Raw genomic sequence first — 116,609 nt, 5'->3', positions numbered from 1 at the left:
TAATGAAATTCCATGGCTATTTCGTTAAAGTAATAGCACATAATTACTATAATTGGGGAAGCTTCAGAGGCTCCTTTCTCCCTCATTTTTACAGTCATGAGGGTGAAACTCACTACAATGGTAGAACACATCTAACACTCTTAGCCCACCAAATTTTAGAGCGTTTCACTCATCCAAGGATTTTTGGAGAATTTTCAAAATTTTTATGAACAACATTTTTTAATAATAAAAAGATATGTTCCTAGTTTGAGAGTGTTATTTCCTGTTTAATTGTGTAGTTCTTACTTTGAAAATAGTGGCTCTCCAGGAACTTTGTTTTTGCACCAAAAACTTTGTTAAATGGGTGGATGACAATATTAAATTGGTGGACTGGATACTATAGCAAAATGAGCTATAACACGATGTTCCTCGTACAAAGACAAAGCATTTTAATAAAATTTTGCCATGTTTTTTTATGACAGAACCAATTAGGAAATGACATTTATAACCCAGGAACAAAGATAATAAAGTAGAATATTACATTTATTGGAACTCTGGTTGGCTACAGAGGGGCAAGTCTCTCTAATACCAATCACTGCATTCTGGGAAATATAGTTTAGGGCAGGGCCTTTTGAATTCTCTAGCATAGGACTCCTCACCTTCCCAAATTACATTTCCCAGAGTTCTGTGTTTTTCCCAGCAAACTCTACTTTCTCTCTCCTTTTCTTGCTTCTTCTAATGGTGAGAGGCCATTAATTCACAGGGGAAAGGCAAGGCACTATGGCAGCCTTTTTGGCTTTGCTTTCAGCATTGCTTCCTTGCACTGACTTTGGGTACCTTCCGAGATTTACAAAAGTAAAATGAAAAAGTATGGGGTAAATTTTGATTCCTAAATTTTTGGTATTGGCCATGCCCACATAGTGGATATCGCCTCGTAAGTAAAAATTTAACAAATTTGATACAGCATACGAGGACAAACGAAAAAATGCACACTTTTACTGACCATTTAATGCAGTTCAAATCTATCTTCAAGCTGCGGCATCACCCCCCCCCCCCCCCACAAAAGTGTGCAAAAGAAAGCTCTTTTGTGGTTTGTGTAATCATCTGAGCCTCAAATTGCTTCCATGATTTCCTATGTAATCTTCTTCACAGGAAAACCACTTTCTTCAGTACCAGTTTGAAACTGATTAGTGTAGATGGGGCCAGGAGCTGGATGTACTTACTTGCTATTCATGAAATTAAAAAATACACAAGGAGAGTTCACTTCATGGATGGTTTAATCTATCAATATAACTAATTTCTCTCATTCCTCCAATTTTTGCCAATCTTAAATTTGGTTCATTCTGAACTTTGATAACATTTTAAACATTTACATGCACATTTTGTGTTTACTGGAAGCATTTGGCATGAACATTTTCCGAACATACTAGAAATTCAGGTAATTCTCAAATAAGTTTCATTGTTCTTGTCTCTTTCCCAAAGTCCTGCCAATTGCAGTCTTGCAAGTGAATTGTAATTGTTCTAGACTCCTTTCTCAGTGATGGCTGCTGATAATGTGAATGAGATAATGTATCCATTCCAAATTCGATCCAAACTTTACAGTACCAGTCAAGGTGCTGAATCTCAGTTCATTTATCATTCACACTAAAACTAGAAGGAATTATCATCCCACTGACATGGCGATTACCCAGTTGTAACTACCTTTATGCTATCCTTAGAACTATCTAATTTTGATAGCCTGGGATTCATTTTAGTTTAACACTTCAAATTGCTTTAAATTTTCAGTGTAGATCCCTTTTGTGAAGGGCTTACTTTACAATTAGCATATGCATCATGAGGTACAGCTGAATCAGAATGAGGTGTTTCTTCACCAGATTTTCACTGTCAATTACTTTGCCATTCTAGTCACACTTACGTGAAAATACACTTTGTTGAACACATGGAGAGTTGCATCAGATGAAATGTACATAGAATGACATTGATATTCATAGAAAGGGAAGCTGACATTATGAGGCATTGATAGTATGCTTTATATAAAGCACTGTTCAGAGTGTGATGATGTTAGTACTTTGGTATGATTTAAAGGGGGGAGTCCATGAAGGTGGATATTTTAGACCAATTGTTTGGAGTGGATACGAGATTCTAATACAGATGGTGAGATCCTGATAACATGTGGAAAAATGCATTTAGTATTCTAAAATGATGGATTATGCATAGGCTTAAAGTTGTGGCAACTCCTAATGTGTCCATTATTCTTTTCCTGTGGGATTCCTATGGGATTGGAAAGTTGGTATAGCTAAGCACTCCTCACAGACATGTAGTATGGAAATACGGGGCAGAACTTTGCACAGGCTACTGTTAAGTATGGCTACAAGGCAATAGGCTACAGACAAGTAGAAACATTGTGGATATCCCTTCTAAACTATGATGACTGCGGGCTGTTTTCAGGCAATGGAAAGCTCCATTATGTACATAGGACATTTTTTTATTTCTGCCCATGAAAAAATGGGGTAATGTATATCATAACTGTTGTGAAACTCATTTATGCCCCAGCACACTCCAACTTACATCATGTTTCCACCTTCAGTGTGACTAATAATTCTGTAAATCATAGAAAATGTTTTTTTTTTTTAATTTGTGAGGGAGTCTGGAAGGGAATCCAGTTGCAGCTCTTACCTTCACTGCCTTACCTCCAAAACCTTTGGACCTTTAGAAACAGGGAACCATACATTACATTTGTTTTTCACTGTAAAATCCACATGTTTGGATTTTATTAGAAAAATCTGCCACATCTCCTGTTAATAGTTGATTAAAGTAGGAACATCATTCAATTGGTGCTCCAATATCAGGAAGGATTTGGGATTTTCTTACAGCTTCTAAACACTGGGAAAGTAGTCTGTTTAACTGAGGCAGTTCATCTGCTTAGGCTGTGACATCTTACGAGGAAAGGAAGAGGTTAGGTACTGTTCAGCTCAACATTGCTTGCTTCATCCATCCCATCACACTGGTGATCCTGGTGTAGACTCCATAGTGGTTGGGACGTCCACATCCAATTCCCCAGCTTACCACACCAGCTAGAAACCACTTGCCACTAACCTCCTGGCAAGCAAGAGGTCCTCCAGAATCACCCTAGTAAAATAAAACAAGAACTATCAGTTCAATATTTTAATGCACCAGGTCCCATCTCATCTTGAAAGATGAGCAAGGTCAGCCATGGTTAGGACTTTGATGGAAGGCCAGTGATGAATGCCATAGGCTATATTTCAGAGGGAGGAAATGGCAAATCACCTCTGAGTATTCCTTGTGTTAAAAACCTTACGAAATCAATGGATTGCCATAAGTCAATGGCAGCTACACACACATGGAAGGGAGAGAACCCTTGTTTTGCTGTACGAGGAGGAGGTAGTAGCAGATGGAAGCAATGTGTTTTGCCATTCACACTCAGCAAGGACTTGCATGTAAATAAGCTTAGAGCTGAGCCAGAATTGTCCAAAAAACATGTTTTTTGAGGAAATGCATGTGAGCTTTCTCTGTCATTCCTGTAGAAAACAAAGCCATTTGGCAGAGTTTCTTCAGATTATTTTCTGCAATAGTTCCTTCCTGTAAGCAAACGCTATTTCCTACTCAGCCCCGCCTCCAAAAGACTTGATTGTGGAAGATGAAAAATTGTGGCCAAACTGAAAACCCTTCCATATAGTTGAAACCAGTGCTCAAATTTACCTGACAAGAGTCCTTATTTCCATCCTGGTAGCCAGCGCAAAGCATTCTTGGTGTGACCTGGTAGTGATAGGCCTCATTGCAGATGTCCTGCTGCACTAGCTGAACATCTGCTTTTTGCAAGATCTTACTAGTGTGACCTGTGCAGGGATGAGTGAACAAGATTACCAAGACAGAGGGGAAAAGAGCACATATTTTTCTATTAATGTCAATGAATTCATGTCAAACTCCTTTTTTTTCTAGAAGCTTGGCTTTTCAGATTCCAGGTCTGGTCAGTGTCCTAGCCAATTGGTATTCAGATCTTTGTTCTGAGTATGTGATAATCTTTTCCTTCCTAAGTCATTTGTGTATTTAGTGAAAATGATCGACAAAGAATATAGATGAGGCATCTACAACTAAACATTTAGGTGAGGTGTAATTAATTGGAAATAATTTCTTACTCCCAACAAAAGAAATAGAAATAAATAAATAAATAAATAAACAAGACCCCAGCATTAAAAAAATACCCTACATGAAGAAAGTGTGGGTAACCAGTCATGGATGTTTGTGTGAAAGGAACCACAAAACCCTAGTTCTATAACTCAAAATAAATTTATTATTTTTCTAATCCTTACATTTCAATGTCCTGTTCAAGTATTAGGGAAAGTCTCTAAAACAATTATAGGGAGAAGGGAAGTTTTTCAGTCCTGCCTTCCTCCAACGTCACTTTCACCCATCCTCACATCTAGAGGAATTTTGTGAAGAGGAGAGAAGAAGTGAAAAAAGAAATAACGATGCAAAGAATGCTCACATTTTTGATTACATGATAAAAAGTAGTCTTGAAATAATGAGACATTCTGTAAAAAAGGCCAGATTCCGAAAGTTGTTCAATTTTTTATCATGTCAGAAGCGAATTGAGGCAAGTCGCTTCTGGTGTGAGAGAATCGGCCATCTTTAAAGACGTTGCCCAGGGGATGCCTGGATGAGTTACCATCCTGCAGGGGGCTTCTCTCATATCCTCGCATGGGAAGCTAGGGCTGACAGATGAGAGCTCACTCTGTCTTGCAGATTTGAACTGCCAACCTTCAAGTCAGCGGTTCAACTGGCACAATGGTTTGACCCATTGTGCCACCCCAGCTCCCAAGTTGTTTAATAATTCAAGATTAATAGTGTGCACAAAAACTTATCTTTTGGGAAAGAATGGTTTTTGCAGGAGGCCATACATTTTGCAAGGAATTTATTGGCTAACATTCTATACTGCAGTTATTGATTCACAGAATTGCAGATCTGCAACTGCTTCATATCCCAGTTATACAATGTACTTAACATCATAGCACTATTGCTACGATAATAAATGCCCTTCTGAATCCTATCTTAAACTCCAGAGAGCTGAACCAAGCAATGTAGGCTTGTTCTCCTGGTGATCAGGACTCAGAGCAGGAAGATGTTTCCAGCCCCTTCCTGCTAGCAAGCGAGTCTGACACAATCAGAAGCAGGAGTGCTTTCACCATTTCTTGTTGCACCAAAGATCACTTGCAGGAAGGGACCGGAAACATCCTCTTCCTTCCACTCTGATTGATAACAAAACAGACTTCTGTTATCCAGTGTGGCTGCTGGGTGTTAAGGTAGGTTTGGGGGACTGAGACAGAAGATGATACTTAGTTATGTGTTTGTAACTAAGTCAACAGCATATGATGTAGACAAGCTTGGGCAAACTTCAGCCCTCCAGGTGTTTTGGACTTCAACTCCAGTAGGCTGTTAGGAATTGTGGGAGCTGAAGTCCAAAACACCTGGAGGGCTGAAGTTTGCCCATGCCTGATTTATATATTATGCTCTGCCAATTTTTTTTCATAAGAAAATCTTCTCTTGGAAGAGAATATTTCATACAATGTATGAAAATCACTCAGAAGTGTACAAAACTCTTGTAATCTTACACACAGATATTTTTCCAGTCTTATATGAGAGAACAAAATAAGCAAAGATGTACATCTCTATACCTCCATCTATGGAGGCTATCACCAGAATCTGGGGCCATAGAAACTTAGATGCTAGATTATGTAAAGAACATCCATGGATCAAAGACACTCTCCTTTCCACAGAATTCAACTTGAGAGAAGAACAGCAATAATAATAATAATAATAATAATAATAATAATAATAATAATAATAATAATAATAATAACAACTTTATTTATACCCTGCCACCATCTCCCCAATGGGGACTCGGGGCGGCTTACATGGGGCCACGCCCAAAACAATACAATATAAACAGCATATAAAAGAACAGCACAACACAATACAATAAACAATACAGTAAATAATATCCATTACAAAATAAAACAAGGAGACAATAAAAACAAGGGCAGACCACATGAACATTAAGTTAAAACTCGGGGTGAGAAAAACATAAAAATAAAAACCACAGCGAACAGGGTCATAAGGGAGTGGGGCAACATCATAGGGTTAACTTTTGATATGAATGGCATTCAGAAAGGATTCTGATCTCATTTCCTCTCCTTCTTCAAACAAAGGGTTTCCCCATGGAAAAGTGAAAACTTCCCCACATTTCTGATGCAAACCTAAAGCAATACCTTCAGGTAGCTGAATTTTTCATTAACTTCATATTTTACAGTAAAAAAGGGAGACTCGAATCTATTTCTAGCTAACATACAATGGATCAAGAAGAGTTTTGGACTCCCCATTGTTTTATACTAAAATTACTTTCTCAATGTACTTTCTTAGTGTAATATTTTTAAATGTTAATATGTATTAATTTTTAAATCAATCTATTTTAAGCTTAATTTTGTATGTATTAAGGCATTGAATAACTGCCACATGTAAGTGGCCTTGAGTCCCCTTCGGGGTGGAGAAAGGTGGGGTATAAACAGGGCAAATAAATAAATAAATAAATAAATAAATAAATAAATAAATTTATCTGGTGCTGAATTGCAGATTTTAGGGTTCTGGTGAAAAACAAGTGGACTAAGCAAGCAGGGGTATAATTATGGGGGAGGGTAAAATAAGGCCTTGCCCCAAACAAGAATTCTTCTCTTCAACAAAATCTTCCTTCAATCCCCAAATTTCTACCATTACGGTAATTTAGAAGCTTCAGTTCATCATTTAGAAATGCACTTTAGGCATCAAAAGAAAAGGTAAAATTATAACAGAATGCATGTACAGTTCTAGATATGAATGATTTTCAAAATCTCACCCTCTCCAATCTAAGAATTTGAGAGGAGAAGGAAGATTTTGGGGCAGGGGGAGGGATGAATTCTTATTTTGGCAGGCATCACCTTAATTTTGTACTCTCATAGCTAAAACCCTGTAAACAAGCCTGTGTCTAACTGTTTTATGATCAATACATGATCCCTTCTGTATGATGTTATGAAAAGGATCCACTAAGGGGCGCTTGAGAGAACCTTGCTGCAAACCATGTTATATGACGACACTCAATTTCAGCTTGTTATACCACACTGACTGTTCTCATTAGATATTGCCTAATAAGAACTGAAAATTTGAATGAGATATCTGGTCAGACTGGCTTTCTTGAATAAGTGAGCATTGTCTGCACTCTTCTCTGCAAAGCTGAGGATGCCTCATGGTTGCAAGATCACCCTCAACCACATAGCAACAGATTCTTCTTAAGTAGTCCTTTAACAAAAAAGAAATGCTCATTGCTGCACATACCTCCTTCCTTGACTGCCCCCCAGCCACTGATCCAGCACAGGAGACCAGGTTCAAACAGATGGGAGCCAGCAGGCAGACAAATGGGTCGGATGAACGCAGAATAGATGACAGGGTGGTCAAGTTGCAACAGTGCCACATCATAGTCATGGCTATCTTCTTCATAGTAGGGGTGCTGCAAAATACGGCTCACTTTGAAGGAGACCTCATTGGGACTGCTGACATTCAGAAATTGCTTGCCAAGGTAGATGGTCCAAACAGTAGGGGAAGCCTGGCTGGAAGACAAAAGAGGGTTGAAAGAGTTTCAGCAAGATTTCATAATGATGTTGTACTCTGCCTCAAGTTGCAAGGAGGGGTGGGTAATAAAATTGTTGTTGTTGTTGACACAATGACATTGTATGACACAGCAAACAAGATAAATATGCTGGATTTCGTATCACAAAATCACAAGTTGAACACTTTCCAAGTGTTTAGGGCTGTGTGATGTATTATTATTATTATTAGTCACATTGATCTAGTCACATTTGCATGTTTTTGAACTGCTAGGTTGGCAGAAGCTGGAGCTAACAGCGGGCGCTCATTCCGCTCCCGGGATTTGAACCTGGGACCTTTCGGTCTGCAAGTTCAGCAGCTCAGTGCTTTAACACACTTCGCCACTGGGGCTCTATTATTATTATTATTATTATTATTATTATTATTATTATTATTATTATTATTATTTATCATTATTAGCTGTTCCCTTTCTCTGACTCTCTTCAGGACGGTTCCTACCATAGTGAGGAGGCCTCCTCAGGTGGCAAATGCTGGAGGAAATATGTTGGAGGAGGTAGCTGTGTGCCAACTGGCCTTGTATCCAAAGCTGGCATATTCCTATAGATGCTAAGAAAGATGACAGCCATTGTCTGTGTCGAACAAATATTAAACTGCCACCTTATTTTCCTTTTGAACATGGAGTGGTTAAGAGTACCATTTTGTTCTTAGCTGTAGAAACCAGTATTTACAGCTTAACCTGGCTCTTGCAATTTAGCGAATACTGGATTCAGGAAACTTCCTTATACTAGTTCAAACTGCTAGTAATTCAGCTCATTTCTATACATTATAACTCAGAGATTGGAAAAAATCCGTTTTTTGACTTGCAATTTCCAAAATAGGATACTAGTCAGATAGGAAGGTGGAATCTGGGAGCTGGTCTGGTAATGGTCCTTCTGGGTTTTATGGAAAGAGATATCATCTGAATCACTTGCCAATTCTGTTAGATTTCTTTGCAAATACCTTTGTCTTCTCCCACTCTAAATAATTCAATGTCATCACCAAAAATGGGCACCTAACTAGTACATAACTCTAATTCCACATTGAAATTAGACTGGACAGAATTGTACCTCCCTAAAATGGAACAAAACTACTCAGTTCAGTTGTAGGACTTAGCCAGATGTAGGGCTTCACTATTTTTTCACTTATAATGTGCTTTCAACTCCACCATCCATTTCTTCAATTTACCTGTCTTCTTGGAAGCAATGAGCGGCAGCAATCACCCAGCGATCTGCAATCAGGGTTCCACCACAAACATGGTGCCCACGAACCTGCAGACTAGCTTGCCATGGCCATTCCCCTTCCGCAGAATGAGTACCACCCAAAATCCGGTTTGTTGGGACCTCCTGTTCTCCACATTCTGAAAGAAAGAAACAGCATGTCCAGAATGCAGAGCAACTGTTCAATGCGTTCTTTCTCAACGTCACATGAGGTTGGACTACAAATCTCATCATCCTCCAGATGCCATGATGTGGCATGTGCCATCTGGACATCTTCAGTTTGAGGAAGGCTGTTATAGCGGGAATTGTTGCTCAATATCTTTCTTGAGACTTTTATGATGAGGTTGTGTCATATTTTTAAAAGATATGGCTAAAGAAAAAATTAGTTCAGGTTTTCCTATATGATTGTATTGGATGCTTTACTAGCTGGAGATGATGGGAATTATAAAAGTATAGATTTAAAATCTAAACCCAAAATCTAAGCCCCAAACTCTTCTACATTAAGATACCCCCTAATTTTTTATCTGCTCTTTTGTCCTGCACAGTTTTCTCTCACAAGACTAAGATAATTTTTTTTTCTTTGGCTATTTGCACCAACAGGATTTTTATATTAGAAAGAAAAGCCGGCTCTTCAGCATAATGCAAAGCAAACATTTTGAATCTTATCCAGGCTGGACATTTAATTACAGTACATCTGCTGCATCCCTTAAGACCTGCTTGACAGCTATCCATCATTACTACCGCCTGAGAATCTAATAGCACATTAATATACTTCTAAATTTAGGAGCAAACACTATTACATTTGGTGAGATGGGACTTAGATCCAGATAAACATGCACAGCAAGAATATTTATTTATTTATTTATTTGCAGTATTTATATTCTGCCCTTCTCACCCCGAAGGGGACTTGGGGCAGATCACAATGTACACATACATGGCAAACATTCAATGCCATATGAACATAGAGACAGAGACACAGAGGCAATTTAACATTCTCCAGCTTCAGCTTACTGAGGGTATGCTCAATTCCGGCCACAGGGGGAGCAGCTGCTTCATCATCCACTGTGACACCGAGTCCTTGATGGATACTTCCTCATTCCAAATGCTGTTGGACGATTTTTATGGTGTTGTAAATTAGTTAAATTAGCCTCCCTGCATAAGCAGTACCTAAATTCCCTACTTGATAGATGCAACTATCTTTCGGGTTGCTTAGGTCAACAATGAGCAGGACTATTTTTTAATGGTCGGGTGCTCACTCTGGCATGGGCTGGCTTTGAACTCATGACCTCTTGGTCATAGTGATTTATTGCAGCTGGCTACTAATAAGCTGCGCCATAGCCCGGCCCTAAGTATCTTATGGCACACTGAAGACTAAAAGTTTGTACCTGACATGAACTTCCATGAACAGTTTACACCAAGTGAAACTTACTTGATTTTATTAAGGTGCAGTAAGAGTTTTTGGACTAAATTGAATTATTAACCTCAGTTACAACAGTCCCATTGAATCAATGGGAATCTGATAAGTCAACTTCCATCAATTCAGTGGAACTACTGTGGATGAGTCTAACAAAGAATTTTAGGCATTTATTTTCCCAGTGACAAAACAAAACAACCATCAGCCTACAATGGTGGGGAGCCTTTGGCCGTCCATATAGCTTGGGCGACAACTCTCTCAATCCTTTTCCATTGATCATACATGCTATGGTATCTGGAAACTGAAGCCCAAAACATCAAGCAGCACAACATTTTCTCATCTCTGGGGTGCCTAAGAATGCACTCTCATAATTACACTGATTCTTCATCTATTTTTTTGAAACCAATAGATGAAAAAAGGGATACCTAATCTATTCTCCCCCTTGTTTTTGATCTACTTTGCATTGGATGGCCCATGTAAACAGGAACCTCTCCTTGATGTATTACTTTTCACATCAAGGAAAATGAAGACAGAAAAGGTGGATCTATGTGCTCCCTTCTTGGCATGTTGATTCAAACCTAACCCCTGAATATGGCTGTTATCAGCCCATGACAGAAATATATAATCTCTACAAATTACTAATTTAAGGTAGGGCTGGTTGTATCAATAAGCAATAAGGCATTGCAGCAGTGGTGGCCTCCTCAACGATCCAGCCCCCCTCCCAACACACACACTCCTTTTTAGAATAATAGATAATTGCCCGCAATTGAAGTAGTGGATCCAAAAATTGAATTTCTCATCTAATTTTTTGTACATAGATTGGAGGGAATGACATCCTGCTGTTTACCTCAAGCAGCAAATTATCCTGAGCTGGTCTTGCTACAAGAAGAATGAGTTTTTCCAGTTCAGCTATTACTAAACTAGAATAGACCTTTCCTCATTAACATCTCACCACAGTGCATTTCATCAGACCGATCCTTGCAGTCAGGAACTGAGTCACACTGAGGATTGGGTTTCTTCACACAGCTCCCATCGGCACACTGGTAAGTGAAGAGTCCGCAGGGAACCCCTGGAATGACATATTGTGAGGGTGGGTGGGAATGAGATGTTCCTTCATCCTGCTGCTGCACAACTACTGTTACTACTACCAGCCATTGTTCAAATGGCCTACTAACATCCACTATGGAGTGATCCATGGTGACAGAAAAACAATGTGGCACAACTCTGTTTGAGCCATACCACTACAGCACGCTGAACAAAAATAATATCCCTGGTTATTACCCTCATCAAAAATTCTCCGATAGTGATGAGTACCTTTGCTAAAACTAAAGTAAAAACAGAAAATGATAATGGCAGAAATATTAGGGTAGATGGAGCAGGAAAGAGATATAACAGACATAGTTCACAATAGGGATGTAAATCTAGACTTATTTCATTTTTGCATGCAAGAACAAAGAGGTTCTGCAGTTTCCTTGCCACTGCATTGAGAGAGTCTATGATGGATGGATGGATGGACAGTCAGATGGATGGATGGACAGAGAGACTGACAGAGCACCTGTGACAAATATACCTTAGTGCTTTTGTTGTGTAACTTTTTCACACAAAAGAATCCTAAATTCAAAAATACCACACAATAGTTTTAAGTTCCACTATGGGGTATCTCATAGGAACCCTGGTGGAGAAGTGTGTTAAAGCACTGAGCTGCTGAACTTGCAGACCGAAAGGTCTCAGGTTCAAATCCCGGGAGCGGAGTGAGTGCCCGCTGTTAGCTCCAGCTTCTGCCAACCTAGCAGTTTGAAAACATGCCAATGTGAGTAGATCAATAAGTACCGCTCCAGCGGGAAGCTAACGGCGCTCCATGCAGTCATGCCGGCCACATGACCTTGGAGGTGTCTACGGACAACGCCGGCTCTTCGGCTTAGAAATGGGGTTGAGCACCAACCCCCAGAGTCAGACATGACTGGACTTAATGTCAGGGGAAACCTTTACCTTTACCTTTTATGGAGTATCTCAGTGTTTTCTCAGTAGTGTAAACAAATTGCAGGTATTCTTTATATTTTTAGTACAAAGATATTATAGTTACTCTAGAACCACATTAAAGTCATTAAAAACAAATAAATAAAACTACACTCTTATAAGTGATCACAACTCTTTAGATGAAGAATTTATATGGGAAGGAAGCAAATACTAATCTAGATTGGAACTGCAGTTTGGGTGGAGAGGTGGCTAACTTTTCCATTATATGCCATTTTGTCACTAAACGTCACTTCTTCAGTTTGCTCACATCCTCCCCGATATTGATATTTGCCACAAAAAGAGCATGTCTGAAGACATGCTAGCTAACTTGAATGTCATTCTTCTTACAGAGGGGGAATAAATATTTAATAAAGAAAACAAATATTTGACACCCTCCCTTGATGCCTCTATGGAAGGTTAAACCCCCCCCCCCCCCCCCCCACCTTAGTCTATACTAAGCATAAGCCAGTATATTCCCAGGAAAAACCATTCCAAGTACATTCCATTTTGGTGTTAATTTTCTGTTCCAATAATCTAACAAGATCTTATGCTTCCATACCTTCATTGCATTGCTCTTCATCACTGCCATTGGCACAGTCTAGATGCTTATCACAGACCTTAGAGAACTCAATGCAGGTGCTGTCTTCCTGGCACTGGAATTTTCCTGGGCAGACTGAAATATTTCAAAGCATAAGAAGAAAAGACTGAGATAACAGAGTTTTCTGAAATAGCATTCTAAGAGGACATGCTTTCTGTAATTAACCATTCTGGAGGCTCATCTGGATAGCTGGCATTGTATGTATGAATTATATTTGCACCATCCACCCAATAACATCTTTTCTCTGGGAACCTTACAAAATGCTTGAAAGACCCATGCATCAATCTAGCAGCACCTATACATATAATAAAGCTTGTATTGGAGGTTTCCAGTATGTAAACTTCTGGGAACAGGCCTTTCTTTCAACCTGCAGATACATTGTTCTCCCAACATCTAGAAGACCTTCAACCAGCATTCCCTAGAATTGCTTCCTAAATATAATATCTGGTTGGTTTTGGAATGAATATGTGTCTGAAGGAAGTTCCTCATATACGGACCAGTGGATAAGAATAGCCTTTCTTGAATGGAATGTATTAACACCTGTGAAGGTTTCTCTCATTCTGATTTCCCTGTTGGTCTTAGCAGACCAATACCTTTGACAAGAAAGGGATGGAAATAAAGAATGACAACTCACCACAATTTCTCTCATCTAGTCCATTGGGGCAGTCTTCAATCCCATCACAAGCTGGCACACATAGTCCATTCACTGAGCAAAGGAATTCTCTTGGGCAGGCTAAAAAAAGAGACAAGAATGCTAGTGGCAAAGATCATGGGTGGATTGTGTATATAACCACTCTGTACACACATCTTTGAGACTTCCTACCAGGAAGCTATCAAACCCCACGGAGACACTATCTTGGCTACTAAAGGATCATTGTAATAGTAGTACTGGGAAGGAGAGGAATGGCCCCGAAACAAAGGTAGGTCTCCCTCTTTGCTGCTGTTTGTTATAGGGAGAAGAAATAGAATTAAAATCGTGTTCCTCTGTCTCTCTCTCTCTGGCCAGATGAGAAGCATTCACCCTTTCTCACTCATCTCTGCCAGTCTCATTTGCATAGTGACAGTGGCCCTACATAATCTGGCAGCTGCCTGGGCTGTGGATTTGAATGAGGTGCAAGAGGAAAAATTGCCTTTAGCATCCCTTCAAAACTGAAAACACATATCTGTAAAGCATGCATGTGACTAAAGAATCCTGCCCAGTAGGTAAAGGTAAAGGTAAAGGTAAAGGTAAAGGAAAGTTTCCCCCTGACATTAAGTCCAGTCATGTCCGACTCTGGGGGTTGATGCTCATCTCCCTTTCTAATCTGAAGAGCCAGCATTGTCCATAGACATCTCCAAGGTCATGTGATCGGCATGACTACATGAAGCACTGTTACCTTCCTGCAGAAGCGGTACCTATTGATCTACTCACTCACATTTACATGTTTTCAAACTGCTAGGTTGGCAGAAGCTGGGGCTAACAGCAGGGGCTCTCCCTGCTCTCTGAATTCAAACCATCAACCTTATGGTCAGCAAGTTCAGCAGCTCAGTGGTTTATCCACTGAACCATCTGGGGCGCCATGTATAAAATTACCTACTGGCTATATGTAGAAGATGTATATGAAACATCAGTTACATGTCATGTTTAGACTTGGGTTTCATCTCAAAGATATCTCATTATGTATGTACAGTATATACAGATACAAAATCTGAAAAAAATCTCAAATTAAGAGCACTTCTGGTCCTGGATAAGTGATATTCAACCTGTATTTCACCTAGCTAGGTGGTTGCCTACTGTTGCTGCTGTTGGTGGAGAATTCAATGTTATACTTACGATTTGATTGATTATATAGGCTGTAGGCAGCCTGCACACCAGGCCCAGTTAGGGTGATCTGGGAAGTGAAATTGATGGTGACACCAGCACTGGACACCACAGGGATCCTTTCAGCATAGGCTTGCAAAGTTCGTAGGCCACACAGCCTGATTGTGAAAAGGAATGAAAGAAAAGAGCAGGCAGAGTACCAAAGGTGACATTGCTTTCATGTAAGATGGGAAAAAGAGGCAATGATGTGCTTTGTAAAACCCAATGCATAAGGAATACAGAAGCAAAAATGAGCTAGCCAGATACAAAGGTGATTCTAGGTTTGAGGAACCACTTTCTAATAAGTATATCTGTTACTGCTGACACCCAGAATTTCCTAGTATAGGAGGAGTGTTCCCTGGCTGCTACCTTTGAAAATATGAACTGCTGCACCATCAGGCTTCCAGGAGGAGCAACTTACTTTTCTTTTCCAGAAAAGAATGCTGTCTTGGAAGAGTCTAGGGCCCCAGACAAAAAATCTTGAGGCTCACGTGGACTTTGCCCACACCTATATAAGTCACTACCCAATATCTGTGGGAGATACATTTTCAGATGAATCACATATCAGCTTGGAATTGGATTAAAACCACATATACAAACACACACCATTGAATTTCGTCACTTCTGGTAGAAGCATACAATAAAATTGTGTTACAAGTACCCATTCTAGCAATTTATTAAGTCCTCCAAGGCAACTCTATGGTATCTTCTGTATGAGGTATACCATAGAATTGCCTGGAGTACCTAGCAAATTTTCCTCCTGGGCATAAGTACCTGAAACCATGGCTATGAGCTCTGCAATTATGTGGATTTTACGGCAAATTAGAAAGACCAACTTTCCTTCTGATACAGACCCAAGTGCTTTCAAAATAGTAATTAATTAAGGACAGAAACCCAACAAGTACAGTTCTCCCTGCCCAGAGATGCAGTGAAAGGAAAGTGCTGCATCTTTTGAATTTCTGCCTGTTACACAGCCATTAAAAGAACAGAGCCAGAAGAACTGAGAGTACAGAGGATGTGAGGCATTGGGAGCAGATGGGGAAAACATGTCCCAGCTGCTGCCTTCTTGGGTGGTGGGAGGTGACTTAAGTGTGTGTGTGGGTGGGGAGGGGGGGGGTGAAAGGAAGGAGGGGAGACAAAATCATTTCAACTTATTGAGAAATAACTAAATCGAAGAAGCAATTGAAAGTCATTTCATTAAAGGCTGCAATTAGAGTTGGTGATAAACAATGAGGTGATTTAAATGTGTGAAACTGACAAAGTAGTTTGCAAAGTAATGGCTGCCCTTACACACTGATTGATATCTCAGCACATTTCAACAAGAGCCAGCCTCATAGAACACAATGACACTTATAGCTGCTTAGACAGGCGTGGAGTGCATCGTCAGTCTCTGAATTTCTTTGTCTCTATTCCAAAATCCTTGTGCAAACAAGGAGTGAGGATAACTCTTCAGTGGAGATACCTTTTCTCTGTGATAACTCTTCCAGATGTGAATTTCCCTTCCTGGGGGTAGATGTCTCTCATTTTCTGTTGTCTGAACCCCATTCTTAACTATGAATCGTTTGTAAGTTGGATGTTTGTAACCAGGGGACTGCCTGCATTAATTCACTTTTATGGTCATTGTACCATTGCAATGACCAATAGTGTCCCCCAAAACCTACCTTTTAAACCATGCACTTCCCTTAATAGAAGAATTTCCAAGGTACTGTAGATTTGGGCAGTACCTTGGAAATTCCTCTATTAGGAAAACTGCATGGCTTAAAAGGTAGGGGTTTTTTTTGGAGGGGAGTTAGCACTGGCAGATATAGCTATGATATAGCTGTGGAACACCCTCCCCAGAGAGATTCGACTAAATTCTGCTGCTTGCATCCTCAACCAGCCGGTCAGCCCTTTCTGCAGCTGTGCAGCGTCACCAAAACACTGCATTGCCAGCCATGCCCCATTGTTGGAAACAAGTGGTTGAGGACACAAGTGGCAGAATTTAGTGGGGAAGGATTTGCAAAGCTCATTCATCACTATGTAAGTGCCTAGATTTGAATGACGACTACGTGAGATGTGGTATTTGGGTGTGGCTTTCAACTGCATATGGTAAATGTTTTCTCCTATACTTTGTTCATTTTTAATTCCAAAACGTAATCTACTTTGTGGATAACCCTCGTATTATCAATTTACAAAACATTTAAACTTTTCTGTAGTTATAATCGCACAAAAAGGAGACAGGCTTACAGCTTGACAGAGACACGGCTAAATTTAAAAAAGGAATTGGAAAGGAAGAGGAAAACCAGCTCCGGAGTAGTTCCTTGCCTGGCCAATGGATGGAGCCAGGGTGGTCCTCCTGTCGCCCAGATGTTCTTCCAGGGAGGCAAAGAGTCCCTTCACTGATAGAAGAAACAAGCATGTGTTGCCCTTCACCTCTGCAGTCCCAGATACTAAATATGAATCAAGGATCTTTCAGGGAGGGTAATTTACAAGGCATTCTTATTTATTTCTTACACATATGTACACAAGACAAATCAGTGTTTGTGAAACAGCTTGGAGATTATCATTGTAATTCCCAGCCAGCCTAGTAAATTGTAAAGTAATTGAATTCCCTCACCTCCTGTTCTGGATGGTCCATTGTCCCTGAGTACATGGGAGGTCGTATTTCTGCCTTCTTAGAGTATAAGCATCAAACCAAAGGACAACTCCATATTCTAGAGAGGGCACCTGTGGAAATGTACATGTTGTTGTTGACAGTCATATGTGAATTATGATTATTAACTGAGCTCTGTCCATGGCTTCAGAAGGGGGAATGAGAGCAACCAAGAACAGGAAGAAGAATAGAGAGGAGAAACTAGAAAAAAAAATTGTCTGGACCACAGCACTTAGAATGTATTGGCCAGCATGATGACAAAGGGCAATGTTTCCAATCTCTGGATTCCAGCTCTGCATTCCAGTCACCATCCATCTGATCACTTTGAGCAGATCACTTTTTGTCAATTTGCCAGAACAAAGCATTCTGAGGAGGGCATTGGATAGAAAAGCCTTACTGTTCAGCACTTTGGTAAAAGGGCAGGATATGAATACCGAAGAAAGGTTAAGTAAACATATTTAAAACAAATGCTTATTATAATTAAATTTAAAAATAAGCACCTAACCTGTACTTCCTTCACAAGATGTGGTTCACCTTGGTATAGATATTTTTCTGATTTCAGGTTTTTTTGGGAGTAGAAAGGCACACAGCTCAGTTTCATCAGTGAAAGGAGTCAACAGGAAGATCTTACCATCATATGCCAAGTGCACTGGGTGTTAGGTGCATAGTAACTAGGGTAGTAAGGAGTCTTGATGTTTCCTTGGAGTTCCCAGGTTTTCCGCAGAGTTAGATTCACCTGGCAGGCTGAAAAGACAGAAGTATTCCTTTAATCCAGCTTTCAATATGATAGTCCTTCGCCATGGTGCGTGGGGAGTCTAGTTGTTGTATTTCTTAAGGCAATGTTGTTTTCTAGCTTGCTTATTCTTACAATTCTAGGGAAGGGGCTTAGTGGCACAGGGTCCCCATGAAAGCGAAAAAACAACAAATAAAGAAGTGCTATTTTTTTTTTTTACATAAAGAATGTTTCTCTGGAGCAGTGGTTCTCAACCTGTGGGTCCCCAGGTGTTTTGGCCTACAACTCCCAGAAATCCCAGCCAGTTTACCAGCTATTAGGGTTTCTGGGAGTTGAAGGCCAAAACATATGTGGACCCACAGGTTGAGAACCACTGCTCTAGGACTTCCCAGATATTCCAGCGTGACTCTATGGTTGACTTCCACTGGAAGCTGACCACTACAACACACACAGATTTGCTAGGTCCTCCAACATGACTGGAAGAAGTTGATCATAGAGTCCCACTAGAGGACCTAGAGATTCTTAGACAAAGCAAATTTGTGAATAATCAAATCTGCAAAAGTCAAAATCACAGAGGCAGAGTGACAACTCCTTGTGTCTGACTGTGATGCAATCTGGCCAAGTCCTAATAAATAGAAATTATGTTACATCTCAACAGAGCTTAGAAAAGATAGTGTTTTGGTGAACTGCTCTCTGAATGCCTAGTTAGTGGGAAATTCTGAGAGTTGCAATTCAAAAAATATTTTTCCAAGTTCTGTATCTCAGATAAGATATTGCTAAAAAATATGCAATGAGACAAATGTTTTGATAAAATCCCCCCTCTTTCTCTCTCTCTTCCTCCCTCATTCCTTCTCTGGACATCCCGTAATCCTTGCTCACCTTCCAAGGGCACAGCCTGGGCAGATAGTATGAAGGGGTCATAGTAGCTGTACATTCCCTTCTTCCACACCACAGACATGACGGGGCCAGAAGACAGGACTTCCACCACTGGCTCCTGGCGGCTGCATCCGTACAGTCTGGGACAAAGAACAAAAATGTGAAGATGTTTTGACAAGGTGGGACAAAGGGAAGAAAAGATGAAAGGGTTGCTTTGAAGTTAACAGATAAGAGAGAGAAGGGCACGAGCTAGTTTGGAATCTTTATTGAGATTTGTGTCTTTGTATATGTGTGTGTCATAGAAATACTCATCCCTTCTGGCACAGTAGAAGAATGTATAGGTAAATAGTGGCTACAGAGAACATATCAAGAGTTTATCAACCTCATGTTCTTAGTATTGAACTTCACGGTGAAGATAACAAGATATAAGTGAAACATTTACATACATACAATTTTTTTTTCGTGTCAGGAGCAACCTGAGTTGCTTCTGGAGTGGGAGAACTGGCCGTCTGCAAGGACGTTGCCCAGGGGACGCCCGGATGTTTTGATGTTTTACCATCCTTGTGGGAGGCTTCTCTCATGTCCCCGCATGGAGCTGGAGCTGATAGAGGGAGCTCATCCGTGCTCTCCCCGGGTGGGATTCGAACCTGGCAGCTTTCAGGTCAGCAACCCAACCTTCAAGTCACAAGGCTTTTATCCCCTAGGCCACCGGAGGCCTAGGGGACAAATAAAAGAAGGTTTTTTTTTTAAATGGTTGGGTGACGTAATGAAGTTTAAGTGGGCTGGCTATGTAGTCATGTAAAATACATAAACCGTCTTTTTCAAGCATATCTCCAATTGCTATGAGAGCTACAAATTTGTTTTTGTTTTTAATGAAACATTTGCTATATTCTGTATTCTTGGCAGTTTTCTTCTACATGCAGGGTTAAGTTCTATATGTGCAAAAAACTGCACATAACACTTAGTTAACTTGCATGGACATAAATAGTGAGTGTGAACTCACAAATGGATTTGTTACAAATAAAAAATGAAATAATAGAAGGCTTCTAAAAATCCTGAAATGAAAATAAAATACTGTATTAAATGGGGGCTGGAATATTTATGTTGTTGTTCTCCACCTTGATCCATGGGGAGACCAGAGTCTGATTCCCCCCCTCCCACCAAAGTTGTGGAACTTCATTGGGTAATCCTGGACAAATAGCATTCTCTCAAGCTTAGAAGGCAAGGACAAACCTATAAAGAAATTTTGCCAAGACAGCCGTAGGATACTCTTGCTGTAAATTAGAGTTGGTCTGAAGGCACATAGCAAACAAACAAAAATCAAGTGTGTTAGACATCCTGAAATAATGTTAAATTCTACTTTCAACTGGGATTAAATGGAAAGAAAGAACTCAGAAGTGAATGCATACCCCCTTGCTGTTTATGCCAGTATGAGATGAAAGCTACCTACGATGTGATGAGCTGTTTCTCCAGAGGTCCAGCTGCATCATACATGGCCAGCCGGTCCCTGCATTCTGGGAGGGTCCATTCCAGGTGTAGCTTGATCATGTGATTTTTGGGGCCATGAAGATGCCAAAGACAGCTGGAGGCAAGAAAGTCTGGGCCCCTCAGCTTTAAGACTGTATCCTCCCTGATGTAGCTGTATCTATAGCAGCCTAAAGAGACAAGATGAAGACATCTATAGACCAAAATTTGGAAAAGTAATATTTTGGGAAAGCAAAATTTCCAGATGTCTCCAGTCACCATGGCCAGTATTTTGGACTAAAACTCCCTACATTTCTAATTATTGCCCACACTGACTGGGACTGATAGAAACTGAAAGTTGAAAAGTTTGGGAAAGTAGTACACCAGGTAAGTTTGGATTACATTGATGCATACTCCTGATACACTGCTAAGAGATGACAAAATACTAGTTGTCTTAAAGTAGCATGGCTTAGCAATGGTAGATTACTGGTAGCCAAGAGCATGTATTTATAAATTCAAGTTAATGCATGGTACAAGTAGCAGCTGCTACCACATCCACCTTAATCATTCACTATCTGCAAGCATAAGATGGCTAGGCATTTTAAAGCATTACAGTTTGAAAAGATGCAAGGACTTTGAATGCATTACATCTCCAAAGCAAATCTGTAGCCTGCAATGAAGTCTAAGGATTTTTGCCTCTCCCACAGATACACTCCTGCCCTCACTTATCATAGCCATTGATTTTGCTAGTTAGAAATTCTGGGAGCTGGATTCAAAAAGTAGCTTTTCCAATGTCTACACTGTTATTAATTTCCATCTTCCCGTAACAAAGATGAATGTCACTACTATTTTTCTTGTATTGTTGTTGTCATCATGATCATAATTGCTAACATTATTCAGTTATTCATCAAAATAGTTCCAAAAAGACTAGTAAGAGTCAGGCAAACCTTCAGTATATCAGCTATCATAGCCTATAAAAGCAGCACAGAACACTATAAATAGCTTCCCCTTCGATATCATATTAATTTATGGGTCTTATATGCCTGCTGTTTTCACCTCTCCCACCTTTCATTGCAACAAACATAAAAATAATGGGGAAATAAACTGCCTACCCAATGTGGATTTCAGCACTATTATGTCTTTCACACTGGAATCTGTTGAGGGGAAAAACATAAAGAGATGAAATGAAATGCAATGAGATGAGATGCTGCATGGGAAAAAAACATAAAAAGGTGAGATGAACTAATGCAAGAGAGGAAAACACCCTGAAAATTGCTAGAAAATATACTCAAGGTTCTTAGTCATTTTATTTTAGGTTGAAATGAAATGCTAAATCAGGGATGAGGGAATGCATGGCCTTTCAGATCTCATAATCCTTTATAATTCCTATGCTATCTTGGTCAGATGGAACTGGAGATCAACGTTCCCTGGAAGACTACCTAATGCTTTGAGGAAAGCATTGACTCAAAGGCTTTCCTTTCCCTTTCACTAGCATTCATAGCCTGATTTGAACTAATTGCAGTGTATTCCTACATCTGAACCAGGAACTATTGTTAATTAGAACTATGGTTTATAGGAATAGCCCAACCACAGTTTGATCTTGGCTAGATTCAATCAGTCATAGTTGAAAAACGCATTACTATTTGTTAGCGTATCTGGCAGTAAATCATCTGTAGTTTAAACATGGGGTGCTTTTAACGTCCTCCTTCTGGCTGGCTATTAGGGAAGCATGATGGTAATAAAGCAAAGCAGGCCCAGGCCCAGGCCCAAATTAACTTGGGTAAGGCTGAACTGTATTAGCAGTATGCCCAGATTTTACATGACAACTCTCACTGATTTTGATAAGCCTGCTGCTCTACCTACCCAGCATTCCTGCACTTAATGAAGAATATGAACAAGTGTAGCTAACCTGAACACAGATCAGATATTTCCCATGCTGTAGGGTCTAGCCACATCATGAGATGAAACCATGTACACAATCCCTTACAACCCACTCCAAAGCAGGTTTAAATAATCCACTTCAGCATGGGTTGTAGTCTCCACCCCCTCGAACCAAACCTCGGCTTTCCTAGGGGGGCACTGACTACATGACACCTCAAAGCCCCCTATTGTGATTTGGAAAGAATCTGATGCTTCAGCGGATAAGGAAGGGGATTTTGAGGGGTCTCAGGAGGGGATTTGGGGGATGGAAATGGCATGGAGATATGTGTTAGTGAGTCTCCTGGTAGTTTTCAGGATGTTAGAGAATGCGAAATCTGTTCCCATGAGAATCTGCCAAAGTTTGCTCCTGAGAGGAATGTGGGGGAATGTGAGCCTTCTCCTAGGTCAGAGTTGCTGTATCTGCGCTGCGAGAATGTGAAAGAGAGCAGACTCGCCTTTCCCAGTGGCTTCGAGATAAGCAGCGTAGAATCAGGTGTATGAGGAGTGATGTCATGGGAGGGAATTTAGGCTTTTAAGTCAGCTCCAAGCTTACAGCTCTTTGTGAGAACAATGTTGCGTATCAAGTGAAAACAACTCTTAAATTCTATGGCCTTGCTTCAAGTGTTCAAGTTTCTGGATTTTTTGTCTTGTGCAGGTTTTTTGGATTAAGTTTCAAGTTTCTGGATTTAAATTGCTGTTCATGTCTTCATGGTTTTTGGTCTGGTTTAATCTCTGTTTCGTTCTCAAGTTCTGAATATAATTTTGATCAAATGTATGGATTTTGCCTTGTTTCACTGTATCGTCATATTGTGTAGTTCCAAGTTTTTGAATTCCTGTGTTTTGATTCATAAAACTGATTGTCACACTAAACAACTTTGGAGTTTCTGGATTTGTCTTTTGGATTTTTGCTTGTTCTATTTTATTGTGCTTCTTCTTATCTTTTATATTTTTCTTAATAAACATTACACAGTGGATTCTCTCATCCCTGCATGGTGTCTGGGTGAAAAGGTGTCCCATGGCTGGGGCACAAGACCTATTTAGGCTACCAAATTTACCTGAGAGGCCTGCCGGTAGCACAGGTCTCTTCCTACAGTCTCCCTGGTGTAAGGAAATGACGCATCGGGAGGTGGAGGAGAAGGGGGAGGAGGGAAAGCCTCCCACCTCCTGATGCATCATTTTCTCATGCCCAAAGGACTGTAGGAAGAGACCTGTGCTACTGGCAGACCTCTCCAGTATGTTTGAGGGCCTAAATGGTGGGCTGGAGAGGAGGGTGTAGGTGTCCTCCTGCACCTTTGGGCTCTAGGAGCCCAAAAAGCATGAGAAGGCTATGAGGACTCACGCCTGGCACTGCAGAAGCAGTCCTGAGAGTCAGCTCCCACAGGCCCAATAACAGATTAGATTGGGCCTTTCAGGAAGGCCTGGATCTAATGAGGTATTTAATCTTGGACATGCTTAAATTTTTATATAATGTGATTTTATTTTGTAATGGTATCTGTTTTACATTAATTGTTGTTTTGTAGATTGATTTATATGAATTGTTGTTTTTACATTGTTTTTAGGCATTGAATTTTTGCCTAAAAACAATGAATTTTTATTGTAAGCCGCTTTGAGTCCCCTTGGGAAGAAAGGCGGGGTAAAAGTGATGTAAATAAATAAATTTGGAACACATCAAATTTGCTTTGTTACGAATTAATTCATTTTACTGAAAGTGACGTTTGGACGCCTTCGGTAAAAACTGAGACAAGTCCCACATTTTGTATGGGCACTCAATGAGCACACTGGTAAGAAATGGCAAACTGCTTGGTTGAAAGATTTTATCACCAACATTTGGTGGAAACTGTGATTTTTGGAGGCTTGGGAAGTGATGGGGAGTGGATTTGATGGGCATAAAACAAGGGACCAGGAGTCATATACAGCTCTTAAACTACAAATTCCACGCCCTAATTTCATAAAAATTGCCCCAATGTAAATTATCGATCAATAAAAACAAGATAGGCCCTGACATCAGGCTCATGTCTTTAATTATATATAACTAAAGGAAAATGCTACCTTGGGAAAAGAAAATATTTAGAACTACACTTCTCATAAGCCTCTATGGTCAATGGTCATGAAGTCTGGAGGGCACCAGATTACCCACCCTAGTATCTGGGCCTGAGTCTCCTGGGATCCACACTGCCTCCCTCTTGCTCCATTTCCACACCCTTTTTGTACTTTCTCATAATCTCTTTCCCTTCTTTGCTCCTCTATAATTGTTTAATCACTCCATCTATTATCTCCATCTCTTGATGCATCTGTCCTAATAAGCTAGCTCTCAACTTTCTACCACATCCGATTATTTTTGAGTTTTTTCTTCCTAATTAAACTAGCAATTAACTGCCAGGGGAAAAATATCTCATTTAGGACATGTCTCATCAGGAGCTTCTAGACCTACTATCTTTTGTACAATAACAATATGTTCAGTGCTCAGGAAAGCAATGCCTATTGAAAACAGAAGTCTTCACAGGATCTGTGCCACATATGCCAGATGTATAGTTTCCTTGGTCTGCAGTGTAGTCTACAGTGTAGACTACAGAAGGTGTAAGAATCAGACAGCTCTTCAGGGGTTGTTGATTGAGATCCTACATGTTCTCCTTCCTCCCCCCCTCCCTCCCTCCCTGACTGCCTTTTCCACAGTAGCTGATAAAAAATTAACTGTAATTAATTACATTTTGCAGTAATGACAGAAAAACAAAGTTTGCAATGTGATGGTAACTTTATAAAGGCTAAATTATTTTTGGTGGCATAGTTTGAGTTAGTTTTTTTATCATTATAGGGATATGGCTATACTAAATAATGGAGGGGAAAGATCACATGCACTCATCAGATGCACTGATTTGCCTGTCATATGCTACTTCACCTCCCTTTATGGCACAGAGCCCTTCACATAATGTAAAACTACGTCTGGCCAAGCTCTGTGCTGAAAAGGAAGGTGAAGCAATGGCCCCGCGGCAACATGGAGCCTTCCCCTCAATGGGTAGAAATGGGGTGGTGACAATTCTCCCTATGAGATGAAGGAGAAGGTAAGGTGTGGGGCGAATCTATGGGCCTTTATGATAAGGTCCTAGTTCAAATGCTGGTTTGTACTGTGCTTGATGCTGCTGCCTTTGGCTCTGTTGTGCTGATACATGCCTTAAGGCTCATCTACACTAGCAAAACCACACCTTGAATAGAAGGTTGGCTATCTTCATAATGCAGAGCTACTTCTGGTGAGTGTCCCTGTTTATTTAAACTAACTGTCCACCCTTGGATAAAGTTTTGGGAAACTCCAGAATTTACTGGAAATTCCAGAGTATCTTAAGGGCGGCATGGGCAGCTAAATTTTTTAAATACGGGTAGCCAGATTTTTTTCATGGTTTCCTCCTTTCTGTTTAAATTGTCCACATGCTTGTGGATTTCAATGGCTTCTCTGTGTAGTGTGACATAGTGGTTGTAAGAGTGGGCCAGCATTTGTGTGTTCTCAAATAATATATTGTGTCCAACATGTTGGTTCATCAAGTGCTCTGCTAAGGTTGACTTCTCTGATTGAATCAGTCTGCAGTGCCTTTCATCTTCCTTGATTTTGTTTGGTGGTCCCTATGTAGATTTGTCCACAGTTGCATGGTATACTGTAGACTCCTGCAGAGATGAGAGGATCCCTCTTATCCTTTGCTGAACATAGCATTTGTTGAATTTTCATAGTGGGTTTGTAGATAGTTTGTAGGTTGTGTCTCTTTTTTTTCATGCAATCTTCCTTCCTTTTTCCTGGTTGTGGGGACACCTTTGCCATTGTTAGAACAGGCTGTCCACATTGCATCTCCCCCTCCTTCATGCTAGTCATGCAGGTGTCCCATTCTGAAGTTAACAGAGGCACCTGTGATGATCAGAAGATCTCCCGGATCTCTGTGGTCCGATAAGAGTGGCAGTAATGACATACTGTAGATGAGACCCAATGTATACCCCCCCGGACATGTGAACAGTGGCCCCATATTTGGCATTAAGGATGAGTCATTAAAAAGACACACTATGAAGTCTCATGCTGTATTCAGAAATGTCTACTGCAGGATTTGAAGCATTCCCCATGCATTTAATGAGTGCAGTGATGCACTGAAGTAAGGGAGTAAGTGGGAAGAAAATAGGCCTATGTGTATGATACACAATAGAAGAGACACTGAGCTGTTCTTTAATGCCAGATGATTTTGACAAGACAAGTGAAAGCAAAAGGCAATTAAGGGGGGAAATGACAGCTTGATATGAATAAAGATGAGTGGAAAAGAAAACTGGGGTAGGGAGATATGCTTAAGGTCTACAGCTATGCACACAAGCAAGCTAAGAGAAAATGTTTGTGAGCTTCAGGGGAATTTCGAGACTTGAGTCCTTTAACCCTGTTGAATCATTGCACGTGAAGTCGGACTATCATTGTCCTCCAATACTGCACAGATCCAACATATCCCTTCATCCTCACCACATCCCAAACGTTCAACAAACCAAGCCCCTTGCCGTTGATCTTGGACAGCAAGAAAGCGCAGGGAGGGAGACTGCCTGACAATAGCCACTTCAGCTTCCAGAAAATCTGGGATGGATTGGAGGGAGAGAAGATTGATTTTTTTTTTTTTAGTTTGAAAAAGCATTCTGATAAAAGTACATCATTTCTATCCAGGAATTCAGTAAAGAGGGTGGAAATAACACATCAAAAGTAACATAGTTACTTGCTGGCAGCAACAAGGTTGGTTATTGTTGTTGTCAAGGTCACAGTAAAGTCATTTCAAAAGCAATGCAGGCATTATGTTATTTTATGTGAAACGAATAACATCTAATTGTGTTTAAAGTTTCATTCAGAGGACATTTCAAAACGTTTTGATAAGTCTTCTTCCAGTTTTTGTCTCATCAATTTTAAGGGTTCCCACCCTCATATAAAAGTGACTATAAATGCAGCTAGCAGTGCAATAAGTAATAAAGTGTGTTAATTTCTCAACATCAGTAACAGTAACCAATTACTCTTGAAACATGATAACTAATAATTTGTTACAGTTATGCATACAAAATAATTTTAATGGTCTAGTGCTGCAGATCTCAATGAAGGACTGATGGGAGGTCTGGCCACATTATTTGCATTTTGTCTCCAATGTTACTCAGTTTGATTTTGCCGCCCTCTCTTTCCATTTCTTCTTATGCAGCGTGGCTTTTTCATAGTCTCTTTCCTCCCTTTCACCAATATGAATCTAAAGTTCTCCTTACTTCTCATCTTTAAACTATATTCCTCCCTAGTCAGCTCCTATTCTTCATTCCAGAAGTTGTCTAGATGAAAATATATGGTCAATATTTTTGTCACAATTCCGCCAAATCCTTTGTCAGAACAAAATTGGATTATCATACAGCATCATACTGGAGGTCTGGATTAAATCAAAAGCCATTAGCAGATGCCTTGTGGTGGTTGTAAATATCTAATGCAAACTGAGAACATTTGCCTGTGGTGATGTCACCAATCTACCCCTAGAACTGAAGGCTGATGTTCTAGAGCGTGAATAGGGGAGTTTACAATGCACAGTGTTCATGCATGCATTTTGTATAATTAGATATTACTAACAGAGAACACAGGAAGCAAGGGCTTGGAGCTTTGGCAGGAGCTATTGATCTGAGATGGCATTTAGCCTCAATCCCAGAATATTTTTTATGCTGCAAAAACTCCCACATGATTTGTAACATGAATCTTGAAAAGACATTCTTCACAAGCAGTCCCAGTCTTTTTCTACCAAACAGGGTTGAAATTTAGTTCAGAAGCTAGACCACCTTTTAAAAAAACATTCAAATACAACATGGGAAAGTAATGCAAGACAAATCCCTCCAGCTAAGAAGTTATTAAGGTATTAAAAGAAATTGCTATGAAATGTCATAATATTAAGGATAATTTTTGTGGAGAGACTTCCAGTTGAGGTACAAAAGGCCATGAAATAATTGAGCAAGTCTCTGTGTCTGCTAAGTGAGGAAAGCATTTCTCTCCTCCACTTCTTCAACTGAAAAGCATTATTACTATTATTACTATTATCATCTTGTCTTCACTGTCATTGTTATAATCTTCTATTGCTGTTACTACTCCTATTCCTATACCTTCTATTTCTACTGCTACTACTACTTACTAATAATAATATAGCATTAGCAGTGTGCAAGATACCAATTAAAGTATTGGTCTTAATATAGCCATTAAGGGAGTGAAGAAATTAAAGCTGAAGCGAAGACCTGTAGTCCAATGAAGAGGATCATGTCAATGGAGAAAGAAGTTTGAAAATAAAAAGCTCAGCCTTGGAACACTAACAGTGTGGTGCTAAGCTATGGGTCAGAGGTGGCTTTGGGTATTATGCAAGGAAGCTCCTTCTGGGTAAAGTTGTTGCAGTCCCTCACAAAACTATACTGTGAAGTCATAGCGGGAAGCAGAGGAGCATCTGGCTATTTTCTTATGTGTAGGTGTGTAGCAATAGAATAATAGAATCATAGAGTTGGAAGAGACCTCGTGGGTGATCCAATCCCTGCCAAGATGCAGGAAAATCATATTCAAAGCACCCCCAATAGATGGCCATCCAGCCTCTGCTTAAAAACCTTCAAAGAAGGAGCATCATTCTTGAGGATGAATGGAGAACCACTGGGAAGTTCCAGAGGATGTTTGTTGCTGCATGTTCATATGGTGGCAAACATCTTCTGAGACTTCGTGGAGGTTTTCTGGATGTCTTGGAGGAAAATGCCCATCTTGACATAGGAACATAGCTGGGTGTTACTTGGCCAGTAAATGGATGTGTGGCAGTTTAAAAGATGAGAGAGGCCAATTTAATCACTTCATGCTCAGTAGAGAATTCTGGCTTCTGCTATGACACCCCAAGTCTGTTATGCATGTGTATGTTGGACTTGTGTGTGTGTGTGTGTATGCCTTGGTGCTGCCTGTTGACATATAGCAACCTCATGAATTTCACAGGGATTTCTTAGGCAAGGAATCCTCTATGGTGTTTTTGACAGTTCCTTCCTCTGAAATCTATATATATAAAAGAGTGATGGAATCCTGGCGACCAACAAAACAACAAAACTAAACACCCCACAACCTCGAAAATTGGCAGCACAACCCCTTACCCACGCCTCTAGGTTGATACAACAAAAAGAAAAGAAAAATAAAGTCCTAATTAGAGGGAGAGGAATAATTGTTTTTATCCAATTGCTGCCAGTTAGAAGGCTAAGCTCTGCCCACTTGGTCTCCTAGCAACCCACTCAGCCCAGGGGACAGGCAAAGTTAGGCCTCACTTAGGCCTCTTCCACACTGCCTATAAAATACAGACACCACCAGACAACGCCACAGCAACGCGTGGCCGGGCACAGCTAGTATAGTCTATATTACTTGACATTGGCAATCTCTTATCCAAGTACTAACAAGGGTTGACCCTACTTAGCTTCCAACATATGGTGCCTTTAGTATATTTACAAGATGTATATTTTAGGATGCAATGTGCGTGCAAATGTTTTTGACTGTTCCTGAAGACATTAAACTCACAAATGTCATGTATCACTACCCATTTTCATTATTTTGTCTAAAGACATTCTGAGACTTAATTTTCATTTTTAGTTTGATTACTACAATAGGCTGTATCTAAGACAGAATTTGAAGATTGATCAGATATATCAGCCAGTACAACCCATTGGAATCACCCTAGGGCTTAAGTAGGTGACCATCCATGTCAGAACATAATTTTTGTCACTTAGATATGTAAATATGCCCTTTCACTCTTGACTGAATTTGACTGGCATCGTTATAATACACAAATTACTGTGGGTTGAATATTGTCATACAGAATGTCTCAGAAATGGAAAAGGTAAAAAAAGAACAGAGATAATGATTAATAGCAGTTTAGTCGGTACAGAGAGACCAGCATATAATTTTGGTCTATTTTAGTACTTCCAGCAATGACCAAACATTGAGTGAGGAGGGAGAAAGGTTTAAAACCAAAATTCATTTACTGACAAAAGGAAGAAATATCTGATACATGAAGAGCTAATGACACCAGTTGTATGGGAAGGCACGTTATGCTGGAATATCGCTTCTGGAAAAACAGGAGACAGTAAGCAAAATATTAGGAGAGGGCAATGAGAAATATTATCATCAGGAATCATCAAAAGTTGGTTTTGTTTACTAGACATCCAAGATTTGTGGCTGCTAAAAATCTCATCCATTCCCTTGGTTCATGTTGAATGCACAGAGGGTTCGGGGAGGCTAGGTCATCTCACATTTGTGCAAGGCTCAAAAATTAGAACTCTCCCTCTTTCTGCTTATGAGGGGCTCCTGACATTCTTAATTTCTTAATTTCTTAATTTCTTAATTGCTTGAAAACTGTAGCAGAAGTGAGCAAGGAAGTTTTGGGTGTCATGCTTGGCTGGAGGTGGAGGCTTCCACTGGTGAGCTGATGAGTGGATCTGTAGTTGACTCCATATCAAGTTTAAATTAGTCTACTTTGGAAATGATGCTTAGAAACTGTATATAGGGTTCTTAGGAAAGGGAATAAATCTATCACCAACTGAGGTTGGGGCAACTCCTAACTTCCATGTTAATACAACAGTGCATGATTTTAGACCAAACTTTAAAGAAAGTATCCAAAATTGCAGAGGAAATCTGATCTTTAAAAACAGATAATGTTGAAAGAGACTTGAGCATTTGAGCATTTTTCCACTTTAATCCACTTTAAATGCTGTGACTGCCTCCTTCAGAATTTTGGGGTTTGTAGTTTAGGGAGGCCCAGTGCTTCCTTGGACCAGCAGTTTAAAGGCTCTTCCCTAATCTATAAATCCCAGAATTCTGCAGCTATTCAGTTTGGAGTTTTGTTCTGTTGTTTTAGTTTCCACCCTGATGCATTAAATATCATCCATCTCATTTTCAAGCAGCCTTTCCAAGTTTTTTGCTCTCTAAGCATACTTTATAGTTCTAACACACTTGTCACCCACAAAGATCCATGCCAGGTCAGAGCATTATTAATGTTTTCTAATAGATGGCTAATCAGATCTGAGAGCAAACTGGTCACAGGACAGTATTAGCACTAGACAATCCTCTTAAGGTACTTTCATACACTTTTACTTTTTCTCCACTCATAGATGCAATACACACACACTACACGACTTAGACGAAGGGTTAGAAGGCACGATCATCAAGTTTGCAGATGACACAAAACTGGGAGGGATAGCTAACACTCCAGAAGACAGGAGCAGAATTCAAAACGATCTTGACAGACTAGAGAGATGGGCCAAAACTAACAAAATGAAGTTCAACAGGGACAAATGCAAGATACTTCACTTCGGCAGAAAAAATGGAAATCAAAGATACAGAATGGGGGACGCCTGGCTTGACAGCAGTGTGTGCGAAAAAGACCTTGGAGTCCTCGTGGACAACAAGTTAAACATGAGCCAACAATGTGATGCGGCTGCTAAAAAAGCCAATGGGATTCTGGCCTGCATCAATAGGGGAATAGCGTCTAGATCCAGGGAAGTTATGCTCCCCCTCTATTCTGCCTTGGTCAGACCACACCTGGAATACTGTGTCCAATTTTGGGCACCACATTTGAAGGGAGATGTTGACAAGCTGGAAAGCGTCCAGAGGAGGGAGACTAAAATGATTAAGGGTCTGGAGAACAAGCCCTATGAGGAGCTGGGCATGTTTAGCCTGCAGAAGAGAAGGCTGAGAGGAGACATGATAGCCATGTACAAATATGTGAAGGGAAGTCATAGGCAGGAGGGAGCAAGATTGTTTTCTGCTGCCCTGCAGACTAGGACACGGAACAATGGCTTCAAACTACAGGAAAGGAGATTCCACCTGAACATCAGGAAGAACTTCCTCACTGTGAGAAGGGCTGTTCGACAGTGGAACTCTCTCCCCGGGGCCGTGGTGGAGGCTCCTTCTTTGGAGGCTTTTAAGCAGAGGCTGGATGGCCATCTGTCGGGGGTGCTTTGAATGCGATTTCCTGCTTCTTAGCAGGGGGTTGGACTGGATGGCCCATGTGGTCTCTTCCAACTCTACTATTCTATGATTCTATGATTCTACCCTATATAACAGCATCTTTTCCATCTCTCTTTCTTCCCTAACTTGAGTTTCCTAATATGAGTTTTTCAGTCACTACCAGTGGAACATAGCAGCATTCTGGACAAAAGTTAGTCAACCTGTACCATTTTGGCAGTTGTTCTGTTGTGTGTTTATGGCGGCTTGGAGTGGAGCCTTTAGTTTGGCCTGTTGTGCTGCAGGCAAATATTTCCATAAAAGAGTCTTCTTATTCAAGTCCATAAGAAGTATAAACAGTATAATATTATAATCAGTACAATATAGTACAATATTGCTATAATGCCTTTACAGAGTTTAAGTCTTCGAATGCCACATAACCCTTCTAGTTTGGAAATACAAAGTGGACATATGTGGTGAGTACTTACCTAGCAAAACCAAGGATTTGGGATCGACCTGGTATTCGGTCTGATAGGACATGTGACCTGTTTTATTGAAGGTGGTGAGAAGTTCTGCATGAAGTGTGGCTTTCACTTTCTCTGCAGTCATCTTATCACACTGGTTTGTTGGGACTTGAAGAGCAAACCAGAAGAAGCAGGCGAGGGATCCCTCCCTAACAGTGAGATAATAAACATATTTACCATTTCGTCTCTCTTTTTCTGTATGTCTTATGTCACTACTAGTTGACCAAACTAAAGTATTTCTAATTAGAGTATAAAGCATAATACACAAAAGTCATGGACATGGCCAAATATGGAAGCTTTATCTAATCTTTTTAGATGAAAACACTGCAGTTTCTAAGCCAAAAAATAAATAAATAGAATATCAAACTCCACAAGACAGGCAGTTGAAAGAAGCAATTGACTGCACCCAAACCTGATGTATCTGATGGCTTTGGGTGCAGTCAATTGCTTTCATTCTATGATTTACACACACTGGGATAGCTTACATTGAAAAAGATGAAAATAATGATTTAATCAGAGTTGAACAGTCATATCTTAAATTACAGTTTGATGTAAAGATTCAAAAACATTTAAACGACTGATGCCTCAATTAATATCATTTTATTGGTATCTCGGCTTATACTGGAGTCAATGTTTTCCCAGTTTTTTGTGGTAAAATTAGGTGCCTCAGCTTATATTCAAGTTGGCTTATACTCAAGTATATATGGTAAGTGATTAGCAAAAGGTCCAGCATTCCAGAGAGACTTTTAAAAAATCAGATTTATTCACAAACCCTTGAAGATCTTTTTCAAATCGAAGAGAGGTCTTCCAGTACATTCTAGCCTGCTTTTTGTCCATCTCTGGTCTAAGGCAGCCTTCCCTAATCTGGTGTCTTCCAGATGTGTTGGGCCAATTCCAATCAGTCGGACCAGCACCCAGCCAGTATGGCCATGATGAAGGAGACTATAACCTAATATATCTAGGAGGGGTACTGTTCTAGGAAGTTGGTCTCCAAAGAGGCTCATAATAATTCACTCACCCAAAGGCATAAACAGCACTAGAATTGTAGTAAGGAGACAGATCTGTGGCATGAATAAGGTCTTTGAGCTGCAAATGAAAGATTTTCAAATAATAACAGGCAATAGTATTATTACAAAGGAAACATTTCTCTAACCATACAAAAACTAGATGCAGACAAGAACTACTTCTACCTTAATCCTTATTACTCCTGCTTCACATTATTATGGTCTGTTATGCAGAAATTTACCACTGAAATTTCTTAACAGTTTTTTGGTGGAAGTTCAGTTATGAGCCAGTTATGTGTATGGCACTGCCTGCTTAATTTTTGCATTTTTGCACATCCAAGGCATCCTGGGTTATGTTAACTATGACTAGTTACTTAAGCCAAAAATTGCATAAAATGCAACTAAGCCAACCATGCTGTTTCTGTTTTTCTTCTTCCTTTTTTCAGTTAGGAAACCATCCAGGGAAAAGCCACTGTTTGAGATTTAAACATCACAAGTATGATTTAAACAAGCTAGAGTATGTAAGGCAACAACTTGAGCATTATTAGAAGCTATGTTACTGTAACTAGTTACTTTTGGGGCAACAAGGATACAGAAATCCACTTTTCAAAAAGCAATATAATAATAAAAGTAATTGTATGAATGCTTCAGAACAGCTACCATACATGGTTTTCTTTTCAAAGCAGAGACTGGAAAACTATCTGATTGGACTACAGTTCCTACATGTCCTTAAAACAGAACTTGGAAAACTTGTAGTTTTCGACCTGCTCAAAACAGAGCTTGTGAAAGATAATTTTCAGCAGGAGAAAGTACTTGCTCTGATCAACTCTGATGGATGCTTAAAGCCCCATGCTTTATGACATCAGCAGAGCCTGCCCCATGTGAGATATAGAAGAGGTATCTCAGATTTTGGCCCTGATATTGTAGGTTATGGGGTACTTCTAGCTCAAACACTAGTGGAGCTTTCAAGCCTACCACCCCTTGCCAACTAAGCTGTCTACTACCCTTTGCTGCTTATAAAGCTGTGTCCCACCATTCTCTGTGTCTTTCTTGTCTCTGCCCAGAAGGTTCTGGATTCCATCCATCCATGATCCAGGGAATATTGTCGATTGAGAATCCTCAGACTGCCAGAGTAGAAATGTAGGGGACTTGACTCAAGAAGATGTCGGGGTCTGTAATCTGTCACAAGAAGGCATCAAGTAATTTTAAGTTTATGGACAAAATGTGCTATTTTTTAATTATTCAGAGAATAATAAATGGTCTGAGGCAGGCCACATATTATCATCCATGACTATGGATATAAAATGTGTATGGGCATTTTCTTGTCCTTCACAAGCAATTGTGTCTCAACAGATTGAGACACTTTCTTGGAAAAAAAGAAAGAAACAACAGCTGTGAGGTTTTTCACATTTGCACATGATGAAAAATGGCAATGTTTTTGCACAAAATAGTGTCTTTAGTTCAGGTGCATGTTCAAAACCTTATTTTAATAATTAAAAGTTTCATTAAAAATCCCACAAAAGTTCCATTAAAAATCCTAAAATTTAAATGAAATATGTTTGAACATACAAAAAAGTAATATAATCTTTTGCAACAGATAGAAAACTTTAAAAATATTTGTTCTGGCATACACAAATGAAATACACAAAAATTAGTATCACCAGCCTTTGGTATATGTGTGCTGAACACATTTATGTTGCATCCTTCAACAACAATGAACACAATTCAAAATAAAATAAAAGAAGGCATGTATTACCTAAGAAGTACCAAGTTATGGCACCTGCTCCACCCAACAGTACAAAGATTATCCAAAGTGGGAGCCAACGCTGGCAGTTTCGAAGGTGGTTCTTTCGATTCTCTTGAGGAAATCCCACTGCATCCTTTTCCTGTTCCTCTCCCTCCATCATGGGTATCTTACCAAATAGCAAAGCAAGATTCAGACTCATTATCAACAACCAAGGGCTTATCTCAGGAGAGAGGGATTTTCAGTATTTGTGCCTACTTCTTAAAAGCTCAATTGAATTTGTGGAGAACTGTAGACAAGTCCCACATGCCTAAAGAAGGCCATCCACCAACCCCTTCCCTAAAGACTAGGCCTAACAGAAATCCTACATACTCCAGGCATCATGTGTCCAAGGAATCAGGTGATTGGAATGCCAGAGATTATGAGCAGTTAATTGAGTCCATATCAGTTGCAGGTTATCCAACAAGCTGAAGTGGAAAATAAGAGGATAGTTGTCAGCCAGTCCAGGAGTTGTTATAACCAAACCAGTAGTCCAGATACATGAAGCAAGCAAGGCATAAATGGACTTGTAAAAAGGTAAAAAAAAAACCCTTGAAACTCGAAGAGTATCACCATATCTATCACCAAGATGACAGTTTTAAGGAGGAAGAGGGATTCTGGGGAGCTCTTGGGAGATGTATGATGAGCTGTCTCCAAAACACCAGGTACCTAGTTAGGTCAACATCTCCTATTTAATCATTGCTGGGATTGATGGACTTTTTCTATCTTTTAATCATTTACAATGGAGTGGTGGGATGTCAATAGAGCCCTTAGCATCTGCAATCTCTTGCTGGGAAAGAGAATCTCGCATTATCTCAGCCTCCAGCTCCCCAGATTTAGAGAGGCCACTATCAACATGAGATGCACATTCCTGAATAATCTGACTCCCAAAAACTATTTCTAATCATTACTTGCTCTTGTTCAAGGAGGAGAAGTGAGATTGGTCAAATTCTGGCTATCTGTAAGCATGAGAAGAAAGTGCTTTGCTCCCAGCATCCCTGAAATGGGAAGAAGGAGAAGTAATGCTGAGTGCATTCATTGCTGCAAATGCCAGATGAGCCTCAGTTGGGAGCAGGCTCAATCGAGGCCTGCAAACCCTCTCTTGCAGCACTTCATGTCTCCTCCTGTTTCTTCATTTCGAAAAAAATTCATCTAGTGTTTTGTCCAAAAACCTGATGACATTAGTGTACCTGGCCACACCCCTGACATAATGTGGTCTGTGGAGGAGATTTGACCTGATTAAAATCTCTTATCACTCTTCTGTGGTGATAACTAGTTATCTTCTGTGGTGATAACTGTGTGGGAAAGCCCTAAGTGGAAAGATGCTCACACTCAGAGGCTAGATGAGTTAATTATGAGGAAACATTTTGTAGCCTCATGTGAAGACAAGATTACAATCCTTTCCACCTCACATACAAAACCAATAACACTGGTGGCTGAATCTGACCAAAACCAGTGATGACTGTCTGTTGCACTTCATCTGAGAGCCAGAGGTTGCCTTGTTGGCTTATAATTCTGTTCTTCAGTATCTCACTGCCCAATATTTATCATCCGAGGCAGCTGTTACAGGCCTGACTGCACCAACGTGCAAGTCTACCAGGCCTATGGGGGGGGGGGGGAGTCCAAGCCCCCATCTAGGAGGCTAGCTTTGGTTGAGGTTGGTGGCTTCACCAGCCCCAATCATATGGCGTGGGGCAGAGCTGAGCCTGTTTAGGGGTGTGAGTTCACCTATCCCATACTGTTTAGGCTGGGTGTGGTAATTGGCTTAAGGTGAATCATTTAAATAGGTGGTCATAGCATGTAAAAAGTTACATAGTCCTGGTAGGCACCATGGCACCTAGCTTTGTGGGTGAGGGGTGGACTTTCATAACAGTAAGTTTTGTGGCTCAGGGGGCTGTAAATGGGGTTCCTCTTGGGGCTGGAATTCGTGCTTCTCACTCTTTAAAAACTTTGAGGTTTGTGAGGGAGCATCCTTAAGATGGCCTTCCACGTAAGATTGGTCAAGGTGCACAGCCAAAGAATTTAGGGTAGCCCTCAGGATTTTAGTGCTAGTTCAAGGACAGTCCTTGGAGGTGGTCAAACCAAGTGACACCTGGTTGAAGGACATTTCCCTCAGATGGCTGAAAACTAATGGTTATCTCTTACAAGTTCTTTTCCCAGACAGGTTTACTCAATTTACAGGTTCTCACAGAAGTTCTAACAAATAAATAAATAGGTCGAGAAATTGCCTTTTAGCTCTATGTTTTGTCTCTGGTTTATTTATTTCATGGTAGGAGTTCAAAAGGATGGATATATCCCTAGGAGCCAAACCAATGCTACAATCCATATTTCTATGGAAGTCTGTGGTACCGACCATAGCCAAATATGCTCCACTACAAACATACACTTACAAAATGTATGTAATTATTGTACCAATTGTATACAACATTTCAACTGAATTTTCCATTAGAATCAAAAATTAACATTTCATGGCTTATGATTAAATGTTGATTTGGAACCGTATTAAAAGAAAAGTGCATGTGAAAAGAATTACAGGAAAATTATTTTATGTTGGAATTTCTTTAACGGAAATGATTATGAAAATTCACTGTAAAGCAAAACACAGACAATATGGTTGATCTAGCAAGGCCTCTGCAGGCTTGGCCTTGAACCAAAAGAATTCAATGATCTGGAGAGACAGGAAGCTAACATAAATCAGCAGTTTTATGTCCTTCCCTCCCCTGTTCTCTTTTATTTTGAATAAACATCCAAGCTAATCAGAAATGTCCCACATCAGACCATTTTGTAGCTTTTTCTAGTGCAGAATTAAGTTACTTATAATGCTTAGAAGGTGAGAATAAGGATCACAAGAGAAATCTATGTCTATATGTAAATACTGAGTCAAGGTGTATGAAATCCAACTATAAACTCACTGCTAAATCGGCAATTTCTCCCTTGCTTTCTATTTTTATAGCTACTTGCAAGCAGAATGTAGGGACATCTATTTTGCTGATCTAGTTAATAACTAGTGCTCTTCACAGAATGAAACATGGCTTATTTATACTGCCACATCCATATGAAAAGATTTGAGGGTGCCAGTAGACAGAATGGGTGAACTGCCTCAGACAGCAGAGGCTGTGGTTCAGTTGTGGCAACCTTTTGCTTTTTCATCTTAAATTCCCACCTCAATTCCCTTCTTTTGAAATACAGATCTCTGTTATGCACACTTGTCCTACAGCCTTAACTATTGTCTGCCTTCATGTGTGGTGGTGGAGGATCCTATTTAAATTTTAGCATCAAAGCATATTTTATGAGCCAGTCCACTTGGCTTCTGTGCTGGGAAAGGAGGGGTTGCTATCTTGTCTTGTATTTCAGTTCAAACAATGTTTTGACTTTGACCTACATTCATCAAAATGCCAGTATCAGAAAAGAGCCCCTAAATGTTCATCTTTGCTAAAAGAGAAATGCCAATACAGTTCCATCTTACAATCACATGCAGACGTACCTTTCGAAGGCTTTTGTTGCCGTGGTGGCCTGGAGTGCTCTCATCCAAAATCTGACACATGCATGTCCATATGTAAATAATGAGCAGAGAGGTAATATTTACTTAAGCCCAAGGTCTTCCCTGCAAACAGTAATCCAATGGTCTGTTCTCTTTCTTTTTTGTCCTTTGCCCTGCATGGAGAACTGTGCATTGGGGGCGGGAGGAATCTTGTCACTTGTTGTCTAGCTAAATGTTCTGTCTCACTTGGCAGCTACATAATGTGGAGGTCTTGTCCAATCCAAAAACCTATTACGTCCCTGTGGAAGTACTGCGGCAATTATCTGAGTCAAATATTGAAGCCACCGTAACCTACAAAATTTAGGAGCACCCACAATAAGAGAAGTAACCATTGAGGCCAATCTAAAAGAGAATAGTGTGCTGGATGGGTGATATATTAGAGACGAGACAGGATGGTACACTGCTTGCCTCCAATCTCCTTCTCCCTCTGGTTTTCCCCTCCAGAGTGATGTTCATGAGTTGCTCAGCAACTTTTCCCCATCTCAGTTACACCTGTTGGTTTCAAGGGGATAATATCAAAATGAGACTGGATGAAGAAAATAAATAAAATATGATCCGGAGCTGATAACACATGTACTGTACTTTCATATTAAGGATACCTTCATCTTTCCTGCCTTTTGATGGCTGTGTGAAAACTGAGTGCCCATCGAAAACAGTTTGGAGCCTTCTTCCCACTTAGGGCAGATTTCTTGACCAAAACACCTTTCTTATTTGGAGTAAGGTATACAAATCCAGAGAAAAAGCATAGGAGCCTACAAGAGTAAGGATGCCAAGAATTTGAACCAGAACAAAATAATGTTGTGTCAATATTCAGAATGTTGGCACTATATTCCAAATTAGCTATATCTGGTAACAGAGAATGGAAAAGTTGGGGTTTTTTTTGGACCATAAGACTCAAAATTCAGCAACTAGGATTGTTGTGCTAGCTGCAAGATTCCGTAAGTTATGTCCTCCCCATGAAAAATGTTCACATGGTCCATGTTAGATTCTGAAAACGTATCATTTTGCTTTGGGGGGGGGGGGGGTGCAGTGAATAAAAAGTGACTCCAGACATTGCCATAACTCATTTTTCATCACCATGGTATCCAAGTGTCTGAATAATACAAGCCACAGCAGGCCAAAATTAGTCCCAGTTGGAGTGGAATGGCAACCAGCTGACAGAGCTGGCTTTGGTTCTTGACAACCATATGTCCATAGTAATACTGGTGAATCACTTCATATACCACAAATGAAGGGCACTAGCTATGATATCAAGGTATTGCTGAATGGCAATGCTGTACTACTCCTACTCATTGTGCTGCATCCTTCCTCCATATGAATAAAATTGGCCCTGCCTGGGACTGTGACTCAAATACAATTCACCAGCATGAGAAGCAAATTGTGGTTGGAAAAGCATTGAACCCTGTACCTCCTCATTCATTGTGCAACACACTCAAGCCCTTGGGAGCTTTATGAATCAAATGACAGTCCTTTGTCCCAGGACTAGGACACATTACTCTTTCCTTTGAATGCAATGTGTATCATTTTAGAGGCCCTGGGGAATGGATGACACCATGGTGCTCCTAAGACTTTGGGGCAGAGGTCCACCCCCATCCCTCCCTCAGTACAAGCAGAGAAGGAGCCAAACATTTTAGAGCTGGCTTTCCCTGAAAATAATTTTGTGAATTTCTAGCAACCACACTAGTGGGGGATTATGAGGATCATAATCCAAGAGGTAATTTTCACAAATCTTGTGTTTGGCAGTAATACATTTTATTTACCACCACTGCCATTATTCTTTTACTTCATTCATATTGGATGAAGACAAACAACCCCACAAATGCCTGATGGGGTAGATGCCTGGTCTATCTGTTGGGGAATTGCCTCCACTCACAGACTGCAAAGTTAAGTGAAGAAAGAAGAAGAAACAGTCTTCTTGACTGCAGGAGGTTTTTCCAGAACTTCTAGCAATGCTTATCTGAGGCTTTTACCACAGATATCACCAAATAGGAAAATGTAGCCGCCTGTGCCAGCATTAGCTGCTCAGTTCTCCTGATGTGAAACTGCTCCATTGAAGCAGTGACATCCAAAGTGGTTCATATTAGAAAAGCAAGAAAGCAGAGAGAGTAGACGGTGATATTTCTACTCAGGTCATTTGTTCATATTCTAGAGAAAATACACTGTGCATAATTTCCATGACCTCAAGCAATGCATCCAATGAATATAAATTTGCTGCAAGCAATTTGGTTGATTGGCACCCTGCCCTTCTTCATGTGATCTCAGGAGGCCAAGAATCTCTGAAGCTATTGCCAAGCAGAAGACAGATTCCTGCAGCTGTTACTCTTTGTCATTGACTATCAAATATAATTGAGTTTCAAACCTATTCATCTTTTGTGGCTCCAAATCAAAGGATTTGGAGAGTTATTGTTTTATGAAGGGGATAAAAAGTCCTGAATTGTTTCTTTTGACCAGATTAAATGTGCAGTACAGACATATAATAAACTTCCAGAAATTGTTGTGTGGGAAAGCTGGGCCTGTTAATATTTGACTATTTCATTTTCACAGGTAAGGCCGAATAATTTCCAGTTGCCTCAAAAAGGAAAAAGTCTCTGCAGTTCTCACTCTGTATTTATACATATCAAACCACAACTTACGTGCCATGGAATACAGTCAATAGGCAAATACACAATTGGAAAAAATGGAACCGGGATGGAACCAAATAGAATCAAGATAGTAAAGATTATGATTTTACCCAAGTTTTTATTCTTCTTCCAAGTTTTACCTTACAGTATCCCAAACAAAATAATAAAGAAATGGGACAACTATATTAACAATTGGGACGAAGTGGCTAATAAAAGTAGAAACACCAATTCAACACTCTACTCTTCAAAAGAAAATGGAAGACAGGGAGCCCCTAGCTTACAGAGTTATTTTGAGGCCTGCCAGTTAATGAATGTACTCCAATTAGATCTCAAGGAGTCTAATAGATGGGTCGGCATTGAGAAACAATAAATGGTTGGGATTGTTTCTTGTGTTTAAAGGACAGGATGGATAATAAACCATTAAAGGAAATTAAAGGGGTTACAATGATCTCATCATTGGAATGTTGGAAAAAAATGGCAAATTAAATTCCCAATAAATAAAATAGACAAGCTTCTAATAGGTATACTAGATAACAAGAATGAACAGATATATGACAAAGTAATCAACAATTGGAAACAAAGCAGAATAAGGATGATTTGAAACAAAACAGAATAAGGAGTGGAATATAATAGTGATGGGCTTCTTTGGTTTGAAGGATAAAAATACCATCTGCTTTTCCTAGTAAGTTTATTATGTAGCAGTACCATGAACCTGGGAAAAATTGTCAAATAGATTAAGTCCACTTTTTCCATTGCTTGCCTAAGGGAAATAGTCAGATAATTAACAGCAAGGATGGATGACCTCAGTTTACAAGAATAGATAAAGATCTGCATCTGAGTCTAAAATCAAAGCCAAATCATTTGTCCTGGAGACATAAATATTCAATCGACATTTTCCATGCTCCCTCCCTCCTTTGATGTAAACATGCCAGTACCATAATAATGCCATAACAATGCCAGGCAGAAGCACCCAGTTACAGCAATGTACAGCAGAAGTATAATCGTTTGGTATAATAATATTTCATGCACCAAATGTAATTGTGAGCATGGTCAAATAACCTTCATTGTGGCATGAAAATATAAATAAATCCACACTAAATATTGTATTTGTAGCATTCTTTCAAACAGTTTCAGATTTATATTTAAGTAGTCTTCATATTTTTCTGTGTTTTTCTTCTTACAATATTTGTATCTATAAAAATGTATGTTTTCTTAGACAATAAAAGGTGTTTTATTTATTTATTTATTTATTTATACTTTATTTATATCCCTCTCTTCTCACTCTTGCAGGGGACTCAGAGTGGCGTACAAATGGCAATAGTCAATGCCGCATATAACAACATAAAATACAATACATCAATATAAAGCAGGAAACAATAAACAATTAAAACATATAAATATCTTAAAACTGTTACAACTGTTGGCCCCTTCAGAGAGTCAGTCCACTTATGCACTCACTCATTGTAAAGCACTATTCACATGAATGAAATCACATGAAGATTGAATAAAAATCATAGTTATGTTTTTAATCTTTTGCATTTATTGTAAAACAAAGGCAAATTGCTTGCCAGTAAGAGACCCCTGCTATGTAAAACATGTTTGATGAAAGAGTATATTGTAGACTGAATTTCACAGTGGAAAATGCTACAACAGAAGAAAGTGGACTTTGTCCTGAATATATAGTAGCACACCATGACATATTTTTTGTGTTTGCACTATCTCTCCAGTGCAGGGTCTCACTTTTGTTTTGTACTTGTTAAGCTAACCACAATTATTTCCGATACTCTTTGTTCTAGCAAAAACAGGAAATGTACGTAAATTGTTAAAATTCTAATTGAATTAAGCAGATAATGAGTAAGTGTTCTATCTACAGGTTTTTGTTTGTTTGCATTGGTTGAACTTCTTTTGAACAGCAGATGGGAAAGATAACAACAAAGGCCCCGCATTTTTGGGTCTGTCTGGAAGGAACCTCAGAGCATATTGAAATGGGAGCCATCAGCTCCATTGTAAAGAATCAGCCAGTCATCAGTGCATCCCAAAGGGGCAGGCCCGTAGCCAGGATTTTGTTTCGGGAGGGTTTGGGATTTTGGTTCGGGGGGGGGGGGGGCTGAGTCTGAGCGGGAGAAGGTCTACCCTAGCAAACCTTTTGTATCATTATCCCAATACCCCCATGCATATGGGACATATTGAACATGGTGAGCAGATCATGATATGAATAAACATAACAGTTTAAATAATAAATGTAAGGCCTTCTCGCGGACCATCCTGAGAATTTCGAGGGGGGGGGCTGAAGCCCCTCAAGCCCCCCCCCCCCCCCAGCTACATGCCTGCAAAGGGGCATATACAAAAGGAAAGAATGGGTACTAATACAGTAAAGATGCAACAGAAGGGGGAATGATGAATACAGGATCAAGAGTTATGACCTCCTTAGTAGCTATTTTCCCATGACTTCATTACAGGAGCAAACTTTGGTCATCTAAGGAAATGCTTAGCAGTACTCTACATGGGCTAATCTTGTGTTTATTTTAAAAATCCATACTTTCATTCCTTAATGAACTAAGTTAAAGTAGCTTACAAAAAGGCAATGATCACTTTTAGCAGCTAAGCTATTATTTTTCTCTTCCAACATATTGTGCTCTGTTTCTGCCTCTTACTTATCTGTACACTTGAAGCTGTGCTTCACATGCATAAAATTCACTGCCCTGGGACCATAATTCTGTTGGTGCATTATGCCAGCATAACAGCAGGGGGAGGAAGATTATGCCTATGGCATTGGGGAACAGGCATTGGGGAACAGATAGGTTGGAGGTGACAGATTTTGTCTGCCTCTTTGAAAAATTCAAACAGAGTGATGGCTATAATGGCTCTGAAGATCCCGTAAGGACAGATAGCCATCGGAGGATGTGGAAAATTGTCTGTGGGATGCTGCTCTGCAGGGAACATTGACTTGGCTTTGATTCTGCATAATGGACTGGAGAAAGGCAGAACTATCATCTTCAATAGAGCTGATGGGAAGGTCCACATTTTGGACTACTTCAGTGCCATTATTACCTGTATCAATTTTTTCTGGGAGACTTGAATAAACCATGGAAAATTGTCCTAGACTCCTGGAGAGCACAATAGCATTTTGGTTACTATCCTCTTCTACACTTGATTTTGTTGAGATGGTCTCCAATGATGAAAAATCTCCTGATCCACCCTCACTTGTCTGGGTTGGGCTCTTTGCTTCTTGTAGGAAAGAACTGTTCTCCTGGGCTGCCATAATATTGTAGGTAGGTGACAGCTGGCTATTGTCAACTGTTTCATGGAGCACTTTATAGGAGCAGGAGTCAGCATCCTCACTGCCACTGCCTTCCTGAGCAAGGGGGTCATAGGTGAAGTACACCTTGCAGGGCTGAATTCCAAAGGAGTTGCCATCATGTTGGAAGAAGAAATAGCCACCATTGGAAAAACAGCTGGATGAGGAATAGCCACTGGTCTCTGGTGTGTTTACATTTGTGCTGTATTCCTTGCGAGTGAGGGGAGAAGACTCTTGGCTTTCCTTTTGCATTATCTCAAGCACAGAGACCTCTGGATGTGCAGTAGCAATGTGGAAAGCATCTATGGATGTTACAGGGGACAACCACTTCTGTTGGTTTGGAGCAGGCAGAAAATAAAGGAAAGAGATATTGATATTCAAAACAATTGTAGTGCAAGCTTCAAAATGACAACAGTAATAACAATAGCAGAGAAACATAGCAACAATTTCCATTTCTAGAGTAAATGGGAACCAAACGTTTTTGTATCTTATTCCAAAACAGAAGTGATTGTGAAGCATTAGGAGCCCAGTGTTAATTTTATAGCCAGCTTCTGTTAAAAAAAATAATCACAAAGTAGCTGAAAGTACACTTCTACTTTTCCAAACCATTGTGGGTGTTCAAGGGCAATATGTATAATGAGACAGCCTTTATTTTGTTTCAGCAGAGAATTGTTGCCACTGGAATTTCCAAGGAGTAACAATTTTCAATCTGTAACCAGAATAAAATCAAATGGAAATGGGATCTGAAAGAACTGGGAAGGCTCAACAGGTCATAATAATGGACCGGAAGGCCTTTTGTGGTCCATTTGCTGATCTCTACCCTGCCATATTGAGAAAAATTTTCCTGAGTTATTTTCCATACGATTCACTCTCCTTTGAGATTCAGTAAAGCCTGGAACCTAAGGATCATTCAGAAATCTAATATTTGTGTATTGTTCGCGGTTAAGACAGAATTGGGGGCAGACATTCTAAAAATGTATCACATAAACTTACGCTATGATTTCCATACAGGCCAAGCTCTTTTGGGCTGCCTGATGTGTACTTCCCAGAAGAGACTAGCTCAGTCAAGAGCCAACTGGTTCTTTAATAGCTGGCTCACGCCAGTCTTTGGAACAAAGGTATTATAGGAGGAGTGGATTTGGAAATGCATTCGTTTTGGACAGCTGATTTCCCAAGCCAGCCTTCCTATAGTATCTTGGAACCAAGGACTGAATAGAACTGGACATTAAAAGCAAAACCAAAAGCAGGTAGCTTTGGACAGATTTACATGCAAAACTAATACAAACCAAACACAATCCATCTCATCTGTAGAACAGGGATGAGCAAAATGTGTCTCTCTAGATTCTGATGAATGGCAACTTCCTCAGTTGGTCTTATAGGAGTTTATTTTATTTATTTATTTATTTATTTATTTATTTACAATATTTATATTCCGCCCTTCTCACCCTGAAAGGGACTTAAGGCGGATCACAATGCACATATACATGGCAAACATTCAATACCATTAGATACACAACACATATAGACAAACACATATAGACAGAAACAGAGGCAATTTAACATTCCAGCTTCTGGCTTCATGAGGGTATGCTTGATTCCGGCCACAAGGGGAGCTACCGCTTCATTGTCCATTTGTGACACAGAGTCCTTAATGGAATACTTCCTCATACTTCCTCACGCTGCTGGAGATTTTTTAATGGCGTCGTAAATTAGTTAAATTAGCCTCCCTGCATAAGCGGTACCTAAATTCCAACTTGACAGATGTAACTGTCTTTTGGCTGCATAAGTCAACAGCAAGATGGACTATTAATGGTCAGGAGCTTATCCTGACCTGAGCTGGCTTTGAACTCATGACCTCTCGGTCAGTAGTGATTTCTTGCAGCTGGCTACTAACCAGCTGTGCCAGAGGCCAGTCCATTTTCAGATGCACTGATAAAGTTGTAGTTTGACAATACCTGAGGGGCCACACATTGCCCATGCCTGCTGTAGAATACTTTAAGGACAGAACACATATGATCTGTGATATTTGTAGGAATTAATATATGCTCAATATACACATTTTTTGAATGCGTCTTTCATGAGTATTTTGGAACATACATTTCCCTAATAAATACATTTTTTACACAGTTCCTAAGAAGAGAACTGTTCCACAGAATCTGGAGAAGAATAGATTCTGAATAAGAACTGTTTGGAAAGTGAATGTTAGAATGGTTTGCTGAAAAATGCAGACCAAGCACATTCTCTATCTCTCATTATACCCAACAGTGCATACCTGGATGTCTCCTCCATGGACAGCATTGAGAGATGGGAAGAATTCATCTGGATTTGGTAACTGGATCTTCACTGTCTTCTTCAAGCTATAGCATATGTAGTGAGATAGAGAACACACAGTGAATACAACTTTTAAGAACATTAAGAGCCAAGCAAAACAACTAAGGGAGGGCAATCAATTAATTTGTTACATGAATGCTGTTTAAGGCTGGGGCATTATTTATACCCAGAACTTTTCCTCACGTTTTCCAATTTTTTTCTTGTTTTATGAAAAAAAAGCTTTATTTTTATTCCCTCATTCTTGGGACACATTACAATTTTTTTAAACTTAGACAAAATATAAATGAAGGTGGGATAGAGGGACCTACTGATGTCTTTAAGACTGACTTATTTTATTGCAAGCTTTCAAATTTTCAGATGCACTGATGGAGCAACCTGAAACCACAGATATTCAAGTTGAGTATCCATTTCTTGAAATGTTTTGGACTAGAAATGTTTTGGTTTGAGGATATGGTTTTTGGAATGCTTGTATTTGCAAATATATACATAATGGAGATGGAATCCAAAGTCTAAACATGGAATTCATTTATGTTTCACCATAGATAGATAGCCTGCATATAGTTTTATAAAAAATGTTTCTGTATGAAACAAAGCTTGTGTACATTGAACCGTCAGAAAGCAAAGGTGTCACTATCGCAGCCACCCATCTAGATGATTTTGAATTTTGGAGTATTTCAGATTTCAGAATTCTGGATAAGAGATGCTCAACCTATATGAGCAGCTATGTAGTTTTAGGGGTAGGTATGTAATAAGTTACAGGAAAATACAATTTATGACACTGGCCACAAATCTTCAAACAGTTGTGTAAGGTGATATTGTTCCGTCATGCTGGTTCTCAGATGTTATAAGGTGAGAGAAGCATTGCAACAGTGCCTGGTGCTTTTGAGTTTATTTTATTACTATGAGGATTTTGAGTGTTTGGTGTGGCTTTTTTTTTGTTTTTTTGCGTATAAGCATATATTGTGATACATTTGGTAACTTATACCAGTGTAGTGCTCTGCTGTGCCAGGATTAAGCACATCTGGGAGAGGTGAGACAAAAAGAATCTTGTTTCTATTACTAGAGAAAAGAGTCAGGCAACTCTCAAGAAAATGCCAGGGCAGCTTTGTATTTTTGACAGATTACTTTCTGTGCTATCATTTCTATGTTGCTTGTGGTCATTTTACCTTTACATCAGTTTATTTATCTTGGCCCACAGGAAGAAGGTCATAATATTCTGCAGTCTTCCTCGTTGTTAACATTGCAAAAATTAGGGGAAAATACTTCAGGACTTTTTTGAGGGATTTTAATTACAATCTGAGGAGCATAGAAAACTTCCTACCAAATATCTGAGTTCTAAGAGAAGCTTTGCCTGTCCTTTGATCTTAAAAAAGTTTTTTTAAAAAAATCTGTTAACAAGAGAGACACTCTAGGTGTTCCTTTATAGAAAAAGTTACAAACGAAAATTCTTTTTGAAATGAAAGGTCATGCAAGGGAGCAGGGAAAGCAGAAGAGAAATGCAGCACAGGACTTGTTCTGTCACAGTCAAAGAAGTCGCATACAGTGAAAGAGCCAGCATTAGTAGGAACAAAATGTAAGGACATACCATTCTCACACCACCACCTGAAAGAGAGTGCAAAAGAAGGACTTGGAAGACCAGACCTCCCCCCCCCCCCCCCCCATGTGATTTCTGTCTTAAACCTCAGAAAGACAAGGGAATAGAGTTGGTAACAAGACTTGTAACTTAGCAGGCTGAATTTGCACATGCAGCAGAATGAAAAAATAAAATAGATGGCACAACTGCAGTTGGTAATTGCCATTTTTGAATGCTCCTGAAACTGATGGCCCAGACAGGAAGAAATCCCTGCAAGTGGAAAGTTACCCTTCAATGATAGCCTGTCAGGACCCTTATGCCTAAGAAACAGCGCATGGTGTAATAATAATTCTCTATAGAAGTGAAGGAGAGTGTGTGGTCCTCTGGACATGTTGAACTTCAGCTTCCAGAATCCCTTACCATTGCCCATGTTGGCCAAGGCTATTGAGAGTCACAGTCCAAAATCTTTGGAGGACCAAAGGCTGAGAACCACTGATCTAAAAGATGCATTCTAAGTGGAGGATAAAAGCATGATTTTAGCTCTCTTTTACCATTTTAACAGTGTAGATTTGCCCAACACGGTAATGCTGATGCAGACAATGACTAGACTTCCAACAAGAAGAACTGGAAGAAGAATGTTTGGAGGTTCTGTTTCAAGAATAACCAGAAAGGGGGGGAAAACAAAACAGAAATTAGCAATGAATAGAAAACGGATATTTCTCCGTCCCTTCTGACGGAGTATTTAAAGATGCCCAACACCATGCAAGTTAATGATAAAGGGGGAAGACATTTTCTATGAAGTGATGAAATACATTTTGTACTCCTACCCTCTTCCTTCTACCTACTACTACTACTACAGCTTTTTCACTCTTCTCTTCTTCTCAGAATGTTGCTCAGGACAGAATATAACATTATCTCCAAGGCTGAGAGCATTTATCCAAAGTAATTTAGGCCCCATCTACACTGCCATGTAAAATCCAGATTATCTTCTTCAGATTACATGGCATTGTAGACTAATATAATCTGGATTTTATATGGCAGTGTAGATGGGGCCCTAGCAAGCTCCATGGCCAAGCAGAAATTTAAACCATGGCTCCTTCTTCATCTGACCCTAGAAAATGTTATTGGCTAAGAAAAAGCAGAATTTCCTTCTGCACCCACAACATTAACAGGTAATGCAAAACTCACATGTGTGTTGAGAACAGAAGAGGTGCTTGCGATAACAGGTATAAAGGCTGGACCTACACTGCCCAGTATCCCAGGATCTGATCCCAGATTTTCAACTTTGAATTGGATTATATGAGTCTATACTGCCAGATAATTTGGGATAAGCAGATAATCTGGGAATAGATCCTGGGATATAGGGCAGTGTAGATCCAGCCAAAGTCAATATAATCCAGTATTCTGTTTTATCGAGTGGCCAGGCTAGCAAAGATAACACATTCCGCTCCGTACCAATTGGAATCCAAAGCAGAACACACTTCTGTCATGACATTAACCCCAGTTAGAGATCACACAAGTTTTCTTCTATGTATCCTACCTGTAGGTTTGGTCTTCCATGTTGTTGATATGCTCCAGTGGCTCCAAGTACTATTGTAATTACGAGATTTTTGAATTTTTGCACGAATAGCTGCCTCGTACAGAGTGTCAGGAGAAAGATTCTCAATTTTTACCCATTTCTGATCTTGAAGGATTGGGAGGATTCTGTCATCCTGCCACATGGAGTCAAAAACAGGGAATTATTCCTGGGTTGTGTGTAGTCACTGTATACAAAATGTTTGTGCAGCTGCTTTCTACTAGGCCTCCTAAACAGACCATACTGAAGGCCTCCTAAACAGACCATACAATCAAGTACCTCCTGGATGAGATAGATTACAATGGAATGGGCTTCTCCAGACTTCAACAGCACCCCAAAGTTTCTCCTGGAGGCTATTTTTTTGTCCCCTAACTAACTTTTCAGCTTTTGGAAGGTTTCAGAAGTAAATGTTCTAAAATGGGTGTATGTCCACCTAAATTATCAACTCTCCCGAGGGTTAAAAAAAGAAAGAAAAGGAGAGAGAGAGAGGAAAGAACTAGAACTGGATCGCTTCTCAGTGGTTTCTATTAATTTGAATTTTTAATGTTTTTGAGGGGGATTATCAGGCTCATGGTGGGTTCCAATTGTAAAAGATTGGACACCAGTCCACTAGAAATTGTACAATCCAATCTGATAATCCTTGGATGAGTTTATTCTCCTATATTCATAGGGTACAGCTACACTGTATCATTAATGATGTTAGACACCACTTTTAACTGCGATAGTTTAAAGCTATGGAATTGTGCAAGTTTTAGTTTAATGAGTTACCAGCACTTATTGGCAGAGAAGGCCAAAGACCCTATAAAACTACAACTCCCATTATTTCATAGCAATGAACCATGGCAGTTAAAGTAGAGTCAAATTGCATTATTCTACAATGTAGGTGCACTCGTAGAGTTGGAATTGATCACTAGAAACATCCAATGCAAAGCCCTGCCATGAAGTAATATACTAAAGAAATGGCCATCCAGCGTCTGAAAAGGAGAGTCCAGCAGCTGAATGCTCTTGCATTTAACAAGTTCTTTCTAACAGTAAAATCTCTTTTCTCCTGCTCAAGAGGCAGTGGGTGACATTTGCTGTGCTTTAGTTTTAATTCTTTTTGAAATCTTGGTGTGCCAAAGACAGCAAAATTATAGAATGATGATGATAGAATAATAGAATCATAGAATTGGAAGAGACCTCATGGCCCATCCAGTCCAACCCCCTGCCAAGAAACAGGAATATCGCATTTAAAGCATGCTAATGCATGATAATGATGATACTTTTATTTCTCACCCACCTTTCCTCGTGGCTCAAGGTGTGTTACAACACCTCTAAAACACATATTCATCTACAAGCATTCTACAAAATACAATAATAAACAATATTGACCAAGCATAAAGATGATTTGCAGCATACCTACCTCACCAGAATTGTAAACTTTGTACTTGACTTCATATTCTAGTTTGTCTGTTAAGTAATGAGAGAGAACATTGAGCTCCCAAGTTAAAATACAAGAATGCTTGCTGATGTTTTCCATTTGGACATTCAAAGGAGGATCAAGTTGAACTAGATATTGGAAGACAACAAGCAAGGAAGAGAACCATTAACAACAAGGGAAAATCCAAGTATAACTGGTTTGATCTCTGAAAACAAAATGCAAACCTACAGCAGGAGGACAGTATAATTGTCAGTACTATTAACAAAGAAAGAATAAAAGAATGTGAATGCGTTTGAGTTCTTCAGTGTTCCTAATAATAACAGAATCATAGAGCTGGAAGAGACCACATGGGCCATCTAGTCCAAACCCCTGCCATGCAGGAAAAGCACAATCAAGGACTGCTGAACTCTGCATTAACAATCAGTCCTGCCTGATGAAAAAAGAAGTCTCTGAAATTTCTAAGTCTTCTTCCAAATGGAATGGGGTTAAATAATTAAGGGCACAAGAAGTAGATGAAATAATTAGGAAAATGAATAAAATAAAAACAGAGAAATATAACAAATTAGAAAAAATGGTATTAAGATAGTGTGGAACTACTAAACAACAGGCTTATATGGTGAAAGGGAAGAATTTGAAGTGTCCACATATGTGGTGGGAGTGTTCTGAATTTAAAAAATTCTGTCAAATGATACAAGGAAAAATTCAGGAGATATTAAAGATCAAAATTTAAATCAATAATGATTTGCTACTGTGTGGAGTGCTGGGACACCCAACTATAAAAATCAACTGCCAGGAGTTATTTAAAGTAACAATAAGAGCAGCACACGCAGTGATTGCTAGAGAATGGAGGGACAAGTCAAAATGGACATTATGTAATTGGAATGATTATATGCACGATCAAGTGTTGTTAGACAATACGGGAATTATGACTTAGCAAATAACAAGAACGAACAAACAAAAGGACATTACAAATACTTGGAAGGTCTACTTCAACTGGGTGAAAAATGGAGGAGCCAACAATCACATCAAAGAAAAAATACAAACACTTTACCAGTGGCTGGACCTGCACGATTAGTAGAAATATACTGTGGTTGAGGAGGGAGGGAGAGGGAGGAAGGGAAAAATATAGGAAGATTTGGAAAGCAAATGTTAAAGAAAGGGAAGTACTATTGTTATGATTATGTTTGTAGAATTCAATAAATAAAAAGAAATAGGAAAAATGTCTTCTTCCAAATTTATTTTAGAGATCCACACAATATTGTCTTCATTTTGAAGTATTTCCTGAAAACTTCCTGCATTAACAAGAATTTTTCATTCTTACTTCCCAGGTCAGGTTAATTAACTTAGTAATTTCTGAATGAAAATTTATCTCTGATCTCTTGTCTGCATTATCCAGAATTAGTAAAGATGACTGTGATCATTAAACACAGTTATTGTTTCCAGGACATAGATTCAATATAGAGGAAATGAGCGAAAGAAGAATGTTTGTCAAGATGGTCCAAACATTTAGTGCATGTAAATTTGCTACAACACTTCAGCACTTTGGTTATCATTCTTGAATAATAATAAAGAAGGTTTGGCAGAAATTTATGAAATTTCACATGAGTCCAGATGTGATATATGATTAGTGGAGTAGGTATAGAAAAAATCAAGAATGTGGGTAGGGAAACCCAGGATATTTCAAGAAAGACTTTGAATGTAAATCTGGGAATATGCAGTTAAAATTAAAAACTTCAGAAACTCTCAATACAGTATATGGGCAGGTACTTTTGGAATCTCCTTCTCACATTTCACAAAATGTGTTCTAGTCCCTCCAGTTCATAGTATGCCTTTACTGGGAATTGCTATAGAGTTGCCCTGGAAGATGTAGGAAACTTCTGGAGGGCATACTTCTCTCAGAATTTTTGGTCCTTCAGGGCAACTCTATGGTAACTTTTCTGGAAGTAGTTGATTTAATTTTGTAGTTTCCTGTTTCCATGGTAAATTAAGGAAAGTATCACCTACAGACATGTCTAGAGACTATGTCTCCTTCTGGTTGAGGCCAACAACAGATGGGGTGCCTTATAGTACATGTGTCAAACGCAAGGCCTGCAGACTGAATTCAGTCTGCCATGTCATTTTATGTGGCCTTCCAGATGGATTACAAGTCCTATATTCCTCACCATCAGGCATAATGACTAGAGCTGAAAGGAGTTGTGATGTGGTAACATCTGGAAGGCTGCAGTTTATTCTGTTAACTCAAAATAGTGGAGTTTAAATTTAGATACAAAGCTCGTGGATGTGATGTCTGATGCTAAAATATCTATTAACCTCTCGCCAACCTCAGGGTTGCAATTCCCATTATCCCCAGACCACATGGTAGATAATCAAAAGTGATGGGCATTGTCATTCAATAACATCTGGAGACCTAAACTGGGTAAAAACTAAAAAGCACTGGCCATCTGTAAAAGACTCTATATCTACGGATTCTCTGTCTATGGATTCAAAGGCAAACATAAGGCTGATGTGACCCTCGATGAAAATTAGTTTCCCACCTGCCTTATAGCAATGAAAAACAAGGCTTCTCAGTGCTTCATCCCTTCTCTGCAGAGCTGGCTCAAGGAAATCAAAAACAGATTATTGAAATATGTAGACCAGGCATGGGCAAGCTTCAGCCCTCCAAGTGTTTTGAACTCCAACTCCCACAGATACTAACAGCGGGTAAACTGGCTGGGATTTCTGGGAGTTGAAGCCCAAATCCAAAACACCTGGAGGATCAAAGTTTGCCCATGCCTGAGGTAGCCTATAAAGACATTTTTCTATAAGTAGTTGCTAGTTACTTTTGTGGATAACTACAATGCCACATTTCAAAAACTAAACAGTGAACCAGAGCAAAACTACTCAAATCAAATAGTTTATTGTACTAGCCCAAGGACATGACAAAAAGATATAGGTGCAGAGTGCAGAGTAGTACCCTCAAAGTAAACAGGAAGCAAAAGATAACAAACACAGGCAAGCTTCATGCTTACAAAAAGAGCAAAAAATAATGTGAATTAATAGGTACTGGGGGAGAGACAAATTAGCCCTTTGAGTCTCCATAGCAGTTGATGGCAATTTTATCTAGCTCTCTCTTTCTGATCTTTTTTGCAGACAAAGCAAAGAAGACCACTTTATGTGTTACATAATCATTTGAGTCGCTTAGCAAAAAATGAACCGTTTCTGCAAGAGAGTCACCATTGTCTTTTATCAGCAGGGTTTCAAATATCTTTCTCTATTTGCACTATTGAGCAAAACTGCTCAGTTGATTTTATGAATAATAGTTTCTAGTCAATTCCAAAAATTACTTGCAAGGCACATTTTTATAGGATTTGTAATAAAAATTTCGCAAACTTTATGCCATCCTATTACCAGTCATAAAAATCTTGCCCCCACCCCCCAGGAGATAATGCAATGAATTTTTTGTTTACATTGTTAAAATGAGTAACAGTAGTTGGCTATTTTAAAGGCACTATGAGGAGGAACAAAATGATTTTTTAAAGTGCCTTTTTAAACCCTGCTAGGAACAGAAATAATGGAATGTTTGTTGCTGCATAATGGTGCAATACTTTGTATGTGCATTTGTATATTGTTTTCCATAACTATCAGTTGGTAGAGATATTAGACTTGTCTACACTATTTTTTTAAAAAACCCATAGTTACCCTGAATTAATTGCTTGCAGTTTTCATGATGCGTGGTGACTTAAAGTAAGTATCAAGAGTTTTTGGCCTTTTTTTTGCACTGCACTAAGCAAAATTGGGGGATACTCCAGATATTGCAGTCATGTGGATAGCTGGATCAGGTCTGCTTTGGTCTGCTCCATTGTCCACATGCACTCTAGCTCCATCAACTTTCCCCTGTCTGATCAACACAGGGAAGGGACAGGTCATCCACATATCTTTGTTGCTGATCCTTGCTAGCCATAGAGCTTCCTGAAAATGCCTGGCCATTGTGGCAATGTTTGTTGAGGTCAAAATGGGGTGCCTGCACAATCAGTTAGGAGACCACTATACTCCTTCCTTGTTGGTCACATACATACCTCGTTACAACTTCAGTAGGTATGACAGGCAATGGCCAGACATGTGCAAGAAGCTTTGTTGCTGATAAGGAGTGGTGGTGGTGACATGCAGGCAAGGGGATGGCCCAGTGAGACTGATGCGATCTCAGCCCCAGTGGACACTGCAGAAGTTTTGGCCTCGTGTGTGTGACCACCATAATTGGTTGATCTGGGATTAACACAGAGCATAGTGCTCCATACTGGCCCAAAATCAAGCAGTTAGTGTAGAAGCCGCCATAGTAACAGTGGTCACAGTGAGCAAGATAAGGAGAGACATTTCCCATTCATATTGCCCTCTAACAGCTATCAAGCTGTTGTGGTTGGTAGGTAACATTTTGAGAGAAAAGCCTTTGTTCTAAGTATGTTCTGAGTAACAGATATGATTTCCTTTGCCAGGAAGGAGGGACCTCCAATGATCTCATTTGCTGTAAGTGTCATGAGTCACCATGGCAAATAGGATGTTCAGACAACATAAGATGACAAGGTGAGCAATGTGACTGTGCTCACTTCTTGTCATGTTCCCTATTTATTTATTGTGTCAGAAGCGAATTGAAGATACAGTTATAACGTATGTAAAAACACAAAGTAAGTTAAAAACTTGGCATTATACTAGATTTCCTTGGACCAGAAGATGGCCATGCAGAGTGCCTCTGGTGTCTCTGTGAGAAGGTCCTCCATTGTACATGTGGCAGGGCTCAGATTGCATTGTAGTAAGTGGTCTGTCAATAAATAAATCTTGTTCCCTGCTTATGGAGAAAAAGATGTTCATTATCCTCAGCTGATTTGGCTGTGGGTTTCTGAGAGATGTAGTTCTTAAATAAATAACTTGCCCTAAGCTCAGAGACAATTGCTTTCTGTTGTTGTTGTTGTTGTTGTTGTTGTTGTTGTTGTTGTTGTTGTTGTTGTTACTCTGAGTACTTTTCTAAGTTGAGTGTGTCTTCATCCTGCTGTTGTCTGTATTACATTATTTGAAGGCCATCCCAGTATATTTTTCTACTTGACCTGAGAATAAGATCTCAAATCTAAGAAGATGATACCAACCTGGCTGAATGTTAAGATCTCTGGGAAGCATATTTGATGAGGAGAACACAGGAGAAAGCTTTTTCCTTGGCCATTCCAAGGTTGTGAAATTCTCTCTCACAAGAGGTGTGTTTGACTCCTCCTTTGCTGTCTTTCTACTTTTATGTGTGTGTGTCAGGAGCAACTTGAGAAACTGCAAGCCACTTTTGGTGTGAGATAATTGGCCATCCGCAAGGAGTTACCCAAGGGAAGCCTGGATGTTTGATGTTTTACCATCCTGTGGGAGGCTTTTCTTATGTCCACGCATGGGAAGCTGGAGCTGACAGAGGGAGTTCATCCCACTTTCACCGAATTTGAACCACTGAACTGTTGATCAGTAGTCCTGCTGGCACAAGGGTTTAAACCATTGCACCACTGGGGGTACAATCTTTCTACTAGTGGGCAAAGACTGTTTTATTAAAACTGGTCCTTGGTTCTTCATCCATGGGAGAGAAGGGTCTTTTTACTGCAGTGTTATTGTGCTCTTATCTTTTAAAAATGTGACACACTGTTGTCTTGTTTAATTGTTTTTTTTTAAACTTTTCTCATAAGAAGATGGGGGGGGGGTTATATGCAATATTTTGTTTTAATGTATTGTGAACAGCTTGCGCTTTGGAAGCAATTTCTGACCCATCACAGGATTTTCTTGGCAAGATTTATTCAGAAGAGGTTTGCCATTGCCTTTCTCTGATGCCGAGAGAGTGTGGCTTGTCAAGGTCACCCAATGGGTTTCATGGTCAAGCAAGAATTTTGAACACTGGACCCCAGCACCATTTCTCAAAACTCAAACCACTACAGCACATTGGCTCTTATATATCTGTCTGACTATTTACCTATCTACCTAACATTCGTCTGTCCATCCTGCCATTCCATGTACTGAAGCCATTTGGATGAGCAGTTGAATCTTTCTTCTACACTGGCAATCACACAGTGCCCTCTACTGCCCTTAAAAGCAACAGGCTGCCTTAAGAGGTTCAAAATGAAAAGTTGCAGTCACCTATCAGCACTTGCCATTGGAGGCAAAGCCTTTATTTTGATTAGTGGTAAAATTAGCTCTGCATACACAGAGCTGCAGGGTGTAGTGAGTGAACTTTGTTGTCTTGTTGGACTAGTGGCTCTGATCACTTCAGCTGCCTACAATCTGATCTGCAATCAGAAAAGGCAAGGACAGCATCTGAAGCTTAAGTCTGGATGTGAAGTAATAAAATGATTCTGAGTGAAAGAAATGAAAAAATAAATAAAACGGAGCAGGAAGCATAATCTATGGCATTCTCAGGCTCATCTTTACACAGTGGACAGAAACTTCCTTGTCTTTAGAGACCATACAACATAGGTTTGTTTATATGTGTGTATCTGCAGCACCAAGTTATTTGATGGCCCCATTGGGTAGATTTCATATTGAAAAAATTCATGGTTCTACTCAAAGATGCAATGATTTAAAAAAAAATAATCATCTGGACATTTTCATTTCTTTATATGGATTTTAGCTGGCTGATGAGTCATTGTTTTCTCCTTGGGCTGACAGATTTATATCTTATTGTGTTTTATTGTACTGGGTAAGTTATTTTAAATTTTGTTTTTCTACTCTATCATGGAATTTTCTTTTGTGTGTGAAGACCAGCTAGTCTAGAAGATTTTAAATAGATATAAAGCCAATAATTCAAACATGAGTTGCTTGACTTGACATTTTAATTTGTTTATAGCTGCTAATTATTTTGTTAGTCTAGGGATCAAGCTAGATAATTTGATTGGCTCCAAATTTAGACAAGCAGCTCCCTAAAATGACAAAATACCTGTAATTATTCAAACACAGTGTGGAGAACATGCAATCTTTGGCTTAAGTGTGGCCATTGAACATGTTTTAGTGAACCTTGGTGCTCCAGTGCACCTGGAAAACCCCCAGTGTCCTCCCCCACCCCCAACATTAGCCCACCCCAAAAAAATCCCTGGATTTTTAAAAATCAGGGTGTTTTTCAGGTCAAACATCACATAAAGGGGTTAAAAATTTTGTGGTCTTTCAAGTTGTGGTGATTTCTTTGCATGAGCTATGAATCATATGAAGCTGGTCCTCCACATTTCTAGGTTTAACTTTTGCAGACGTGATTATTGGCAGATTTGATTAATATGGTTTCTCTGGGAGGCTCTAGATCAGTGGTTCTCAACCTAGGGTCTCCAGATGTTTTTGGCCTTCAACTCCCAGAAATCCTAACAGATGATAAACTGGCTGGGTTTTCTGGGAGTTGTAGGCCAAAAACATTTGGTCAAGAACCACTACTCTAGATCCTCTATTGCAGCGATTCTCAATCTGTGGGTCCCCAGGTGTTTTCTGCTCTATTGTGATTCTATGTCAATGTCTAGTAGAAGTTGACCATGGGAGGACCTGCAAAGGAGGACCTGCACTGGAGGACCTAGAGATTCATATGTGTTTTTCCAGGTTAAAAGGTTTTTTTTTTCAGGATTTATCCACTGGAGCAAGAGGGGTGGGTGGGTGGGTGGATGGTCCTATTAACCCTGGTCAATGTGGATGGCTGACCATAGTTATGAGTGTCAGTCCTAGCAGAAACCAGAGTTTCTACTGCATAATTAAGAACTATTTGGTTGCACAAAAGCCAGCAAATAGATGCTAAATTGACCCACATTATCTGCTTTGAACTGGATTATCTGAGTCTATACCTCCAGATAATCCAGTTCAAAGCAGATGATCTGAATTTTATACAATTGTGTAGAAGGGGCATAGGGGCCCCTTCACACTGTCATATAACCCAGAATATCAAGGCATAAAATCCCACAATATCTACTTTGAACTGGGTTATTTGAGTCCACACTGCCATATATTTCAGTTTGAAGCAGAACATTTGGGATTTTATTCAGCTGTGTGGAAGGGGCCTAGGTTTCAGTAATCTGCTAAATTAGCACAGGGCATGATCAGATCTTGGAAAAGTTACTTTTTTTGACATAGAACCCCCCGCAAATTTTCTATCTAGTATGGCTACTAGAAATGCTGGCAGAAGGATTCTGAGGCCCCTTCTACACTGCCATGTAATCCAGATTATAAAATCAGATAAACCACATTATCTGCTTTGAAGTGGATTATCTGAGTCTACACTGACATATAATCCAGTGCAAAGCAGATAATCTGGATTTCATATGGCAATGTAGACGGGGCCTGAACGTGGTGGTTCAAATAGTAGTATTTTCAGGATCTGATCATGGCCTCAGGAACTGAAATCCAGAAACTTTCTACTCACTGTTCACAAAGGGTTTCATTGTCAGATGATCAACATTTTCCCACTTCTTTCCATTATGGCAGAATACATCCAAGACAATATCATCTCCAGGGATCAAGTTGTAATCCTGAAAAGAAGAATCATATTATTATTATCATCATATTGTGCTTACCTACAAAGCCCTGAACGGTTTGGGACCATCCTACCTCCGTGACTGCATCTCCGTCTACGAACCCACGCGTTCACTTCGGTCATCTGGAGAGGCCCTGCTCGTGATCCCGCCTGCGTTGCAAGCGCGGCTGGTGGGGACACGAGACAGGGCCTTCTCTGTGGTGGCCCCCCGACTCTGGAACACCCTCCCCAAGGATCTCAGACAGGCCCCTACATTGGCAGTCTTCAGAAAGAACTTGAAGACCTGGCTGTTCCAATGTGCCTTCCCAGATTAATAGGAAATCTCCAATACCAAGTCCTATAAGCACTTTATTAGAACTTAGATTGCATATCGCACCCTGCACTTGCCCTATAAGCCTTATATTTCACCTGTCACATCAGCACTTTTAATCTTGTACCCATTACTCTGGCCCGGCCCAGTTTTATTGTGTTTTAGCGTATTGTTTACTGCTTGTTGTTTATACTGTTTTAATTGTTTTAATTTGCCTTTTGTTTTGTATTGTTATATTGTGTGTTGAGGCCTTGGCCTTTGTAAGCCGCATCGAGTCCTTCGGGAGATGCTAGCGGGGTACAAATAAAGTTTAATAATAATAATAATAATAATAATAATAATAATAATAATAATATATTCTCACGAGTGCTCTTGGAAAGAATAATCAGAAAAAATAGCATCCAGGTTAGAACATGGTAGCTGATGTTTCATACACTTCTGATAGTTATAGCACAAATTATTCTCTCCCTGAAATTAAAATCAGTGGCTTACTCTATGTTTTGGACTTTAGCACATGAGACAGGCAAACTGCCATTTCAGCTGGTAATCACTTACTTGGTAAGAAACCAAAGTGAGACATTACCCTAAATATTTCTTTCCACTGCAGGCTAAGAACTTTCTCACACTAACCTGCTATTCTGCAACAGTTAAGTTAGCGTAGATAATGGTACATATCACATGCAAGCACTTGATAACACACCTCTATTCAGAAGAGAAATTGTACTAAGTTACCAATCCATGGTGTTATGATCTTGACACCCTTCTAACCCTGCTTTCCTGCACTACTGCATTTCATTATTTTTTTAAAATACTATTTTTTATATTTAATGTAACTGTGCAATTTTACCATTAACCCCTCTCCACTTGAGCAAAAAGATATATGTAATAAAATAAAATAAAAACCTAGGCATCATAGAATAACAAAGGGAAATGGGAGAGAGGTAAAATTCAGTAAAACAGTATAAGAAAGTAAATGTGGCAGTGGCAAAAGTATCCTTTATTAAGTATAATCACTGGTAAAACTGTGGAATTCCCTTTGACAATGCTTCTGGAGCATCTATATTTATGTTTCAATTTTCCCTGTCCATAATCTTAGATCTCTTTCAGATTTACCAGTTTAATCCTTTTCGGGACAAGAGCAAAACTGAGAACTGTTGCTTCCCTCTCTCCTTTTTCTTGATCTGTTCACCTTGCCTTTGTGGCTTAATTGCTGGGACTTTTCTGCTTCTATCTGAAGCAAGATAACTTTGTTCTTCCTCTTTGGATCAGGCTGCTGATCTGTAAAAGGGTTTATCCCTACCCATTTGCCACTTATTAGTCAGATTACAATCCTGGGATCCTCTTCCAATTTAGAATGGTCCCAGGTGATGCATTGGCTTTTCTGCCTGTCGTCAATCTAACACCTAAATAACAGCTATCATTGCTATGGAAAATTGAGGCAAGTGGTGAGAGAAGAGGTCTCATCACCGAAATCCAAACAAACACTATCAAACACACATTAAATAGATAAATTAACAAAAAATGGGGACCGAAAGGTGAATTGAGGCTATTCAACAAAATAAAAATATATTAAAAGACCCAGCAAGACCAATGAAGATGACAATTAACATTGCATCCCTCTCTGCAGAATTAAGAACTGTCAAGAAGGGAAAAATGATAATCTATTTTGAAATATATTTAGCTCACTTTTGAATCCTTTTCCTAGAATATAGTATGTCTTAAATAAAAATGTGAAACAGTAATTTTACCAGAACAAATACATACAGTATGTTCTGGAATGAACAAGACCATTGTTATCCTGGATCCAGATTTTTAATTAGTTTACTCACTTTGAGGATTAGACGATAGCTCTTTGTTCCTGCACCATGCAGCTGGAATGTTTTACTTTTATTTGAGTCTCTTTAAGAAAGAAAAGAACAGCATATAAATAATAATAATAATTTTAGTAGGTTTCCTGAAAGTCACATTTCTCGTTAGCCATAAAAACTCTTAATTTTTATGCAATAAAAATCTACAGAGCTACGTTTGTTACTGATGAAGAGAAAGCCACAACCAAACTTGGATCCCTAATAGGATAATTGGAATGCTATATGAGTTTGTAAACTTATATTTTATGCATGCTTGCTTTACTTTTTAAGATGAATGTTATGCATAGCAATGCTGTTCTATGAAGGTCTAGCAAAATGCAGTCAAGTTAACCCTGCTGTTTTATATTGGTGTAAACCATTTCTGTTTGGAAGCCTGATTCTAGAGGTGTAATTCTTTACTAATTTTCATCCTGAAGAATGCAATGAATAATTTTGGCTTTTTTTTCTTCCTGTGAGAAAGTATGAGTATTTGAAAGCTGTGCTTTTTTGACAGCTATTCTTAGTTTTAGACTTCTGCACAAAATTTGCGGACTTTTTTTTGCATGGAAAACAGCATTTTCTTCCAGGGAAAAGGGATTTTCTTTACATAAAACAATATTTTCTTACAGAAATGCTGTTTTCTGTGCAAAACAATGATATGTAAATTTTGCACAGAATAAGATTCAAATTACAAAGATTCTTATCAGTCCAGAATTCCTCTCATTAGAATTTCTCAGCAAATAAGAAATATTTTTTCCTTCTTTTCCAATGTTTTAAATAAAATATTTTCCCCATTCCATTCTACACTGATTCCTCCAGGGGCTGTTTTGAAGAGGGAAACTTCATGACAGATGGGGAAATTTACTGGGTCAAATAAGGAACTGGCCCACAATTGCATGCACACCATTTGATTTTCTCAAAATCTATAGATTTTCAAGCTCAGGTAATGCTTGTAATATAAAGAAATAAACAGAGGATGCACATAGATCAATGTTGATGTAACAGCACAGAAATTGTCTTCATTTATCTTTAGACAGTACATTTTAATGGAGTAAGGTCCTGAATTTTACCTGCCAGCAATTCATGCCCTTTTAACACATGCATGCTTAATATCTCTTGTGACTGCATCAGTATTGTCAAATGATAACTTACGTGTACAAAGGGACCAGCCACCTATCATGATAAACAGAAATTTGATATTGCCTGTGATGCTTTCAGCAGAGTTATGTAGAGGTGCATATTATTCTCTGCCGCTGTGCACACCTTCAAAGTTTGGGATATAGCTCTCTCCATCCAATGAACAAAGGGAAAGCAGGATGGGTATTACGATGGATCAACCATATTGAGTATAGAATCATAGAATCATAGAATCATAGAATAGTAGAGTTGGAAGAGACCTCAGGGGCCATCCAGTCCAACCCCCTGCCAAGAAGCAGGAAATCGCATTCAACCGTAGAATCATGTTGGAGGTGATATGAACATCTAATGTGTGATTTTGTAGCCATGATGGCTCATTCATGCCTAGCAAGCCACAGCATGCTACCGTATCATGGGGGAGTATCAACACTACAGAATTAGGGTTGTTGTGTGTTTTCCGGGCTGTATGGCCATGTTCCAGAAGTATTCTCTTCTGATGTTTCACCCACATCTATGGCAGACATCCTCAGAGGTTGTGAGGTTGCCTCTGAGGATGCCTGCCATAGATGTGGGTGAAATGTCAGGAGAGAATACTTCTGGAACATGGCCATACAGCCTGGAAAACACACAACAACCCTATGATCCCGGCCATGAAAGCCTTCAACAACTACAGAATTACAGTGACCAGATAGTACTTTAACTGCCACGCTTCCATGGCAGTTGAAGCATCGTAGAATCCTCCAATGTATCGCTTAAGGAAGTACTTAAAATTACTAACTAGAGAACTCTAGTCCATTCCCCTGAACTATAGTAGGATACCAGCACTCAAATCTAAAGCTGCACCTCAGAAAATACTGACATCCCACTGATATCCAACACTGAGGAATGATTTATTATGCAACTGCCCAAAGGCAGAACTTGGTAAAACTTGTGTTTGGATTATCGTTCCCAGAAAACTGAGTCAATATAACAACTGACCATACCATCCAGAATGATTTTGGAAGTTTAGTTGACAAAAGCAGCCTTCTCAAATCCTGCTCAATGCCAGACAAATTTTTCTTAGGGATGAAAGAACACATACATTCAGGTTCATGATGTCACTAGAGGATGCAACTAAATGTTGACAATGACTGATAACAACATCAGGCACTTTCCTAATCTGCTCTTTCCAGGCTGAAAAGGGTGGAATGACTTGGGATACCACAAACTATCAGAGTCAACCATTCCATAAATCTTCTTGACAATGAAAGTTCTGCTGGAGAAAAGAGCATGCTCTCTGAGTCTTTGATAGATGGTTAATGTAACTTTCAAAGCAAAACAGCCCATCTTCTTTGCCATTCTAAATGCATTTTACAAATTTACTCACCCATAGTCGACAAAAGCAGTGATGTTGCATGGCGCATTTGTTACATTTTTCAGAGGGATCCAATTGCATGTCAGATCCTCTACTGAGTTGAATAAGCAAACCAGACTTGAGGATCCTGTTAAAAGAGAGGCAAAGCAAATCTATCATAGAATGTATTGAGAGCTACATAAAAATACTGGGGCAAGCAGTTATTCCGCAATATAAGGCTGTTATTATACAAGAGGAGCCAAAATTCTCTGTAGTAGATGGGGCTGGTCCACAAATTATATAACAGTCGAAGCTTGGTAAAGTTACTTCTTCATACTTCAAATGTAATAAAAAACTGCACAAATTCAGAGTCCATAATGGGTTTCCAATCTTTTAGAAAAATGATGCACGTGATTTTCCTGTAATCATACAAGATAATTTGTACATTTCTGCTAAATACATTGCCTCCCTGGGAAATATTAAATTTAATCTTTGTGCATACAATAATCTTACTGCCATGATCAAAGTAACTTTTTGGAAAACTAATCCCTGAATTACTTAGAAGCATACACTGACCACACTGGTTGAGGGAATGTGGCAATTGTCATCCAAATTGACTGCATCTGTAAAGAATACACTTGTTTATATAATATATATTTTGGAGGATGATCCAAAATATATCCATATTGTGCAACTGTACCTGCAATTAATACACATGTTTATATAATATATATTTTGGATGTTGATCCAAAATATATTATCCATATTGTGCAACTCAGCTTTGTGATCATTAGAGCTGACAAAAGTAATGTTTTCAGCAGTACAATTCCCAGAACTATCCAGTCAAGATGAGGTCAAGATGGGGTCCTGGTAAGTTAAAGCACTTCAGAATTAAAGTGTGATTTTAATTGCCATGGTTCCCTGTTGTGGTATCCTAGGGTTTGTAGTTTGGTGAGGCACTAATGCACTTTTGCAGAGAATTTTAAATGTCCCTCAGTAAACTACCAATTCTGCGATTCCATAGGATGGAACCCTGGCATGTTAAGAGCATTATCATTTGGAAGAGTGAATGTGGTCAGATGTTGGATGTAACTTATTGACCAATACTGGCATTATATATAACGTGTTACTTAAATGAGAGGCAAGTAACTTTTCCAAGCTCTGTCTCAGGGAGTTTGTTTTACAATAAGAGGTTTGAACACAATGGTTTTTTGACCTAGTAGTGTAATGAAATTCATGCAGTATGGAAAAGCATCCACATCAATTGCAGGGAAGCAAACCAAAAGCTCAACACTAGTGATGGTTTCCCATGTGCATAAATATAGCTATGGTTAGGCTAGAATAATGGTGTAGACCAAAATCTTATTCCAAGAAAACCGCATCAATTATGGAGTGAACTGAACAGTTGCCTTTTATGATGCTTCCCAGGGATTTTGCTCTCAAGGAGGAGAAACACCCAGGGAACTGGAATCAGACCCAGTAAGTTTCCCACATTATATGACTGAGTGAGCAGTAGTTTTCAAGCAAGTGTTGTTCATATCAGCTGCTTAGTTTTCTGCTACAATGCATTGCACAATGGCGAGCACTGGGCATGTGCCAGTTGGCAGGAAAGTTAACCTCATGGAGTTGACATCACTGAACTCTTATTAAGATCCATACTTCAGCCTCTGCCAATCCTTTAAGACTCTTGGACTTTATACTCTACATCCTAGTAAGGCTCTGAGACCCCCAGCCTTGGCTCTGAGATTGTTTGGCCACTCTGCGCTGGGTGAAGAGGATGAATTTCAGGATGAGAGTGCTGCCTTGAAAAGTGTGTATTTTCATATATTTTCTTCATTTGTTATACTGGTATAATAATAATAATAATAATAATAATAATAATAATAATAATAATAATAAGTTTATATCCCGCCTCCATCTCCCCCGAAGGGGACTCGGGGCGGCTTACAGCAAAATCAAAATACAAGCAATAATAAAATATAAAACATCAAAGGACAAAAACAAAAACCAATAATAAAATATACACAATAGGTGAAAAAAACACAACACAGAATTAAAACATCAAATTAAAAACAATGAGGTTGCAATAGTGGATAAGCAAGGTGCACATTATGAGTAACAAATTCATAAATAGCTAAATAGATAAAGTGCATGGTATGCAGCTGTGATTGATGTTTCGGATATTATGGTTAATGACATTACCAGACCTTTCCCCTGTGATATCACCTCATGCTATTGTCATGAAATCTCTGGAATAGGAACCTCCTGTCCTGGCAACTCTGCTCTCTACTGTTTTCGGTGAATATCTATATTTTTGAAATAGAATAATCACAGGAGCAATGACAAATATCACAAGTTATTCTCAATTTGTAGTTTTCCTCAGATTTCATCTAAGTTTAGTTCAAATGTAAGTGAATGAGAAACAACAATAGAGGTGAGTGCAATGAAAACCAGGAGTATTGTCAATGCTTTTTGAGCCATGTTGTTGCTGCTTATGTGCCCCTAATATTCTCATGTATCTATACCAGGGGTCCCCAAACTAAGGCCCGGGGGCCACATGCGGCCCATCGAAGCCATTTATCCAGCTCCCACGGCACAAAGGCAGAAGGGGGTTGGGCTAAATGACCCAAGGGTTCTCTTCTTCTCTTCCAATTATTATTATTATTATTATTATTATTATTATTATTATTATTATTATTATTAACATTGAGACTGGGAGGCCATCTGTCAGGGGTGCTTTGCAGAAGGGGATTGGACTCAATGACCCAAAGGGTCTATTCCAACCCTCATTATTATTGTTGTTGTTGTTGTTGTTGTTGTTGTTGTTGTTGTTGTTGCTTGGTGGCCAACTATAGTCTGGCCCTCCAACAGTCTGAAGGATCGTGAACTGGCCCCCAGTTTAAAAAGTTTGGGGACCCCTGATCTATACATTGCAGTGGAAGACTGGTAGTGGCTCTCCTGATGAGGAACTCTACATAGCTTTCTGAGCAAGCCTGGGTTTCCCTGTATGAAAATTGCAAAACAGTAATTTAAATTATCAAGTAATTCCCATCCTACTATGTTCCTTTCTCCACATCCATAATATTTGTGCTTCACCACAGGGGTGGGGATGCTGGTGGGGGAACTTACCCTGGTCAATTACTGATGCCAGCAAAAATGACAGAAGGTGGAGCATTCTTGGAGCACTGGTCTTGGTGACTACAGTGTGAGATATCAAGAAGGAAAAAAGAAGAAGGAATCAAAATGGAATTCCAACAAGAAGCAAATTTATTTTTTGTGGGGACATATTTAGATAAGGCAGAATGAAACAGCCATATTAGTAGAATATGTGAGGATTGCAACAGCCCATCTGGATACCCTCCTAGGTCTTTAAAGCAATCCCTTGAGTTACCATTCTGGCAGTGATTATGTGTGTGGTACCAGCTTATACATCACCAAAAGAGGGGCCATGGAAATAAGTTTTCTGTAAAAATTGCAAAGACTAAATGGCAGGTAGAAAGGCACTATGTAAAAAAACCAAAAAAACAAAAAAACAAAAAACACCAAAACCAGCTCAGGGACTGCCCTACTTTCTGGACACCTTAGAACTGGGCCCAGGCTGTTTTTTTGCATGCCTCTGTGCCTAACTTGGTTTTTGCAGTGACCACCAGTCTTGGCTTCTTGGCCTCTGGATTGCTAATTGCCTACATGACTTTTGTGCTTTCTCAGTGAATTATGACAAAACCAATCATTTGGTGAATGTGTGGCTGCTCAATCTGATATCCAGGTCCTCAACAAAGAGGGGAAAATTAAGGGACTTTGGAGAATTCTTTATTTTCAAATTTGGGATTAAAGGACTGTTTAGATGAAAGATGCCTCTAAAGGGAGGATTGGCTCTTTATAAAGATAACACTGATAATGCTTGCTTCTTTCTGAGCAAACAGTCTCCAACACATTGGGCTGGGTGGCAGTAACCCATCATGGCATCTGGGACCTTACTGTCCACATTGCTTCAGAAGTACATTCCCATTTCTCCCACCCATGTCATAAATTGAAACTGTCACATTTGAAAAATTCAACATACTTATGGTATGACATTTTGCTCTGCTGGAATATAATTCTGAGTGGACACCAGGAAATACAGTGAAATAGTGGGTGGAAATTGTAAGTGGTGGAGGCCAAGCTATGTGTGCCAAGGTGCCAATTCTGCAGGCCCTAGGTTAGCTGGCATTTTCAAGTAAAGTACAATGTATTGATATCTGTGACTTCATTTATCCATGTCCAACAAAATTTGCCCTCCCTAGGCATTTTCTATGATCTCTATGACTCTCTAGGATGCTTTTATTATAGCCTTGGGCCGGAAGTTCTTCATTTTAATAAGATTCACTATGATTCAGTTTTGTTTATCCATGCAAAATCTGGTGATGTATTCCTAGCAGATATGGAGGTCATATTTTATGGCAGATGATATACTCCTGTTGCCAGTCCTGAAGGAAGATCATTTAACTAGACCAGTGGTTCTCAACCTATGGGTCCCCAGATGTTTTGGCCTTCAACTTCCAGAAATCCCAACATCTGGTAAATTGGCTGGGGTTTCTGGGAGTTGTAGGCCAAAAACACCTGGGGACCCCAGGTTGAGAAGCACTGAACTAGACAGTTTGATTAGATGCAACATGAGACAAAACTTCATCTATGACCTAGCTACCAGACACTTTATACAGTATTATGCATGACTCTAAAAAATCATGGATGGTTTTTTCCTGCCATGAACAGATCAAGAGTTGGTCCTTAACAGACTATGTGCACATATTCTATCTCATTTCCTAGGTACATTTCTTAGTAACTAACTATATACTCATCAGCAGTTCTGATGACATTTAAACTTTCAGTTGAACGTTTAACAGTTAATGCAGTCTCGGAATGAATGTGCCAGTGTAGCGCTGAGAAATACTTCTGCAAGCAAGTATCACTCAGACACCAAATACCTTATTTGGCTCTGGTTCTTTAGAGCCATCAGGGATAAGAACTTATAGGATCTTTGATACAGCTTTGTACCAGGGTAATTGGGTCTCTAGGATTAGCACTAAAGCAGATAGGTCTCATTCTATCCTATAGATTTTGGGACACAGGTATCCATCTCACAGACACAGACTGATTTTATCTTGTTGAAGTTTCTTTTTTCAAGTGTGCCATCATACCCTCCAACCATTGCAGCCTGGCAGGGACAGTCCCATTTATCCTCTGTCCCATTTTTTGATTTTTAAAATGTTCCAGTTTCTCTCTTCTCTTTCCACTTACCATCTATGTTCTTTGCTTACTTCTGTTGGTTTTCTGAAGGTGCATCTACACTGTATAATTAATGCAGTTCTGATGCCACTTCAACTGCCATGGCTTAATGCTATGGAATTCTGGAATATGTAGTTTGGTGAGGTGCTAAAACTCTTTGTCAGATAGGACTAGAACTTGGAAGGACAGCTACGAAGGAACAAGATGGAATCCTCACTTGTGAAGATATAACCATTAGATAGATACTAAAGCCAGAATCTTCTGTGCCTTCATATTTTTATTTTTATTTCTATGACTTTGAAAGCTGAACAGTGACGAAAGTTGATAGAAGAAAATGAACTAATTTGAAATGTGGTTCTGGATACCATGGACTCTAAAAAGGACAAATGAATGGGGAACAGAGCAAATGAACTGAACTCTTCATAGAATGTCAAAATGACCAAATTAAAGTTATCATACTTTAGGCTTATCATGAGACAACATGACTCATTTGAAAAGTGGTAAAGTGGGAGACAGAAAGAAAACAAAACTTCACAAATCACAAGTGGATGGATTCAATCAAGGAAGTCCTAACTATGCAGGACTTGAGCAGGATAACAGGGTGATTTGGAAGTCTTATATTTTAAGGATTGCCATAAATCAAATCTGTCTGTACACACTTACGTAGGCATAAGATTAATTTCAACTACTATGATAAAAAAAACCTCAGGAAGTACTATGAAGTGCTACGCCATATACCCTATACAAATAATTCCAGACTATGTCTGGAATGTGCCAACTCACTATGCTCTAATAAGTGTGTGTAGTATTTCCCAGTCTTGATTACAGCTTAAACAAAATTATGGGTTTTGTGGTTAACAGAACATGACCTGGATAAGAGCTTCTGAGCCAGAATAAATACAAAAAGTTCCTTGACCACCCACTCAGGTTGAATATTCATTTCAAAACCTTCTATCTTAATTTTGAGCTATCCTTTCCTGGAGAACAATTTAAATAGATTCAAATGTTACCTGGTTGCATCATGATCTTCTTTGTCTTCTAGTGCTGCAAGTCATGTCAGTGTTCCCTTGTTGACTCTGGCCATTCAAGCAATGTCGCGAGTAGTTTGCTGGCCTCAAATCTTGCCTGTGGCTGCAGGATGCTAGCCTTTGTATAACAGGCAGTTGACAACATTGGAGTTTTGAGTCAAATGTGAGTGCCTAAGCTCTCATATTCACTTAATCATGGTCCTTACCTTAACACAGGAAGTGGCAGCTCACTTGTCTCAAAATGAGATGAGCTCCCGCTTTGTATCATTAGGGCTCAGAAGGCCAACAGCAAAAGAAAGCCCCAGACCACACTGCATCTCACTTCCTGATTTGCAAAGGTGATGGGATTGGGTGTGGAGAATAAAGTGTCAAAGTTGCAGAACTCAGAAAAGCTGCTTGAGACTGAAACTCAGTCCGAGAGTATGTCTGAAGCTCAGATGAAGGCAGGCCTGTTCAGATAGCCTTCTGCTGAAAGAACTAGAAAGAATCTCAAGTCATTCCCTTAAATATGATCACCAAACTGTGTCAAGAAACCCCTTTAGTTTAATTTCCTGGCAAGGTGAATTGAACAGGAGGGTCCTAAGCATCCATAATCAGAGTTATCAGCACTTCTTCAAGTGTGAAATGAAACAAAAGACATGTGTGTACGTATGTCTCAGTGAGTCATCTTTGAGGCTGGGGCTATCCCTACATCATATCAAAGGTCTAAGAAATGAGGTTTTGAAGTGACTAACTCCATTTGTTTTACAGTTGATTTGCAGTTCTGGGGGACAGAGGACCCCTTGTTTACACAGTTATCTTTTTCATAATTGTAAAATTACATATGAACCCTGCTAGATGAGACCAGGGATCTGTCTCAGGGATATAAGGTGTGTGGCTGTCAGACCCCTGGCAGCAGAGCACCAAGAACCATACACGGAGGCCTATCTCTATCTAATATCTTTATTAAGGAAATATATAAAAGCAATAAAAACAAGTGAAGAATATAGTTCAGAAGCAGATCTTTCAAATGAGGTCAAATATAGTCCAAAAATGTATTGTCCAATAAATGATATTAGAGTTCAAAGTTCTTTATCCAATACCGAAACACACACTATTACCAAGCAATAGTGTGGGGAAATGTCTGAGTCTCTGGAGTCCTAGGTAGCTTGACAACAAGGCTGGAAACAAGGCTGGATACAAGGCAAACAATGATTCTTGGTACAAGGTCCGTGGTTAAAAGCAAGCGAGGCAAGTCTTGATTATTTAATCCGGGAAACAAGGAACTGGGGTTACGAAGTCCACACACGATCTTACTCCTGAAGCTGCTCTGTTGACTCCGCAAAGATTCTCCCGCGTCAAGCACCTATATTGGGGTCTCGTTTTCCCGCCAACAATCTCTTTCCCTAGAGAACGAGAAGCGAAACCCAACTCTATCCAGATGCAAGACTCCTTAGAATTTCCCAAGGGAAGCAGGCCTAATCAGCCTGTTGTTTAGCAGCAATCCTTAAACTCCTGCGATTTTGTTCTCTGACTCCTCTGTCTCTAGAGTAAGATTCCCTTCTGGGAAACGGAGGCGAGGAATGCCCAAGGTCTGTTTTACTGAATTCTTGGGGACAAACATCAACATCCGGCAGGCGAAAGGACTCCGGCTTTTGTTGAACCGGCGAAAACCCCATGTTTTCGTCTTCATCTGCCACGATGGCACTAGGAGCAGGACTACAAGGCCCATGAGGCATCACAGTGCCCCTCCAAATTTTGTTAGCATTTTAATTCCCACCAACCCTAGGCTGGTCAAAAACAATGGGACATGCAGTCCATAAAACATTTGGAGGGCTATAGCTTGTTGTTCCTTTTCCATCTAATCCAGCATTCTGTTTCTGTCATGGCCAACCAGGTATGTATTGGCTGGTGGAAATGAGGCAGATGGTGGAGAGGTAGCCAGTTGTGTTCCGATAGCTGGATGCACAGTCATAATATCATCAAAAGCTTTGAGGAATGACTAGAGAGCTAAGTTTAGCTTGGAGAAGACTGTGAGATAACATAACTCTCTTCAAATACCCAAAGTGAGGTCAGTTAGATGATGGAGTAAGCTTGTTTTCTCCTATTTCAGAAACACATAATGAGAACCAAAGAATTCAAATTACAATTACAGAGATTCCACCTAAACATTAGGAAGAATTTATTTAACTGTTCTGAGAGTGTTATCCAACCTCTTAAAGGCTGGATAATACATCCCAAAAGGTTGGACCATTAAATATTAAAAGTCTTTTAATACTTAATGGTTCATTCTTTTGGAAAGTGTTGTCTAAAACCTTGGAGTTTTCTGTTAAATTTCCCTGAAGACGGCCTTTCATTATATAGGTTGAAACATATTGTGTTTCTTAATGGGATAAACAGTTGACCATCTATTACTACATGGAGATTGTCTCCTTTTTGTTTCGTGAGAATTCTAAATACCCTCCCCTGCACTGTACCTCACTGTATTGTACTATAATCGTGTGGTGTAAATGGACCCTGAATCATGTCTGGCAACAATTTTGGCAGGGAAATAACTGAAAATAGATACTGTGGGTAGGCATGAGTTCTGGGAAATTGGGGTGGAGGAACAGGCTTCTATGATTTTTTTAAGTGGGAAAAAGTAGTGGTCATTTTGGGATTGATGAGGGCTTCAGTGGCTGCAAAAGTGTGTCCCAGAGGCACATATGGCTCATGGACTGCACTTTCCTCACCATTATCATTGTAATTATGAACAACTATAAAAGCTCACTAGAGTTGTGCATGAAGATTATTTGGAAATGATGTGGCACAAATTATTTTACCAAATTCTATGTATTTGTTTATTGGATTTATATTCCACCTTCCTCCCAAGATGATAAATCTTAAAAAGTACCAGGAACCAGGGAACTTCTTCAGCTTTGCGCTATTTTCTCTTATGAATTGAAACCTTTAGTTAACAGCAGCATCCAGCAAAGCAATGCCATCATCTGTTATTTGGTCAGATTTCTACCAAAAACCAAAATATGAAAGGCAGACAATCAAATGGGAAAAGCAGGACTTGACTGGATTGTTTTGAAACCATTAGGTGAACTCTAGCTTTGCTAGATGGTAAGGAAAAATTGCCTCACCAACATTTGAGCTTGGAAAAGTTACTGTTTTGAACTATGGACTTTATCATACCATCTTGCTATTATGCTATAATAATAGCTTGTTTATAAACCTATTGTCCTTCCAACTCTATTGTATACCTGCAAAACATGGATTATCTACAAACATCACTCTCAACTTCTGGAATGATTCCATCAGCATTGACTTTGAAAAATCTTGCAAATCTCTTGTGAAGACAGGTGGACAATATCAGTGTGCTGGAAGAAGTAAAGACCACCAGCTTTGAAGTGATGATTCTCTGCCATCAAATTTGCTGGACTGGCCATGTTTTCTGAATGCCCAGTCACCGCTTCCAAAGCAGTCACTCTAGTCCCAGTTTAAGAAAAATAATGGAATGTTAGTGCACAGCAAAAGGGATTTAAATATGGTCTTAAAGCTAACCTAAAACAGTGTGGAATAAACACGGAGAACTAGGAAACCCTGGCCCTTGAGCATTCTAAACAGAGATCAGCTGTTACCAACAATGCTGTGGATTTTGAAGGGGCACGAATGGAGGGCAAAAGGGAGAAACATGCACATCAAGCAAACCCTTGTTGGGACCATCTTTCATCTAAAAATGTATGTCCTCACTGTGAAAGACCATATAGATCCAGAATAGGTCTCCACAGTATGGACCCACCACCAAGACTCTACCCTTGGAAGACAATCATGCTCAGCCATGAGTGGTAGCCTATGATAATGATGCTATAATTGCATTAGTACTGATAGTGGAAACATACCAACATACCATGTTGAGCACATATAATATTGCACATCTCTTCAGTATCCAATAGCTAGGGATGGGAAAATCACAGGGGTAGATGAGGCAGAATGACAGTGGGATGCACACAGCATCATGCTATAGGGATCACAGGTGATGGTTCAAATGCCTGCCTTGTGTGATAAAGCACAATGGTTTCCAGAATCCCCCATCAAACATGGTCAGTGATTCTAGAACTAGAGGCCAAAAAGGAAGCTGGACAAGAAATCCAAGCTCATTACATAAAGGGAGAAACTGTTCCTATATCACTTCTTTTGTATGATGTGACCTCATTAAATCAAGAGGTCTTAAGACTGAGTAAAGGCAGGAACATGGAAGTAAAACAGAAAGTGATATTGGTGTCCTCGACTTAGAGCTAGAAAAATAGGCAATGACAGTCCTGACCGGAAAAGGAAAGTCTGCCAAGATTGCATTTCCTTACATGCAAATTAACAACAATGACAACATTCTTCATGTATTTTCAGGCCTGATTATTAAGATATTTTTACCATTTCTTCTGTAGTTTAAAATGTACCCAAGCAAAATGTTCAGCCACCTATATTGACCAAATTAAATAAGTACAGCCATTCCCAGTAGATTCAGCAACATACACCCACATGCCTTACTACTATTAAAGTTCAGATCCCTGTTGGGAAAAGGCAACCAATCCTAAATCCAGTACTAACATAGTTGTACGCAGGAATTCAATGCAATTTTTAAGAGGCCAAGAGTCAGCCTTGCTGTTCCATGTAATAATTCTAGAACAAGAAGTATATTTAAAGAAAAATCAGGAGATAAAACAATCTGAATTGAAATACATTCACAAATTTCCATCCATCAGTAGTGGTTTAAAAGAAATGATGGCACATTTCATATATTGAAATATATTAAAACACAAGTTTTTATTATATTAACCATATACCATATGTTACGAAAGGATTTTCCTCTTGCCTGCTTTAGGACATTATTTTACTGATTATGTAACCATGCCTATACTATATATATCCTTTTATACCTGCTTATTAATGTTTGCATGCAAAATCTGTCTCTCAACTTTAGACTTCTGAGTATGAAAATGTTTTAAAGATCTTTAGCCTTTTTTTCTTTTTGTCAAACAGCAAACTCCAAATCCCAGGATTCCACAGCTCTGAGCCATGGCAGTGAAAATGGTGTCAAACTGCATTAATATTTCAATGATGTAAATGCAACCCATAAAAGCTTGTGCTATAAAAAGAAAACATTTTTAGTTTCCAGTGGATTTCTTTATCCTTTTAAAGGAAAAACTAATAGCACTCTCAGCTTTGAATATAGAATTTTAAGACTTCAGTAGTTTCCAGACTTAAGATTTAATGATCTGGTGAATGAATCAGTGAGCTTTAGATTTTCCTACATCAGAACCTGAATCCCAAATTTAGTAGGTAGAAATTTGTTATTTGGGACCTATTCTTAACATAAACTAACTGAAGCAAATTTTTCATTCATTCCTGATTCCTGTGAATATCGTCGTCCCCCCCCCCCCCCGGTATGGCAGCATCATATGAAATTAAATGTGCCAACTATACTTAAAATACTCCATCTCATTTGATGGCTGAGAAACTAGAGAGAAGGGATTCCCCAAGAAGGTTAACAGCAAAACCAAAACAATAGTAACGAGATCCAAACAATCTTTTTAAATGTTCAGCTTATGTACACTGCTCTTCCCTAGCAAATGGAGAAATGGGATAAGCATAAAATGTGGCTTGGGACCTTTCCTGACTGGCCCTATATCCCAGGATCTGATCCCAGGTTTTCTGCTTTATATTGGATTATATGAATCCACACTGCCACAGAAAACATGGGATCAGATCCTGGGATATAGGGCCTGTCTGGAAGGGCATTGGGATATCACTGAGAAGAGACAGGCTTTGGAAACATGGCATACTATATGCTCTGAAAATAATCTGCACATGCTTTTCATGCAAAATATTCTATGTCCCATGTTGATCATCCCTTATACAAAATGATCAACATGGGTGGCTGAGATAGTGACACCTTTGTTTTCCAATGGTTCAGTGATACCAGGCATGGGCAAATTTCAGCTCTCTAGGTGTTTTGGACTTCATCTACCCCAATTCCCAACAGCCGGTAAGCTGGCTGGGGTTTCTGGGAGCTGAAGTCCAAAGCAGGGCTGAAGTTTGCCCCATCTGGTGTATACAAATTTTGTTTCATGTACAAAACTATTTTAAAATAATGAATATAATTGCCTCCAGGCCATGTATATAAAGTGTAGATGAAAGATAAATTAATGTTCTGTTTAAGCTTGGGTTCCCTTTCCAGGATATCTCATTATGTACACATACACAAATAGATGTCTTCCAACATGCAAACCCCCCCCCCCCTCCCGAAATATGGAATGATTCTGGTCCCAACCATTTTGGATTAGGGGCACTTAACCTGCAACAATGTAGGTGGACCAATGTTCCAATATTAGCAGGGACTTCTGGTGTTCTTTATGTTGTAAAGGGGGGGGGGGAGGTTATAGTATGTAGCTCCTGCCTCTCCCTGCTGTCAATGACCATACTTTCAAACAGAACACTGGGCCTGGAGACTAAGCACAAAGGTGCTCATTGACTTCTCTGTCCTTATCCTACCTGGAACCCCACACAGAAATTATGCATGTACATTAAACACCAGAAGTCTATATTTAGACAAAAGTCCCATCCAATAGCAAATTTGGTTTCCTTCCTAGTCCTTTCTGGTAATAGTCATAGAATCATAGAATCATAGAATCATAGAATAGTAGAGTTGGAAGAGACCTCAAGGGCCATCTAGTCCAACCCCCCGCTAAGAAGCAGGAAATCGCATTCAAAGCACCCCCGACAGATGGCCATCCAGCCTCTGCTTAAAAGCCTCCAAAGAAGGAGCCTCCACCACGGCCCGGGGGAGAGAGTTCCACTGCCGAACAGCCCTCACAGTGAGGAAGTTCTTCCTGATGTTCAGGTGGAATCTCCTTTCCTGTAGTTTGAAGCCATTGTTCCGTGTCCTAGTCTGCAGGGCAGCAGAAAATAAGCTTGCTCCCTCCTCCCTATGACTTCCCCTCACATATTTGTACATTCAGCTTATAGAGATGTCATATTTCTTAGAACTTGTCTGTTTCCTTGGGAACATTTCCCTTATGCTGGTGCACACAAAACTGACACATTTGGGATGAAACTGCAGGCATCTGAAAAGGACTGCACAAATCCACAGGATATTACATGAGTATTTCTATTCCTCATTATAAATGACGAATGTCTAATATCATGTCTCACTTAGTTCTATGGCTGGCTTCTCTATGGCTGCCTTATAGTATTTCTTTATAAGGAGTTTGATACCATGGCCCTGGAAGAGACAATGTTCTTCCAGACCTCTCTGGCTATTCCCTTCTACTGGATAACAAAGTTATTTATGTTGCACAGTCTCTTCTGGAACTCATAAATTGGCCTGCTGTCTTACAAAGGTTGTAAGAGACTATTCTATTATTAGTGTTGAAATAATTCAATCTAGCTAATTTAGGCTTGTAGAAACAGGAAAGGGTACTATGTTGTCCTTTTTCTTAGAGAGCAATATGTCTGGGCCAAATCTTGTGAATCTGAATGCACAAAACTTTGAATTGTATGACATCAGAGAAAATGTTTATTTTCATGTTTAGACCTTCTAGACCTATTATGTCAATGACATTTTAACTTTTTCTCATATAGTTACTGATAAATAAAGCGGTCAAACAAAACACCAGTAAGATCACAAAATGGGTCACCACCTTCTAAAGAATGACCTTTGGAATTTGTAGTGCTGCTGGTAGCCTTTCTATCAGCATATTGCATATTGCATAACGTGCCTGTACTCACTTTCAAACAGACCCCACACGTGCACACACCCCTCTACACCTCTTTGCCACCAACTCCGGGAAACAGAGGAAGCAGCGTGGGCGGTAGAGGGGCTTGTGGTCCGATATGTGTGAACTATAGCCGAACAAAACATTTATAGTTAAAACATGCAGTGGAAAGTAGCTGAAGTGTGGTATGCAGCGTGGGCCCATTGGCTTGGTGTTTGCGTCAGTGACCGTTTCCGTTTTTGCTTTTATCTTTTCATCTGGCCATTGCAGTTCCCCCCGCACCTTCCCCTCTCGTTGCTTTTATAACTCAAAATTAATTGAGATTAGGTTTTTGAAAAACTCATGGGGTGGCTATAGTGGTGGAGGGGAGATGAAGAATGCTGCTTCTTATGTCTCTGTTTGTATTTCCAATATGGGTTCTTCATCTCTTATTGAAATGCTTGGGACCAGAAGTGTTTTAGATTTCAATTTTTAAAATGGATTTTGGAATATCTGTATTTGTGTGTGTGTGTGTATACACACACACACACACACACATATATATACACACACACTAGCTGTGCCCAGCCACGCATTGCTGCGGCTTATGGGAATCATTTGTTGGCTAGGTAGAATAGCAGTGAATAGCCTTGCAGCCTCAAAGTCTGTCTATTTTCTTCTTTTGGGAATCCTTGTTTAGTGAGCTGGAATGTAACGGAATAGGCTTGCTGTTTGGAAGGCTGGGTACTTGTGTTTTAGGGGAATGGTTTTTTAGGCTGCTAGAATCGCAATGAATAGACTCACTGCTTCAAAGCCTGGCTGCTTGCTACCTAGGGGAATCTTTGGTTGGTCAGATTCAATAGTACAGAGTAGTATTGCTGCTTCAATGCCTGGATGTCTTCTAATAAGGTTAATCCTTTGTTAGTCTGGTTGAATTACACTGAATAGCCTTGCAGCTTCAATGCCTGGCTGTGTTATAGCTAGGGAAATTCTTGTTTGGTGAGCTGGAGTAGCACCCTCAATCAAAGAGCTGCTTTGAAGGCTGGCTACTTGCTTTGTAGGGGAATCATTGTTTGGCCAGCTCAAATTGCACTGAATAGTCTTGCGTGTGATTTGGTTCAGTGACTTTGTTTATTCCATAGTAAAACAGCACATTACATTTATATATATATATATATATATATATAGATAGATAGATAGATAGATAGATAGATAGATAGATAATGCGATCTCTTGTAGATAGAGCCCTAGTCCAAACACAAAATTTCTTTATGTTTCATAGATACCTTATATGCATAGCTAGAAGATAATTTTATACACAATATTTTACAAACAATGTTGTGCATGAAAAAAAGTTTGCGTGCAGCAAACTATCCTAAAGTAGAGATGCCACTGAGTACATCTATACTGTAGAATTACTGCAGTTTGACACTGCCTTAACTGCCATGGCTCATTTCTGTGGAATCATGGGATTTGGAGTTTTATAAAGTCTCTGCCAAAGAGCCCTAGTGCCTCACCTACTACAATTCCCTTCTTTTCATGGCAGTTAAAAGGATATCAAACTGCATCAAATCTACAGTGTAGATGCACCCACTATCTCAGCCACCCATGTGGAGAATTTTGAATTTTGGAATTCCAAGACAGCTTCCAGAAAGGGAAAATTAAAAAAACCCTTCACAGTGAAATTTATAAACAATTAAAGTCACCTCATAAAACAGTACACAATCATTTTAAAACAATTCATTTTCAAAAAATAAATAAAAATTCAAATAATAATATCCCTTGCTTATACATTAACATCATTCTTCAACAGAAAAATTTAATTCTGCTCCGAAATGAAAATTTCCTTCCCCCAAATGTTAGTATTGCAGGGAGTGAGATACTGAAAATTCTTCGTATCTTAAATTCTCCTATCTTCTGTGTGCATTCCATTTGCTCACTTTGTCTGGCTAAATCATATTTCTGAATATTCAACTGAAGCTTTAAATTACTGCAGTGCCAGAAACTTGGGGACAGCAGGAAAGTTTCATTGTGGAAGGGGGAAAATTTCTATTCTGCTACTGATAGTGGGCAGATAGGCTTATGACTTGTTTATTTTTTTGCATATATCTTAATGGATGAAATACAAACATTGCCTGTTGACTGACACTAAGTCTGGGGAGAGGGACTGTTGGAGATCTAAGGAGTCAAAGCAAACAACATAAACTGTAACCCAGTCATCCAGCAATCCTGAATTGGCCAATTCACACAATGGATTCAGAAATCCAATATGTCATATGAGACACTTCCCCCCCCCCAATCTTCTGATGTGTGGTTTCAAAGGACAAAATGTTGTTTGTGTTTGTTATAAATGTCACTGTATTAAGAACAGCATGATTCATGTGTGGGCTTTTGCATTAAAAACCCCCTCTGTTTGACCCATTGAATAGTCCCTGCTCTTTATTTTAAATTCCTTCTTCCCACCGCCCTCCATCCCTGCTTGACTCTTGCTCATCTCCCTCCCATCACATTCCCTCTCTATATTTATGCAGCTGGGTTTTGGAAGTTATGTTTCTGTGATTTCCCTTTCTCTCTCCATCTCCCTCCCGCCCTCTCACTGGCTTTGGAATTTCTGATGCTCCCTTCCATCCTCCTCTTTGCATTTGCCTTATATCTCTTCCTTTGTAACACGTGGCAGTGTGTGTGTGTGTGTGTGTGTGTGTATATATATATATATATATATATATATATATATATATATATATATATATATATACCTGCAGTTCTCCCAATAGAGTACCCTCCAGATGTGGGCATTTCTCCTCCTCCCCTCACCAGCATTGTTGGCCTGGCTAGAAATGATGAGAGGTTGTAGCTGGACAGATCGAGAGAGTACCAAATTGAGGAAGTGTTGCATTTCTGCTGGAAACAGGCTCACAGCTTTCCGCCAGCTGGGCTGTTCCAGCAAGTGTGCGTGGCATCCTTGTTCCCATTCTTCCTTCCAGCTGCAACCACAATGGACTTGTCTGGCAAGCGCTCCCTTTTGCCAGTTTAAAACTTCTGTGTGGAAACCGCAAATCACTATAAAACAACAACAAAGGGAATCCAATTGAAAGGGCTGCTCCTGAAACTGAACACTTTCAAGTTTTAAATGGCACTGCCATTGCTCTTTACAGAGGGGTTAGTCTGGGTCAGGCAGCCTCTTCTGATGCCTATTCACAGCCGACATCAGCTGCAGGACTTTGAGATTTTTAAAATCATTTAATCATAGCAGTGATTTCAAAGCAGGATTTTAATGGTATTCTAAATTTTGAAAGTAGGTTTTGTAATTTATAGTTGAAAGGAAATATTAGTATCACATTTAGAGGCAGTGTTTCTCAACGTGTGGGTTTCCAGATGTTTTGGCCTTCAATTCCCAGAAATCCTAACAGCTGGTAAACTGGCTGGGATTCCTGGGAGTTGTAGGCTAAAACATCTGGGGACCCACACGTTGAGAAACACTGTTATAAGGGGTCAGTTTTGACAGGTACACATTTAATGAAAAGTGTTCCCAAGTCAAGTCCTAAAGAAGGCATGAAAATTGTACATAATGCTGCCAATCCTTATTGACAAAGTATGTATTTTGTCTCCATAGCCCAGAGATTTAATTTCTTGCCTGTTTCACTCTTAAAGGAAACTATGGAGAATTTTAACAATTTTCTTCATGTTCTGAGAGAATATGTAGTTTTTGAAGAATATTCACAGTTAGGACTTATGCGATACAATATTTGCACATTGTATTTTTATGCAGAAACCTGTAAAAACATTTGCTGTGGAGCAAACAATTTTTCTGCACAGAAATACTGCTTTATGTGCAGAAAATTCTGTTTCCTGTTCAGAAAATGCTATAATTGGGGACTGTGCAAAAAGTTTTTCATATAGTAAATTGTGTAAACTTTGCACAGAATAAGTCCAAAACTTCAAAAAAAAATCACTTCAATTAAGGGTTTGCCTCATCAGTATTTCCTAATACTTGATAAAAGTTTTTTGACCATTTTTGGCTATTTTTATATTTTCCCCCCCATTCTAGCTATAGCCACAGCACCACGGAAACTCCAGAAATGCTGGAAGCTGCATGGATCCATGTTAACATAACAGTTCTTAGAGTTTTCATCTCCACTAGGCACATGTTTTCTGTAGAACCAAGTCAGAAAGCAAGGCACTTCAAACTATATTGCATCTTAACAGGCCACTCTAAAATACTTAGAATTGTGGAGTTAGAAGAGACCATAAGGGTGATCCAGTCCAATTCTCTTGAATATTTGGTGTTCAATCCACTCAAAACGATATATATTTTCTGTTTTCTTTGTTACATCTAGCTACTGTGAGGATTGAGAGGGAACAAGAGAGCATGAAGAATAAACATGGCAGACAGTGTCCTTGCTAAACAAAACACTCTGGTGCTTTGATCCTGTGAGCCCAGCTCCACTATATCACCGATTATAGTCAAGTTAGTGTAAGGAGATCCTAGAAAGTGCCCTCTGAGTATGGAATAGCTGTACTGTTGTTCCATTTCTAAAACAATAGCTGATATATATGCTCTAATGTGCGAGATTGGGTGACATTCAGTCTATAAAGAGTGAAACACAAAAAGCATTAGTCATCCAGCCATGTTTAGAGCTAAATTGCAGGTTGGTAAGGAAAATGTAAGCAAAACATTTGGGTTCTCTTTTTAAAAAATAATAAAAAAGCAGCTGATATGGACTCTATATTTGGCTGGAGGAACAACGTTTGAGGAAGAAGACATCTAGTCTTTTCACTTATCTAATTTGCAGATTATTGGCACAAAGTGAACAGATGGAAATATGGTTAGGAGGCACTGAGTGAAATCTCAAAAGGCTGTACAGAATATAGTAGAAAGATCCACGTAGTGATAGGACTGTTATTCCATCTTATGGCACCCCCTTCTCCATGACAGACATTTTCCAAGGTTGTAAATTGTAGAGAAAGGCTACTAAAAGAGTTAAGAATATAACAGAATTCCTGAAGGTAAAGCATGTGTCTGCATGTGTGTATATGCCTTCAAGTCACCTTTCAGTTTTTGGAAACCCCATGAATTTATGAAGTGTTCTTAGGCAAGGAATGCTCTGAGGTAGTGTTGCCCATTCTTTCTGAAATGAACCCTATAGCATGTAGTATTCATTAATGGTCTCTCATTCGAATACTAACTACGGCTGACTTTACTTAGCTTCCAAAGTCAGATAGGATTTGGTACCTTCAGGGATTTAGGCCATCCTTCTGGAAGGCCAGAGGCATTTTGTTTTACAATAGAGAATGTAGAAAACAAATATAAATTCTTAGATAATATAATTCCCAAAATATAGACTTTATGAGATTTTACAACAAATAAAAATAAATTGTTAATAAAATTTATTTCCCGCAAAAATATGGTGATCTAACATCTTACATTCATCTGACCAAAGGACAATCTTTTCTAGTTCTTGATGAACTCTATCCTAGGATTTCATGACTCCTTTTATATCCTATTAATCCCATTATGTAAACTAACCCATTATTAATGTATTTTTTAAAAAATTCTGGGCCTTTATTATATGAAATAGTAAAGGAGAATATGATTTCTATACCCCTTCCCATGCCAATCAGCAGTTTAAAGCCAAAGCCATTTATATTTGTGTACTATTCTCTCACTCAATAAATGTCAATTATTCATTTATTTAGGAAATGTGTACTCATCTTTTTGATTTGACTGAATCAAGGTGGTGGCATACAATAGATTACATTTGTTGAGAGTCTTTCTAGCAAAGTATAAATCAACAAAATAAAGAAAAGCAATAACAACAATACTTGAACTAGTTTTAAGAGTAAGGCGCAAATTATCCCGGCTATTGCTGTTAGACCATCAATACATGTGACTGATATCCATACTAATTTTGTTGAACCAGATCTTTTAGTACAAATAAATAAACTATTGCATAAACTCTGCTTTCAGAAAAAGCTCATGCCTGCTTGTAAGATATCAACCTTTACTAATTTTAGTTATTTTTACCTCTCCTCAGAATGTCAAGTTATAGTAGACCATTATGTATTACTTATGAATAAGAGGAGGAGGGGAAGACAGAATGAGCAACAGAAAAGCATTTCAAAACTAAATGAAAAGGGCACATTTCATCATCATCATCCCCACCACCACCAATTTGTATCCTGTCCCATAATGAGGCTCAAGGCAGCTTACACCATTAAAACAATACAAATTTAAAAACTACACACAAGCATGAATAAAAATATAGATATAGCCTGACAGCATAAGAATGTTTTAACTGACCCATAGAAGGAGAGCAAGTGCAGTGAAATCCTGGCCTTCCTAGGGAGAGAGTCCCAAAATCTGGAATATCAACACAAAACCCTCTCCCTTGTTCTCACTAAATGTGTTTGTGGGGCTTTTAGGGCAGTTAAAAAGGATCTTAATGCTCATGAGCATGTGTGTCTAACAGCAGTGTGTGTTCATGGTTTCGTAAGAGGGGCTGGCTGGCCATACCTTCTATAAATGTGAGTGGATAGCCCTCTTGGAAGAGAAGGTGCAGCAACTTCCTTGACAGAGAGAAGATACCAGTAGGCAGCAGTTTTTGAGAGACCAGAGTTGTAGGAAAGTAGCATTACTTCCTTTGATATGCTTTCTTTTATCACATCATCACCCCAATAGATTTTTCCAGAGCTTTGAAGTAGCTCTAAGGGATAGGCAGAGTATGGTCATGAGGCTGCATGCATCTCCTCCAAATGTTGTTTTTGTCAAGCTTGTTCCCTCCAGGCTCTCTTGTTTACTCTTTTTTTCTGGCAGAAAAATGTGTGTGAGAGAGCAAGTCAACTCTTTTCCAGGGGTTGCAACCTTCCACAAAATATTTTCTCCCCAGATCAAGATTTTTGCAGTCCCTGGAGAGTATCAAGGATATGAATTTAATCCTTAGGTTCACCCAAGGTTTGTATTGTTGTGATGTACAGTCAAGTTGGCCTCAGCTTATGGAGATTATTAATGAGAGACCTCCATGAGGCCCAGTTATCACTGTCTTTCTTGAGTCTTGCAAGCTCAAAGCCAAGTTTTGCTGTTGCTATTTTTTTCATACTGATCTTTATCACTCAAGCTCTACACCACATTTGAATAAAGATGGTATGAATCTGGAATGGGGGTGGGGGGGAAGGCACGATTAGCTTGAGCATGCATAAAACCAATACTGGTATGGTGAGTCATGCCCTAAAAAATAATCAGTAACTCAGTAACTAGAGACATGGCAAGGTATAGACCACAAAGTATGGGCTGTGGTTGATAGGTTCATTTCTCTTCATTTACAGCAGGATCCTGTCAGGAGAACAAGAAGCAGACATGCCACACATTGTTCATGTCAATGTTAATGTTGTGTGTGGACAAATTCCAAATGAAGCATTATACTTTTAAAAAATGAAATTGCCTCTTCAGGTCAGAAGGATGCTGAAGAAATGTTTGCCCCCATAATATCATCTGTTGAATCAGTTTCTGGCACTTTCAAAACCTTTCCGCCAGTGATGTAGTCTGAATTATTCTGATGGAAAAACCAAAGCGGGGAAGAATTGCAATTACCCTTTTGGTTGGAGATGTTATTGCCAACAAGAGACTGGCTGGTGGTATTATTACTCATGACTAGAAATGTGAGGCAGATTGCACAGTACACAGTATTACAAATTATATATTAACTAGGAAAGGTAACTAGATAGCAGAAAACAGTGGTTGAGTAAGTCTGACATATAAGCAAAAATAGAGTGCCTTAAACTAACAGGCTTTTGTCATTGTTTTATTTCAGGAAAATTTATTTGTAATGAAGCATGAAGCTGTAACCAGAAACATTAAGGCAGCAATCATGAATGTCATGAAATATTTCATGTAGCTAAATTGGTTATTCTACACAGCAAAAAAAAACAAAAACAAAAACATATGTACACTTTCAAAAGCTTTTTTAAAAGTGGGAAACCATTTCTAATACAAAAAGAGGAGGTTTAGTAGGTATTCTAGGAAACAGAATACAGTATAGAATAATTCAATAAAGAAGTCACAACCATGTGGTAATGGCTACTGATGCTCTGAACCAATCAAGAATGGTGCTGGAAATGCACCTTGAAAATAAATTCATAGGTCACATGGATCTGAAACCAATTCCTACTGGTCTGCAAGGGTGGGGCAATTTGAGGAAGGTAGAAATGGCTAATGAGGGACCGTGAAACCTCTTTCTCATGGTCCATGAATGTAAGAATCATATAATTCATAGACCAGATCATACAGTTCAATCATCTGCTATGTAAGAATATACAAAGAAAGTACTTCCAATAAATGACTATCTATCCTTTACTTAAAAGCCTCCAAAAAGATTCCACAGTACTCTGAGGCAATGGATTCCACTGTTGAATAGCTCTTATCATTAGGGAGTTCTTCCTAATACGGTAGGTAAAGGTAAAGGTTTCCCCTGACGTTAAGTCCAGTCATGACCGACTCTGGGGGTTGGTGCTCATCTCCATTTCTAAGCCGAAGAGCCGACGTTGTCCATAGACATCTCCAGGTCATGTGGCTGGCATGACTGCATGGAGCGCCATTACCTTCCCACCGGAGCAGTACCTATTGATCTACTCACATTTGCATGTTTTCAAACTGCTAGGTTGGCAGGAGCTGGGGCTAACAGCTAATTTGAATCAATTGCTCTGTGTCCTAGTCTCTAGAGCAGGATTAAACAAGCTAGCTGCATCTTTGATATGACATTCTTTCAAATGATCATTATTTCACCTCATAACCTTCCTTTCTCCAGGCTAAACATATCCAGCTCCCTATGCTGCTTCTCCTAGGGAAAGATTTCTAGATCTTTCACCATTTTTGTTCAATTCTGTCAACACCTTGCTTGAATTGTGGTGCCCAGAACTGGACAGTTCCAGATGAGGGATGGTTAAAACAGAAGAGAGCAGTGCTATTACTTTTCTTGATCTAGATACCATTATTACTCCTATTAAGGCAGCCTAGAAGCATATTGGTTCATAGAGTTCATAAATGGATCATTTGATCTACTTATGGATAAGACTTTCAGTTAAACTGGAACAACTACCCCGAGTAGGACTTCTTTGTGGGGCACCTGTCCTCTTTAACTAATGTATCCTGTTAGTGACATATGTTTATGTAATTTCAAACTGTGCCTACTCATGTAACTCTATGATCATAGCAGGATGAAGAATTCAACCCATTCATCCCCCATGAACCATTTACCTGTTTTCAGGATGGTGATCTCTATACTCACATGAATATTCAACAGCCAGTGATGGATGAGCGAGGATAGAGCTATGAGCTTTGTTCTTGCTACTGGCTGTAGGAAGAAACAAGCATTTTATCTATTTATGAATTTGTTACCCATAATGTGCACCGTACACTTTGCTTTTCTACTATTGCAACCTCATTGTTTTTAACCTGATGTTTTAATTCTGCGTTGTGTTTTTTAACTTATTGTGTATATTATTATTATTTTTTTATTGGTTTTGTTTTTGTCCTGATGTTTTATATTTTATCATTGTTTGTATTTTGATTTTGCTGTAAGCCGCCCGAGTCCCCTTCGGGGGAGATGGAGGCAGGATACAAATAAACTTATTATTGTTGTTGTTATTATTATTATTATTATTATTATTATTATTATTATTATTATTATTATTATTATTTTACTTTTACCTCCTTTAGGTCTTCCAGATACTGAAGGCCCAAGAGGATGGTATCACCTTCCTGCCAGAAACCAACTACAAGAATATAGTTGTTTTCTACCTGGTTTGGTGTTGCTGCTGTTGTCATTTTTGGCTTATGGTGACCCTATCATAGGATGAGCAACTTTGAGAGTAATATAAATAATTCACACTGGACAAAAAACTATATCCAATAGTATCCTGTGGGGTACTTCCACAGGTGTAACATGTCAATAGGATTTTGTTCATCATCTATCCCTAACTTTAACTGTGGTTCTTCCTTGGTGAAGTGATGATGGTGGTGGTGGTGGTGGTGGTGGTGATGGTGATATTTATTTAAACCCTGCTTTTTTCCTCTCCGCAAGGATAGAAAAGTATTTTGCTGTTCCTTCCAGTTTCTGCATCATAGTCGCCTTGACTCCCCTTCCTCTCTCTAGCCCCATCACTCTTTTCACGGTCACACAATGTCAAAGACTTTTAAAAAGCAAATTATAAAAGTGGAAGGCATTATGCAAAATGAATAGATGTAAATGTGCTTAATCTGTACAATTTATTCTAAGCACAGAATGTGCATTACTTTGGCACAGTGTAACGCCCAGCCTGAGAATGAACAAGGAAGCAATTTAAGTATGATTTGCTGAAGCTGAGTGGGGGGGATTCATTCCGGCAAAACATGCAGCATTAATAAGCAATATTATGTGACTACTAAATGACCAATATTTAAGGCAGAGGAAAGCATCAGCCTGATACAGGATACTAAGGTGAAGCAAAGGACAAATAAAATTAGCACACTTTGTATTAAATCCAACTGATTGCTTGTCACTGTAGTGCATGTCCAGTTTCCAGCTTGACATCACAGATATAGTTGATGCTGCTGCGCTAGGTGAGAAAGGAAAAGAAAGAAAACAAAAGACTCCAGCAAGGAATAGAAATGTTGCTTCAAAATTACTATGGCATTTTTAAAGGTGTTCTTACAACTGTACAACAGTGATAAAAGCAGGGATGCCAATTTTTTCTTCTACTGGGCCTTGATGCCTTTCACACAATAGTGTGGAGAAGACTCTCTTTTGTTGATGTTCTTGTTGCTGAATTGCCCACTCCAGTTTCAACCACTCTTCCACATCCAGTGAGACACTTTGGTTTACAGTCTCACAGGGACATTATGAGATAGGAAGATGCTCTAGCAGCTTTTTAAAAGAAAACTTTTGGCAACTGGGGTGGTAACAGTAGATCTGGTGGAGGTTTCATCATAGCAGGCAGTTTCCCATCCCTACTTACCAGCTTCTTGGCAGAAAACAGATGAGTTGCTTTCTGATATGGAAGTAAAGAGGTGGAGAAAAAAATCCTTGTTCTTGTGTGCCTTCATGCCATTTCTGACTTATGGTATAGAAAAATTTCCAGGACTAATGAGGCAATCTTAGATTTAATATGTATAAAAAGAGTCATCTTCTGTGAAAGGAGAAATGTATCCATAACCAATGTCATATGGAGTTTTCACAGAAATGGGGTGACACCTCAGGCCCTGGGAATGAATCTATTCTTCCTGTGTTCCTAATGTAGCCCTTTAGGAATCCCTGTGTCTATGCTCTCATCTTCTCCAAAGCCCCATTGCTTATTTTTGATGGTTTCTCCCATTTTTAAAAGATTGAAATGCCTCATGAAGGCATAGTTATTGGTAAAGAAAGACTGAACATAAAATAGGTTGGAATTTTTGGTTCCAACATCTCTCCTTTGACCCTACCTATTACTGGAATGTGTCTTTCTGGAACTGAATTCTGACTTCTCTGAAACTAAATTCTGAAGATGAATTCTGAAATAGATTCCCCAACCACATCTAAAGAACTGGTGCCACAATGTACTTTTCTTCTTGCCAGGGCCTTGGAATGGCCAGTTACTGAAAGATTCCTTGCTCTTACTCTTCAGTACAAAGAATTAACTCAGCATTACGGTCAGTGCTGGCTGCCAGTCCTTCAGTCACCATTCCTCAAAAGAACACTAAATGAGGAAGATGGCCAGAGCATTTGTCCTGAGCTGTTCAAAGCCTTGCTGTTATCACCATTCCTGCTAAATAAAACCAACCAAACTCACTGATAAGCAAAGTTTGTGTCCTTTGAGAAACTCATTTGCCCAGGGGCCCTTCGAACCTCCCACCAACCGTAGTTGGCCTACTCTGTAAATGTAGCAAACAAACCACTGCTATACCAACATGCAAAGCACTTTCCTCCACAATCTTTCTGTGGTCTGTAGATTTTTATCAGAACAACAGCCTTAGAAGAGAGGAAACCACATACCAGGGCCAGAACTCAAAGGTCCAACTCAACACAGCAGCATCAGCCACATTTTGACTAGTCTGCTTCACACTCAGATCAAACAAGGTATGTTTAGTTCTACATTAGTGTATCTCTTTTTAGCATCAAAGGGGCCTTACATGTCAGAACATGTAATCAACCTACCACTTTACTGTCCTATCTTCTGAATATTTCCCCTGATTCCATCTCACCCTAATATTAGATCCAGGTGATGTGGAAAGGCAGTACAAGTATATAAAACTTAGGGACATATCTATTAAACAAAATAGATGTGTCCCTGAACTTTGACTCTTTAACAGAAACTTTGGTAACAGAGATAGAAATATTGTGTAAGGAGTAATGACAGAAGAGCAATTCAACTTGTTTCAGCAAACTTTTCATTTAACCTTTCATTTAAAAACATGCACATATGAATTGAAACAATCAGGTCAAGTAAATCTTCTATGAGTAAACAAAATATATTGAATCTTCTAGATAGCACTTGAAAATCTTCCAAAATGGATTTTGGGATAATATTTTAATGTCAGCAGTCTCCATTTCTTTTAATGATTTCAATTTTGGTGGTGTAAGTTACAAATCTATGCTTTTTCAACATGTCATGGTAGCTGGTGAGATAGGCTAATTTGCCCCCCCCCACACACACACCTCTTTTCTTTCCATTTGGCTATTCATCCATGTTCAGAAACTGATTCTGGAGGCAGCTGTTTAGATTGCCTCTTGTATGTAACCACATACAGCTACAGTAGAAACATCTTGATTTGACTCCCATTCTTTCTTAGGTTGAGGTTTATTATTGTTTATTGCAGGCACACTGCTGTAATCCAACACTGAAAGTATCTCTATTGTCCTCCCTATGGTAATGCTGCAAAAGACCTGTGAGCTAGACAGAAGAAAAGCAAGGGCTGGTTGGGCTCAGATATAGTATTTGCAAAATGGAGCTATTTTAATTTGTGAGCTAAATGAAAGATCATTGCAAAGTTAGGTGTGGGAATGTTTAACTGCCTAAATAAGAATACAGTGCTGAGATATTTGATAGATTAGCATCTTTAAGTACAGCCTATGAAAGTTACCTCTTCAGAGTTTAGCTCTCCAAATTTTGACAGCTATTAGATTCTGGAAGTGCTAGCCTAAGAAATAATGTCTTCAAGCTCAGTTCTAAAGTTTGCCTATTTAACCTTCTTAGCATTTATGAATGAACATGCAGATTATGGTGCAGTTAAATCTTCAGATTCCATGCTTGTCTAAATTTAATTATGCAGTTTTCAGCTCAAAAACATGTGTTAGGAAAAATGGCATACAAAACATGTATTGCAGGAACAGATGCATTTCAAAAGTGTATACCAGTGAACGTTGAGTACATAAACAATTGTGAATTTTTGTACTGTTTAAAAACTGTACAATAGATGCTAATTTTTCACAATTCTCCAAACCCATGACTGGATAATAGATATTATACCTGAGCTAGCTAGCTAGCTAGCTAGAGATTCATTCTTATCCCTTCTGAGGCAGTCTTTTTTACAGTCAAACAGTTTTTGCTGTCAGGAAATTCTATCCAATAATTAGTCAGAACCACCTTTCTTTGAATCCACAGGTTCAGATATTTTCATCTGGAGCAGGACAAACAAACTTGCTCCATCTTCCATGTGACATACCTAAAGATTTTTAAAATTGACTATCATTTTACTTCTCCACCTTTTTTAAAAAGCATATCAACATCCTCACTATCTTCATTTATTCCCGATATGATGACTGGACAACGTTTCTCTTGCAAATAGAAACTGAGAAATTGCGGTTTATTGTTATCAGGATTGAACTGAAACTAAATTCTCGTCATCTGCAAGTATAGCTGTGATTTGACAAAAGAATGGAATAGAAACATTTGAAGCTGAGACTTCCATGTCCATTCTTGGTTTTAGTAGCCCAAGCGTCTAAGAAAATTTTCAAGATGCTAAATCCTAGGGCCAGAAGAGATTCAATACTACAACTTAAATTGATAAACCTCCTCATGAATATGAAAGCTGCTGCCATTAGATAAAAGTAAGTATTATAAATGCTTGCTTTGGAATAAACCTTGAAATCTTTGCTTGCAACAGGATATGAAGGAAGTTTCCCTTCTGGCTTTTCTAGCTTCTCTAGAACACAAATCCAGAGCCTAAGGGCAAGTGCCAAAAAACCCTGACAACAATAATTTCACATTTAAAATTAATTTATAAGCTGGGAAATATTTCTAGTGGAAACACAGAGGAGAAATTGCATTTCAGCCCCTAACATTTTCTTGTGGGTTAGGAATTGTAACATTTCTCTTAGTACTAGTTGCTGTGCTTCTATTTTGATTTATGATTAAGAAGCTAACATTATTCTGGAAGGAGGAGCCTTCAAATTGACCTTCACAGCTGTCTGAAACCATTACAACACAAGCATGTGAGAATGTCCTCCTCTCAATTTGGTTGCATTTCTTCAAATGCCACCTGCATTCTTGGTTCATTTCAGGTTATGATGTGTTTATTTCTGTCACAATGGAATTTTCTCCAATGCAGGGGAGGAGGGTGTTAAATGGTAGATGTGTTCATTCAGATTTTGAGAGCTTAGCACTATAAAGGTATAGTTTTGAACATGTCAGTGCGGAATTAAATTACTAATACTTTTTTCTTCTTCCAGATATCTTCAGTGTGACACCACTTTAACTGCCATGGCTCAGATCTGTAGAATAATGAAAATTGTGGTTTGACAAGGTCTCTGCAAAGTTGTGCCTCATCAAACTACAATTCTCATGATTCCATATCATTGAGCCATGGCAGTTAAAGTGGTGCCAAACTGCATTAATTCTATAGCATAGATATATCCTTCATCTACAATACCCATATGGTTCTATCTATACTTCGTACAACTTTATCTATTGATTTTGGTTGGTAGAAAACAGAGGCAATTTTTAAAGATCATTTTTGAAGAATTGATCATTTATTGAAAATTCTATCATACATAGAACATGTGCTTTAAATATCGAGAGGTAGGAGACAGCAGTACTAACAAGCTGTCTTAATCCCAGATATATTGGAAAACCTGTTCAATGACTTAGGCTGAAAATTAACTGTCCCAGCTGGGGTGGGAGGTGCTTTGCCTCCTCCACCGGGGAAGAGACTTAAAGAAAATAGCTCTGGTCAGAGCTACTTTCTGGGGGTGGAGCTACAGGGTTTAGCATTCTGCCCCTCATCTTCATTCCTGTTCTGGACACTGACCCACCCTCCCGCCCATTAACAGTATAATTAAATTGGTCACCTTTGGGGCCGGGTAGGAATCCCCTCCCGCATGTTCTTGGGGGGGGGGGATTGCCTACCCTATACTATTTGAAGAGGGAAGGTATGGTTTTAAATAGGCATACCAGAAAACAGCAAGGGATTCAATTTTGGTGTATACCCAAGGCCTTTTGTGTGTATGCCAGGAATTGAAACCCTCACCTGTGGATAAAATTACCAAGGTGAGAGCAAACAGAAATGGCCTAGGAATGGGAGGGTCTGGCCTCAATAAATCATTGGAGTGGAATTCTCTCTCATGTTTCTCTTATTGATCGTCCAGGGTTATTGCAACCAGGGACACAGGTATTTTGCCCAAATTAGCTGAGGGGTAGGTCCAAGATGGCCACTGCCTCAGCTTTATCCACACCAAGTTCATGCCACACTTTAGAATCAGCTACAAGTTACAAAGTTTAGTTAGGTAACATTAATAAAATTTGCCCATAATTTAACCCACATCTGTTGTGTTGTCTCTTTATTTCGGTGGCTAGTTGGCAAAGAAGGCCTCATTGGCAGAGTGAATGCTCCAAATGAAATTCAGAGTATTGTTCCTCACTCTTTACTAATTTTTGATCTTTTCCAGAAATAATTTTGCTGCCATTGCAAAAAATAAAATGTGCAAACCTTGAGGGGCTGAAAGATTAGCAGACTCTCGAGTACTTGAACAGAAATGATATGTGATGGGTCTACATCATTACGTCACAGTCTCATAACCATTTGGCAGACTAGAGGAAAAGTAATGAAGGAAGGAAATCCATTTCAAAGTGCAATAAAGGCAATTTAATATCGAGGCTATATACACATGTATATATACAAAGCACAAGTGTTCTTCTTGGCTTGTTTCAGTTTTCTATAAAGCACCATAAATTCCACAGTTAACCCAATATATTTGCCAGCAAACACTAATTCTTTTCTAGTGTCCTGGAAGAGCACCAATTTTTTTTTTATTCAGCACCAAGAATTGGAAATGTTATTTAGCACCAAAAAACAAGCAGCCAGCCTAGCACACACATTCACCCCCCCCCCCCCCGGTGCTGGTTACATGTATATTTGAATATCTTGACCAGAGGTTAGAATGCTACTTTAAAAAAGTAACTACTTACAGTTTTGTTTCCAAACCAATTACCCTATATCTTCTTGTATAATGAGATTTTAGTCAAAAAGTTAACCTGCAAACTCTGGGTTGATTTATCAATGGGTCAATATAAATACTGTACCTTAATGTTTATAAAATAAAAACAAGGATCAATGCCTTCTCTGAATAGAGTGGAGAAAGGCAAGAGCTAAGTCTGTCCCAGGAAAACTTAAAAGAAACTGTCCTCGTGTTTAAATGCAGCTGCCTTGCAGAAGCATCCGAGGGCCCTGTTGACATTGGAAAGGAGGCAAAGATTCAAGGGATTCAAAGCCCAGGTCTGGAAGCAATTCAGTGCTAGAAATTCCTGCTGTTCCCTCGAGAGACAGAGGGACGCCAGGCGCTGCAAATATACAACAGCTTGTTCCATAATCTGTGCATCGCAGGAAGGAGGAATTCAATTTCTTGTTCAAGCCACTCTGCTTTGCAGGGCTACCTCCTAGGTCAAAATAAAACTGCACACCACTGTATACTTTATCAGACTAGAAAAAACCTGTAAACTGTAGGAGTTGGGATACATAGTTTTCATTTGTTGATCTATCTATTAGCTTCAAGGAATGACAGGAATGAGAAAGGAGTGCAATGATGTAGCTAACGAGGATAATGGTATTATGAGGGCATTGCCCATTCAAATAAGAATTAATTTTTCAGAAACCATGTTGTTGCCATTGCAAAAATGAAATGCTGCAGTTACTTAAATCTAAATTTGAGTATTTAGAAATATAGTTTAGACCTCAAAAAGGGGGGCAGGCAAAGATACCAAGGGAATGCAAACCCAGGAACTATAGCCATTCTAGATATCAATATTTTAATGTCTTGTTTTCTGCAATGCTAAAAAACTGGGGATTGAAGGGGAAAATTCATGAGACTGTGAATTCTTATTGGGGGGTCAATGACTTAATTTGGCCTCCATCTCTAGTTGCACCCATGAGACAGTGTGTGCATTGCAATTTATCTATTTATAGATAGACATTTATGTTAACATACCACAGATTTCTTTTATCTGGTGACCTCCAAATGTGTTGAAATTTAATATTTCTAAACTCTAAGAAGAAGGGCTGATGGGGACAATAGGCATTGCAATCCAATACATCTGGAAGCCACTACTTCTAGCAAAGTGAAGTTATAATATCAAGGCACCTCTATAGATCAGGTGTGAGGAACCCGAAACCCTACAGATATTGGGAATTGACATTTAGCACCAGATGGGAATTGACATTTAGCACCATTGAGGGTGGCATTGTTTTACCACCCTAGTATTAGAGTTTTCAGGGAGGTTCACATAAAACATCTCAGAAGATTCCACTTGTAAGAATCAGAAAGAAAATACTTGCTTTAGATAACTTCTTTCATCCTTGTTTATCCATGTCTAAAGTAGCTAGCTGTTGGGAAAACTACCTTTTAAGAATTACTGGGAGCCAACAATTCTTCAGGATTATGGTGACTTGAGCATTTTCTGCCTCCCATAATGGCATGATTTATTTCCACATATTCCTCAACCTTGTTACTTCAAGATGATTTGCAGTTCCCACTGTCCTCAGCCATGGGGACAATGGAAACTGTAGCCTAACTGATCTCAACAAACAAGGGGAGGATCAGAAAACTTGAAATATAACAGTTACAAAATACCAATCGAAGTGGAGGTTGTTGCTCTTCAGGTTATTAGAGCAAAGATATATTCAGGAAACCTGGGAATCTTAGTACTTATAGCCTTATTTGACAAAACATGCAAGCTTGAGAATGAATCAGAAACTGAAGATAAATGATGCCTTACAATTCAGAATGGCTGTTTTTCTTCAGTGCACATTCTTAGATATAAAAAAATCTTCTTCTTCTTTTTTTTTTGCAAAGGAGCAAGAGTTGTTTCCTGCCTCGATATCTAAAGACACCAGATCCTGTCTGGTCTTGAAAGCTAAGTGGGTTTAGCTTTGTTTAGTACTTGACTGGGTGACTACAAAGGAATGCCAGATGCTGTAGTGTATATTTCAGAGGAAAGAATGGTAAAATGACCTCTAAGTATTCCTTGCCTTTAAAAACCCTACAACATGCATGTGGTCATCAATATTGGCAGGCAATTTGAAAACACATACACACATCTAAAAATTGTGCTCTCCACAGGCCACATTAGCTATGAAAGCCACAAGTGATTCCCCTGAACCTGCAACTCTCCATTGTTTTGATATCCCAGATCAAAAAATGGTGCCTGGTAAAGTCAACAGGGGCCACAATTTTGCCTATAATAAGGTGTCACTTGAATCTTTTTAATAATGCTTTAAAAAAATCCTGCCAACCCTTAGAGGACCATATATGGTGTGCACACATTGGTGAGAGGGATAAAAAGTGTGTAGCTTGCTCCTCCTTGATTAGAAGAATTCCTTTTTGTACTACAGCTCCCAGAATTTTAAGAGCTACAGTCTGAAATAGAACCATTTCCAAGCTATGCTTCACCTCCTCCACCTCTCCCTTTTAATGCTTCTGTGTATGATCTGCTGCAGTTCATAGGCATATCAGACATTCAGGAGGCAGAGGGCAAAGCATCTATTCAAGAGCAGGCTTAATCAGATAGCCGCTGAAAGTAATGTAGATGTCCACATCATCGCTGTAGATGGCATTGTCACGCTCACGCTTGTAGAGGCGAACCCAGACCTCATCATTCTCCCGCAGTTCTAGCATCAGGCTCTGGCTTTGCATGATGCTGCGGTCACTAGGCTGGGCATAGAGGATGACTTCCTCCTGATCATTCCGCATGACATGCATGTAGGTCTCCTTGAAGTTCCAGGTGTGGACGTTGAGGCTGAAAAAGTATAAGCCAGCCACATAACAGTAGAACTTGCCTTTGTACATGTCAAAGTGGCTGTAGAGGTTCACAAACACAGAGTCAAAGATCAAGGCCTGATAGCCCTCACTGCTATGGAGTGCCTTCTTGCGGCCCACCGAGAAAGCGGCATATTGATGCTTGCAAGGATCCCCTGGGGTTCCCATCTGTCCCTTGCTGCCCTTTGGGCCCGGAGCTCCCTGTTCCCCTGGTGGACCTTCTTTTCCCCATTTCCCAGGAATTCCTGGTTCTCCTCGATCACCTTTGTCTCCTGCAAAAAGAGAGAGAAAACAAAGAGAAGACTGGGTGATATCTCAGGGACACTATGGGTCTCCAATCATTCACTCCCATGTGAGGAAAAGCACATAGCATTGGGATTCTTCTAGCTTAGAAGGAAATTAATTGGGGTTTAATAAAGCAGAGGAGAACAAACATATGTGTGGTATGGAGAATAAGGTCACAGATATGTTTAGTTCTCTCAGACACATTTAATATTGAACTCAGTGTGATCCACTGAATCAGACTGGCAGGAGATTCAGAAAGGATAAAAGGAAGTATGGGCTGAGCATCCCTTATCCAAAATGTTTGGAATTTTAAGTGTTTGGACTTTGGATTTTTAAAAATATTATATTACCTGTATTCGCATAAACATACATAATGATATATTTTGGAGATGAGAACCAAATCTAAACATGAAATTCATTAGTGTCCCATGTATACCTTATGCACATAACCTGAAAGTAATTTTATACAATATTTTAAATAATTTTATGCATGAAACAAAGTTTGTGTACCATAAATGGAAGCATCAGCAAAGGGGTTTCTATCTCAGCCACTCATGTAGACAATTTTGGATTTTAGAGTATTTTGGATTCTGAATACAGGATGCTCAACTCATATTTTGCTTCACAGAGCATAGTTGAGAATTTGCTGCCACAAGATATAGTAATGGGCACGAACTCAGGGTCGTCTTAACATGTTTCTTGCAGAGCTACTCCCTCAAGTGGTGAAAGGCCACATGATTTTCTTCCTCTCTGTATCTTACATTTAGCATGCTTTACTGTATGCCTGATCGCCAGAAAGCAAACATGAACTTAATTTACAAATCTTTAAAGAACTCCAGTTATGTGAAGATTAATTATAAGGAATATATGCGCCCCTTAGTTTGATTGTCTGGTGGCATTTCAAAGGGATGGTTTGACAAATTCAAGGAAGAGAAAGTATCCAATTGCTGTTAGTCATGTTAGTTATAGATTATCGCTATCATCAGATATAGTATACCTCTGGGTACTAGTTGCTAGGAAATAGCAGTGGGAGAATATGGCTGTGCAAATATTAGGCATGTGGGATTCTCATGAGGATTTTGGTGGTCAATGTAGGAACAAAATATTGGACGTGGCTTTGATTTAATTCAGCAGGGCTCTTCTTAAGTACTTCCAGCCTATGTGGGTGATCTGGAAGCCCTGTCTCACAGTGTGTTTCCACATTTCTGCAGTTTTCTTAATAACCATGATTAAAGGTTGACACAAAAACTAGAAGGAGAGATGGGGCACTGGTGTTTGGGGCATGATGGACAGCAAATTCAGTTATACCCAAATTACAGCAGGAAAAGGTATGTGGAAATAAAGGTATGTTTCCACCATAATAACAATTAAACGAAACTGCGCAAGTGATTAAACACCATTAAATTATCAGCATACCATAGAGTATCCTCTCTAGGAATTTGCTACATCCTCTAACACAATCAACTGGAGGATCTAGCAAATTGGACATGGGATAGGGTCTCCATTTATACATGTTTCTTACTGAATATGTATAGACACTCACCCAATGAATACATTGTAGTTGATAGTTTATAAAGGTCTATCATCAAAAAAACTGTTCTGTTCTTGGAGGAAGCTTTTAACCTGGTGATCTCAGATTGGGAAGACACATCAAAAGAAGGAAAAGGGAAAGCTCTTAAGGGTTGCTCTACACCAGTGGTCCCCAAACTTATTTGGCCTACTGCCCCCTTTCCAGAAAAAATATTACTCAGCGCCCCCTAGAAATTAATTTTTTTAAATTTTAATAGCAATTAAACAGAAAGATATATGTATTAATGTTTCTACCTTTTTCGTAAAGTATAGTAAAGAAAGGTGTAAATTAGAACATTGAAGTTTGAAATTATGAAACTATTTTTTGAACTCAGAATAGAAAGGTAATACAGAAAAAGTTAAAACATTCGAAATGCACCTGTGACCATCACCGACCCCCGGATTGCTGCAGCACCCACCAGGGGGTGGTAACACCCACTTTGGGAATCACTGCTCTACACTTACCCTTCAGAATGGTGATGTTGATATATGGACGCACCTCTGGCATTACATACGGTGAGAAGCGGGGACTAGTGCCACGATGAGACTCAGATGTAGAGACATCCAGAGGATCACAGCAACGCTTGCAACCCCTCAAGGTAGTTGTAGCATCTTGAGGACCAGATTCATCAGTGGGAGCTCCAAACACCAACAGTGGAAGTATGAGGAAGGCCAAGGAGATTTGTAGCCAGGTAGCTTCCATGATGACCTGTTGGGAGAAAACAAGGAAAATCAGGGAACTAGAAAGAGGTAATGTGAAAGGATGGCCTGTTATGTCTTTATTATCTGTAGGAACACCTCAGAGGCAACAAGAAGGGGCAGGTTGATAGAACTATATCCTCCTCCTTTTCCAGTTCTCAGGTTTGAACTCATAATGTTAAATAAATAAGATGCATGTTGGTGTTGTTATCTCTTTTAAAGAAGTTGTTTCTTCATGATAGCAAGATGGATTGTGTGAATTCTTCCTAACCCAGTAGCCTCCAACCAGCTGGTTGGGGATAATAGGAGTTGTCTTTCTCCAGCTACTGTGAAAGGCACACATGTTTTTCTTCCAACATAGATCATAAATGACTACTCTGCAGAGGCAAAGGCCATTGTACAGTGACAAATGTCTCTCTTGGATGAACCAGTCACTAGATGGTGCTGCCACATTTGCAGGTGACTTTGAAGAAATGAATGGAGAAAACCAAGTTTTCTCATAAATGTCAGAAACGTCTACAATAAACTTCCTACTAAGCCCAAAATAGACAGACTAGATGTACCATGGGAAATCTCTGACTGGATTTGTATCACTTTATTTTGTTTTGTTAAAAGCATCTGTGGAGGGTGGGAAAGGAGGCTGGATAGGAACCACAGGAATGGTCATGAAGTCTCTTCATTTAAAACACAGGCTAATACCCTCAAGGCACCAGAGTCATTTGATCTTGGAAACTAAACAGGGTTTGGGTTGCTGTGAGTTTTTCGGATTGTATGGCCATGTTCCAGAAGCATATTTCCTGACTTTCGCCTACATCTGTGGCAGGCATCCTCAGAGATTGTCAGACCTCACAACCTCTGAGGATGCCTGCCACTGATGAAAGCGAAACGTCAGGAAAGAATGCTTCTGGAACATGGCCATACAGCCATTGTGTGAGAAAACTCACACAAACTCAGTGATTCCAGCCATGAAAGTCTTTGACAACACATTAAACAGGATTTGTTATTGGGATGGGAGGCCATAAATGAATCCTAGGTGCTGTAGGGGGCACTTCAGAGGCTGGAAGTGGTAAAACCACATCTGAGCATTCCTTGCCTAAGAAAACCCTATGAAATTCATGGGATTACTATGAACTTCTAAGCTGATGGGTGTCTTGAAGGCTCACCCACCCACCCTTTTCATTTTCATTCCACACTGCTATTAACTGTAAAATGTAGATACTTGTATTCTCTTTTCTTCCCATTGGAGCAGTAATAATATTATGACAAGGAAACCTCATTCCCTCATTCAAAACTGTGTATCTGTCCCAAATCCTCTGGTCTTTTAAAAAATCATAACATGTAAACAATTTAGAGTGTATCTACACCAGTGGTTCTCAACCTGTGGGCTGTGAGAACAAAAATGTGGTCCGTGAACCTCCTTCATTTATTAATGTTATGTTATTAATTTTAATTCTGCTCCTTTCTGCAGAGCTGACCATTGCATTGAATAGACCACATCAGCTCCAGGTTATTAAATATGGTTTTCTGTGGGCAAGCAGATGGAGACTACTGGATGGCATATGTTCTGTATCAGACTCTAGAACTGGTGTGGTCTATCCAATGCAATTTTCTGAATCAGCACCCCAAATAACCAAACTGAATCTAAACTTGACCAAGAACTGATTCGTAACCCTCTGGTACTAATGTTGGAGAGTGGGCCCTGGTCAAAGTGGGCCCTGGTCAAAAAAGGTTGGGAAGTGGGAACCACTGATCTACACTGTAGAATTAATGGATTTTGACACTACTTTAAAGGTAAAGGTTTCCCCTGACATGAAGTCCAGTCATGTCTGACTCTGGGGTGTGGTGCTCATCTCCATTTGTAAGATGAAGAGCCGGTGTTGTCTGTAGACACCTCCAAGGTCATGTGGCTGGCATGACTGCATGGAGCGCCGTTACCTTCCCGCCGGAGCGGTACCAATTGATCTACTCACATTGGCATGTTTTCGAACAGCTAGGTTGGCAGAAGCTGGAGCAACAGCGGGTACTCACTCCGCTCCCGGGATCTGAACCTGCAACATTACGATCTGCAAGTTTAGCAGCTTAGCGCTTTAACACACTGTGCCACACTACTTTACCTGCCACTTAACTCCATGCTATGGAATCCTGGGCGTTGTAGTTTGGTGATGCACCAGCCCCCTTGGGTAGACAACGAAGGAGACCTTGAGAAAACTACAGCTCCTGGGAGCACTGAGCCATGGCAGTTCAAGTGATGTCAAACTGCATTGATTCTACAGTGCACTAGTGCAGATCAGTGGGAAGACATTAAAATCAGTAACTGCATTAAACTGCTCGTGTAGTAGAGGCGGTCGGCATTAATCCAAGTCCATCTGCAAGAATGGAGTGGGAAAGTTTGGCTGGAGGGTTGGGGTGCGGCGTGGAGGGGAGAATGCCACGCCGCCCCACAAACGTGGCACCGGAAGAGAAGGGGTCTGCCCTCCCTCGCCCCTCTCCCCCTTCTCCCTCTCGCCCAGCCTGGCTCACCCGAGGGGAGAATCGCGTCCCTTTCTTTCCTCGGCTCCTCGGCTGCTTTCTTCGCTGCTCAGTGCCCTCTGCTCGTTGGACAACCTCTTCGCGCGAAGCCCGCCCGGAATCCCATGGCTTTAAGAGCTTGTCTTTGGCAGGAGCGCCTCAAACCGCCGGCGATGGGGCCGATCCCGCCCGAGGTGCTCCCTTCCCTTCCCTTTCCCCGCTCCCTTCCCTCTCGGTTTGGGCTCTCCAACTGGAAGAGACAGTGTTAGGTTTCTTTCTGCCACGTTAACTCTTTCCTCGGGGGGAAAAAGCAAATTAGGCAAGGGAGGTTTATATATCTGTGGAAGGTCCAAGGGCGGGAGAAAACTCTTGTCTGTTGGAGGCAAGTGTGAATGTTGCAATTAATCACCTTGATTAGCATTGAAAAGCCTTTCAGCTTCAAGGCCTGGCAGCATCCTGGGAATCCTTTGATTGTTGGTGTTAGCTGGCCCTGATTGTTTCATGTCTGCAATTCCCCCGTTTTCAAATGTTGTACTTTATTTGCTTCCCTGATTTTAGAGTTTTTAAAAAATACTGGTAGCCAGATTTTGTTCATGTTCATGATTTCCTCCTTTCTGTTAAAATTGTCCACGGATATATAAACTTCCCTTGCCTAGTTTCCAATATACCTCACAACCTCTGAGGATGCCTGCCACAGATTTGGCCGAAACGCCAGGGGAGAATGCTTCTGGAACATGGCCATACATCCTGGAAAACTCACAGCAACCCAAAGATTGCATGGTTGCACAGGGGCCTCTGCTGATATCAAAATGAGATGCCTACATAACTGGGATGATTGAGGGAGGGTTGTGTGGACACCCCATTCCAATGTCAGCAGAAATGCCCACAATGGCCAAGAGCTTGTACAGATTCCCATGATAACTTAGGAGCAAGGTGATATGGGCACTATCACCCCCTTTCCCTGAGCTGATGATGCAGGGAAAGAATAATGTTATTGCTGTCCAATCTGGATGGTGAATGGGACCAAATCAGATCAAGTTTAGCTGCCCATGCTTCCCTGAAGCCATAAGATACTCTGGAATTTTCAGCAAACTCTGGAGTTTCCCAAAACTTTATCCAAAGTTAGACAGTTAGTTTAAACAAACAAACAAACAAACAAACAAACAAACAATGAAAGAACAGGGATACTCACCAGAAGGAGCTGTGAAACAAAACGATCAGCCAATTGGAAAACTCACAGCAACCCAGTGATTCCGGCCATGAAAACCTTTGACAACACATCGATCCCATTGTTTAAGCAAGGAGAACAGTCATCTTCTGGGATCCTAGGTCTCAGAATCGACCAACGTACAGAACTAGTGTGTGCCCTGTTCTGATTTGTTAAAACTTTGGAAAGGGAAAAGGCAACTCATAGTTTTTTTCTAGGTACACCTTTTCCTTCTTCCATTCATAAATTTCTTATTCGTTATCAAGTGCTGTGGGACTGAAAAATTACAAAAATTGGGGAAAAATCTGTTCCTGGTTTGAAAGTGTTATTTCCTGTTTAATTGTGTGGTACTTACTTTGAAAGTAGTTGTCATACTCCAGAAATTTCGTTTTTGTGGCTGCCACAAACTATGTTGAATTGGTTGAGATTCTATGAGTTATTCATTGAAAAACTATAGCAAAATGTGCTGCAGGATGTCCTGCAAAAACAACATTTTTGCAGTTTAATAAACCTTTTCCATGATTTTTATAATAGAACCCATTAGGAAATGACATTTATAAACCAGGAACAAAATTGTGTTACATAGTGTTATATATAGGCAGTGCCAGTCAGGCATCATTGTGGTTATTTTGGGTCCTCAAGTCATTTCCAACCTATGGTGACACTGAAGTGGCCATGTCACAGGCTGGGTTTGTTCCAGGGCTAATGTCTTTTTCTGAGGCTAAAAGTGTGTGACTTGCCTAAAGTCATTCTGTAGGCTTTATCATTGGGTGGAGATCTGAGCCCAAGCCAGTACACAAACCACTACAACATGCTGGCACACCAGCCCTGCACACACAAGACTCATTCCTTGTCCCAATATCCAGCAAGATGCAAGACTCATTCCTTGTCCCAATGTCCAATAACTTTTCTTCTTCTTTTTTTTTTACTATAGCTATTGAACCCTTCATTCATAGCTTTCTTTTCAACATGGGCGCTGTCTCATGACAATTTGAAGCAGAGCTTGAAAAGGTTCCCTTTTGGACTACAACTTCAAAAACCCTCCATCCAGCATGGCCATTACCATGACCACTAGACTGTCCTCATGAACATAATTTTCAGAGATCTGGTCTGTCTTTTGGCTATCTCTTCCCTCCATCTAGAAATTGGTTTTCTTTTGGAGTGGTAACTAGTTCTTTTTGTCTGCATTCAAGTAGTTTCTGACTTATGACAACCCTATAATGAAGTGGTGTGTTGCCACAACTCAGCAGGGATTCGCCTGCGGCCTTTAGAGTTGGAGTCCAATGTTCAAACCATGCTGGCTAGAGGGATTGTGATGTTCTTGTCCAAAGGAAATATGTTTCTCAAGCTCTCCACCAATTTGGCTTGGCCCTTGCTGGCCTGTTCCAGCTCTTTCCCCTCTTTTTGGTCAAATTAGAGCCAATGAAAGGACAGCCCAATTCTATTAATCTCTAGCTGGGAATAAGGTCAATTAAGTTTACTCAGACCAAACTTTACTTTCAGGAAGAATTGGATGAAGTTGTTTTGCTGCCTGAGAAATCAGCTTGTGTATTTTTTCAGCAGTGGAAATAAGAAAGGATCCTTCACAAGCATACACACACACAAAACACACACATACTAGGGGAACTGACCAGTTTAGCAAGTCAAAGTGCTGTTCATTCATTTTGGGAAGTGGAGATTACATGACCATTTGAATTTTATTTAAGTATAACTCCCAGCAGCTCTTACTGTGAGCTTATGTTGTCTTAACATGTCAAGCCACTCCAAGTCTCCTTGGGGTGAGAGGGCAGGATATAAATAAAGCTTTATATAATATTATTTATTTTAACTGCTGAGAGACCCTATCCAACCACATCTGGAGGGTCACAGATTGCCTAGTTTGATTTTTAGACTTATAAATTAACCCTAAATGTATTCACATTGACTTCAATGTACGATTTAGTATTGAAGAGTCAATGGAATAGGGAATGCCACAGCCAACATCATTCATTTGGTGGTCTGCTACCAGAAGTGTTGGAGCAGAGGAGGGTCCAGGAAAAAAGACATGGTAGGGAACATTGGCAAGCTACTGGAAGGTTTTGTGTAGCACATGTGGATTGTGGGCTGCATGTCGCCATCCCTGTCTTAGAGCCCCAGCAATCCTGAGTTCAGTCTTGGCTACCTGTTACATTGCCTCTGTTTTAGGGTGCATTGGATATATATACATATTATCTATGGAAAAATATTGTTTCTAATTATTGCTCCACCATCTAGTTCCAACAACTGACAAAGAGAGGGGAAAATCCTGGCTGGTCGACAACCCTAACTGGAAACGTTCTCCATTTCTCCTTTCAGCCCCTCTGAACAGCCTTGACGGGGCCATTTCTGGCAGAGGTTCAGAGGGAATGCAAGGCTAAGGAAAATCCATTTTGCTTCCCATCCAGCAGAGAATAGCAGCATCAGCAACTTTACTGTATTTCTTGTGTTATTTGAGGAAAAGCTGGAGAATGCCTAACACAAGGCTGTGGAGCAGGACAAATTGTTTCCATTTGTTTAGATTAAGGATTCAGAGTTGGCTGCAGCCAAAATTCTGGTTTGTGTCCCACAGCTTGGCAAAAAAGCAGAGCGGAGAGAAACAAATGGAACAACTGTGGAAGTTGTGCCAAAAAATGTAGAGGGGAGGAAAGGACGGAAGATGCTGGGCTGATGTTGCTGATTTTTCATGCTTTCCTGAAAGCCAACAGTGGATGAAGTGGATTTTCTTTGCATCCTTGAAGGAAGAGGGATCCTCTCTCCCCTAAGCCAACTGTGGCTGAGATGTAAAGCTTGAGAATAAACCAAGAAGTCCAGAATAGTAATCCTAGCTCTGCTACTGGTCTTTCTGCAACTTTAACTCAGTTATTTAATCTCTGTGACACTGTAATTGCTCCTTAAGGAATTCCCCAATGTGTCTTTGGGGTTGTCTTTTTCATTTTAATTCTAATTCTTATTTCCTGTTCTGTGCAGCTGAACAATGAACACACACACTCCACACAAAGGCATTATTCTTCCCAGAAAATGAAATGTTGCATTACAGTACAATTTTATCTGTGGGGGATAAGTTTATGTAGATATGTGAACCTTAATAGTAAACCGTAGGGTTAAATAAAAAGTAATGCTTCCACCTTCGTTTGAATGGGAATATTTTAATAAATCAAATGCAGAAATAATCCTTAGAATGTGCTCTTTAACTACCACTATTCACTTTTCGACATAATCACCAGACAATTGGATACATGTCTGCCAACAATGAACAAGTTTTCTGAAGCCGTCACAGAAGTCGACACTCTGTTTCCGCAACCAGCGTCTCACAGTTCTCTCAGCGTCTTCATCAGAAGAATAATGATGTCTCTGCAGATCTTCTTTCATTATCAGGAACATTACATTTGCATTTTCCATTTATGCTTTAAACATATGTACTTTTATTTGCCAGCTAGTTAGCTATATTAACATCCTGTCTCTCTGCCAATGAGCTCAAGGAAGTGGTTGCATCTGGTTTTCCCTACTTTAACTTCGCAGTCCTAAATCAATGAGATAGGCGAAACAGGGAGGTAGAAGAAGGGGAGAGCTCAGCTTAAGCTCGCCTAGTGAATGTTATGTTTTCTAGAGAAACAGAACCTAGATCTTAAAATTTCCACCTCAAATTGCTAAATGACATTGGCTGTCTAAATGCAGTCGGGATATGTGAATGGCAAAGATTGTGATTACTGTGGATAAAAAGAGAGATTATCTTCAAAATGACCTCAGCAGAGATAAAAAGGCTAACCTTTTCCTCTCTACCTGCTACAATCACAATGATTATATCAGTCTTCCCAGGAGTAGTTGCTACATTTTTCAAATTGCATATGAAATACAAAGTGGTGCATCTAACTTGATTCAGATATTGGAAGTTTTACCACCACGTTTTAACAGAATAAGAAAGGAGAATTTTTGCCAGGTTGATAATGTAGAATACATATAACATGGTAGCATTCAGTATTAGGTTATCTGTTGTTTTAATTATTGATGTTATTTTTATGTGATTTCAGCTCTGTAAGACTGCAGGTTTGGTGGCTGATGTGCCAAGCTCCAAAGATCAAATGAGACATGGATGGGTTGAAGCCAAAGAACACAGGCGTTTATTCACTCTGGCCAAAGCAAATGCCAGCAGAGTCTGTGCTGTAAAGACTGACATAATTCAATTACAGACATACAAATTTATTTATAGCACTTTGACAGTGATTTAAAACAAAGGATTTTGCCACTCTGGGTGCTATTTGGTCCAGACTGGGTTGGCTGAGAAGCACTATCTGTCCTTGCGGGTTTAGTGGGAATTGTAATAAACTGCCATTATCCAATTTGATATTAAGCCCATTGTGAAAGGATTTGACTTTAATTGAAGCTCTAAAATAATATTTTAAATAAATAAATGGACTGCAAAGGAAGGCAATAGCAAACTTTGTCTGAACAAACATTGCCAAGAAAACCCCAATATAATTTCACTTTAGGGTTGCCATTGATAAGGAACAACTTGAAGGCACACAGCAAAAACATTCCAATAGTCCCACAGCTTTCCAAATGTAAACCCCCCCTGCTAGAATGGTATAGGCTCTGAAGAAACAGAAAAGGAAAATGAATTAAAAGAATCATGTTTTTCCAGATATATATTTGATTGCTAAAGGAGTGGGAGATATGAGAAGTTAAGCATGAAACCATCACAGAAGGAAATGATGCATGCATTAAATCCAGAAATCTGTGCCAATGTTTAAGTTCAGATTTTAATAAATGGAACAGAACAAATCATTCCTGTTTCCAGCATCTGGATGTACTCTAGATTGATGAAAGAAACATAATATGAAATAAGATGCCATACCCTGAACATACAAAAATATACTAAGGAGCTTTTTACACTCTGAGAACACAACCACAAAAATACTGCAGTGGGTAAAACTACTCTGCAAGAAATGTGTACAACATTTTTGGAGATTAACAGTAACATAAATCCATGTGAATATTGTGTAAGAAAACAACCAAATCTTTATTTTAAAAGAAAATAAGAAGGAACCACAGGGGAAGTCTTGCAGGGGGGAAAGAGAAGAAATTCTTTCTAACTAAGATACCAACTATCAGAAAAACGCATCCAGTTTGAAGGTATTCCATAATACAAGAGACCCAAAGCACTAAGCAAACATAACTCCAGAATTAATAGAATCATATGGCCATCCAGTTTAAACCATTCTGCAATGTAGGAATACATAGTCAAAGCACTTTCTCCAGATGGCCATTCAGCCTCTGTTTAAAAACTTCCAGAGAAGAAAACTCCACCTCGCCTTGAGACAGCATATCTCACTACTGAACACCTCTTATCAAGAGGAAGTTTTTCCTAATGTTCAGGTAGAATCTCATTTCCTGTAGTTTGCTTATCTTAATCTTTGGAGCAGCAGAAAACAAGCTTGCTCCCTCTCCAATAGGATATATTTAAACATAGCTATCATGGTGCCTTTTAACTTTCCTTTTTTCAGGCTAAACAATTGCCCAGCTTCCGATGCCACTCTTCATAGGGCTTGCTTCTAGACCTTTAACCATTTTGGTTGTCCCTCTTTGGACATGCTCCGGCTTGTCAATCTTCTTTTTATTTTGTGGTGCCTGGAACTGTACACAGCAATCCAGATGACATCTGAACAAAGTAGAATGATGATGATGATGATGATGATATAATAATCTTTATTCATAACCTGCCCTCTCTCCCCGAAGGGACTCAGAATAGAGTGGTATTTTCCTTGATCTAGACCAGTGGTTCTCAACCTTTTTTTGGCCAGGGCCCACTTGAATAGGGACCACTCTCCAACATTAGTACCAAAAGGGTTACGAATCTGGTTTTGGTCAACTTTAGATTCAGTTTGGTTATTTGGGGTGCTAATTCAGAAAATTGCATTGGATAGATCACATCAGCTCTAGTTTCTGATACAGAAAATAGGTCATCCACTAATTGCCATCTGCTCGTCCGCAGAAAACCATATTTAATAATCTTGAGCTGATGTGGTCTATCCAATGCAGTGGTCAGCTCTGCAAAAAGGAGCGAAAATAAAATAAATGAAAAGAGGAAGGAGATGCACGGACCAGATTTTCATTATCGTGGCCCACTTCTGGGTTGTGGCCTACAAGTTGAGAACCACTGATCTATACAGATACTACAATTCTTATTTATGTATTTTGGAATCATATTGTTTTTTTTAGTTGCCACATTTTGTAGAACAAGATACTGTACTTTAACTGCCATAGCAACATCCAATGTAATCCTGTGATTTGGTGATAATGAGGCTATATTGAAATCTCACCCAGGGAAAGCTCTAGCATTTCATTAAACGACACACTCCAGGATTCTATAGAAAGCAGCCATGGTCATTGAAATAGACTTGGAGTGACATATGGTGTAATGTGAAAGAACTCTAAGGTAGTCATTTCTTCTTATTTAGTTTTTTGATTGATGTTGTTCTGAAAAGGACATTTGGGACAGAGTTCTAGCTCTCAGGTTTTGGCTATGAAACTAAGCTGCTTGTCTCCCCTAAAAATTGGCATTATAATTGTTCCTGAAAGCCAACACCAGCTAGTCAAGAAACATCATTTTAACCATTTTATGGGATAGACTGGCTTCATTTCCTCTCAGAAATTAGATATTTCCTCTCCAGAGATCTATCCAAAGCAGACACTTGGATTGTTGACCCTGACACAGTGTCACTGTGAATCTTTCCTTAAGGCTTTCATTGTGATGACTAACAGACTTACCAAATGGGATACTTGGCTAATATTCTGCATGCTGTTGCTCAGTTCTTTTGTAGCCACTAGAAAGCCCAGTGATTTAGGCTACATAGTGGCCTACAGCTCCCAGAATCTCCAACCAGCATGACTAATCTGTTTGCTGTGGACTGTGGGAGTAATAGTTCAAAATCTAATTTTCACAAGCACTGGGAAAGCCTAATGTAAATTGAGCCAACTTGAAAATATATTAAATTCTGGAGCTTGGGTTCCTATTTTCTTACCCGTAAACTTTGTTAACTCACGTATTCATTTATTTAGAGCTTATACAAATCACACTCTTTGATGAAAAGGCTCCCAGCATAGATTCCAAACAATCTATAAAAAACAGGCCCACCTGTCAGCTAAGTTTTATAACCAGAAAAGTCATGACACAAAAAGGGATTGGGACTGAGAGGAAGGAGGAATGTTTGTGGGCTTTGGATCTCATATATCCTACACATGCAGCTGTGAGAAATTGTAATTCAATGAAGAATTCATGGAACTCACCCAGAAATCTGAGACTCTCCTCTAGCTTTGTTATGTAGGTTCATGTTTAATTCTGATCACCCTCCCTCCCACTTCCCATGTATAATATGGGATGTCTGTGATGGGTTTACAACTTCTGGGATGGTCCAGAAGCCTACACTAAATTGGAGTAGGGGATATATATAGCCCACACAAAACTTGTTAAATTATGATAGTTAAAGAAAAAGCTATGCTTATTAATTATTTTATTTTTGCTAAGGAACAGAGATGGATGTCAGGTATGTCTTGGCTAACCTTACACTATGAATTTTTTGGATATATTGCAAGACATTTATATTTATTTCAGACACACATAGCAATTGATGTTCTGAAATGGGACATTTCTAAGTATCAGAGACTCTCTCTTCCCCTTATTTCTGGTAACATGCAATAAGAGAGAAGGATCCATAAGCCCCTCATGGAAGAGAATGTCTCTTTGGATTTCAGTCAGCCCTTGGTATCTATTAGGGTTTGGTTCCAGAACCTCCTATGGATATCAAATTCCTTGAAACTTCCATTATATACAATTACATAGTAAAATGGTGTGTCTTATATAAAATGATGAGCAACTCAGATAAATGTCAGTGAGAGCTTGAAAATCTGTGAAATGGCAGGAGGTTAAGCAGGGTATACCCACACATTAGTGTAGTGTTCAGCGTGTGGCAAAATTAAAGTTTGCTGTTTGAATATTTTTTTCCTGAATATATTCAAACCATGGTTGATTGAACCCGTAGATGTAGACCTTATGAACACGAAAGGTTGACTGTATATAAAGAATTGGAACTGTACAGGTTGCTGCTGGCCAATCATAGGCACAAGGGCTTTCTACACAATTGCAGCACTATGATTCTTCTTCAGCTGCTTATCTATACATGATGAACTCTTGGAATCTGAGGTTCAGAGGGGCAACACAAATCTCTAGATTAGAATTTTAAATACACCTCCTCAAGGTGCAAATTTCAGTATATCATAGAATGTTGCCATGGCAATTAAAGTGGAATCAGAGTGCTATGATTTTGTATTATGACAAGGTCCTAAAAAAATCGCTTTTTCTTTGTTTCTTCTAGTTCAGCATTCCACATGGCATCATTTACCAACTCAGTGGAGTACAAAGTATAATAGCCATTGCTTCTTGTTTATCCTGCTTGGTCATTACAGGTATATTGCTCCTGAACATGATGCTTCCATTTTTGATGTTTTTATTTACTGGTAGTAACATACTCTGTAAATCTTCTATATCTTGGGGTGGTGAATCTCAGCTCGTGGGACTGATTTTGACCCTATTCAGGGTCACTGTGGTATTTTTTGCTAGTTTTCTAAATTTTGTATATTTTCTTCTCAGGTATAAAACTCTAAAATATCTCTGCAGATTCTTAGTTGCTGGCAGCAAAAACTTTAAAATATGCAGGTATTTTTGATCCTACCTGTTTGCCTTTGCCCTCAACGTCAATACACTCTAGTCCCCAGAGATTTATCTGATATTGAATTTGACATTTGGGCTCAAAGATGTTCTTCCTCCTTGGCATATAGTCTGTAAAAGAATGATTACCTTTTGCTTGTCATGAACCTGATACCTATTATTTTAATTGGATGACATCCAGAGCAGAAGTGAGCAGGTTCAATCAATGTCTGCATTTTGTTAGTATCTCGAGAACTATCAACCAGAGCCAGATGCTGACTAGCAACTCAAATACACTTCTGTATCAGTATCAATTGATGCCTATCATGTTAGTGAGCCAGTCAATATGCTTCAGGTTTTAGTCTAAAGGGATTATGCAAAGCAACAACAACAGCAGCAGCAACAACAACAAGACAATAGGTTTAATATCTTGGATGGTTCATTCAAAGTTTAGACTATTCTGAAGAGAATTCACAAGGAAGGCAATAGCCACAATTATTTTTTCCCAACCTACCAGCCAGAATTGGCATCCAAATGGTAGCTCAGGTGGGTATTCTGTATAGTTAGTTACCTTAACTAGATGGTTACTTTAAAATGAGCTAAATTCCAAGCACAATCCCACTGTGCTTGCTGTATACCTCTGGAAATGCGTCCAACTAAAGAATATTCTTTCCTCATCATAATTGATCACATAATCCTTTTATACACATAAGATTCCTGACTAATTTGCTTATCCATTCAAGGGTTCTTAATTAAATTAACTTACTAAATGAAGTGGATTAGAGTGCTTTGGAAGGTGGTGGACCTCTAAACAGAGGCTGGATGGCTATGTATTGAGAGCACTTTACCTGTGCTTTACAGAATGATGATTTGGACCAGATAACATTATATGGTTCTCAACCAGAGAGCCTTATATTCAGAGAGGGAGGTGTGGAGCTTGTATTTCAATTTGTTGTTGTTCAAACATGCTGAGTTAAAAATTCTTGCTGAGTTCTTGTTCCAAGATTTACTAGTAAAAGGTATGCATATATCTTTATTCCCTACACCTTTTCTAGGGTTACAAGAAAGCAAACAGGTTCTCTACCGCTCTCTCTACATTGTTAGCTATAATCCCATAAACTTTTTTCATTTTTTTTCCTGAGTAGAATGAATGGAACAGATTAAATGTGTCCATAAAGTTGTGCATAACTATAAGGACAATGCACTTGATTGATCTGCACACTCATGGGTCCACATTCTTATCAAAAGACATAGGCATGGACTTTATTGGTTATATACTTAATTGCTATGTCTTTCCCCCAAATAATGATGGGAAATGTAGTTTGGGAAGGGTGCTGAGAATTCTGCTTCTGTCCATTAATTCCTTCAAGAACTATTGTTCCCAGGATTCCTTAGACAGAAGGAATGACTGTTTTGTCAGTTTTCTAATGTAATCACTCCATGTGAACAAGAATTTCTTTATCCATTCATATCTAAATGTTTGTTCTCTTGACCAATGTATTCTCCATCCCGTACTTCTCATTGGCTTTAGATTTGGAAGGAAAGGCTTTCACCCCAGTTGCATCATTTCCAAGGAGGAATGTATGTCGAGGTTTTCTTAAAGACCTCTGTGAGCAAACGTCTCCCCCCTACAGAGGAACACAAGATTTGCATGTGGAGACACACCATAGGTGTACTAACTCTAGTTTGTATTTATATTGGCCCAAAACAAATTCCCAAACATTGTACTAACAATCACTTACAAACTTGATTTGTGCTTTGACCTGGAAACACATCTTCATCAATATAATTCCTTGGTGGAGTCTAGCTATAATAAACAGATTTATATTTTAAATAAGCCTCCCCAATGTGGATCACTCAGGGTGTGGATGATGGGCATGTCAGTCAGATACAACTGCATATCACTGAGGTAAAAAAATCACACTGCATTTAATCTGAACTTTATCATATCTATCCATAGAGGTAAATCTATTATGGAGGATATGACTCAGCATCTTGGTTAGCTTCTTTAGAATTTGAACTAAACCTCAGAACAGATTTGCCAGTGTACTGGCAAAGAAGCTACTGAATCTGTAGGATATATTTTACATGGATGCTATTGAAAAAAGGCATTCACCCATGTTCTTTAATATAGATTTTTTTTCTTTTCTTTTTTTAAAAAACATTTTCCCCATTCTCATTTCTTTTTTTCTTACATTTGGTCCCTTTTGATTGGTTGGTGCCACTCTCCTGCTAGGCTATGTATGAGGTGTGAATTGGAAGCTGGGATGGATGAAAAAGAAAATGTCAAGATCAAGGGCTTTTAATTTACCTCTCTTCTGTATATTCTAAGATAAGTGTGCACACCCACACACACTAGACAGAATACTACTAGTGACTCAAGGATGAGTGGCAGGGCACAGTTTTCAATGCAAGGAACCATTTAATTATCCAAGATAAGGTAGACTGTTCTGATGAATACAAGAACATAAAGGGAACACCCAAGTCTATGTCCTCAAAGACAAAAACCAGATGCCTGGGGAAGCCTACAAAGAGGGCATGTCCCATGCAGGTTATCTCTATAGTTGGTATCCAAAGACATTTTGCCTCTGACACTGAAATTAGTGACCCAAAGCTGAACCAAAGCATGAGGTAAGATAGAAAAGTTGTCCAAACAGTATGCATGCAATCCTGTTTCTGCATAGACAGGCAACATCAGGCACTTTTTGTTACTGGGATGGAGGAACTGTGAACAGGAATAGCCTCCAGATCTTCCATTATGTAAAGGAGAGCTATAATTCAATAGCTGGTCCAATAATTAAACTAGCCTCAGTGAGGTTAATAGAGAGGCAGAAGAAAATAAAAACACACGTATATTATTTATATTTGGTTGTAGTTCCTTCCTATGGGTTCTTGGGATTTGCAGTTTAGGGAGAGATATTTAGAGTCCTCAGCCAGAGAATGGCAGTGCCTTACCAAATGACCAAACCCTGGATTGCACAGAATGCATCCATGTCAGTTAAAGAGGAATCACAGAGATACAAAGGTGTAATGTGAAAGGGTCCCTGGTTTCTGGAAGTCCTAGTACAACACTCAACACACTGGCTCCAATGCAGAATTACACACACCATTTTGCAGTATTGTGTACATTAATGGCTGTGAGGGACTGCAAAACAAAAAGCCTTCCCTTCCAAAGTCTTGGATGTATGTCTAGTTAGCAGGCAACTAATTCAGGA

General features: G+C 39.4%; 3 protein-coding genes across 3 annotated transcripts; all 3 read right to left on the bottom strand.

The window, feature by feature from the left end:
* Positions 1-1,238: 1,238 nt before the first annotated feature.
* tmprss6 (transmembrane serine protease 6) lies at positions 1,239-39,300 on the bottom strand. Its single transcript, XM_062982980.1, has 18 exons — positions 39,147-39,300; positions 35,636-35,792; positions 34,913-35,058; positions 33,894-33,961; positions 32,840-33,024; positions 21,574-21,615; positions 20,448-20,652; positions 19,001-19,137; positions 18,020-18,132; positions 17,353-17,462; positions 14,730-14,875; positions 13,551-13,649; positions 12,878-12,991; positions 11,255-11,371; positions 8,857-9,028; positions 7,363-7,634; positions 3,700-3,836; positions 1,239-3,108 (listed from the first exon to the last, which is right to left on the bottom strand). Exons 1-18 carry the CDS (start codon positions 39,204-39,206, stop codon positions 2,947-2,949), a joined length of 2,442 nt encoding a protein of 813 aa, XP_062839050.1. The 5' UTR covers positions 39,207-39,300; the 3' UTR covers positions 1,239-2,946.
* Positions 39,301-41,928: 2,628 nt separating this feature from the next.
* Positions 41,929-72,183, bottom strand: il2rb (interleukin 2 receptor subunit beta). The gene is made up of 10 exons (XM_008110665.3): positions 71,416-72,183; positions 68,270-68,338; positions 65,174-65,288; positions 62,653-62,722; positions 60,403-60,508; positions 52,005-52,150; positions 50,567-50,738; positions 49,578-49,674; positions 47,395-47,479; positions 41,929-45,452 (listed from the first exon to the last, which is right to left on the bottom strand). The coding sequence occupies exons 1-10, from the start codon at positions 71,426-71,428 to the stop codon at positions 44,664-44,666; spliced, it is 1,662 nt and encodes a 553-aa protein (XP_008108872.2). The 5' UTR covers positions 71,429-72,183; the 3' UTR covers positions 41,929-44,663.
* Positions 72,184-95,218: 23,035 nt separating this feature from the next.
* On the bottom strand, positions 95,219-103,736 carry c1qtnf6 (C1q and TNF related 6). The gene is made up of 3 exons (XM_003220960.4): positions 103,481-103,736; positions 100,727-100,970; positions 95,219-98,679 (listed from the first exon to the last, which is right to left on the bottom strand). Exons 2-3 carry the CDS (start codon positions 100,962-100,964, stop codon positions 98,132-98,134), a joined length of 786 nt encoding a protein of 261 aa, XP_003221008.1. The 5' UTR covers positions 100,965-100,970; positions 103,481-103,736; the 3' UTR covers positions 95,219-98,131.
* Positions 103,737-116,609: the final 12,873 nt, after the last annotated feature.

Source organism: Anolis carolinensis, chromosome 5, assembly GCF_035594765.1.
Source record: "Anolis carolinensis isolate JA03-04 chromosome 5, rAnoCar3.1.pri, whole genome shotgun sequence".
Taxonomy (NCBI): domain Eukaryota; kingdom Metazoa; phylum Chordata; class Lepidosauria; order Squamata; family Dactyloidae; genus Anolis; species Anolis carolinensis.
Note: the sequence above shows the minus strand (reverse complement) of the source record. Positions and strands in the feature narration are given on the sequence as shown.

Excerpts from the sequence above, each read along its gene's own strand:
- c1qtnf6 (XM_003220960.4), bottom strand. The coding sequence starts at position 100,964 with ATGGAAGCTACCTGGCTACAAATCTCCTTGGCCTTCCTCATACTTCCA. Across the intron at positions 98,680-100,726 it reads CAACATCACCATTCTGAAGG|GAGACAAAGGTGATCGAGGA; the intron begins GTAAGTGTAGAG and ends CTCTTTTTGCAG.
- il2rb (XM_008110665.3), bottom strand. Across the intron at positions 65,289-68,269 it reads GGCATCAGTAATTGACCAGG|GATCCTCAAGTCTGGTTTGC; the intron begins GTAAGTTCCCCC and ends CTCTTTTAACAG. Across the intron at positions 50,739-52,004 it reads AAGTTTACAATTCTGGTGAG|GATGACAGAATCCTCCCAAT; the intron begins GTAGGTATGCTG and ends TCCATGTGGCAG.
- tmprss6 (XM_062982980.1), bottom strand. The coding sequence starts at position 39,206 with ATGTGTCAGATTTTGGATGAGAGCACTCCAGGCCACCACGGCAACAAA. Across the intron at positions 21,616-32,839 it reads CAAATCCTTGGTTTTGCTAG|ATTCCAGTGTGAAAGACATA; the intron begins GTAAGTACTCAC and ends TCCCCTCAACAG. Across the intron at positions 17,463-18,019 it reads AGTGCACTTGGCATATGATG|GTGCCCTCTCTAGAATATGG; the intron begins GTAAGATCTTCC and ends ACATTTCCACAG.